Below are 144,179 nucleotides of genomic sequence, written 5' to 3' on the forward strand. Positions count from 1 at the left end.
AGCCAAGGATAAGCCAGTAATGCATATAAAATGGAATAAATCAATAAATAAACAAAGGAGGGGTGGAATTAAAAGCAGCAGTGTTGCTCAATAAACAGCAAGAAGATTTTTTAAAAAAAGGCTATATATGTCTTTTACCAGCAATAGGGGGACGTGCCCGGGGGAGGGGGAAGCAGCTGCCAGTTCAACTCAAGACAGCCACCAACAGCTCTGAGATTAAGAAGTAAACGCTCACTTCAACTCATAACAGGCATCGCTCCACCACTAAAAAGTGAACATTCACTTCAACTCATGATAGGCATTGCTCCACCGTTTTACTCTCTTTGGAAGGCTCTAATGGCCTTCCAGTGCAGGAGAGAGTGGGGGCACGTCCACGATGAGATGCCCTAGGGGAGCTCATCCCCTTGCACCACATCTTTTCAGTTGTTCCCCAAAGTTAGGGTGGGGAGCAGTGCTGTGTTTCTATCTCTTATTCTTGGCTTAGCATATGATTTCAGGTTGTGTTTGTGCATTTGGTGGGGCTACTGTGTTAAAAAACACGGGGAAAAGCCCGTTCAGATGAAGAAAGAGAAGTTTCCCAGAATCCCAAGTTACCCGTTTTGCCTATGCCCTCCTCCAACTTTGGGATCATCATGACCGGGAGCTGACTCTGCCCCTCAGCCCTTTGAAAAAGGTATTTTTCCCGCCGATTTTTAAAAAACGTCTAGCGCGCGACCCGTACGACGCAGAAAGTTGAGAGTAGTCTCAAAATGACCCCCATCCACGACTCTCTGTGCACAAGAATTTTCAGAACGATAGCTTAACCCCCCCCCAGTTATCCCCGATTCTTTCCCTCAATGCAATCCTATGGGCGAAAAGCCGAAAACGCCGTTTGAGCCGCGCGGTTGACCCGATTTTCAAAAAAATATAGCACGCGACCCACACGACACAGAGAGGTGAGAGTGGTCTCAAAATGACCCCCATCCACGACTCTCTGAGCACAAGAATTTCCAGAATGATAGCTTCAAAAACAACCTAGTTATGCGCGATTATTTGCCGCAATGCAATCCTATGGCGAAATGTTTTCAAGATGGCGACCGGAGCGCTCCGCCTGAACTAGGAGCTCCGAAAAATGGGCGCTTCTCTTCACCTTGCTTCTAGGGGTCCGCGGTCCGCTCCTACTCCGCCTCTGGGTAAGGCGGAGCAGGCCAATCCGCTACTGCTTCTACGCTCCTAATCGGAGCGGATCACACCCCTAATATAATGAATGGACTGGTAGGCAATTTGTTTTCCAAATGGCTGTCAAGCCATTGTTCACTTGCATTTTTTCAGCTGTCTCAATTCTTTCTCTCCCAGAAGGAGAAAAAAAGTGCTGTGCTGGTGCCAAAAGCCTGTTCTTTTTAGGAAATGAGTGAAAGGAAAAAACAGAACTTAGGGGCAGTGGAATGGACCTTTGTATATGATGTTTCAGTTAATGAGTCTGTTTCTGGCAGTCACATTCTTTTAACTGGCTGTTTGCGTTATGAGTCGGCATACCTCATGTGTTTTCTTATGTAGGATGCTAAATACCTCACAAATAATAACTTGGTTCTTTTTCAGATCTATGCTGATATGAGTACTAGTATTAACTCTGCTGTAAACTTAGGCCCTTTCTACACCTAAGGGTTATCCCAGGAAAATGGAGCGATTGTCCCTGCCTGCTCCCGGGATCCCCTGTGTGGCATTTGGATGCACAGGAACAATCCCGGGACGATCCCGGGATATAGGACTGGTGTAGACATCCTCTTAGATTCAAGCTCTTCTTTACGCATGTGTAATATGTCTTTGCTTTTATGTTTTCTTATATACATAATTTGTTGCAAGGTGGTGGCTGTTTTTAAATGTACTGTTTTAAACCTCTGTCACTATGTTGGAATCAGCCACCCTACTTTATTTTTAGCTGACATTGATTTAATTTTACACTACAACTTCTTCCACAGGGGCTTTCTGTCCAAATAACTTTGGCCATGAAACTGAGCCAGTTGTTGAATAACCAGATACTTTTCATCAACCCACAAACTTTGGACTTAGAGGAAAATATACCATATTTCCATACTCAAGTAAAAGTTTTAAATATGATTTGACATCTGGGCTTATTGAGGCTTACCGAGTACGGATACCGAGTAATGTAAACCAGTTTAATCACCAGTGTAATTGGCTTACTATTATTCATTTAAATGTCAGTGGCATATTATGTGAAAGGAGGTTCAAGCTGATATCTATGGAACTAACTTAAAGGGGCCAGCTTGGATAATACTGTTTTGTCCCATGGTGTGGAGTGGGCTGAACTCTTGCTCAGTCATAGAATTTTAAGGCGGTTCCAAATGTTGTTAGCCTCAATTTGTAATACTTCCATGTTTTCTCACTGCTTCCTCCATCTTTTTTCTTACCAGAAAAATTCTGTTAAGGAGGAAAAGGTGCTACATCGCACAATACCTTTTAATTGTCTTCCACTGATAACTCTCCTGTGTTTTCCCACTGCCTCTTCCTTCTTTGTTCTTAACAAGTAAAATGTGTTAAGGAGGAAAAAATGGAATAGCTAAACAATGCTTTTTGTCTTCTAGGGCTATGAGCCTTCTGTCTCTGAAAGCACTCCAAGAGCGCCTTTAAACGAGCATTTTATAGCACGCTCATTACTGGCCACTCACGGGTGTTCACGGGTCATTCTTACAACGCCGTCAACCTCCTGTGCATCTTCTGCTCCGTTTTCCAGTTTTAGCACTAAGAATAAAACCAAAGAAAACCCGACTCTTCTGAGATATATCGATATTTGTTGGGTTTTCCTGCAGTGTGCAGGCAAAGTTGCACTATAGAATGCCCACTAGAGGGCGCTGCCCCATTCAACTGCATTGAGGCTGTACAAGCCAGGTGGTTGCTGCTCTCTTCCTCCTATAATTACAGCTTGCTGCAGAAGCAGAAAAGAAGCAGAAAGAAGAGCCACGGTAAGGGAACATGATTTCCCTGCTGTCTGAAGGAGCCTCAAGTCTATTCCACTGCTTCAAGATTCCATCTTCTTCTCCTGGGGCATACGCAAATCCCAGCTCATTCTTCAGCTTTGGCAGGGCTGGCGTCAGCGGTAGGCATGGTTGGGCACCTGCCAATGGCTTGGACCAAGTGGGTGCCCATTGCCCAAAGCCCCTGGACTTGCTTCATGTAAGCATCACAACCTGCTTGTTCACCTTTCTTTCACTCTTGCTCAGACAAGAGTGGTGGTGGTGAGGAGCAATAGATGACATTCCCTACCTGCTCACTGGCTCTGTACCTGTCAAGCAAGTGGTAGCAATGATGAGAAATAGGATGAGGAGCAATAGCAGTGGGTGACAATGGGGGCAAGAAGGTAGACTGAAGGAGGGGCCCCATTGAGGGTCTCTTGCCCAAGGGCATTTGAAAACCAGGAGCTGGCACTGGTGAAACAAGAACTGTTTATGCCCCAGCTTGTAATTTAATTCACCACCCTGCTCCATCTTACATATTATCTTTTGGATGTGATTTTAATATTTATATATAAACTAGGGTGACCATATGAAAAGGAGGATGGGGCTCCTGTATCTTTAAGTTGCATAGAAAAGGGAATTTCAACAGGTGTTATTTGTATATATGGGGAACCTGGTGAAATTCCCTCACAAATTCCCTCACAACAGTTAAAGCTGCAGGAGCTATACTAGAGCGACCAGATTTAAAAGAGGGCAGGGTACCTGCAGCTTTAACTGTTGCTTTAACTGTTGCGATGAGGAGGAAATTTCCCCAGGTTCCCCATATATACAAATGACACCTGCTGAAATTTCCTTTTCAATACAATTGTTAAAGATACAGGAGCCCTGTCCTCTTTTTCATATGGTCACCCTATATAAACCGCTTAATTTTCTAAAATTATATTTAGCGGTTATTTATAAATAAATTCATAAATAGCCATAGAATTAAATGTATCCAGTGTTTTACTGACTACAAATAGTCTCAGCAATTCATCTGGTCGGAACTTCAGCCTCGACATGGCTCATAAATCCCCCTAACTCGCAGCGTTTTACACGTCTCCCTTGACTTCTTCCCGCCGGGCTGTTTCTCTCACATTCGTTTCTCCACGTGGAGGCGCAGCGTGGATAGCAATAAAATAATAATGATTGAAGAAACCCTCTGCTTCGCCCCTTTCTTATAGGGTTCCTTATCTCCCAGGCTCCACCCCCGCCCCCTTGCAACCTGCCTGGTAAGAAGATTTCTGTGCGAAGCTGCCGGGAGGCTGTTTTGCTGAACAAGCTGTTCATCCACGAGGGGAGAAACTCTCTCGCACACTCGCTCACACCCCGCGTTACCGGGGATTTTGGAAGAGGAGGCGGCTAACTCTTGATGAGAGCGTTCCTGCAGAGGCTGCTTTCTTTTTTGTGTCTGTGCGCTTGTATCTTTCTGCGCATAATAATATATCCTTCTCAACTTGGATCTAGCAGCAAACTCTTTCAGACTGCAGCGGCAGCAGCATTAGCCGCTACTCTCATTGTGCAAACTAAAGCAGGTAGGAAACCCGATGCAGTTTGGATTTGAAAACTGTTAAAATGAAGGATGCTTTCCCCACGCCGCCACCTACCCACCCCGATTTGATCCTGGTCTTGCAAATTGTATGCTAAGTAGCTTCTTTTTCCTAAATTAGAATAGGAAAACTGATTTCCTTGCCAAGAGGGAATGCTTTTGTTGTGGTTCTTTTATCCCTTTTTTAAGAATCTTGTTTCGTTTCTTTCCTATGTTCTTTCTTTCCCTCTCATTTGAATGGGGGCAGCTGCATGTTTAGTGATTTATGGTCATTTCTCCTTCCCCAAAGCATGATGCCTTTGGTCCTCCGAGCTGCGCTGCTGACCGCATGCGGCCCAATCCTATGCATGTTTACTCGGTGGTGAATCCCACTGAATTCGCTGGATTTACTCCTGGGTAATTGTGCAGGCTTCGTGGAATGCATGATAACAAGCTGGGAACCTTTTTTTCGGTAATAATAATAATAATAATAATAATAATAATAATAATAATAATAATAATACAATATTCTTTTACATCTCCAGTGATGCTCATTATGCTAACCAAACAAAGGAAGACAGTAAGAGCACTAGTTTTTCTCATTCAAGCAGCGGAAGGCTTTCCTAAATGTTGGCATGATTTGATCATCAATGAATTGCGTGCCTTTACTTTCCCCTGGGCCTTGTTCTGCAACTCAGGTCCGTGCATGTTTATTGGATCTAAGGCCCATTTGTGTTCCATAAGACTTTTACTCTAGTTAAGTTTGGGATCTCAATAGGATTGCAGCCTAAAGCACTTTCCTCTTTCTCAGTCTCAAGTTTCTTCTTGTGTAAAATGGGAGAAATAGTGACTTTCCTCAAAAAGATGTTTTGAAGATGAATGAGGGTGTGGGCTGTAAAAAAAAACCTTTACTCAGAAATGGTTTGTACAATGTACAGAACTCACCTGGAATTGTGTGGGGGTGGGGTGGGAGTAGACATATATATCAGGTGTAGATTTCAAGACTAGCTTTCAAACAGTTATGTGGAAATCTTCAAAATGTCCAGCTATTTACCCTCTAGCAATAGGGATACTGGGATGAAGTCAGATGACCATATATGAAGTTGGTTGACATATCTGTGTTGAATTAGAATAAAGAAATTTTGGCATTGACTTTCGTTTAAAACAGTGAGATGGGAACACAATGAGTTGCTGAATGTGATGCATTTTGGTTGCCTTTGCATGAAAATCTCTCAGTTCATTGGCACAAGAAAGGACCTGATTCATAAAAGACAAGTGACCACATGGTGGTTGCTTGAAATTTACAATCCAAACCTCATGGTAACTGCTTCATGTGTTAAGCCATTTGTATTTGGCTGCATGCCAGGTGGATGCTTGCCAGGTGGATTTTTCCAGGCCAGTGTAGATTGTCCAGGAATAATTTGTGGTGGCCCCGTTGCTGGATATGTGTGATGTGTGGTTTTGCGGATCTCCCCATCCATCAGTGTCCATGTGTTTTGGGTTTCAAGAGGCCTGCCCAAAGTTGCTTGTTTGCTCAAAGTGGTGTATAGCTGAACAGCCTTTTAAAAGTCTGAAAAACCTTCACAAAATATGTTCTTCTGATCCCAATGATGTCAGAAAAGTTGTTCCTATTGGAAGGTGACAAAAACCTATCTGGCTGACTAATTTCTTCTAAATTAGAATGTAGGTGTTCAAAAGTTGAAGCACCGGGGCAGGATCCAACCATGTTATTCTGTTAGCACAAATGATGCTGGGGTGTCTTCACCACGCTGGGTTGGCACTTGGAAACCCTTCGCTTTCCCTCCCCCAGGGTGGCGGTGGGTAATCCCGATGCTGAGGAGGGAGTGCGGGGCTTCTGGGCGGCCATCCGTGGATTGGAGTCACCCCCGCCCTCTTCCTGGTGGAAGGTGACCAACCGCAGTCACTTTCCACCAGGCACCACACCTCTGCTTCGACTCCGGAGTGAGGCTTTGGGGCTGTCTTGATGCTGTCTTCCGTGTCCTTGCCTTGCTCTGGAAAGAGTCGGGTTAAGTCTCTGACTTTTTTCTCTGTAGCTTCGTCGGAAAGACCCAGGGTGGGCATCATATAATCAACGCCGTTGATTATATTGCGCACCCACCCCGGGGTTTTCCGAGCATTTAGACTAGGGGTGTGCATGGACCCCCCGCTCCGCCCCGCGGGCCGATCCAAAAATTTCGGATCAGCCCGCGCCGCTCCACCCATACTCCGCTCCTCTTCGCCGCAGAGCTCCAGCTCCGAATCGGAGCTCCGCAGTGGAGGGGAGTGGCGGCAGGTAAGGCCGGGAGAGGAGGGCGGGGGTGGGGTTACCGGGCCCTGCAGCCAGTGCTGCCCGAGCCCGGTAAGGGACCAAGGGGGAGGGGGGCCGCGGCCCAGACTTCCTGGTTGAACCGCGGGCTCAATTGAAGAAGCCGACGGACCACGGACAGAGGCAGGTAAGGGAGAGGAGGGCGGGGGGTTTACCGGGCCCTGCCGCCGTCGCCGCCCGTGCGGCGACGGCGGCAGAGCCCGGTAAGGGACCAAGGGGGAGGAGGGCCTTACCTGTCTCCGTCCACAGTCCGTTGGCTTCTTCAATTGAGCCTGCGGTTCAACCAGGAAGTCTGGGCCACAAGTGCGGCCTAGACTTCCTGGTTGAACCGCGGGCTCAATTGAAGAAGCTGACGGACCGCCGATGGACGTAGGTAAGGGAGAGGAGGGTGTGGGGGGGGGTTTACCAGGCCCTGCCGCCGTCGCCGCACGGGTAACAGCGACAGTGGCAGGGCCCAGTAAACCCCACTTACCTTTCCGGCGGAGCTCCGGATCGAGGCGAAGGAGCCGCCTTCACCTCGATCCTCTTCACCACGCTCCACCGGCCCCCCCATCCTCTTTGTCTCCGCCTTAAGGGCAGGCGAAGCCCCCCGCTCTGCTTCTAATTCGCCGGTCTGATTAGAAGCGGAGCACATCCCTAATTTAGACAGCTCCATTGTGCTAGCAGAAACTTGGTTCCAAACTATGCACAAGAGGAGAATCCAACTAAAGTTACAGTTGCGCAAGTGTGGTCGCACAAGGTTGTGCATTATGCTTGCGCAATCCATTGTGCAAACAGTTGTTCATAACTCTTGTGCAACTGGTTGTGCAACTGCTTGAGCATTTTGGTTGTGCAACCCGTTGTGACCAGAACTGTAAATAGTATTCCAAGTATGGTTGCCTGCACCATAAATTGCTGTGTCATTCTTGGACAGTCCCCCAACTAGGCAGAAACCCTAAACCTTGTTTGTGGGTGGCTGCTAGTCTTAACTGGGCCATCCACTTTACTTATAGGTATGAAAATGGTGATGATTATGGCATTCAAGGATGTCACCAATATAAGGTAGCATCATTGCCACATGGGCAGTCCATTCATCAGAAAAGGGCTGCCATGGCACATTGGAGAAGTGCACATGTGCTTAATGTACATATCCCTTGTGCACCTAGTACCCTTGAGCAGCTGTTGGGGTCCCAGGCCCTCAGCAAGGCCCACGGGTGCTGATGTCTGACCCCAGGCAGCTGTGAGCTGCCATTTAACAATTCATACAATGCCTTGGGAGTACTTGTTATTGTGTTGCTCCAGTATTTTTCAATGACCAATTGCAGTTGTCCACTGCCAGCTAAATCTGCAGCCAGAGTAAAGGCACTAATGTAGGACGGGGCCAACAGAGGGCATTGTGTTCAGGGCCCGCTTAAACAAGGAGCCAGCCCTGTCTTGCACAGTGCTAGAGACTGTAGAACTGAGATAGGGTTAGAAAAATCTTTCAATTTCGATTTCTTTCAGTTTCTCATTTTTCCATTCTGAAGTTCAGTTCATCCCGAAGTCTGAGGAGTGGTATGCATTTTTGGATCCATTGCTCCTAATAAAGCATTTTTGTATGCAATTTTGACTCATCTACATGCATTTTGCAAGCAGCGCTCTCTCAAATTCACATGCTTGTGTGCACCCTCCCTTAATATATGTATTTTTTTGAATGTATGTTTTTATTAGAGAACTACATAGGAACATTCAGAGAAATGGGAATTTCGAAGGATAACTCTGTTTTGGTTTGCATATTGGTTCAAAAATACAAAATTGGGCAAGTTCGCATTAAAATGTGAACTGAACAAATTTCTACCCATTCCTCATCGGAGGTTTAAGCTACTTTGTCAGCATGTCTGTGATGGGGCAGGGAATGGCGGCAAAGAGGAAGAATTGGAGCAGAAAATGAGCCGACCTTTTGCTGTATCCTCTTTTCTGCAAAATTGATATATATCAACTCGGAGGATGGCAACAAGGGAGAGGGCCTTCTCAGTGGTGGCCCCCCAATTGTGGAATGATCTCCCCGATGAGGCTTGCCTGGCACCAACATTGTTATCTTTTCGGTGCCAGGTTAAGACTTTTCTCTCAGGCAGTTAACATATGCTAAATTTTTAATTGACCCCAGAATAGTTGTTTTAAATTGATATTGTTTTTATGCTTTTGATGGTTTTAAAATTTTGTATATCTGTTTTTAATGTTCATTGTTTTTAACTTTTGTAAACTGCCCAGAGAGCTTCGGCGATGGAGTGGTATATAAATGTAATAAAATAAAATTATATATATATATTCTACAGAGAGTAGCACAGGAAGCTGGAAGTGGGGAACAGTAGGGACTGGTGTTTTCTTCCCTTCAGATACACTGTTGCCATAATAGAGTGCTCTTGTTCATGATCTATAGATTGAGTCTAGTCCCACATGGTAATGCATTTAAAGCTTGCCCATGTAGGATCTGACATTGTGCTCTGTACTTCTAGTAGGCTTTAAATCCAGTTCCTAGTCCTTGAATATGGTTGTCAAAGTGACTGCAACTCACCTAATATAAACCCTGGAATGAAAAAGGGGTCATTGGATTACTGTTGGGTCAATAGCATATTCGTGCACCATCTGGAAAAATCCTGGCTTGGGAGGTCCCTTGGCTACTTAGAACATGAGTGGGAAAGTATATGGAATCCTGGCAAACTTATATGCAGTTTCATAAGATTTAAACTGTATTGAGCAGGGACACATATCCATATAGTGTTGGGAGGAAAATTCTGTTGGCAAGGTCAGGAGAAGATGACCTCATAGGCTTCTTTTAATGTTGTGCCCTAGGATCTTAGATTGCCAGATGTTTAAAAAACAAGACTTTCAATAGTGCTAATTAATGAAAGTTTCCACATTTTAAGTTAAACAGCTCACCTATATCTAATGGCTTATCTACATTAAATTCACTATGTAAGAATATTTTACCCTGCAATATTTTACCTCCTGTGTTGCTAGGAGGCAATTGTTCTTTTTAGGATCCAGTGTACAATGAACACACTAATGGGTAAAGGCTAAAGTTTTTCTTAAGCAGTAGTAAATGAACAAAGCAGAAGGAAGCAAAACACGGTAATTGTAGCTATCTACTTCAAAGCAAGATCATAAACTTACATCACTACAGTTGTCGGGGGATCCCAGGATCCAAATATGACAATGGACATGACTCCAAATGGCCTCTCATTATGCAGCACCTTTCTGGATTGGCCTGCATCAAAACCCACACCCTGGGAGGGACCTTCTCTAAATGAGCAATTTATTGCATTCTCCTGATTGGCCACTCATGGAAGTTTGTGGATAAGTTACACGACGTCGTCAACTTCCAGGACATCTCTCATGCTATCCCCCTGTAATCTTGTTTTTAAAAAATCTGAGACAATGCAGTATTTCATTTATCTCTGGGATATCATGGGATCTCCCCAGTGTATAAGTCGGCATTGTGCTATAATTCTGCTGCTAGGTCGTGCTGTCTCATTAAACACAATCGAGCCTTTCCGAGAAGGGAAGTTTTCAATTCAAAGTCATGTGGTTGTGTGTAAAGGACCGTGTTGTGAAGGTGGAAAGACTGCAGAGCACGAAAGCCCCAGTAAGGCTGTGGGATTTTTCCTACGTGTAGAGAAGCTCAGTGTCTCAGTGATTCATATATATTACTGTGCTCATGGTAAAACTTCACCTCTTCTCAAGCTCTACTCCACTGACTTCAGAATGTTCAGCATTAAGCCAACATACATATAACAATTCTGGCTACTCTCCCAACAAGTGGCCAACCTTGTGATCTCACCAGAGGCTTATCTCCTAGCCTCAAGAATGTTTAGTCCCAAACAGATAATTTACCCTGGGAAGAACTAACCACTAAAATTCAGTCCATCACATCACAGTTTTTACAGCCTGTAAATATAATTTACTTTAATATTAATTATAAATGCTGCAGCTATAGGGTTGGATCCAGTGACGGCCATATGCCAGCAGAATGGAATCCCCTGGAAGAAGGGTTCCAAATCTGTTCCATAGGGTTGGATATCCTGTGGAGCATATTTCAGGGACGCATGGGGTGCTGCATGGAGGAGAACAGCAAAGGCATGTCCCATTGTGCGGGGAGAAGTCTGCTCATGTGAGATGTTTGCTTCTAATTTGCCTATGGTGGTGCTGTCTGTGTGACCTGCAGCTCTTTTTTCTGATGATAAAATAGAGTGAAAGCTACCTCTTAATGGTGGTCCTCCGTCCAGGATGAAAAATGTAAAGTTCCTTCCCTTGTTGTCAGTTGCTCAAGACCAGCGTATATTTATGTATGTATGAAAAAATAATAATGAAGGCCATCACAGGAAAATGGTGTAATCTCTGCCAAATGTTTTTGAGTAATAATTGAGATAGAAGTTTAACTCTCCCTTGTAAAACCAAGAATGATAGAAGGTCTGTCTCCGTCATTCACTTTAAAAATCTTGACTTAATGGAATTGATTGCTCCGACTGTGGGATGTGTGAATCAGCAAAATTCTAGCTCGCCAAAATTCTTCAAATTCCGTCTTGAAGCTTGTTCGGACTCAAGTCCATATCAAATTGCAAGCTCCCCCCCCTTTCACATGAAAACCTGTGCGTATTTTTTACAAATGTATGAATCAGCTGTGCACATCTTTGAAATGTATGCATTCTTCTCCTACTGGTGCACATTTTTGAAAAAGACGCACATTTCCATGCACAGATTTTAAATGTACACATGCTGTCAAGCCCAATTCTGTTTGGTCTGCAAATCACATTGCAGTCTTGGAAATGGATGGACTTCAAATGCAGATGGTGGCTGAGTTCGTGTTTGGTTGGAAAGTGAACTGGGTAAACCTTAATCGAAAACTAACAAACAGATTTCCCATACATCCCTACCCAAGTGCTAGTGAACTCACAGCAATTTGGTGGAACAGAATGCAGGAAGTTGGGAAAAGATGCAAAATGAAGAGTGGAAGTGACTGGCCACAAAGCTGCTTTGAAAGAGCCTTAGAATAGGCGGGGGGGGGAGTGTTCAGGCTTAGCATAGCATTGCTTCCTTTTTAAAAACAAAGGAACAAACAATTGAATTATTTCTCCTGGCAATGGGACCTACTTTCAGTCATTGTTTCAGCGGCCTTGCAGCCAGTGATAATTTTCACTGGGAAAATGGCATGATGGGAGAGGGAACCCCCCCCCCCCCGCTGCCATGCAGCTCATTTGCTTCAAATTGATGTATTAGCAGCTGGATTGTTTTAAGAAACAAAACAAAAACAAAAAATAATCATGGAACTACATGTAACGCCTAGTTCTACTTTAAGCCCTGTAGGAACAAGATATTCAGTGAATCATTTTGTATTGTACTGTATGCGATATAGGGATCAGTGCAGTTGGTGGGAATGGGAAAAACGTAATCACAATTGTTTTAAATGCCACAAACAATTTCCATCAAGGCATAGGTTTGCTATGGCATTAAAAATGGAATGTGGAGAACAACAGAGGGGAAAGGAAGAACAGGAAGCTGGCCAGATGTGGTTCTCTGTAGTTGCATACAGTTTATGAAGTTATACTACTTTTGTTCTGTAAGATCAAAGGTTTTATGAAATGAATTTGTTTTGGGCACAGTACTAAAAGCATTCCAGATTGGTTCATGACTATTATGTAAACAGGTCATTATTTTTTCAGAGTAAAGGGTGGATAAGAATAGATTATCCTCTTACCAGGCATCCACATATGTTGCTGTCATGAAGAACATATTTGGTGGTTGATGTGAAATTGTAATTCCTCTGCTTTAGTGTCTGATTTTTTTTAACCATTTTTAATGTTTTGACAATATATAAAACAGATGCCAAGAAAATTTCACACATTCTCCTACAAAAAAAAGAAGAAAGAAAGTTGTGTGGAAGAACCTCAACCCATTGCAGTCCTAGCACTGAATCTATTATGACATATTTTTCATAGTAGAAGAGCCATTTTTAATAATCAAGTTCTATCTGACAGAGCTATCGTCCCTGGGCTACTGACCCATGGACCATAGTCAAAGTGAGTAAAAGATTTCATTTTAGGCATTTCTGGGAGTATAAATTACAATTGACAGTGGGGTTGATCTCCACATTTCCTATCTCTGTGGATGAATGTGCAACAGATGTCTATGTTTGTGTGTGTTTCCTATACATTAGCATGAGGACCCCGCACCCCCCTCCAATACTGCTGGACTCCAACTCCCATCATTCTGAGCTAGCGTGGCCAGTGGTCAGGGAGGACGGGGTGTAATCCAACAACATCTGGAAGGTCAAAGTTCCCCACCTTTACATAAATTGGTACTACTTGGCAACGAAGAGTATAATATATTTTACTGTAAATATTCATGCATACAATATCTGCCCATTCTAGTTTTAATAAGCACCTCCACCCATTTTCCCTGCTCTGGGCAGCATTCTAACATTTCCAAGCAAATGCTATTACTGAATTTAAATAAACTCCAAAATCCGCATGAAAATGCATTTGCCACCTTTAGAAATGTCAGATTTCTGGCATGGAAAGCATTTTCTGTTCCTCTTAGATTTCTAGAACACTGTGTATTAGTAGTCATAAAACTGTCTTTATAGTACTTCAGAAAGTTACAGATTTACATGAAAATCATAACATCTGTGTAGATGGGCAGAAACATGATATCATACAGAACAGTTTTGTTGCACACACAGGCAGCCTGTTCACTCCATCTGTGTAACATAGTCTTGTTAGACTAGAACCTTTCCAACGGAAAGTGTCACCTCATGGAGTGAAGAGAGTAGAAGTTAAAAAGATTTTGTCTATTCTAGAATATTTTCTAGGCTAATGAGACCTGATTTTTTTAAAAAAAAAAAAAATAGGGATGGAACTTATAGTGATATCATGTTAAAGCAGAGATAACTATCCAATCAAGCACACAAATCCACAGAGCGGGCTGCTCATTTTTTGTTTGAAATACTGCACTGTTTCTATTTCCTTCATCATTAATGTTTCTGTCATTCTCTGTATTCCTCATTAATCTACCGACATCCAAACTGAGGTTTACCCGTGCACCTGCTTTCTTCACAATGTTACCACAATCCTATCCTATTGGCTGCTACTCCTACTGCTTAAACCTCATTTCATCCTGTACAATGTAGCATGGCTAGTCCAACATACGTTCTGACATCTGTCATCTTTCCCACATTGACCTCTTTGCTTTCACCCAACGGTCTGCCACCAAGATTATTCACTTGGCCAGCTGATGTAGCCACAACAGTCACCTCTACATTTATTTATTTATTTATTTATTTAATTACATTTATATACCGCCCCACAGCCGAAGCTCTCTGGGCGGTTTACATCTCCCATTAATGAGCCCTCTTCCACTTTTCTTAAAGTGCAATACCCTCTTCCATTTAAAGAACTTTCATATTAAGCCTAACTCTCTACCCTGAGACCTTGAACTTTCCTTAGGTTTCAAATTGCAGCTTTTGTTACCTATCATCGGTTAACTTTACTCATCCGTGAATCTCTCAGTCTTTGAAATGTCCTGTCAGAGAGCTCCACCAACCTTCCCACTTCTTCCTGAGCACTTTCCCAAGGAAGCCTTTTCCGTCTTCCTTTCATCCTGTTTGCTCCATCTGGCTTTTACTCTTGCTCACTTCTGCCTTGCATTTTGGAAAGTAGTTCAACTGGTAAGGGTGCAATCTAGACAGAAAGAAGTCCTACAGGTTCTAGCATTTCCCATGCTGGCTGGGGAATGCCGGAAGTTGTAGGACTTCTTTCTGTCTAAACAGGCATAGGATTACACCCTAACAGTATGATCCATAGTGCCAGGCCAACATCTAATGGCTACATATTTTCAACCATTTTCTCTTTCAAAACTTCTTAACAAACCATCCCTTCCGTGGTTGCTGAAGCATATGCTTCCTACCTAGCCTATAAATGTCAACCATCCTTAGAGCACAGCAGCACAACATTGTATGCTGCTGTGTCATACTGAGCGAGATTATTTGTCTACCTAGCTTTGTGCTGTCTGTTCCAATGGGCAGCAAGCTTTCCAAGGGTGTTTCCCAGCTCTGCCAGGGATTAAGCCTAAAATCTTGTGTATGCAAAGTATGACCCTGTTCAGACGACGTACTAAGTCATGGTAGTTAATAGGGATGTGCTCCGCTTCTCCTCGAACCGGAGAAGCAGGAGCGGAGCGGGGGGCTTCGCCTGCCCTTAAGGCGGAGGCGAAGAGAATTGGGGGGCTGGTGGAGCGTGGTGAAGAGGATCGAGGTGAAGGCGGATCCTTCGCCTCGATCCGGAGCTCCGCCAGAAAGGTAAGTGGGATTTACCGGGCCCTGCCGCTGTCGCCCATGTGGCGACAGCGGCAGGGCACGGTAACCCCCCCTCCTCTCCCTTACCTGCGTCCGTCGGCTTCTTCAATTGAGCCCGCGGTTCAACCAGGAAGTCTAGGCCGCACTTGCGGCCCAGACTTCCTGGTTGAACCGCGGGCTCAATTGAAGAAGCCGACGGACCGCAGACGGAGGCAGGTAAGGCCCCCCTCCCCCTTGGTCCCTTACCGGGCTCTGCTGCCGTCGCCGCACGGGCGGCAACGGCGGCAGGGCCCGGTAACCCCCCCGCCCTCCTCTCCCGGCCTTACCTGGCACCACTCCCCTCCACTGCGGAGCTCCGATTCGGAGCTGGAGCTCCGCGGTGGAGAGGAACGGAGTATGGGCGGAGCGGCGCGGAGCGGAGCGGGCCGATCCGAAATTTTCGGATCGGCCCGCGGGGCGGAGTGGGGGGTCCGTGCACACCCCTAGTAGTTAAATGTTATGGCTTAGCGTGTCGTGTGAACCATTCCTAACCATGGTGGCTACATAATCGCAGTTTAAACACTCTCTCTAACCATTTGCTGCAAAAGGGTTAGTGGCCTAACCATGGCTTAGCGTGTTGTCTGAACAGGCCCTCAGTGTACTCCCATTGATCTACAGCCCCTCCCCTCAAAATAACATTAGTTTACATAATGTTTCAGTGTTGGTGTCAAAGGCATTCCTTTCAAAGTTTGCCTTTCCCCTAAAACTACACACGCAATGTGTAGCCAGTATATTGTCAATTCCCTTGGAGCAGCCCTGAGTGCCCATTCTCTGCTTCCTTCAATTGATTAGCCTCCCTTATTTTCCTTGGATTAGTTTATGAAAGGAAAGTCCTGCAGAATCTCATGTTCCTTGATAAAGAAAGAAATGACATCTGTGGGTTTCTTTTTTTCATAGGCTGTATGAAATCATGGTTTCCAGGGTTGACTTTACTAGCAGTTTCAGCCAATGCCTTGAACTAACAATTCTGTCATGTTACACAATTCATTCACCCTACAGTGTACAGATAAAGAAATCATTCCAATAAATAGTGCATATCAAGTCAGAGTCCTGCTATGCTGTGGTTAAGGCTCCCCGACACTTGCCGCCTTAAGGGCTAATGACCCATCTCATCTGGCATAATGTCAACTTAAAGTGGGTCAAATTCAAGAGTTGGTATTGCTTGCCAGAATAAACGGCACTTAGCAATACAGACCTTCTGTGTTGCTTCAAACATTGGCGCGCAACGAGAACTTCCTCTCATGTAGACAAGGAGTCTGTGGGTTTGGTGGCCTCTGTTGAGCCATATCAAAAATAAATGTTCAGTCTCTCTGTTTTGGTTTTTTTTAATAAATTAATTTCAGCAGGGTTGGTCCTACCCTTGATATCATGCTTTGGGTTGGAATCTTTTTAAAGAAAAGATTGTTGACATGGCAGAACACAGTCCAGCAATCTCAGAAGGGCTTATCTAATTCATCATCGACATAATGACAAGCTTCGTTACGTTATTTACATTGTGCTATGTTTTAGTGGTCAGTCCACTTCACACGCATAATATTAGTAAATCACAGAATGCCTTATATTGTGGTGTGGTCTGTGCCTGATAATAGCTTTCCTAAAGTTACTTTAATTGAGGAGATCATGGCTCAAAGCACACACCAGCCTTCGCCATCCTGGGGCGCACCAGATGTATTGAACTGCAACTCCCATCATATCAAGCTAGCGTGGCCAATGGATGGGGTGATGGGAGTTGTAGTCCATCACATCTGAAGGGCACCAGGATGGTGAAGGATGGCTCACATCTTTAACCACTACACTCCTCCATCTGGTCGCATGCTAGCCCTGGAGGGAAAATTCTGATGGTTGGTTCCCAGTGCATAGCAAGCTGGGCGCATGCTTCAGCAGCCATGTTCAGCATGTCACCATGAATAGGTGTGTCTGACTGTTTCCTATGGCCTGAAAGCCAAAATTACATAATGCTCTGTCTAATAGTGTTGTATATAATAGGTTGGATCCAATAGATCCATTGATTTCTAAGACTAAATCCAGATCCAACCCAATGAATGATGAGTGCTTTGTCATGGTGTAAATATGCATGGCTTTACCCTCTCCAAAAATGGTAAATGTACTACAACTAAAATCTGGTCATCTAGATCTGGAGTATCCTTTCATTTATGATTACTGTGATAGTTTAATAGGTTTTCATGTGTAAGCCAAATGCAACGGCCTGGTTGTGAAAACTGTTCACGTCACAATGCAATATGAGAGAAGTGTTAACTTCCTCTTGGGATACAGGCTAATCTAAGTGACCTTTAACTTAGCTTTGGAACACTGGAAAAACATTGAAATCATACTGTCTTTGGCTTTAAAACTGGGAAGATCAGCTAGCAAAAAGGCACAAAGGAATTGAAGTACAGTATCTTTTTAAGTCCTGTTGAACCGGTGGATACAAAAGGCTCAAGCTGGAAGGAGTGAATTAGATATAATGTGGAAGCCAAGCAGAGGCTGTGCTTTGCTATGTAGATCACCAGATATAGGCTATTTCGATTTTCCAAGCTGTTCCTTGTAAGGTGCAAATAGTTGTGCTCTGGTGATACTTAGGTCTGCACCAGGATTTTGGAGGAGGGATGTTGAAGATGCTCAGCACAGGTATTCATGGAGGATCTTCCCTTATTAATATTAAAGCATCTGTTTCAGTGTAGTGTTGATTTAGTATAGTGATGTTGCTGTAATTACCTTGCAAAGTATTACAGTTTTGTGTGTGTCATTTGTCGTCATGGTTTTATCCACAGTCCATCAGATTTGTCGGCAAAAGTTCTTTAAAATTAATAATCAGCCCTTGATGAATTCCTTGTTGATTGGTGTGAACTGCATAACCAGACCATCTCATTAAAGCAGTCTTTTGTTTGGTGAGTATCTTCTCTGTTTCAGCTAGTGAATTATCTTGATTGTTCTTGTTGCAAATATCTTCTGCGCTTGCTGTCCCTCCCCATCCAGATAAAAAAAAAACTTCTCTTGTTCCTAGTTGTGTTGGATGGGGCGGGCTAGTTGATTTTCCAAGTAGCTCCCCAACATGGCTGGTGAATATAATGGAGGTGAAACCAAACTAATTCCTAGGGGACAATGCAAGCATGTAAATGCATATGTCTCTATCAGCGCATGCGCCAGTGTTACAAGCCCAAACTCTGAGAGAGAACTCTCCAAAAACAGATGAGCAAAGAACAATCCTGAATACCAAGCTGATTCTGAGGCCACAGCTAGACCTAAGGTTTATCCTGGGATCATCCAGGGTTCGCCCGTGCCTGAGCACTGGATCCCCTGTGTGTCACCTAGATGAACAGGTTTGACCCCTGGACGATCCAGGGATAAATCTTAGGTCTAGCAATGACCTGAGTCACGTTGAGGGGAGCTTGGCCATCAATAATTTAGGGCAAGTCTACGCATTCTACATCCGACATTTTCAGCCATGGTCTGCTGAGATGCTTTATCTGGAATTCTTTCACTTTTAAACACAGTGGCTATTCATGGGAGAGAGATCCTCCTCTTGGTCTGTCAGTTAGAGATGTAAAATTTCCAGAAGTTTTGAAGCCATGGAAAAAAACACATTTTTTTCTGGGGGTGGTGGGTGGGTTCGGAAAAAAATGGAAATTTTCGGGAAAATTGAAATAATGCAATATTAGCACTTTTTACAGATTGAAAGTCATTTTGTTACTTTAGGAACATAAAATGTAATTATGTCCAAGTTGGTTTGGCATAAAATTATTACATTTGGTATATTAAAAGTACAGTGTATTCAAACAATTATTACAAACTGAATTTACTTTTTTTAAAAAACAACAACAACAACACCTTTTTTTTTTTTTTACCTTTTTGGTAACAAATGGGGCTACAAGCTCCTGAACTCTTAGGAACACCTGAACTGTAAGGAACCTTTTTGGTTTTGCCACTTTATGAGCAGGCAAAAAATAATTTTAAAACAACAATAATAGAGGAAACCAACGATCAATGTTAGTAACAAAGAAATTTATTTATGTCTTCGCTAGTCCTTCACAATGTCAAGCGGACATAAAGCACCCATCTCCATAAAAAGGACTGTGAAAAAGGGGGAACCAAGATTCAAAAAATATGCATGAAATTTAATCAGACTCATTTTCTGAGCTATAGCTATCACTATCAGTTTTTAGTCTCTGTTTCAGTGGCAGTGGCCCCTAGAGGCAGAAATGTATCTTGCTTTTGCATTTGAGAGTTGTAGTCTCAATTTGAACCTAGGACTTGCTTGTCCTTGGTGTACAGAAATTGTAATCTAAAATTGTACATAGTTTTTAGAAATCATTTGGAGAAATAAATATCTGAACACCTTGTCTTAAACATTTTATTCATCGTGCTAAAATAAAACATCCCACAATCCATTTTCTTCATTTCCCCCCCATTTTTTTTTAGAAAAAACTCAAAAAAAAAGGCTTAGGAAAAAAACGGGGGGAAAACCCATATTTTTTGGAATTTTTCTGTGTTTTTTTTCTAGGCTTTTCTCTAGTCTGTATTGAATTTGGAATTTATTCTAAAGAAGGGCTTCCACCTGTGTTGAAGGGGCCGTTCACCTTTTTTTGGGAATGATGTTTAATGTATGAATAACTTTGGTTTTTGTTTCCTCCGTGCTGCCATTCTAATTGTCTTCAAAGTAATATCTCTAGTGGGATGAGAAAGTATACTGCTGTGATAACAAGAAAAAGAGCAGGTTTCTTTGGTATCCTTTCTTGCTGGTGCTTCTCTCCATCCTGCTTTGTATTATAACCATATTTATATCATATTCATTTGTGGTGGCTTATCTTTTCTGCAAAACTGCCCTAATAATAATAGGATGTTGTTGTCATATCTTTTGCTGAGTTTACTCTTATGTTCTATTGATTTCAATGGGTCTACTCCAAGTGGGACTAAGTCTGGAGCTAACCCTTACAGTGCAATCATAAGCACGTTTACTCAGATGTAAGTCTGATGGGTCTTGCTCTCTAGTATGTGTTCTCAGAATTGTAACCTTAAGGGTGCAATCCTATGCATGTTTAGAGAGGGAAAAAAGCCTACAACTGTGAGCATTCTCCAGCCAACCGTGTTGGGAGTCATAGGGGGAATGCTGGAAGTTGTAGGGCTTTTCTTTCTTTCTAAACATTCATGGGATTGGGCCTTAAATGGATAAACTACAGTGGCATGGATTTCAATTGGAAAACTTGCACCAGCGAAGCTCGATCTTCTGCTAATATTACTATCTAATGTCTAATTCCCCAAATAAAAGTCGCTCTACCTCTATCATGCTTGCATTTTCTCCTCAGTGGACTAATGTTTTCATTCTGCTTCTATTGAGTGCATTTCTACACTGCTTTTTTGGGAACCAACCATGGTGGTTGGCATTGTTGGGCACCATGCTAAGGCCCATGCCTCAGCATGGTGCCCATGCTACTAACGACCTGAGCCATCTGGCCCTCGGGAGACAGCGAGTGGGTGTGAGATCAAGCAACAATAGCAAGGCAGCTGAGCATCAGCTACTGCTGATTATTTCTTCATTTATATGCCAGCAGTGGGTAGCTCACTGAGAGTATCTTCCTAGGGACCGTTCAAAAACCTGGAGTCATCATTGATTAGCTCAAAAACGAATTCAGTTTCTCACTAGACCCTGATGGTAAGCTCCAGCTCAGTACATCTGCAAGATCAGCATGACATCCTGTTTGGAACCAGCTTGGCTGACAGTCTGAAAATAATGTTTTTTATTGACAAAGCTAGTTGGAATTTGGGTTTATGTGATAACTTGCTGTTCATAATGTTATTTTTGTCCCAGGATCAGATCTCTATGAAACCCAATCTTTTGAATGGATGAAGTGCAGATCTGGTCCACCCATTGCAGAAGACCACTTCATACTATTTGTGATTGCTGATTATTTGTGGGATGGCCTAGGAGCTGAACACATGTTGCATTCCTCATGAGGTTTCCCACATACCAAGTCCAAGTCATGTTTATTGTACTTAGCAACCAGCCACCATACAGCTTCACATAGATGTGTTACTTTCATTTCCCACTTTCAGAAATCACAGTAGGGAAAAGAGTGTGCCGATTTCTGTGTACTTGAGGTAATTTGTGTATACTGAACAAAGCCGTTGGCATGTTTTAAGTCACCTTTAGGATATTGTAATGCTTGAGAGATTTCTTTCTTTTCCATTGATATTCTACTAATGTCACAGCATCTCTGTGGATGGTTAATGCAAGCTGCAGGCCTCCTATACACAACTGTATTTTGATTTGTAGTTCTAATTATGATAGTGTGCCATTCTTCAGTCATGTTAGGAATGCATACATAGACTACTGACACCCTAGATAGTAGCAGTATCTTCCCTTTTTCTGTTGGAGACATGTTCCAGTGAACCCCAGGCGTAGCATGGGTTGGGACACTATTTGACTCAGTTGTTGTATGACTAGTTTCTGACAGTGTTGAGAATGGTTTGACTGGGGTTGCAAGAGTTCTTGACATGGGAAGAAGGAGAGTCAGTGTGATGTAGCAGCTAAAGCGTTGGACTGAAGTCGGGAGATGTGGGTTCTAGTCCCCACCAAGCCCTGGAAATCCGTTGGGTGACTTTGGGCCAGTCACAGACTCTCAGCCCCAGATTGTTGTTGTGAGGATAAAATGGAGAGGAAGAGGATTATATACTCCACCTTGGGTTCCTTGGAGGAAAAAAGGCGGGATATAAATGCAATAATAATAATAATAAATAATAATGAGCTATGGGCTTGCAGCTCCTTGCAAGCAGCGATGTCCCTGTTCCACGCAGCTGGGCCATATGATTTCTGCATGTCAGGTACAGTAAACCTGGGGCTTTTGCCAGGGCTGAGGGTTCGTTGGGAAGCATCCGCACCATACCCCAGAGTATTGTAGACTGAGCCCTTTCTTATTATGGTGAATGTTGGACTGTTATCCCACAAGTGTCAGAGAAACCATGTAGGCTTTAGTTAGGGTATGATATGATATTGGTCTTTTAGAAACGTATTAAGCAATTTAGCTTTATACATTTAGTCATATCTCACTCAACATCATTAAAATCATGAATTGCAATTAGGACTAGTCAGGCAACAAATTGATTGATTGTATAGAAAGCTGTAATACTTTAGATAGGTTGCATTTATGTTTTAATACAAATGTATTAAAATAACGGTGTTTTCCAGTTTATTTTAGGATTTGAAGTGCGGGAAATACTGTATACATGGCAAAGAACATCACATTTCTTCAGACAGTTTTAATGTTGTTACTACACGATTACATATCAGCTGAAGATGGTGATATAAGATCAAGTAAGGAACAACTTCATTTGTTAATCATGGCTAGTTAATCAAACGTAGAGGCTTTCCTAAAGAAGATTCCCATTTCCCCTCTTGTTTGATCCTCTTTCCTCCTACAGTAATGTCTAAGCAATTTTCAGAATTGGTAATATCTTTTGTCATGGATGTACATCCATTAGCAATGCACCTTTAGGGCCTTAGATGTAGGTTATTGTATTTCTGCTACATAATACAATAATTCAGAAGTTACAAGTTCAGACAGTCATGAGGAAAGTTTCTGAAGACTTCTTCCTCCAGTTCTGCAGGAAGGGAATTCTTGTTTTTGTAGAACTTGGAACACAGGGCTTTACCTTAGCTTATCTGGGCTCACAGAGTATCTAGGTCTGCAGTACTGGTCTCTCTTGGTTCTTATTCACACTTCGGCCTAGTTCAGTTCAGATGTTACATTCCTTGTTCAACAAACCACAGTCTGTGCTTCTCCTTCCTCACTCCCCTTTTTACTTCACCTCATGGGCCTAGCTTAATAAAGGCTTCCTGGATTGTTAAACCACAGTTTGCAGCTGGGGTCTCTAGTGCAGCACCTGTACGTGTCTCTTCACCTGGAAGACTAGGCTGAGGCATCTGCCAAGCAGCTATTTTCACCTTCTCCAAATGAATGGAGCAATTTCTCCATCACTTGGGGGTGGTGGTCTGAAAGCCACCTACACCCCCCCCAAAAGCTGAAGGGTAGCGGTTAAAGCTCACCCCCACTAATGACTGTTGGGGCTAAGTCTCCTCAAGCTTACTTTTGGTAGCGGCTTCCCCCTCCCTGTTCAAATAAATGGATTCCCCTATTTATTTTAATAAGGAGGGGGAAACCCTTCCTGCCAAGAAATAGCTGGAGATGGGTAGGAGCCCATCCCCCATCAAGGAGCCTTGTCGAAATAGGGTCCTTGACAGAGGGTGGGCTTCTCCCCCCCACCCTCAGCTGATTTTCTGTAGGATAGCTTCTTGCTCCATGCAAATGAATGGAGAAATTGTTCCATTCTCTTGCATGGGGATGGGGAGAGATAGAGGGAAACCAGAGTGAGAGAGAAAATACAGACATAGGCCTCAGCTAGATGAGGGGATCGGAGGGAGATGATCTCACAATTTTATGATCGCGAGATCGTCGCCCTCGTCTACACGTAGCGCGCAATGTCAAGGAATGAAAAGTGTGTTGCGCCTGCCATTTTGTTTATTTTTGTAAGGGAGACGGAGCGCACGAGCACTCGTGCACAAAACTAAGTTTTTAAAAATAATAATTTCCCTGCTCCCCCCACCCCACCTCTTTGATGGGCACAGAGCTCCTGAGGGTCCCGGCTCCTTGCGGTTACCCTCACCACATAGAACGAGAAATGCATTTGCATTCGGTGAGTGCTTCCCACTGATAGAAGAAAAATGGAAAGTCCACATATGTGTGGGTCTCTGGATCATAGGTTGCTTACTCGTTAATCTGGTACAATGTTGTACTATGTGGTTAGAAGCAACCACCAGTGGTTAGATGTTGCCATTTAGTTAGGGTGTTTGAAAGCTTGTGGTTTCTCTCTAGTGAATTGTTAAAACCGCAAACCACCCTATAGTTTTTTAAATGGTTTAAGCCACACCCCTCCATGCTATGGAGAAATGATTGCTACATTTCCCCCACTCCATTCAGATGACTAATACCTCTGTTTCAAAGTTCTCATTTCTCAAAACAGGAACACCATCCTATTAATATAAAGCACTTCATAGAATTGTAAATGTATGAAACAAATTATTTATCAACACATAAAAGCAAAGTAACACATATTTAGTTTTTTAAAAAACAAAAAACTGTGTTCTGGCTTGTGGGCAAAGAATGCGCCTGTGGCCACAAAAATAAAATAAAATAAAATAAAAAATGCAGGGGCTCCATAGTCTCTATTTAAGATCCAGAAAGTCTTAGTTTTCCCACAGAATAATGAAAAATGGCTATAGTGTCCTTCTGTTCAGTATCACTTTAGGGAGCAAGCTATTGATAAAGAATTTGTGCAATTTCCTTTTTTCTCTTGTTAGGCTGCAACCCCACACCCTGCCCAATAAAATGCATTGAAGTACATGGGAATCAGTATGCACAAAGTAATTTAGGATATATTGCACATTTTTCTATCACATTCTCCTTCCCACCAAAATTGCTTGTATAGTATTTTAGTCCACCAATGGCTATAATAATGCCCAGTGATTCCGGCCCCCCAGCTCCGTTAGGAAGTCATCAAATGGACATGGGGATATATTAAGCTCAATTAACATTTTGATGAGAGGTTCAAAATAGCCAGGTGATGGGATCACCAATAGGAGATATAGGCTCCAATTCTGAGAAAGATAGTTGGGCTTAAATCCTTTTGAAATTAATAGGACTGCAAGGTAGTTGTGGCTAATTCAAGTCCCGTTAATTTTAGTGATAGATGCAGTGCAATCCTGTGCAAGTTTACTCAGAAATAAATCTGACTGTGCTCAGTGGGTGGGGAGGAGTTAACATCCCTGGTTGCAGGAGCCTGAAGGCTGACTGACTTTCTTGAATTGGGACTACTGAGTACAAATAGATTTATTTATTTATTTATTTATTTAAAGAAATATCTTTAAATTTCTTTAAAGATCGAACTCGGGCTGTGGGGAGAGTTTCAGCTGCAGTAACTGCCACTTACCACTCTGTGCCACACGAAGCAGTTAAACACAGGGCTTATTCAGATAACCCACTAAGCCATGGCTAGGCTGCTAACCCTTTTGCAGCAAATGGTTAGTGAGCATGTTTAAACTGTGGTTTTGAGCTAAACATTATGGCTTAGTGTGCCGTATGAACTGTAAAGCATAATCGAATGGGAGAACAGATGAATAAGAACAGTTTACACAAATGAATAACAGTTCACACAGTGCAGGAAAAGAAAAAGAGAGGAAGTGAATCAACAGCCTACGTAAGCAAATAGGTCTTTAACTGGCATGAAAAGCTTTTTTAGTCTTGGTGCCACCTGTATATGAAGTGGGAGGGAGTTCCACAGTGCCTGTATCGAGAGTGCCCTCTTTCAGATTGCCATTTATCGAGCTGCAGGCAAATGTGCACTGCCAAGAGAAGATCTCCACTCGATCTTAATTTCCAGGCAGCTTGTGTTTGCAGAACTATGGTGCTCTCATCTCCTGAATGCTGGGATTCTGAGGGAATTGCCCTTAATGATAATATCTGAAGTTGATTTTTTAAAAACAACAGCAGAATATTTTTAATTCCCTCTCTCTCTCTCTCTCTCTCTCTCTCTCTCTCTCTCTGTGCTTATTTTTTCAAGGTTGCCGAACTGCCCCAGCAGACTTAGTTTTTATCTTGGATGGCTCCTACAGTGTTGGCCCAGAAAACTTTGAAATCATCAAAAGATGGCTTGTCAATATTACCAGTAACTTTGACATAGGACCAAAGTTTATTCAGGTTGGAGTAGTCCAGTACAGTGATTATCCTGTACTTGAAATTCCACTTGGGTCTCATGATTCCAATGAAAATCTAGTCAGAGGAATGGAATACATACAGTACCTGGGTGGAAATACAAGAACAGGGAAGGCAATTCAGTTTGCGATTGACCACCTGTTTGCTAAATCCCCAAGATTCCTTACAAAAATCGCAATTGTTCTCACTGATGGTAAGTCACAAGATGAAGTCAAAGATATAGCCGCTGAAGCAAGAAGAAACAAGATCACTCTGTTTGCCATTGGAGTTGGTTCAGAAACTGAAGAGGATGAATTGAGAGCAATTGCCAACAAGCCCTCATCCAGATACGTGTTCTACGTTGAAGATTATATTGCAATATCCAGAATAAGAGAAATAATAAAGCAGAAACTCTGTGAAGGTAAATATTGATACCTCTCTGCAGGGTGATTACACTTTCTAAAAGTGTATATTGTGTGTCGTTGCGATATGTGGACCTCACATTTCAGTAGCAAATGACTTATGGATCTATAGAAAGCAATGTTATACTGAGTTAGGCTGTTGATCCATTGAGCTCAGTTTGTCTACACCAGTCTTCCCCAGCCGGGTGCCTTTCAGATGTTTTGGACTACAACTTCTGGACTGTTGGCCATGCTGGTTGGGGCTTATTGGAGTAGGAAGTCCACAAGTTGGAGAAATGTGGTGTAGGCTGACTGGCAGCCACTCTCCATGGTCTTATACAGGAGTCTTTGCCAGGCTATATGTGCATGCTGCACTTTGGGGAAGATGTATGTGTATACCTGCTACCCGCTGTGTATACAGGATTCCTAGAGATTGTGTGAGCTGGTCCTTAGATGCCGAAAATCCTAACTGCCTTAAATAAGTGAATTTTTGGATTTAAACATGTCAGGTATACCTTAATTCTGCTGCTGATCAGAACTGGGAAAGAAAGTGTTGTATGCAACAGGTTTGGTATTAAGAAAGATAGTCTTTGCAGGAGAAGTGAGGCAATGAGACTGCCTGCCAAGGCAGATTTTGTAATCGACACATCTGGCAATTCCCAAGTCTAGACGAGCTGTGAAGTGTATGAAAAGTCTGGTTAGCTGATGCTCCCCCAGCTTTTTTCAGCAACCTTTGCAGTCAGCTGATGCATATTTCGCAGCGGAGTGAGTGGAGATGCTTGAGAGAGGGGACTGATCCATTGAATGACTGTCAAAACCACCAGGTGTTTCCGTAGGGTCAGACTGAACGTGCTGTCTTCAGATGCTTTAGAAAAGAAAAAGGATGAATGGAGAGCTATTGCTCTCATCATGTACTCAGCCTGAGTAGAATCTACCTATGCTTCAGGTAGAGCTGTCGGCTTATGCTCCTCCTCAACAACCCATAGTTCTGCAGAATCTGGCTTCCTCCTCCTCCTCTTCCTCCTCCTCCTCCTCCTTCTTATCATCATCATCATCATCATCATCATCATCATCATTATTATTATTATTTATGCATTTGAGAAGTTAATGTATATACCACCTTTCTGCCAAAAATGGTGCTCAAGGGACCAATTAAATGCATATTAAAAGCAAAATCTTAATTAAAACAGAACATAAAAGCAAATATGGCACTTAAGATATTTAATGCACACCCTGCAAACCCAATGAAATACATCAGATTTCACAGCCTTCCTGGATATAGATTGCTAGTTTTAAAAATATTTTAAATAATTCAGGACCGGTGCTGTTAGCTTTGCAAGCTTATGGAAATCAACACATTGTTTCAGCTCTTGCTACGTTGCCACTTCCAAGCCTCTCCACCCTCCATTGTCTCCCCCACATGGTCAAAAATAGAGCTGATTTAGATGAGACAGTGGGAGATCCATGATTTGGATCTGGGTCACAGTATTGGATAGAGTAGCTCTTTTCAATCAGTTCATTGAAGGCAACCAAATACAAGTTTTAGCCAATTACATAGACAAAAGTTATACACGGATAGCATGTTATATAAAAAAATAGATAAAAAGTTATAAAATGTTAAAACATACATGCACATACAACTAAAACCTTACATCTCAAGGCAGGCCACATGAGTTTGTCTAAGATGAGCAGCCGTCACAGCAAATTACAAACCTGTCTGTACTGAACAGTAGATATTTGACCTTGTCCATATCACTGAGGGTAGGAATCACCCTTAGCTCTTTTCTCCCATGCCATTTCCCCTGATCTGAATTGCTCCTCTCCGGAGCTGCTGTTTACTTTGTGGAATTACTTGTATCATGGAGGTTAATAGTGCCCTTGCCCGGCACTATTCTCAGTCTCCACTCTCCCCCCTCCCACACTTACAATTTTAGAAAGTACAGGAGATTTGATATAGTGCTGTAATATCATCTGTTTGGGGCAGGATCTCTCTCTCTCTCTCTGCTTATGTTCTTTGTAAGGTGCACTGAACATGGATGATGCATGCATTGTTATTATTGTTAGTTATTTTGGGCTCAGAAATTAGCAACATATCCATGAATGCGTGCTGTTAAGATGCATTGCAGTTGAGTGTAGAAACTGGGTCCATAAAATGTTAGTTAATTCTATTATCCTTTTTGTTTTAAAAGACTGGTAGCAACAAAATAAAACATTATTTAATATCAGAGCTATACCGTAAACCTTCCAGCTGTGTTTTAGTGTGTGTGGGTGTTTTTAAAAAGTTTGCTTTGAGCCATGCAAATAATACTGGCATTTATAAAATGTTGGTTTTCTAAATAAAATAATGGTGCTTCTTGTTTTTAATAAATTGTTTGCTTCCGTATAACTATGAGTGTTCAAGTGGTGTTGCTTTATACATCACTGTATGACAAGTTTGGAAACAGGTTACCTGCCTTTAAGTCCATGTCTCTCAATGGATAACCAGATTAAGAGGCCATTTCCCAAACCAGTTCTGGAGAAGTAGCTGTTGTTTATGCCAACTGCACTGCCATTGCTACAATCAGAGGGAGTTTGCGAACAGGTTTTTGTTCTTGTTGTTTAGCATAGCCCTCCTGGTGGTGGTTTGCCAAATGCAGTGCATGAAGAGTAATGCATGCACAGGCAAACCTCACGTGACTGCCACTGTTCATGGCACCAGTAGCTTCCAGTCTGCATGAGCAGCAGCTACTAGACTGGAGCTAATTGCAGAAATGGACCCTTGGTCAACTCACATTTGGAAGACTTCATAAGAGTGAGTTGATTAATTTTATTCAGTATTTTGAATGGCTGTTTGCATTGTAGCAGAATATGCTACAGTAAAACTTCATTACCTCTGAATCCTGCTAGGAAGCTGGACAAGCTGGAGCGTGTTCAACGAGGATGATCAGGGCTCTGGAAACAAAGCCCTATGATTAGAGACTGAAAGAACTGGGCATGTTTAGCCTGGAGAAGAGAAGATTGAGGGGAGACATGATAGCACTCTTCAAATACTTGAAAGGTTGTCACACAGAGGAGGGCCAGAATCTCTTCTCAATCATCCCAGAATGTAAGACACGGAATAATGGGCTCAAGTTACAGGATGCCAGATTCTGGCTGGACATCAGGAAAAACTTCCTGACTGTAAGAGCAGTACGACAATGGAACCAATTGCCTATGGAGGTCGTGGGCTCTCCTGCACTAGAGGCATTCAAGACGCAGCTGGATAGCCATCCGTCAGGGATGCTTTAAGGTGGATTCCTGCACTGAGGAGGAGGTTGGGCTCGATGGCCTTATAGGCCCCTTCCAAATCTACTATTCTATGATTCTATGAATACTGCCTTCTACTGAATCAGACCATTGGTCCATCTAACCCAGCATTGTTGACATTGACTGGCAGCAGCTCTCTGGGATTTTAGGCAGGATTCTTTCCAAGCTCTACTTGGAGATGCTGGGAATTGAACCGGGGACCTTCTGCATGCAAAGCAGATGCTCTACCACTGAGGTATGTCCCCTCAGCTATGCTTCAGTCATGCACCTTGGTTACCATTGCAGCACACCTATAGGCTTGCACTATCCCTGTGGAATCTCTATCTGTTTTTTGAAGAGCAGCACATCGTGCCACGTGCCAAGGCTGCCTTTGGGAATTCCCTGAATTTCACAAGCAGACTGCTGTGCTGTTTTGGGAGCTGCTAATGGGGGCGTGGCTTCTCAGGCTGTCGCCTTTGTCTCCTCATTTGCATCCTTCTCCTTTCTAGGACAAATTTCACTTCTCTATTTTCTAAGAAATCTGAGTAACAGAGGTTTTACTGTATATTCTATGTCAGTGAAAAGAAATGTTGGCACTTCCCTATATTTTAAACTCTTTTAAAAAATTTTTTTAGGTTGAGCGCCCAGTATTGTGTTCTCTCTCTCTTTCTCTCTCTCTCTCTCTCTCTCTCTCTCTCTCTCTCTCTCTCTCTCTCTCTGTGTGTGTGTGTGTCTAAAGAAGTGTTCGGCCAACTTTGAATTTTTTCACAATCACATCATACTTCTTAAAAATGAAAGTGGTTTCAAGCTTATAGCAGGCCCTCTGGATGCGGAGAAGTCAAAATGCAATTGGTTTAATGCAAGTAGACTCAATCCCTATATTGTAGTTTGCGGTACTCCCAGTCTGGCTTCAGATTTTCTAAGCTCTGGATACTGGGCCTTCGTGTTGTTGCTTTTTGGTTCCTTCATACACTAGGTCATACAAATGAATGGATACCAGCCCACAGGGGCCATCAGGTTAGGAGCAAGAGAGAGTGTTGGCAATGGCTGGCAAATGGTCTGTCTCTTTGTGGCTTCTAGAAAGGCAATGTGTAAACAATAGGCATAGTTAAACTATGGAATTTGCTATCACAAAAGTGTAGTGATGGCCATCAATTTGGATAGCTTTAAAAAGGGGATTAAATTCCTATGTACACCAGTTGCTGTAAAAATAAGTGGGAGCTGCTATCACACTCACATCCTACTTGTGGGTTTTCCACAGGCAGTTGGTTGGAACTGTAAGAATAGAATGTTGGACTAGATGAATTCATGTCCTGATCCAGCATAGACCTTCTTCTGCTCTTATGGTTCAGGCATAAAGATAAACCATATTTTAGTGTTATGAGAATGAACTGTGGCAAGCCTTGGGTTTATGCCATCTGTTCTCAAACACACCCTTTTTCATGTGCAAGAGGCGGAGATTGAAATTTTTGATTTTCAATAAATTGCAGTTTTCTGGCATGTCCAAACCTGTTATGTTAATGAATCACAATTAGCATAAATTACAATTTCCTGAGTTCAGACATAACAGGATGAATACAGTGTATTCTTCTACTAAGTTCACAAGCCATAATGGTCTCCGTGGGATACAGTATCTGGATATTATGACTTATACTTTGAATGGGCAAATTTATGTAATTTTTTACAGCAATTTTTTTTACAGTGATAGGAATACCATATTACATTACAGTTTTTAAGATTAAAACACAACTGTACTCATTCAAATTTGTACAAGCAATAAAGAAACAAATATGTACAACAATCAAAATTAAGTGTCCCCCCCCCCCCGGGATTTATTAGAAGAGCCATGCATGGACTTGAGATGTATCATAGAAGTCAGTTGTTGCAGGATAAGAAACTAGTCTATAATTATTATTATTTTGATGTATGGACTGCAATAGAATGTTTTTCTCCATAAACGTATGGCATTGAAACATTGGCATTTGGTAAAGGTTATTCCAGGTTGCCAGGATTTACCCATTATAATAATAATAATAATAATAATTTTATTTCTTACCTGCCTCTCCCTTTGGATTGAGGTGGGGAACAATATTAGTACAACAATACAGTATAAATTAGATACATAAAATTAAAAGAGCATATAAAACCAATACAACATCAAAATAACAATCAATACACTTCTGAATAGGGTGTATTTCTTATATGGGTTAATATTAAGCAGTAAAACTTTAAGTGCTTTGTAGAAAAATATTTTATTCACAGGTTGAGCTTTCAAGAATCACACTGATCATAAAATGAGTAGGAGGATATTGCAGCTGACAACTCAAGCTGGAATCTGAAAGAAAGCCAAGAAAAAGCCATTCTTCCAATGAAGTAGAAACTATTTTCAAATGGACTTGAAAAATACCTAGATTTGAAATGGACTTGTATTGGTGTTCCGTTGTACGTGCTTGTGTTATATGGTTTTGAGTCTAATATAAGCACCATTTACATGTATTTGTATTTCAGTTAAGAGGTTGTGAGTCCATTTGTATATCAACTGGGTCTTGTGTTTGTGCTTGTGTTTTTTTGTGTACAGACTCTTACTGTGTGTTTTTCTCTCGTGCAGATTTTAACTATACCAATGTAAATAGAACCTTGTAAATCAAGGTTGCTTTGGCTTGATTACTATCTTTCCAGATCATTGTGGGCAGCCACACACATACACACACACACACACGTTTCACTTGCATGTATGAAAATGTTTGATACTATTGTAACATGCTCCATGGTATCAGACAAAATACAGTGGCTTTGTCAGTGGTATTAGTAGTCCAATGTCACTGAGGAAAAATATGATCAAACAGTAGTTCGTTTTTATATAGAACACAAAAGTCCATGGTGAGTTTCCCATTAAATGTTTCAAAAGTTGTTTCCAGTTGGGCTGTCAGGCCATGCAGTCCAATAACTGAATTATTTACTTCAGATAGACTGCTTAATTGTGTACTACTCTGATAGTGTAAGATTGCCCCGAATGTGTTCCAGGTTATATATTCTAGTACTTTGATATTACATCTGTAAATTACTTGGTTTGTGCATTTTGTCACTTTATAGAATCTGTTTGTCCAACGAGAATTCCTGTGGCATCTCGGGATGAAAAAGGATTTGATATCCTTCTAGGCTTAGGTGTGAAGAAGAAGGTGAAAAAGAGAATTCAGGTCTCATCTACGAATGCAAAAGCTTATGAAGTAACTTCACGCATTGATTTGTCAGAATTGACAAGGTAACTTCCTTTTAGTGAGCTCTATCATTTCCTAATACAATTTGACTTCCTTATAATGTACTGAGTAACTGTCCTGGAATTCCTTAAGGAATTATGTTTTGTTAAATATACATATATATTTTAATAATTGCTTCCCAGGGATGTCTTTCCAGAAGGCCTTCCTCCATCGTATGTGTTTGTATCCACTCAGAGGTTTAAAGTTAAAAAAACATGGGACTTATGGAGGATTCTAACCCTGGATAGAAGATCACAAATGGCTGTTACTGTACACGGCGAAGACAGAACATTATCATTTACTACAACAAGCCTAGTAAATGATACTCAGGTTGTTACTTTTACTGCACCCCGTGTAAAGGTAAAGGAAAATTCACTTTTGGATTGAAATACCATACTGTGCATTTAAAGGCAGAGAGATCTAATACCTCACTGTGTTTATAACCAAGCATAGGGATAATTCTCACTTTACCCTTGTTTCTTGAGTACTGAGATCAGGACTCAAAATATTCATACCTCTTGTCAAGTCTAAATGGCATGCGATGTAACATCTGCCCTCTTTTCTTTTGCGATGTGTAAGAAAGCAGACCAGAAATCAGCCCTGATGTTGGGTGGCAAGTACCTGCTCATGTTTAATGATGTGGTTTCATTGTGGCACAATGTGGAGAAAGCTGTTAGCCAAGCTGGAATGGTGCAATACTAGCTGTAGCTGCATCCTCAGTTCTCTTAGATGTGGTATTTGTGCCATTTGCCAAGCGGTGTGTGTGTGTGTGTGTGTGTGTGTGTGTGTGTATATATATATATATATATATATATATATATATATATTGTCACATTGATCTGAATATGCCATCAATTTCTTGCTGTTGTTTTTAGAATTGTACTTTTAGCTTAGTTTTCTTGTTGTTGTTTTTTATTCTCGGTGCTGTTCTCACTAAGCCTTCGGCATAGAAAGGCAGGCTATTAATACCACTTAATTAAAAGGATGAATGATATATCTAACTATCTTCCAGATAGGCACAAATTTGGCATGGTTATAGTTCATCTATAAGCAATAATGGGAAAAATCCAGAGTTTTAGATTCTTCTCTGTTAAGTTTGACATAATATTGGGCAATTTCTTTAAGTCATTATAACAGGTAATGCACCTTGTTGATTGAATTGTTAATTTAGATAAATGACAACAAGCAAGTCTTGAAAGCGATTTACTTAATGTTTTTCTATTTAGGAAAGTGAATATTACATATATATTTAGTATACCCTCTCATTTCCCCCCTAGACATTGTTTGATGAAGGCTGGCATCAAATCCGTCTCTTAGTAACAGAAGCAGATGTGACGTTGTATATAGATGATCAAGAAACAGAAATGAAGCCATTGCATCCTGTTTTAGGGATCTATATTAGTGGACTAACCCAAATAGGAAAATATTCTGGGAAAGAGGAGACTGTACAGGTATATTACTGTTCAGAATACTACTTTTGTGGAAGACATAAAACAATAGATTTATAGCCTGATCCTAAGCTTGATTTACTTGTCCAATTATGTTTAATAGACTTTACTTTCCAATAAATGGGTTAGCAAAATTGTTCATTAATACAAGATTTCATTTGCGCATGTGAAATTAAATTCTCATACATCCCTAAAAATAACCTGATTACGTCAATGAGTGAATGTTGGAACAAAAGGCACCTGACAATCTCTGAAACACAGATGGAATGGATTTAACAAAATCCATACATCCTTACCTTCATCTCTCAGCATCCCTACCCAGCATGGCTGGCTGAGAGAGGCTGGAAGTTGTAGGGCTTATTTCTGTTTAAACATGCATGGCATTGCTCCCTATGTGAATTTGTTTAACATGGCGAAACTCCAGATGGTGACTTGTTCTCCCTTTATTTTATGTGAAGGCATTTAAATTAAGTACCATTAGAAACATAAGTTTATACTCTTTGCATTATAGTTTGATATCCAAAAGCTAAGGATCTACTGTGACCCAGAACAAAACAACCGAGAAACAGCCTGCGAGATACCTGGGATTGTGAGTATGATGGAAACTTTTTTATAAAGATCATTGGATATTCTATATAAAATTGTATCATGGAGAAGAAGAATTTTTCCTATGAATGTTTTCTTCTTCTTCCTCTTTCTCTTCCTCTTCCTCCTCTTCTTCTTTCTCTGTCTCTCTGTCTCTCTCTCTCTCTCTCTCTCTCTCTCTCTCGTGTGCTATCAATGTGTTTATACAATCTGTCTAGGAATTTTAAAAATTTAGGCTGCTATTCATGAGACAAGTCAACATGCTTACAAGTTCAATGGTGATGGATTTTTCTATCAGATGTGTGTCTCATGCAGCCTTTTCTAAGCTGGTGCTCTCCATATATCTTGGACTTCAATTCCCAGGAATCCTAACTATTGGCCATGTTGACTGGTGCTGATGGGAGTTGAAGTCTAAAACATCTAGAGGGCACCAGGTTGGAAAGTAAATTGTGTATTCTTACCGATGGAAGTTATTACACAACTTCCTTAACGAAGATATTACAAATAGTTCAAGTGAGACATGGGTCATGTTAAAACAATAACTTTGGCTGATTAAAAGGTGCAGGATGAGGATTTGTATATAGAGACAACTCTCCATGTTGATCTTAAACAGTTTTTTTTACAGCCTTTCTGAAAATGCTTTCTTTTCATTTCAGAATGGAGAGGTAGGCAAAATCATTTCAAACTGACTTTAAGGTAGTATTACAACTTCCTTTTATGCAGCTGTGTGTGTGTGTTTGCTGTAAATTCATCATGATTCCATCAGGTCAGAACATGCTATTTGTTTGGCGTAGTGAGGGTTTTTTGCAAGCCATTTTTGCTATAATGACAGATTTATTTTTTTGCCTTTTGAAATTCTTTTTAAAGTAAATAATATTGTGTAGACTGTTTTTAAAATGCAAATACTCCATAACTCAGATTAAAGTATTTTTATATTGATAGTAGTATTTTGTTCTCACATTGAAATAAAGTTTCAGTGTAGTCCTTATCTATCAGTGGGCATTTGGGCTCACAGAAGTGTTAGATTATTAATTCTTTTGTTTCTCACAGAACGCAGTATGGGGATTATTGACTTAATATGTGCACGTTTACTTGAAAATGAAGCCAATCTTCTGATTTCGTCAACATATTTGAATTAGAGCCTTCCCCAACCTTGCTCCCTCCAGATGTGTTGAAATGCAATTTCCAAAGCTGGCTGGGGGATTATGGGAGTTGTAGTCCAACACATGTGGAGGGTGCCAGATTGGGGAAGGCAGGTTTTTTTTCAGTGGGGTGGTGGTCATGAAACTGCTGTCAAAGAAGCAAGTTTCGTTGATTTCAGAGGGGATTTCAAGGGTGAAGAACCTTGACCGAGAAGATGGTTAAAAAGTATAAAACTATTTCTGTGTGTACGCTTGAAAATAATTTTTGTTTTTGATAGTGCCTGAATGGACCTAGTGATGTAGGATCTACGCCACCTCCTTGTATATGTCCTCCAGGAAAACAAGGTCCACCAGGCTCCAAAGTAAGTAGAATTATGGCAATTTACTTTTTTGGCTGTGTTTAATTCTATGACAGTAATGCAAAAGACGCTAAGTCTAGACCAGTAGTTATTAAACCTTAACACACCAAGACCCCACCTCACATTTATTTACAGACCCTCAGAATCTCATAGGCACACACTGATGGTGAAAATTGGAGGGGGCATGCGAGATGCAAAAAGGTTGGAATTGGAGTACCGCGAAATAACTCCTCAGTGCTGGACTTTATCTTGCCCCCTTGATTAGCCAACATTATTTGAGCCACAGAAGTAATGACAGCCAAGGCATTTTATTGATTTAAGCTTAAGTGGCCCATTCAAACTCTAGCAGCCCTCCTCTTGGAAGTTGAACCCAGGAGAAATCCGTGAGAAGTTCATATAGTGATTTGCCTAGTGGGAGCTTTTCTGTGCAGGGCTTTGATGGTTGCTCCTATTCACACTCCCTTGTCTTGCATCCATTGCATTGCTTCAGTCTTCCCAGGGCACAAAACCAATTGGTTCTGGCTAACTCAAGCTATGGTCACAGGCCTGCCGAGACCTCCTGTGGCCCTGCCAGGCTCCCTGTTCCTATCAATTGATTGATTTAAACAATCTGGGAGGCTGACAAGCAAGGCGGGTGTCAAGGGTAGGCCTGGCCAGGCATTTGCCAGGGGGCCACAGCACAGCAAGGGGCCTGCTGACAGGAACCCCTTGGAGTTGCTCCTCCTTACGGATGTTGGACAAATCTGTCTGAGGGATGAAGATAATTGAGCTTTCACCAATTCAGCCCCCTGCACTCCAGTCTGCTTACCTAAGAGCAGGACCAATTCAATCTGCATTGAGTTGGGCCTGCTTGCAGATTTTCAAGTTTGATTGGTTTTTAACACCTTTTACGCAAATTTCGCCTGCAATTTGCTTAATTTGTGCAAATTGCTGCTGTAATTTTTTTATTTGCGCACATTGCAGGTGAATGAAATCAAACATACTACAGCTGCAACTTGCCCAAATTAAGGCTGAAATTTGCATATGTTGCATCTGGCCTTTGATTTCCTAAGTTCATTTCTTATCTTTCCAACCATTAGTCCTTCATCCTATGCCATGATCCTGCTGCGATAGTATCCCAAAGGACTATTTTAGGCCCTGTATGTCCATTTTATTACTCGGCCATTCCTTCCACCCTTTATCTATACTTTCTTCTCAATTGTCTGAGGGCCAAAATAGACATTACTATCATTTTTACTTTAGAATAGGAGTATGGCCCTGTATCTGAATCAGGATTGTAGCTGGTGGTACTGGGGCGTTAAGCCTCCCCTGCCACTATGGGCCTGATCATGGGGGGATGGGACACCTGCAATTTCTATTGCAAAATAGTGGTCTAGGAACTCTGTCTTTAAAGTAACCTCTTTTTTTTGGCCCTCAATTATACTCTGTGTGCTACCTCTACTTCTGCATTTCTGTGCATAGAAATGCCTTTGGGGAAATTGAGCTCAGACACTGTGCCAGTTTGCAGAATTACCATGGGTAAACAAGCCATGGTGGTTGGTTTCAGCCGTGCCACATGCCAGGCGCCATTTGCCTAGTCACCTGTTGTGTTGTCCAAACCTGGGTGGTATTGCTTGTTGGAAGGGAAAACAATCCTCAGATAACTCATGGGCTCTTGTTGGGTTATTTGAGAGTTGTTTTTACTCATCCAACAAACCATGATGCCCTGGTTCGGATGACATTACAAGCTGCACCAGGCCAGGTAATTAGGGAAAGCTTGTCAGGCGTGCACTGTGGCTTAAAATAAGCCACTGTGTCTTGTTTAACTGAAGGTGATTGTTTGAACTGAGCCATTGTGTTTTTAAGATTCTGACAACTATGAAAATAACAAAATATATTCGTATGGGACCAAGGCTTAATTCTTCTAAATTCCATGCAAGCCCTTGGTTGATAGATTTTTTTTTTTTAAAGTAGAGAACTGAGCAACTTTTCAGTAACAGATGTTAGCTTTTGTGCTTAATATTGTCTGGTTTTCTTTGGAAACATTTACTTTATTAAATTCAGGGTCATTGATGGTGAAAGTCATTGGCACCAATGGAACAGCCTGTTCCTACTTTTCCATTGGTTCATTTCTTTGTTAGTATTGAATAAACTATGAGAAGCCAGGAAAGGTAGACTATAAATAGGATACATACCTATATAAATAGAACAATTTATTCTCTTGTGTGCATTGGGGGGGGGGGGCTGAGAGAATAAAATGAATTGAAGCATGTTTATTTGATTAACCTGAGATCTAAATGTGGCTTCTAAATTAAATGGGGTATTATAAAATAGTTCGATTTTAAATAGGGCATTTTCCACAAGTGATTCATTTTAATTTAGCATAGTTCTAAGACTGAATGCATCAGTAAAATTAAGCAACTTTGCCCAGGTTTTGGGCCATACGGTTGTTGCTTAAGACATAACAATTCACACACCATCTTTGGTTTGTCCTCCTGTAATTTTCGGACATCCTTTCATACTCTAGAAGGCAAAGGTTAGGATCCAGATTTAGGTATGTGCAACTTGGCTGGTGGAAGAGGACTTCCCTGCCCCCTCCTTTTTGCGACAGACCCTCCAGGCCCCTGAAAATGCTACACAGAGGGTTGGGGGATCCTGCTGAATAGGTTGAGCTGAGGTGTAGGGAAAGAGGGAGGATTTTCCCAAAGCAGGGGAGAACGTACCTTCCATGTTTGTAGCCCTTCCCTCAACAGCAGGCAGATTCTAGATCTACTCTAGTGATTCCAACTCAGCCAACCCTCTGAGTTCCCAATGGAGCAGCCTACACTGTTAACATCATCCTTTCAAACTGTTTTTATTTAGTTATGCGTATTATAAAAGTCTGTAACAGCTTAAATATCAAGCATAGGTCCATATCTTGTGAAAGCAGTACCAGAGTCAGTGAGAATGTATTTCACTGGGAGAGTAAGGATTGTATTGTAAAGACCAACTCTTGCATAAAATGTCTCTGGGCTTATCTCCAAGGTTTTATGACTTTGAAAAAGTAGTTTCCTAAAGTGCCAAAAAATGGAAGACTAGTGAATAGGTCCATTGATCCCCCCTTTTGCCATATGAGATCAAGTTGCAGGCAAGCATTTCCCAAATGGTTACGACTCTATCTGAACCCTCCCCCACCCTCCGCTGTCACCCTATCAAATAATTGCCCTCCAAGCTGCTATTTGCATTGAGAGGGAAGCCTCCATTGACAAGGGTGGTGGTGGTGATGGGCTAGTTTTAAACTCTCCCTTGCCACAGTCCTGCTGTTACTGAGGTCCCCTTGTGGCTGCTTTTGTCATTTTTTAAAAAAATTGACATAGTAATTGCATCCCCACAATGAATATTATCCTTCAGAAACTCCCCCTACCCCCTAAAAGCAATAAAATTACAACAAAGTCCCGAACGTGAGCTTTTTACCACTTAATAGGATGGCAAGGGTTGTTTTCAGGAGGGTGGGAAATAAATCTCTACACACCCCCACCCCTTGCAAACCCTGAACTGCAGTACAAGGCTCCTGTTTCAGGTTGCTTGGAGGTGTGAACACAGGAGTACTCTTGTTAGTGACAGGGAATACAGTGCAACATTTGGTTGCTGGACTCTACTGGTTCTGCAGTATTCCAACATATCTGTTTTCTCTACAGGGAGATCCTGGACAACCTGGGAATCACGGCTATCCCGGAGAATCTGGTCCAGATGGTAAGCCTGTGAGTACTAAAAACTTAGTCATCTATAGTAATCTTAATGCAAAACCGACTTTACAATTGTATCAGAACATTACTAAGGATGACAGATATTTCAGTATAAACATTGGGATCATGCATCAGTGATGACTTGCTGAATTCTTTAAGAAGGAGAATCAGGAAAGATTCATACTTTGCACTGAAGTATTTGCCAAATTTTTGTGCTGCCCATTTTTTAAAAAAATGTTTACTGGTTTCTTATGTAGCAATTTCCAATCTTAGCACTACATTTCATAGATTTGTCTTTTCTTTTAGCATACTATAAGGTAGGTGAGGAAAACGTGGATTATAACTTATTTAAGAAACTGAAAGTATGACAAGTATGTAAAGGGCAAGTTTGTCTTTCCTTTACAGTTGTTGCAGTCCTTAAAAATAGAAAATGTTCATTCGATGTTACGTTGGCCCAGTGATAGCTGCATGGCAGCATTATGGAAACAAACCAGTGAACCTCTCCATGTGGCTGTTCTTTTTTTTTTAAAGAAGCACTCTATTAAAAAACCTCTATTAAAATAACATGTAAGTTGACCTTAAGTTTCAATTGGTTTGCCCACATTCAGCTTGTCACTGCTATCAGGTACTGGTTCATAGGTTTCAAAGTCTATCTAGGGAAGGAGACAAGCCCCCTTTCCATGATTAAGGGGAAGTCAGGCCATACTGCTGGTTCTGGCTGTGATGTCTATGCATTGAATGTGGGTATCTGAGCAGGGCAAGCCTAGAGGTCTACATGCACAGAGATCTATGTGCTTCGGTTTCTCCTGGGGCCAGGGCCAGAGAAACAGTGTGTGTGTGATGGATGGCATGAGCATATTGCTGTCACTGCACTCCAAGGACCTTGATGGTCTCCCCCAGTTTGTTGCAGTGGGCCACCAAGGGATCCTTGAACTCCCGCTGGGGGGGGGGGGGGGGGGGCAGAATGTAGAAGGCACTTTGCCGCTCAGAAAAGCTGTGCTGGATGACATTTCTTTTAGAGACAGAGTAGAGATTGACTAGAGATGGAGTGGTCTCTAAAATGAGATCACACCTCTCATTTTACTGACCTCTGTTTGGTCAGTTTCGTTGGGAGTCTTCCTCCACTAACGCTCTACCAGTCATCCCTGCTGTTTCATGGCCCCATGCTCTCCAAAGAGGTCAACCAGAGTTTTGACAGGACAGGAAGAACAGAAAAATCCCCCAAAGCTATCGGAATCCATTTGGATCCATCATTCTTCATGGGCTGACACTTGTAATAGCCCCCCCCCTCCTGGTGCAAAGGTTTAGTGCTGCTGTAGTTCAAACTCTTATCAGATAGTAAAAGGAAAGCAGCTACTCATTAACTGACTAGTCTTACAGCTAACTCCTTAGGATAAAACAGTATGTAACTGAATCAATCAAAAGAGAAACTTTAAGAAGACTCATCGTTCTGTTCGTTCTGTCAGAAATATGGATGGATTGTTACAGTTAATATAGGAGCTATGCACAATGCGTGAAGTTGTTAGAAAGGAGACACAATTTAAAGGTTCAAATTAGTTGAGTAAATTTACTAGGCAGTTAAAGTTAGGACAAACTAAAATGCTAAAATTTATTTATTTACTAGCAAATGAACCTGGCTTTGCACAGGTGAGAATTAGTCTTACGTTGATACATTGAAGCCTTCAAGCAAACTTACACAGCTATAAAATTTGGACACATTGTGCCCACCTCATCTGAGTGAAGCCGTGCCCAGTGACACCTTTAGACAAAGCTCTGCACCCTATAGCCTCCTAAGGGAGGGGTCTGTCTCTGAGGGGGTGCCCTACAGCATGGGGAAAGTCCATGCTGTAGGGCACAGTTATACAACTGTGTCCTTCGACCTACTATTGTTTTAGCTTCAAACTATGGAGTACAAAGCTATGTGCTAGTTAGTGAAGTCTGCCTCTAGTGGCTGAAAATCTAACTGCAGGCTTCAACCAAAAGGACACTCTTAAATTAATTAAAATCAATGTGCTCTAAAACCAAATTAACCCTGAAATGCAGATTCCTAGGGTCCTCTTAGTATAGATGCCACATTTCAGGTGTCTAGCTTTCATGGTCTTGGAGTTATGGTGATGACAGACAGACAGAGTGAGACACATCCTCTTTTATGATTATAGGTAATCATATGGTTAAAATGTCTGGTTAAAATTTGCTCAATGCAGTGCTGAATTATCATGCCAAGTTTGGTTGAAATTGGTCAAATGGTATTGAAGTTTTAAATCTTTAAAAATGTTGATTGTCTGCCATTTTGTTTCAAGATGAGGATGAAGTTTTCACTATGCCTAAAACTATTTCATATAGAGGTACAGCAAATCCTAAAAAAATCATAACAATTGGATGCACGGTTTTCAGTTCTGTGGAAGACATACCAACAAACACATCCATGGTGGGTGGGTGTGTATACACATACTAGACTAGATTAGACTAAACTAGAAGATTTCTGTACCACATAATAGCAGAAGGTGTCTGAGCAGTTCACAGTGATTAGAATCAGAACCCTTTCAAAAGTTCAGATCTTTCTCCAAACCATACAGCTCCTTTTAACCTTGGCAGTAATGCATTCAATGAATTTGGTTTTAATTCTTCAAAGCTCTTAGAATGATTCCAGAAATCTAAAAAATAAAGTAAAATAACTGCAAGTTAAGTAACATGGTCTTTATTGTTGTTAATGCCACTTAAGGTGCCTTATTTTTGCCCAAAATATATGCTGTATTTCAAATTCTATTTCTGGTCAGAATTGTATGCTTTGGTGGTAGAGGTATATTTTGTTTCTTTATCAGCTCTGTATGGAAATTTTTAGAAAACGTTTGCTGGGAACTGTAGAAATCTTAGGAGTATTGCCAATTACTTAGAGATCTCCATGTTACACTTCATAAAATGTCCAAATTTCTTACTTTGGTTGCTTAGCTATATTTTGGCCATGTTTGTAGGTACAACAGATGGTTGAAATTACTGTGGTGGTTCCCTTTGGATGCTGACACAGTACTAGTATGAAGAGAAATAATACCAAAAATACACATTTCCACGTACTGAAGATTGCACTGGAGGAGAGTCCAAGAATTTGAAACAGAAATCTTGGAGTATTGTTCAAAGAGAACTCAGCTAGCGGAACCGGTTATATTTTTTTCTTTTCTTTTTTTTAAAAAAGACTTCAAGTTTGAATGGGGTTTACTTGCGTATTTCAGCTAAATTTTAAACCCATCATTTCACCATCCATGATGGACTTATAATTGAGCAACTTCATATATATCTTGATTTGTTTCTTGCTATTCACAGCAGGTTTTCTAAATAGCTCTTGATAATAATGGTAATACAAAAAAAGATAATTGGAATAAAAAGCGGAGAATTATCACCTTCATAAATATATGATTTTACAGTCTTTATCAGAGGTACTCCTCTGAATCCTCCCTGCCTTTTGCAGATTGTAACTATATCAAGGATATAGTCACAATTTTGGCCGCAAGGGCCACAATGGGTATCTTCTGGATTGATGGAGCGTGCACATGTGTGTGCATGTTCATACATCTGCATGCACATGATCACATACAAGTTGCATACAACATCTCTCTCTCTCTCTCTCTTTCAAATAAGCACACAAGCACATGCACACATACAGATACACAATTCTCTCTCTCTCTGTCTTTCTCTCTCTCTCTCTCTCTCTCTCTCTCTCTCTCTCTCTGTCTCTCTCTCTCTCTCTCTCTCTCTCTCTCTCTCACACACACACACACACACACACGCCCAGCCACCACTCACTCAAATCCAACTCCTGGTGAAGACTGTTTCAGGGGCCTGGCATCTGGTTTGATCAGAAAAAAAAACAGTGCTCACAGAAACTTGCATTCTCAAACTACCCAGTCATCCAGGAATCCTGGTGTAGTATCCAATAGGAGTGCTGTGTGCTCCGCCAGCCCAGGTCCATGTGTGGCCATGATACGGTGCTTCCCAAGGCAAGCCCTGATTCTCGTGAAAATGCTGGTTTCTAGAAGGGGCAGGTCACACCCCTTCCAGAAACCAGCATATTGGCATGCGTCCAAGCTTGCTCCCAGAAGCGTTATGTCATTGCCGTGTGAGGTGGACCTGGGCTGGCGGTGCTGGGCGCGAGTGAACCACGGCTGGTGGGGGTAGTTGCATGTGGATCACCTATTGGATATTACCCTTGGCTCCTAGCCCTTCTCGTTCCTCTAATCCACTCCTTTGCTGAAGGGTCTTGACAGCCCAGACTCTGTTCCCTGGACCCTTGTCAGAAAAGGAAGAAGGAAAAATGCTCTAGAAAAAAGTTGCATGGTTCCTGCCATAGAAGGACCATTCTTAGAATATTCTTGGAAGCAGGCAAGAACCTTTTAAGTTCTGCTTCCTAGGATGCTCTAGGAATGAGGCTTCTATGGCAGGAACCATAGAGCCTCTTCCTAGAGCATCTTTCTTCCCCCCTAGTTTTTTTTTCCTGGGGGTCTGGGAGAATTCCAGGCATGGCTTGGGCCTGTGGCCCATGGGCCAAATACTTTGCACCCCTGCTGTAGATGGAGTGAACTCTCCAGGGAAACTTGCCTGGTGCCAATTTTGTTGCCTTTTCTGTGCCCAGCAAATACTTGGTTTATTTGCTCTGGCTTTCTAGAATGCTTTGTATCTGGTCTACTCCAATGCTAATCATGGTTCTTCTTATTAATAGGAGTTTGAAACGAGAGCTTGAACCAGGGCCTAATCTACAGCAAGCAGGATATTTGCACTATGAAAGCAGTATATAAATGGCAGGAGCCACACTACTGCTTTATAGCGGTATTCAAGTGCACTGACAACTGTTGGGACCCATTGACACAGACCATATACCGCTTTCATACCACTATATCCTGCTTGGTGCAGCTCCTGCCTTTTATATACCGCTTTCATAGTGCAATATCCTGCTTGGTGTAGTTTAGGCCTAGGTTTGCAAACTCTGGATAGGAGGGAGCCTGCTTAGAATTACAAATGGTCAGCAGTAATCCAGATATAATGCAAAAATGTGTGGATGGCCTATAGTTTGTCTTGATGAAGGATTTGCCCGGGGTAGATTTGCAGTAGCGGCAAGTCATCTACATGACACAGCTGCCATTGCGAAGCCATCCAGGGGCAAACCCCAAAAACTCCGCTGAAAAGATGTCAGACACTTACCCCAACATTTTTGGCTGTGGAAGCATGTCACAGCCGATGGTGCCTGCCCCCTGATTGGTTGCCATTGGCTCCAGGAGCTCAGCAGAGACCCATGCGTCCCTGTAAATAAATTTTAAAAACTGGGGGGGGGGGGGGAGAAACGGCCCCATGTGTCCTGCAAATAAAAAAAACTGGGGGGGGGAGAAGAAGAACAGGTCCCATTCCTCCCCCAATTTTTAATTTTTTTTTGTCTGTATCTGCGAAGCTGTGCAGATACAGATAAAAAAAACAGGTGGTGGGGGAGGAATGGGCAGCCAGAGGGAGGAGAGGTGGTTCAGGGGCTGTGTGTCCCTCTCTTCATCCCCCCTGGCTGCTTCATTCCTCCCCATCCCCTCTGGTGCTCAGCGCGGCAGCGGCAACTCCGCACTTGCATTCCTTTCCATGCAGATGCCGGGACGGAACGCAAATGCGGGAGCCCAAGGCCTCGCAGTGCCAAAGCACAGCCATCAAGACGGGGCCTTATGGTTACATAGTATCCTTTAAGGGATGTGTATTGTGCAACTCGGGTTTTTTTTACCTTGAAAAAGAAGTGCCCTTGAGAAAGGTTTTTATATATATATATATATATATATATATATATATATATATATCCCGAAAAGCGTCAGGCTTTGAATAAAAGACATCCCAATCTTCCAACTATAGCAGTGCCTTTGGGTTCCAGCACTTGGAGGGCTCCTTCCTTCAGTCTGCACCGTGTGTTGGTGCCTTCCCACCTTGTTGGTTTGGCCCAGTGGTTAAACAAGGGAGAGAGGAACATGCAAACTTGAAGCTTGCTCCAGACCTCTTAACCATGGTCCCAGCTACAGGGAACCATTGTGAATAAACCATTGCCTTTATTAAAAGCAACTTCTATGTAGTTTTCTCCTTTTGCTGTCAGATTCATCTGGCCACCATACTGGTTTTGTTACCTTGCCAAGAAGGGAATTTATTTTTTCATTGCAGCAGAATGCAACTTCTTGCAATAGATTTGGTTTTGTGCAACTATCCTCTTCATTGTGATAGCAACCTTTCTATATCTCTCAGAATTATCACATTCTTGATCCAGTAAACAGACACTATTTGGGTTTAAGCAGCACAGAAGGTTTATATGGTAAACCATAAAACCAAACCTAAGTTTTGGTTTTAAGCGGCACAGAAACTTTATATGATAAACCATAACTTAGCTGACTTGTATAGCTGGCTACCTCTGCTCATTCTCTTTTTTCCTCATGAACTAGGGAAAGATATTCCGGGCAAAGATTCCATAATGTAGCTTTGTATCTTGGACTATTCCTTTTTGCTATCAGTGGTAAGTGACAGGCTGCATTTCTGGTTTTTTAAAAAAGCTGAGCTCCACATCTTTGCTGTAGCTTTTTTGATACTAGCTCTGGACATTTCTCCCTTGTAATGATATAAATAACAGCTTAATGAACCACAGAGGAAAAATAAACCATTTTTGTAGTCTTGAAATTTGGCACTTTTGTGTATTTTCCTCAGATGAGTCATATTTTACCAAGTTGAACTTTTTTCTGAGTATGGAAAATACTTTTTTTTAAAAGTATACTAGAAAATGAGAGGGGCACAAAGAACCTGTGAACTGAACATAGCAACCTATTTAAAGGTAGTCATGTCGAAGTCAGTAATCCTATTAAATTCTTTATGGGAAGCAAACTCAGTTGAACTCATTGGGACTTACTTCTGAGTAAACATGCATAGGATAACGCTGTACATCCCCTTGAAAGTAATGGGACTAGATTGTTCTGACCAACATTGCTTTCACTGGTTCTTAGTCTCACCTAACTGTAGCTGGACTCAGATTACTTTGCTGAACTTGATTGCAACTTCAAACAAATACTTATGCTCAGCATGAGCTGGGATTTGATCATGCTTCTTTGAGCAAGGAGAGCTCTTTGTTTTGGCTAGTTCTTAATTTGCCTATTTTGCATTCCAAATACGGGTTTAAATCCAACATTACGCAGTCAGACATTCCCTTCCTCTTCTCCGCTGCAGGCTCTTCAACCGTCCCAAATCTATTCCAAAGGGTATCCAAAGTCTCCAGAGCAGATTAGGGAGGTGCATGGGGGAGGAGGGAGCTGCAGTTTCATCATTTCACCAGCAGTTTCCATTCTGCTTGAGCATGGCCATCAATGGGTCCAATACCAACTTGACCTCCATGCTTGTTTTCAAAGAGGAGTGGAAAATGCAAAACACCATGCAGTGCAATATCTCTATTATAAAGCAACTTCTCTGCTCCCTTTTTTAAGCGGGAGAGGAAAGTCGTAACACAGAACACCATGTAACATCTCTCTTGAACGCAGAGACATTAGAACAAACATTTGCATTGCATGCACAGGAGAACACTAGAAGCACCCCAGCTCTCATCCCCTATTCCCATTCAAAACGGTGCTGGCACTGAAGGAGGAAAAATCCTTGTAAAGCAACATCTGGAGTGAAGCCTTTCAAACATGATGCTTTGCTAGTAGTCTGTCTCCCAGTTATTACTAGTAAGAGAGAAACCACAGTCCAGAAACTGTAGCCTAGGTTCGAGTAATTTGTAATCGCCCAGTGAAGTCTGCAAAGGTTTGCATCATAGGGAGAAAAAAAGAGAATCCAGAAAAATCATAGTACTTACTGTGTAACTCTGGCCTAATCTACACCAAGCAGAATATTTCACTATGAAACCGGTATGAAACCGGTATACAAAAAGCAGGAGCGACACCAAGCAGGACATAGCAGTATGAAAGTGGTATATGTCGTTTGGCCCCAACAGTTGTCAGTGCACTTCAATACTGCTATAATACAGTAGTGTGGCTCCTGCCTTTTATATACCGCTTTCATACTGCTTTCATAGTGCAATATCCTGCTTGGTGTAGATTAGGCCTTCCTGTGCAAGTCCATTCACAAGATATTGGCATCTGCTTATAGAATATTATGGGTGTTGCCTTCTGGTGTTGGTTTAGTGGGTTGCAGTTTCTGATTGCATTCTCGCAGAGATTGTTATGCTTCAGGCTGAACTCTTACGTTCACTTACTAGGGAATTCGTCTCGCTGAATTCAATATGACTTCCTTTTTGAGTAAAAATGGTTAAGATAGTATTGTCCGTCTCATTGATTCAAGTGGGGTTTTTTTTAAGCTGGATCCTCCTATGAGTCATTAATTACATGTAGGCTGCACTCCTAAACACAACTTAAGCACATTGAACTCAGTGATCCCATGAGTCATGGCTTGTAGGCTGCAGAGTCAAGCACACATTGAATTCAGTGGAATTTACTTCCAAGTATTTTCCCTTTTCTGTTAAGAATTGGGCTGTATCCCTTTGCCATAATAGAGTCAGTATAAAATGATGGAAATGCAATCATAAAAAGCCCCCTACTGCTATGTGATGCGATGTTAGATGCTGCTTCTAATGTGGGCAGTTCTGATAAAGCCTACAGACCATGTCTAATAAATAGGATGGAATATACTGTTGAGTTCCAGCCATTTCCCTTCCATGCATCCAGACCTAACTTTCCATGGGCATATATACTCACAAGGACACAGGAACTAGCAAGCCATGGGTGTTGTCAGCTGCAATTCCAATTTGAGTGTTTATATGGAGAAGATTGAGGATGCTTGTGTAGAGGGTAAAATGTATTGTGTGAACTTGGAGGTAATTTGAAATAAAGAAGCCACAAGTGAGCCCACTTGTGCATTCCTTTTTTTGGGCTCCTTCAGATGGGGAAAAAATGTGTTTCCTTACCTTGGCTCTGCTTCCTGTTTCTCTTCCACATTTGCAATGAGCTGAAATTACAGAGGAAGAGAGCAGTAAGCATGTAGCCCATACAGTTCAATGGGAACAGCGTCCTCTAGTGGGCATTTTATAGCGCAACTTCGCCTGCACACGGCAGGAAATCCCGACAAATCCTGATTTATTTCAGAAGACTCAGGTTATCTGTGGCTTAATTTATAATGCTAAAACTGGGAAATGGAGCAGGAGATGTGCAGGAGGCTGACGCCATTGTCAAAATGACCCATGAACATCCATGAGTGGCCAGTCAAGAGTGTGCTATAAAACACTCGTTTAAAGAAGCTCCTTATGTACATTGAATTCCATAATGAGCAGTTTTTTCCCCCTGAGGTTCCAATTCATTGCACACACATGAAGGCCAAAGTAGAAGTGACACTGGCAATTCTGTGATTGGATCTCCTGTCTTTAAAATAAAGAAAGGAGGTAAATGGAGCCATGGAAGGAAGGGTTTTCTTTATTCAACTTGCTGCTATTTGGTCTGTTGGGAGAAAACATACAGGTCCTGGAGAAGAAGGCAATCAATGGCTACTAGTCCTGATAGCTATGTGCTACCTCAAGTAGCAGAGGCGGCAAGCCTATGTACACCAATTGCTGGGAAACATGGGAGGGTTCCTTGTGGGTTCCTGGTCAATACCTGGTCGGCCACTGTGTGAACAGAGTGCTTAACTAAATGGACCCTTGGTCGGATCCAGCATCAGGGCACTTCTTACGTTCTTACCATGTGAGGGACTTCCAGTTTTACAGCCACGTTAATCTGTTGCAGCAAAGACAACAAAACATCTTGCAGCGCCTTTAAGGCTAACAAATTTATTATGGCAAACGCTTGTATGGAGTAGATTCCATTTCTGATCCACAAATGTTTACGCCATAATAAAAGTGTTAGCCTTAAAGGTGCTGCAAGGTATCAGTATAAATGGGAACTCGGATTTTGTTCTGTTCAAGTTCTTTTCTATAGCATCTTAAAGGCTCTTTGCTATTCCACAGGCTGCTTAGGCTTGTCAGAAAGAAAGCATAACATGGCTATTTAAAAAAGAGAGCAATGTATTTTACTCCTTTAAAGAAAAGCAAAACAATTATATTCTAGTCTTATATGGAATAATACTTTGAAAATAAAATTATTCTTGACCTTCTTATTGGGAAATGAGGTGTATAAACTGATTTTGTTTGTTTTTTAAATGAAGAATTTGACCTTATGAAGTGATGTGCACCAATATCCCATCCTGCAATCCTTTTGTGGAATTTTATAAAATATTTATTCTTCCTTTCTAGTGTCCGGTTAAGTGGTTTGCAACTTCAAAATGGCCTGGCAGAGCTGGTTGTAGTAAGATATCCAGATGTAGACTCTACACGTGGATTATTGTCCTTGACATTCTTAAAACAATATCAAATGTCTCACCTAATAAAATACTTTTTTTTCTGGTGGTGCCAGCATTTCCTTTAATAATAATAAAAAACCTGCAGGATATTGTTACTGATTTTCTGTCCAGCAGTTTTGTGCTTCTCTTATTGTTCATGACCTAAAGAGGAATCTTCTTTACACAATGTACTTTGTATAAAAGCCAGATGCATTAGCAGCATTTTAAAGATAAAGTCTAAGAGGGTACTTTTTTAAAAAAGCAGTTTATATTAATTTTATATAGAGCGAAAATATTTCTATTTTTTTTTAATGATCCATCTTTCCACCCTGTTATTGGCTGTATTTTGGGATTGTGCTCATGATCCCACCAACAGATGCTGTCCTAGAAACCTTGAAAATTTCCTGGCTTATGTAAGCACTCGCACCACAGTTTAAAGGTCCATGTATTCTTTACTTCCATGGCATGGCACTTAATGACATATTGACTTCTCTCTTCCTAATGATAAAATTACCAAAGTCCTTCACTCCCTTAGAAGCTTTATATGCAAACAGGTATAGATTAGAAACATCATAGTCATTTGTACTGTCAAATGTCAAAGTGCATATTCGAGCTTACTTGAAGCAGATTGGTAGCTCCCTAATACCCTGACAATGCAATTCTATGCATGTCTACTCAGGCATAAATTCTGTTGGGTTCAATGGGGCTTATTCCCAGGTAAATGTGGATAGGATTACATCCTTAACAAACTAGTAATATTTTTACAAATATTGGTGGTTAAAGAATGGTAAAAGGAAGTGTGTACTGGAATGGAGATACTAATCTACACTAGAGATTTGTATATATGGAATTGGGGAGTACTGAATCTTGACCAATTCATTTAGGGAGTGAAAGCCTTTTGCGTTTCTGTGCATATGATTAGTCTTGATAGTAGTATCCCTAAATCTTCAATAATCAAAGAGGATGTCTGTCTGTCAATGCCATAACTCCAAGAGAAATTTGGCATGCATATTAAAGAGACCCTAGAGATGTGCACCTTGGGGTTATTATTTTGTGTGTATGTGTTAAAACACATTAAATAATTTAAATTAATTTAAATGTGTCAATGCGTTTGAAGCTTCCAATAACATCTGCAATCACTAGGTGGCAGACTTTCCTAACCAGCGCATAACTTCGTAGGTAACAATTTGAAGCTGGGGGTAGACGGACAGAGTTCTGTATTGCTGCTCCTTCCCCTGCTGTTGTTCAGTTCCTCTCAAGAAGATGGAGTGTGCAGGCCTCTCCCTCAGGGTGCTATGGGGATACACCATGGTGGATGCCAGCAGCTGTGACTTCATTCAGATGGGGGGGCACAATGTGTTCAAATCTGATAGCTGCATAATTTTGTTCAAAGACTTTGCTATATCAAACTAAGAGCTATTCCAATTCATGTGAAGCTGGTTACGTTTGCTAGTTTTTGAAATAAAAATGGCAGGAATGATCCTCTCAGTGGGTATGTGGATGCCTGCTCTCTGCTTGTGGTACACTGTGCTTTGTCAGCGAATGGTCCTGCATTTAGCTTCTAGATTGAACTAAATAACCTGTCACTTCCTATTTTACACTTTTACTTCAGGTATTGGATGGAGCTTTGAGGTCTAATACTTGGTATGTGGGTTGGGTGTTTGTTTGATATATATATATTTTCCCATCAGTGGTCTATTATGATCCGTTTTCTTGAGAATATTCATTGGTTGGAAAAAGAAAGAAAATAAATTATGAACTGTTTTTGAAATGGGTTCTTTGAATGGTTGTAGATCAATGCATAGATTGATGGGTTGAGATTTGGGACACTAAGTTTGTTCATTCCTTGAAAACCATGTGGTTACAGTGTTGTTTCTGGCGACTCATTATTTTCGTGAACTCTCTGAGTTAGTTATAGATAGCATAATGTTCTCTTCACTTACCATGAGGTGAGTGATGATTTACTATGGTTCCTTGTTAATAATAACTTTGTTCAGTGAAGTTAAATCTGTGGCTGCTTGATACACTAGTGTTGTCCTCGTTTCTGGGAGGACAGCAGTGGCACATGGAGGAACCTACAAAATGGGGTCCTCCTATAGCAGGGTTGGACAACTTTGGGCAGTCTGTTAGCTAATTGCCAGCCCCTGAATTCATAAATTTATAAATTATAATGTATAAAACACACTATATCTGAAAAAGAGTCCCGAGTTGTGAACTGTAAAGAAAAAAAAATCAAAATACAAAATAATAAAAATATTTAAAATCAAGTTATACCATAAAATCAAATCTGGTCATTCAAGAAAAGCTTGTTTAAATATAAAAAACATCTTTAGCAGCTGCTGACAGGAAAGCAACATTTGTGCCTGCTTGATATCAACTGGCAAGGAATTCCATAGAGAGGGAACCATACACTAAAATCTGTACTCTGAGTGGATTCTCAGTGGACCTCAGCTCCATGCAGAACCATCAGGAGCATTTGCTCCAATGACCTCAGTGACCAGGCAGGCTGATAAGGGAGAAGGCACTTTCTCAAATATTGCTGTTACTCAGTCATTCAGGAAAGAGAGTTTAAGGTTGTGTAAGGAAAATAGAGAAGGATCCATATTAATTTATTATGACCAGATCATTTCTCTTTCTATCACAGATATTGAAAGTGGCTAAACAATAATCAAAGCAAAATATATAAAACAATTCAACATTAAAATGAACATGTTGAGCAGCACCTGCAGCTGCTAAACAGACTTAAATGCAATCACTCGGTTGATAGAAGACAATTGATTAAGGCTGCTGCCCTTAAGGCAGAAATGATTTGTGACTTACAGACTGATACTTAAAACTGAAGTTGGTATTGTTGCTGATGTTAATTCTTTACAATGTTTTATTGGCATTATAGCTTCCTATACCCAATCCTGAGATGCAGAACTGAGAATGAAAATAATGTTCAAGTATACTTTGGTATAATGTTTTGGTTTCTCTCCTTAGGGCCACCAAGGAATAGCAGGAACTCCAGGTATTCCAGGATCCCCAGGGATTCAAGTAAGTTCACTGTACCTTTTCTACATTAGGTGATTATCTCAATTGTAAATAAAAGATAATGTCATAAACCAGTCAATAAAGTTAGTAATACATACTAATTTTTTTACTAGGGGCCGCGTGGCTTAACAGGCATGAAGGGTGAACCTGGGTCCGATGGGAGAAAGGTAAGACTACTAATATCTGCAGTTCCTTTTCATAACCACAGCGTTACTAAGAGTGCAGGCCTATGCATGTTGAAACACAAAAATATTCTACAATCCCCAGGCAGTAAAGCTGGCTTGAAGGATGCTAGAAGTTCTTTTCTGTCTGAATTGTGCCTTGAATAATGCATAACATTATGCACTAAGCATTATTATTTTTATAATAATAACATACTCCTCTGTGAACATAAGAAGAGCCATGCTGGATCAGACCAAGGGTTCATCTGGTCCAGCACTCTGTTCACACAGTGGCCAACCAGCTGTTAACCAGGGACCAACAAAGCAGGACATGGTGCAACAGCACCCTCCCACCCATGTTCCCTAGCAACTGGTGCACACAGGCTTAACTGCTTCGGATACATATGCTCTTCAATGTGTTCTTAGAGCTCCAAATGAGTACATGATTCCCCATTCTGAAAAATGTCAAAAGCACCTTCACATGTGCAGTTAAGATGCGCACTCAGAAATGTCTCCAGTGTTTGTAGTGTATGAGGAACTGGGGCGTCTTCATGAACATTTGTGCTCCTAGGCAGTGATGCAGCTAGGTAATGGACTTAATGATGTTTTGTGTCCCCTCCCTCCCGCTTTATGCAGCCGTGTTTATTACTTGACCCTATTAACAGTTCTCTATTCCCCAACAACTACCATTCCATGCTTTACAACTGCTTCTACATCCCTGAGATGTTAGAACAACAATAACATGACTGTTTGCCAACCCAGAAATACCCCAAGCATCTGTGATTTCATATTTTAAACTTGCTTAACATGATAACACCAGCATGACTCTAGGAATAACATGGAAGTTGCTTCTGCTGCCCTGATGCCCTCATTGCCTGTCACTTTGGTTGGTCATTGGGACGGTGAGTGGCCTGTGGGAATCTCCAGTCCTAGACGCACCACTGCTCCTAGGTGTGCAGGGAGCCTTTAAATCAGATGCTTAGCTTCTTTCTTTCCTATGAGATAGGCTGCCATTACGATTTAGCCACACAAAAAATCATGTCTGAGCTGAACTTGAAGCCAGCTCTCCTGAGTTGAAGGCTCTTTCCTCCTTGCATTGGCCTTGGACATACAGGATGGTGGTCATGTAAAATGCCAGTTTCAGGCAATTAGAAACTCTTCTTGTATTTTTCTATCACGATAACATTTACGATGGTTGTTCATTTTCAGGAGACTGTATTTAGGGACTCCTTTTGAAATGCATTTCAGAGGATGTGCATAAAATCATGTTAACTGACATTGTAATTTATTGTCCAGATGCTGATTTTTAATAGGTTTGTGGGTGCAAATTATGTGCTCTAAATGCTGCTTCACATCAGGTGGTGGCAAGACATAATTCAGTTGTCTTGTTGGAATAGGTCAAGATGAGCTTGAAAATAAATCATCATCAGTAGTAGCAAAATTATATATATTGGTGGAAATTTAACATCTGGCATTGACAGTGAACAGCAGGGGAACCAAACTCATAAACAGAGCTACCTAATAAACTTTCTCCATGCACAACCCCATGCAAATATGTAGCAATTAAAAGCAAGTACTTGTCAATGGCATTTACAGTTCACCCACACTGAATGGATGGGGCCTATATAAATGTTCTTTAATATGGTCATAATATGCATCTGATATGACAGGCCTCCCCAGGGTTGAAACTTTATGGGACTGGCAGAGGAAAGGGCAACTTGAGCCTCGATAATTCTGGCCTCTGTGTTTTTGTACATTCCAGATAGTTCATTCCTGGCTGATTTCAAACTGCTCTTGTTGGGAGCCATAGGTCTGATCCAGCATGGGCACGTCTTATGTTCTTATATCTGGCAGATATTTGAGCCCCTTTTGGTTTTCTAGCCTTTTGTTTGTTTGTTTGTTTTGTTTGTAACCAGAGCGTTGGACTTTGGAACTGATTCTGTATGCCAGTTCCTCAATTTCTAAGACTAAATGACTACAGCTTAGTTAGTTCCGGAGAATCTGTGAGCCATGAGCAGGTAAAGGACATCGGGGCCCTGTTCTGAACCATATTGCAGGATAAGTGAGAGGCTGAAGGAGTATATGGGACGTGATTATGAATTTCATGCAGGAAACAAGCCATATGGAGCCCAGAGCCTCCTGTTGCTCATGTGTCCCGATGACTCGTATTCTTTTGTTGTCTTCTTTACATTCAACATGGTGTTTTTCTTTTTCTAGGGTGAACGTGGCCTTCCAGGTTTCCCTGGATTACATGGAATGCCGGCATCTAAGGTTCAAACCAAATGCTTCTTGTAACAATGGGTAGGATGTTAAAAAGTATCAAGGGATTTTCAAAAGCAAAAATAAAAATTCAAATTGCAGCGGTTACTCTCTTTGGTCACATTTGCTTTGAAATACTGACAAATAATATAGACGGGCAACTACACTCAACAAGGTGGTGAAGATGCGCAGGATAGCTGTCTTCTGTTTTATCAATGAGGCTACGATATCATCATCATCTTCTCTGTACCACCCAATAGCCAACGCTTTCTGGGTGGTATACAAAAAGAGGCAACTAGCTCTGGTGCTATGAAACGTCAAAAGAAGTTCTTATCCGAAATATAAAAAATGTTCAAAAAACTTTCAACCAAACTTGTACAACGCTCAACGTTTCGGATTTGGAGATCCTTCGTCAGGGAGCTGTACAGCGAAATGAATTACTTTTTGAAGTAATTATAAATTTGAAACCTTATAGATATTTTTTACAAGACTGCAGTCGTGTTCATTCTGTCTCAGTCAGCAGTCTTGTTAAAAATATCTATAAGGTTTCAAATTTATAATTACTTCAAAAGGTAATTCATTTTGTTGTATAGCTCCTGATGAAGGATCTCCAGATCCAAAACGTTGAGCGTTGTACAAGTTTGGTTGAAAGTTTTTTGAACATTTTTTATATTTTGGATAAGAAAAACAAAGAAACCTCTTTTGACATTTCATAGCAACAGAGCTAGTTGCCTCTTTTTCTCATAGCCTTTTCGTGGTGCTTTCCCCCTCTTTTTCTACAACGGTATACAAAAGTGCCAAGTGAACTATTCTCCAGGGCAGGATCTACACTACTGCTTATAACAGTAGCGACAACTGTTGGGGCCCAGGACACAACTATGTATACAGTTTTCAAATCGTTTTCAAGTTGCCATATTCTGCCTGTTTCGTTCTGGCCCAGTATACTCTCCATCCCAATCAGGAAACTGCTCTACTCTATTATACCATTCAGATGATTTAAGGGAAACACTCTCTCTCTGGGTTGTTGCCTAATGTCAGTCCAAAGTTTGTCTTGTGTGAAATATTCTTCAAATTGCATCAGAAATTATCACACTTGTGACAAGCTCTACTACGTGTATTTGTTTTGAATTTAACCTTTTTATATTGAACCTGCTGAAAAGTATTGCAAATTGATTTTCACTCAGTGGAAGTACTTACGGCGTCACTCTTTCATGTACAATTGTTTGGTGATATTTTAAAGGAGTCCAGGCTATAAAAGGTGAAGACAGATGTGGTGGAGGTGGTCTAAATGCATAGAGTTATATCCAGTGCTACCCCTACTCAGAGTAGAGTCATTGAAATAAAGGGGACTTAAATTAGATTAACATTGGATACAACCCATTGGATATAATCCATACTTGCTGCAGCTTGAGGCATTTGTTTCCAGGACAGCAATTATTTCAAGGCACATCCATACCACTTAAAGCATTGCCTCTGCCTTCCCCCCAAATATGGTGTTACATTTAACATGTTTTGCTCCTTTTAATTTACTCCCTTTAATATTAAAATCAAAGTAATCTTTGTATATCTTTTTTTTTTATCAAGGGTGACAGAGGACTAAAAGGAGACCAAGGAGTACCAGGAATTTATGGGAAAAAGGCAAGTTTGAATATAATATAGGAGTAGGAGATTTGTATTACTGCTGGAGATACAGGAGATGTTCTAGGAACATAAGAAGCTGTTTTTTACTGAGTCATCTAGGTCAATATTGTCAACACTGACTGGCAATGCCTCTCCAAGTTTCAGGCAAGAATTTTTATAGGTCTACTTGGAGATGCCAGGGATTGACCCTGGGACCTACTTCACGCAAAGCATGTGCTCTACCAATGAGTCACAGACACCCCCAGGTCTGAACTTCAAGTTGTATATAAGCTTCAGGGACTCATAAAAGGCTGCCATGGAGGAGGGGTGAGCTTTATAACCCTCCCCCCCCCAATTCTTCTCTGACATATTCAAATATGAATTGGAGAAGAATTCTTGGCTTTCTTTCTCCCTGTCTTCTCTGAGAGCTGTGGGTGCAGGCCCTGGGAGCTGTGTGTAAAGAGAAGGAAAGAGAGAGGCATGTCTCTTCTCTGGTCTCCAGGGCCCTGGCTCTGTTTCCCTTTAGCGATCAATCTTTAGTTCTGATGTGCTGCTATGCAGTCCTCTGGATACCAGGAGGCCCAGATGAAGGAATAGGCCTCTCTTTGCATGCCACCTCACTGCTCCTGCTGCCACTACCTGGTCAGTCTCAATGAGAAAGTGTATTTTGGGGAGGAATTCCATTCCTCAGTTTGGCTTGGAAAATTTGGGAGGAAATTATCAGTTCATTTCAGGTTTGAGCAGGAGCTCAGCTCTAATTGCTACTATTTATTTATTTATTTATTTTATTACATTTATATACCACCCCACAGCCGAAGCTCTCTGGGCGGTTTACAACAATTAAAAATAGTAATCATTAAAAGTATACAAAATTTAAAAAACATAAAAACAGTATAAAAACTATGGCAATACAAATGTATTTCATATCAAATCTGAAAGCTTTTGATGTGGTGAAGCATGCATTTATACGTAACTAGTATATCACTCAAATGGAAGAAAGCAAAGACATTCCTCAATGACTCCTACCTAGGGATGTATGAGAATTTCACTTTTGCTCACAAACCATGCGATCGTGCCGCAATTGAAGTTCTGAACGTGAGTGCGAGTCCGTCGCAAATATTCGCAAATTGTTAAATGCGTGTTCGCATTCATCTCATTCCTGATTCCCAGTTCAATTTGTGCACATTTCCTAATTTGCACAAATTTTCTCTGTAGACTGGATTCAGCCCCATGTTACTCTGTGGGGGAAATTTGTGCAAAGTAGGACATTTGCACAGATTTGGGGAGATTCGTGCAAATCTCCCATTTGATCACTGTTGGAGTTGTGCAAGTTTCCCATTCGTATGAAGTGAGCCGCTATTGCAAATGGAAAATGGTCACAAGATAAGCCGCTTGACAGTGTTTGGAGAATCTTAGCAATTTCAAACATTGCTCGTTCATCCCTCCCTACTTCTAGCTTGGCCTTGGCAGGAGCTCTGTTTCCTCCCAGGTAATGCTGCTAGGCCTTAAAGTCACCCTCTACTTGCCCCTCCATGCCATTCAACTGTGCACTGCAAGTGTCCCAGGTTTGTGAGCAATGGCCCAATATATCTTCCAGCGGCCACATCAAGAACTAATGAACTGACTTTTCAACGCGTGTAGATGAATGTTGTGCCATGCCATGGGTCAATTGTTCTGTAATTGCAACAGATGGTGTTGACGTATTGGCTTACTGTTGCTCAAACAATAGAATTATCTTGTATATTTATGTATTGATTTATTGTGTTTCTATAGCACCCAACTGGCAGATTGTAAACCTCAGGAAATCCCAAAGAACAATAAAATAACAAACAAAGCAATAAATACAACAGTGAATAGATCAAAATATTGAAATGCTAAAAATAGGAAAGAGCCAGCAGTGAAGCAACACATTAAAGATTAAATGTCCCTGAGAAGAGGAAGGTCTTGACAGCATCTAAATGTATGCAAGTGGAGGCACCAGGAGGATCTTCTTGGGAAAGACGTTCCACAGAAGGTTCTTCTCCTGGTAGCCAACCTTTGCACCACTGAGGGCAGTGGCACTCAGAAAAGAGCTTCTGAGGATGATCTTAGCAAATGAGCAGGGACATACTAGTTTCTCTCTTATTTTTTTAACAGGGTGCAAAAGGGGAAAAGGGTGTTGCAGGATTTCCAGGAATGCCTGGCCGACTTGTAAGTTTCTAATAGATTATGTCTCCCCCCCTTTTTTTTTTTACTGTACTCTCTTATTATATTCTGTGAATAACAGCACCTTAACTATGTTGCCACAGGGGGATCCTGGGAGGAGTGGGAAGGACGGCACACCTGGAAATCCAGGCTTTAAGGTATTTAAAATACTGAATTTATTCATATACTATAGTATAGTTTACTTGTGTTAAGATTGTGCAAACATGTCCATATCAGTATTTGTGTGTGTGTGTTTATTATTGATTTGATTCATTATATTCTATCCCACCTTCCAGACAAATATTGTCTCCCCAAACAGTGCACAACTGTCAAGTAATGAGAGACAGGCCTTATGCTCAGGCTTACAAACTAAAATGACTGGGGCACGTAAGGAAAGGAGGGTGGCTGGAAAAGGAAGAGGAAGAAAATCACTTTGATAGTGCTAGAATGAAGCAGTCAGTCAGGTCCTGTTAGGGCCTGGCTGGCCTTCCTTTGCTCATGTTCTGGCTTGGATGCAGCTCCTTAGTGCTCTGTAGTCTTGTGGCTGGTGGCAGAGACTAAAATGTCTGTCCATTTGGTTCTACAATCAATGTCTTGCTCTGTAAGGAAGGCTGGTAGTAGGATCAAGACAGGAAGGTGGATCAAGATAGGGACAAAATAAGACATTGGATAGCTTCAAGTAGGTCCTGCTGGCTGGAACTCTCTCCTACTAAGAGAGTAGGGAGATGTTGGGCCAGTTCGCCCAATCAAAATGAATCATGGTGGATTAAATAAGCCACCATGTTTGCAGACGCCCAGGGGCATCTGTTCCGTTAACCATCCCCTCCTCATAAGTTATTGTGGCATGTGAACCTGTTGAGGGTGAGTTGTTGGCATAGCTAACAAACCACCCCAAAACCATGAGCTGTTTTTAATGGGCGCCCACTAACCACAGTGGCTTGTTAAAGTTGAACTTGATTGTGGGATCCTGGTTGTTATCTCAGTAGGAAGCTAAAGCCAACTGAAGTCTTATGTAGGCTGACAAGACATGTAGTGTGATCAGCTCTGCCTACCTGGAGGAGCTGCATGGAATATTAAAAAGCTCTCTCCTGACTCTGTAGCCTGGGACTTCTACAATGGAGATGGAAGTTCTTCCACGTACTCATCTTCTGAGCCAGAGGACAATGCCAGGGCGGTGTTCTCTGATTGGGAGGGCCCAGAATAAGGCACTCTTTGTCCTACTCCTGAGGAAGCAGCCGGTGTCTCACCTTCCCCAGAAACTTCTGCTGCACATTGGAAGGCCCGTGGGCTGGGCGTCATGACGTTCCAAGGCAACTGGCATTTAGGGGAGAGTTCTTTGTGGCAAACCTCCCCAAGTTAAGTGATAAGGCGTATTCAGAGTATCTTTTCCATGCACTGAAAGGAAGTATGAAACGCTCCCTGTGGGCTAGCCACTAAACCTGCTTCCAAACCTCTTTATGAAACCTTTTTAATGGCCTTTGATTTGGGGCTCTTCTCCAGGTTTTTTTTGCCTACTTCCCATTACCTCAGGAATCCACTGAGCATACAGAGAAATCCCTGTTTTTCGCGCATGGTGCGATTTTGTCTTCACTCATGGCTGAAGATGAGAAATAGAAGCAATGCTGAGAGTGCAGTGGATTGTCGCCTGAATAATCTTTCATTCTATTCGTGTGGAGGTCAATGCATTACTTTCAATCTTATTTTTAATGTATGTTTTTGACTGGGGGATGGAATCACATTCTCCGGTTTCTCATAGATGATTCTAAAACAGAACAAGAAAGGGAGTTTACAGTACTTTTTTCTTCCCAATTTGCTTGAAAACTGTAAAAGCAGTAGTCTCTAATTTCTGCTGAAGTAAAAATTTTGTCAGCTTGCCTTTTAACATCTGTTCTCTATAAAACATCACTTTACTTTGGGCTCATTGTAATCAAAATCAGAGAATTTTAACAAGCGAGGCATCTTTGGAGATTTCTGCTGGAGTCTTCCTTATTTTCTTAGAAAAAAAATCAGAAACATATTTATTCTTGGAAACAATAAGAGGAATACTTTGTGGCACACCAATTCCATACTCCCTGCAATTTGGCCTCTGTGTAGCCATACACATGGGGATGTTCCTCTGTGGAATGATCCAAATACAATCCTTATTTGCGGAATGGGCGAGTTTTCATCTCTCCCCGCCCCCCATCTCTTTCCATTGATTCTAAAAATGCTCCGAATATTAGGCGCAGCAAACCTCAGCCGCCTTACTAGAGATTTCGACAGGCATGGTTTGCGGAACTCCACAACATGAGCCCTTCACGGTTGTGGAATTTCCTAAAGGTGTAGCCTGCGCACCTAGCATAGAATGCTCCCTGTGATCGTCCCATCCCTGCAGCACAGTCAAGTATCTTGTGAGAGTCGCCTTGTCTCACAAGCAGTGGGATATTGCAGGCTTCTTGCTACTTCTTTGGAAACTGCAGTTAACAAATCAGGGACCAGCTTTGGGATCATGCACTTCCATTCCACCCCTCCTTCCAGGACCAGAAGCAAATCCACCCCTTAGGCCTCCCTTCCCTAATGGTTTTGGCAGTTGGTCAGCACTAACATTAACTATGGTTCAAGGCTAACTAGGGTTTTCCCCAAGCTAAGATCTGAGACTCACTTCAAACTGCAATTTTAAAATTCTGGATGAAGGCAAAATGAATTTCCTAAACCCGGGGCCCAGAGCAATATATGGGTGGGGGGCTGGATTGCCCCCAAGCAGGTCCTTCACAGGCCAGCTAATACCAGTGGATATGGCCACGGCAACTGGTGTCATTGCCCCACCTATTTCAGCCTTTCTCCATGCTGAGAGAGGCATGGCGTTCCTGTAGGGGTGGTCTCTGGCCACTTCCCCACTGTTGTCTCTGATCTGAGATTGGAGATAACGGTGAGGATTCTGCCATGGGGAGGGGGGCTTGACACCATGCCCCATGCCCTGGATGAACCCATGGCTCCGTAGGTCAGATTGGGCAACCTGGTGGGTTGGATTTGGTCTGTGGTCTCGGTTCTGTAGCCCTGGCCTAAAAATTGCACTGATAAACTGCTTAACCATTATTAAATGAGGCAGGAGGAAAGAGCCCAGTGTTTCTGAGACTGGTTCCTATTTAATTAACTGGGTTTATAAGGAAGTCAGTAGTACCTTGGTGCCATCCCTTCCTATTCGGGGGTGAATTTAACTAACGCTAGTCTCGGGTCACAGAACACTTTTCTCTACACAGTGGGAAAACACTCAGTGGTGGAGTTTGTAGGGGGTACTCACCACACAACATGTTCCAGCTCCACAGTTATGTGGGTGTGGCCTCCTGTGGAGTGGCGTAAAAGTCAACACAGTGTTTGATTGACAGTTCCTCTACCCTCTCTCCTTCCCCTGTCCTCCCAATGGTATTCCAGCAGCCATTGTTGCAAAAACAAACAAACACCCCACAACCAATCCCAGCGGCTCTTCTAGAATGGCAGTCTCTCTTTTTGCCACTCTTCCCAGGGAACTCTATGGCCACTGGGAAACTCCACTCCACTCAACAGGAAACTCCACGGAGCCCTCCAGACAACATGGAACACAACGGTTGTGTAGCAACTCTCCCTCTGCACAGCGTGGAGATTTAGGGTGGTTTAAAAAACCCCACAAAAAACCTTCACCATGGGGTGGAGTTTTCCCTCCAGACAACACATTTCTCTACAGTGGTGTAATAACTCCATGTCAGTGGAGTTGTTACAACACCATTGAGAAAAGCATTGTGTGAACTGAGCCAAAAGCTTATGTACTCCATGTGCACCTTATTACACAGAGGAATCATCCATGAAAACCATTTTTGAAGAGACTTGCGTTCTGACATGCAACAATCATAAATTCTTGTTCTCTGAAGGCAGCGTGCCAGGGAATATTACAGTCCTAAGTGAGGAAAACTGACTTGTGGCCAACGATCACTTACTTTGTGTGGAAAGGCAATTGTGCCTCAATGTCTAGATTACACACTGCCCTAAAACTAGTTGGAATAGCTCATGCACAGTGAACACACTGCATAGTTTCCTATAATCTGCTCTAGTTAAGATGGTATTGTATCAGTGCACATAAACACAATAAGAGTTCAAGACAGGTGACAAGGTTCTCAGGCAAAGACATCTGTTTAGGCTGACCAGGTCATAGCCTATGCATCCATATGCTAAAGAATGAGATAGGAGGGATGCTTAAACATGGAGAGCGCCATCCATCCTTAGTTCTGTCCAGGTGATCAGCCAATGCAGAGTGGGAGGAGCAGCAGAGGCGATCTTCTCCCTGTTCTCCTGCCTTACAGATTTAGCTAGACATATTTTTTCAGTCCATCTAGCTAGGATGCTTTGTAGGGGGAGAGAAGGAGGCTGAAAGAGGCTCAGGATAACCAATGACGGAATGCTATCTCCAAACTCAGAAGGCTTTTACGAGCAATCCTGTGGTCCCTTGGATGCTGTCCCAGGGACTATAGGATTGCTCTCTCCATGTATAGAAGGAGGGTGATGCTCTTCTTTGATCAGTAGAATGGCCCAAAGGAGCCGACTCCAGTGCCCATCTAACAGATCCCACAATTTGGGGTGATATAATTCAGTAATAGACGTGCATCAACAAAATGAAATGAGGATTCCAGAAAAAAAGCCAGGCAACAATTTTGGTGGGAATGTTTCACCCAGGCAGCCCCTACGCAAGTAAACCTAAAACAATTTGATCATTTCTAGCTCTTGACTGCAGCCTCTAGCACTGGACTGGGCACCATTCCAGAGGGTTCTCTTACATCCAGGAGCACATTTTGGAGGTGGGCGGGCTTGAGAGGCTGCAGTAAGGAGAGCATGACTGGAAGTTTGGATGCAGCCCTTTGGATTCCAGACAAGGTCTGCAATCCAGATGTGTGCGGGAGACTTTTAAGAGTGGCTTGTGTTGGCTGTTGTGCGGGGGGGGGGGGGGGCTGTGCTGAAGAATGAGTTAGCTACACAAGATAATGTATTATTTTTCTGACTAATTATTTGTATTAGCCCTATATTGTCTGAATAAAGCTCATGCTCCTTTGTGAAATGAAGTCCCAAACCAGGCACTAAAAAGTTTTCATTTTAGCTGATTATTTAAATGTATGTCATCAATATTTAGGGAGAAGCTGGACAACCAGGTTCTGCAGGACCAGAAGGAAGGCGGGGTGATCCTGTAAGTTTATTTTTTTTAAAAAAAAAGTTTTGTACTTAGTTATATTTTGCACTTATCTCTTGCTGTACTTTACCATGATTCAGCATTTTCCAGGAAAAATACAAACTAAATGACATTAGTTAAAACCCATCTATGAAGTTAGAAAGTTAGGAGGGACTTGTGTGGGCTATCTAGTTTATGTACTATTATTTACTGGCTGGACAGAAGTTGGGTGTGTGGTCAGTGCAATGAACTCCTGGACCTCAAAAAACAGGTTTGCTCCCTTGAGGAGAAGCTGAGAGCTTAGTTTTGGTATTGAAAACAAACTCCTAGGCTGACCATGTGTTCAGCAGCACCTAGGTTCTTGATTCTGAGCCATTTGCTGTCAAATAATTTAAGTTCATCTTGCTCTCGAACAGGTGTGGATGACTTCAGGCTTAAGGATCTGCTTTATCTTTTACTAGAACCCCAAAGTCCACAAACCAGAACCAGTGCAAAATAATGGCTCAGAATTGAGTATACTAAATACACTTTCTTCGGTAGTAAGCCCCTTTGAACACAGTGGGAAGCATAGGATTTTATTTTATTTATTCATTTATTTTATTTAAAACGTTTGTATCCCGCCCTATATAGGATCTCAGGGCGGCATACAGATAAAATTATACAATATAAAACAATAAAAGCACACAGCTAAAAAACAAATTAAACCATTAATGAAGCTAAAACCGGCATAGAATTTCAAAGCGATAAAACCAATTAAAACAGTTAAAACAATGTGCGAGCTTGGTGAATTTAGCCATCAATAGCTTTGTTAAAACGCCATGTCTTGTTGCTGGAATAATGTCAGTGTTGGTGCCAGTCGGGCCTCCAAGGGGTGGGCATTCTACGGTTGGATTGCACTATGTAGATCCCAGTCACTGTGACGAATCTACCCACCAGTTCTAAACATAACTAGAATGTATCTGCAATTGAAAAAAAATGCTGAGCCTGAGTTTCAAATTTTAAAAAGGCCAGAATGAGTCACTTCTGGATTACTGGCCTGCATAAACATTTGATGAGCAAGAAATCTGGAACCAGCTTCTGCTGATTTTTGAATTAAATCTGCAATTTCTATGTCCTGAATTATGAGGTGCTAAATATGTAATTCACAAAATTGTGAATTAATTAGTGAATGCCCAATCATTGATGTATTTATTTATTTTGTTGTCTATCATCAAACAAAATCTCTCTGAGTAGTTTAGAAGTAAAATACAATGTGAAAATGAAATCTAAAACAACAGGATAAAACTGGAAGCAGAGGACATTAGCATGATAGATCAAAAAGGACTAAGAATATTTCCAATTGACAGTTTTTCATGTGAATGAGCATCAGAGAAGCTATCGTGTACTGTAGTTTCACTGGTCTGAAACTAGAATACAGTGAAGAAGAAGGAAATTGGGTCAGGAGAAACATACGATACCTTTCCACGTCCAAAAATCTCTGCTAGTAGGAGAGGCTTGACGAACATGCCTGGACTACAGTATGCATTTTTGCTCATTGCGCTGACTTCAGCCATATTTGGTGCCAGGAAAATCAGTGTTTGAATTCCCTATAAACAAACAATGTTCTACAGCTGCCAATGAACGTTAGGAACGGAGATCTTAAAGAAAAATTGGTCTGTATTGTATTATCTGTTAGCCACTTTGAATCTATAAAAAGGCGGGATATAATTCCTGAAAGATAACCAGAGAGGTAACTTTCCATGTGAATTGCAGGTCCTCTTTGTTAACTACTTCACCTTGCAAAAGAGCTGTCCTAATGCACACCTTGGTTTATGTGAAAGATAAAAGGCCTACTTCATGTGTAATGAGAAAACATTGCTTCCCATTATGCAAATGTTCAGCCCTCCCTTTTATCTCCTCCTCTTTTGTGCCTCTTTCGTGGAGGAAACTGGAAATTTTTGCTTCTGAATTTAAACAAACAACTGTTCCTTCTGACATCCAAAATTGAACTGTGGTTAGTCGGTATCAGACTATCACTTCCCGCTATGTCTGAACTGGGCCTGTGTTAAAAGTGATTCATTTCATAAAACATTGTTAAACTTGATTAGTATGCCTAATGCTAACACACACACTGGCAATTTTTGAAAAGATTTGCATACACATCGAAGACAAACTGGAATTTTGAGGCCTGTGGGAAGCCATATTATACTTTTTGTTTATTAATGTCTTGATCTGTCAGGAGTTTCCCTGAAGGAATCTTTCTTGGCAGGCAGACTTAAGATATATTATTTAGTTCTTTATTTATTTAGAGCATTTTAAGTTGTGTTTCATGGGTACACCCTCACACACCAAGGCACAATTAAGAGGAAAGGCAAGAAATGCAGATAAAAATTGCCACATTAACAATCATACAGGATACATGGAGAAGCTGTTCTCAAATACGTAATCTAATTACAATCCCGGATTAAACACAGTACTGAAGAGGAAGGTCTTCAAGCTTCACCAGAATCCCTGCGTAGAGAAGGGGCAAGCCAATGAGAAGGAAGTTCCACAGTTTGGGGAACTAATATGTAATTGCTGCTAAAATATCCATTAATTTTAGCAGCTCAGTTCTTAATCAATTAAGATCTGACTGATTAGAACTTGTCAGCAAGCCTAGCCATCTCTTTCATTTGAAGCCAGAACAATTACATCACTTAACTCTGAGTCCATAGCAACTTCATCATTTTAGTCCTTTTACCTTTCATCGCAATACACTAATAGAAAGCTACAGTGAGATTGTAATGATCCACAAGTATCACTTTCTGGCCTCTGGTGCTCTGTCTTTTACAGCGCAATTCCAGTAGCAATGGTTTATGTAATCTTCTACCACGGCTAAATGCAATACTGGGAGGAGACTTTCTTATGTCCTCCAAACTGTAGTAAATTAATCAACAGAATTCTCTTTCAGCTTTACAAAGAACAATCTCCATCTGGAATAGCATCTCCACCTGGCTGGAAGTTAGAGTCAATCTTTGGCCTCACTGGGAGGGAAGGACATCCTGCTTTCCCAGGCTGGCCCTGAATTTTCAGTTGGGAGCATGGTTCCAAGGAGCTCTACATACCTCTCTCTTTTAAGACCTTCCCCTGTCCTCCCCCAATCTGCATCTTTCAACGTGAATCTTCAACTGAATGCTCCTGGCTTTGATCAGTCCTGCACTTGAGTGCTTAACTAGGGAGGTTGTGGGCTCTTCCACACTAGAAACATTCAAGAGGCAGCTGGACAACCATCTGTCAGGTATGCTTTAGGGTGGATTCCTGCATTGAGCAGGGGGTTGGACTCAATGGCCTTATAGGCCTCTTCCAACTCTGTTATTCTATGATTACCCTAAAGGAGTTTACTGTTACCACACTTCTTCTCAAGGTCATGACTTCCATTCATAGGTTCACAGAGGTTGGTGCATTGTCTACTAAAAGAATGTTCTGTCATTTGATACTCCAGCTCGGTCTTGCTTTTGGTTGATGGTCAATTCTTCATTCCTATGGGTCTTCAGAATTAGTTTTGCCTAATTTTTAATCCAACCCAGCCTGTACCAGTAAAAGGAACTGGTGCAAAGCTGAGGTTCAAAGCCCCCACAAATCCTACTTAGAAAACTGTGATCTCCCCTATGGATGAGGAAATACGTGATGAGATGGCTTAAGAAAAACATTGATTATACATGTAAAGCACTGGGCAAAATTTCACTGCCTATTGTTCCTGCTGATCCCTTGAGACAACTGGGATTGTGAGCTGGGGAGGTGAGGGAAGGCTGAATGAGAGGTTGCACAGTCAGGCCTCCATTATTATTATTATTATTATTATTATTATCATCGTTGCTGTTGTTGTTGTCGTCATTATTCTATTTATTTATATCCGACCTTTTCCCCAGTACTGGGACTCAAGGTGGTTTACAAGATTAAAACATGTACAACATATAAATATAAATTTACAAAAGTTAAAATAGAATTAAGCCAGCAGTAAAATTAAAAACATTAAAGAAAATTTAAAACAGCAACAGATATTTTTTTTAAAAAAAAAAATCTAATACATTAACACAGGTCCAAAGTAGTTCCAAAAGCCTGACAGAACATTTTTTTTGCTTGCCTCTGGAAGTATAGCACAGAGGGAGCCAGCCTAGCCTCTCTGGAAAGGGAGTTCCAGAGACTTGGAGCAGCCACCGAGAAGGCCCTCTCCCACGTATCCATCAGGCGTGCCTGGGATGTTGGTAGGACTGAGAGAAAGGCCTCCCTAGAAGATCTCAGAGCACGGGAAGGCTCATGTAGGAGAATATGGTCTTTCAGATAACCTGGACCCGAGGCTGTACCATCTAATGGTTGCTCGGCATGTAGTAAAACTTGAGGAGGAAGAAAGCTCAGTGGGGTCCTATGCCTGTCTTTCTAACATATGAAGAAGGACCATGCCTTCCTTTAAAAATGTTCATTTGATAGAGAAAATCCACTCATGATTGCAGGCAGCACAGTCCAACCAAAATTGGCCACCTTTGAAGCCTTCTAAGTTGTTAAAATAAACAAATAATAATTCATTTAAATGGGGGAGTTAAGGACGTGTCTGGGGATAAATCTTAGAAGGGCCAACCACATGTTCAACGCTTTCTGCTGAAAACAGAAATTCACTGTGTCTGGATTATACCCAAGTTTTTAGTTGGAGAATTCTTCCAATGTGGAAGGTTGTCATGTACGAAAATATGGAGGAAAATTGACTACGTGTGCCATCAGCAATTATGGTAGATGCATGGTCTTGTGTTGAGACATAACTAAGAACAAAGGCAAATATGGTGATCAGAGTGCTATCCAAGAAAGGATGTCATAATTACCTCCCTCTGCCCCAATACTTTTTTTGTTTGTTTGAAGAGGGAATCAAGATGTATAATGGCCTATTTTAGTATATTTTAGAAAGCAGTGTTTAGGCTATTTTTGCTCTTACAGAAAACCTTCCTGAATATAAATTGGATATTCGGGTTAACATCTTTCCCTCATTTGCCTCTGGGGGGAAAATGCTGGATAGAGTTAATCTTATGAAGGACTTCCCCAAAGACTGTTTTCTCCTTCAGCCAGTGAATCATGAATTATTCCATACAATGTTTCTAACACTCCCAGAGAGTGGCACTTTTCCCATTTGTGGTGTTTCCAAAGATTTTGTTCCTTGGTGGTTTAACAATTATTATTATTATTATTATTTATTTATATAGCACCATCAATGTACATGGTGCTGTACAGATAACACAGTAAATAGCAAGACCCTGCCGCATAGGCTTACAATCTAATAAGTTGTAGTAAACAATAAAGAGGGAAGGAGAATGCAAACAGGCACAGGGAAGTGTAAACAGGCACCGGGTAGGGTGAAGCTAACAGTATAGAGTCAGAACAAACTCAATATTTGAAGGCTATAGGGAAAAGAAAAGTTTTTAGCTGAGTTTTAAAAGCAGTGATTGAGTCTGTTTTGTGTTAGTGTTTGATTAGCGACAGGCATTCCTTATCATTTCAGTTAATGCAATGATTGCAAAAAAGGTATTTTTTTATGAAGCAGATGGAATTTAACAGATATTACATCAAAATGTGAAGATATGCCATAACGTTTGATCACTCAAAAATATTATCCTGACAATTTAGGTAATGTCTGCCTTTCAAATCAATCTTTTACAATATGTCAGCTGCTGACTGAATTGGATTCCGAATCTTTGTATTGCATGTAAAGAATTTGTTTAGTGTCTTTCTAATCCCCCCTCCCCGAACCTGGGGGATGGTTTTAAGTGTGAAACCACCCTAAGATGTAAAAGGTTTACATCTCAGGTGCCTTTCCTGAGCATCTTCCTTTGGGCTCAAGCCAGTCCCATCAAGTAAAATGAATGTAAGTTGTGAAGTGGAGAAAACTATACCAGAAAAGCATAGGATAGAAGTAGGCCATTATGTAGGCCTTTCTGGGTTTGAATAGGCACTAATTAGCCTTTGCAGCTGCTATATTCCAATAGGAAAATAATATTAATGGGAGACTGCCATTATTCCAGCAGCCCTACACCCTGTCATGTATTTCACAATGTTCCATGCATTAATCATTAAGTTTACTATGTGCATTTGGGGAATCACCCAGATGTTCTAGGTATCAAGAAGAAGTGAGTCATGGGAAAGTGACTGATCTTTGAGAGATTCCGCGAGGTTTGATTCCGCTACCTCTCTAATTGTCCTTCCAACAGTGACCCTAGAGTGATGCCTAATTCCCACTCATTGCCACAGGTTGCACCTGGCTAAGAGCCCATATCCTTGTAACTGCTTTCCATCTTAGCTGCCATGAGACTTCACTTCATCAGCAGCCAGATGATTAGCTATCCAAAAAATGTAATTGTAGCCTTTGCTAATGCTCAGGAAGGTATCCACTAAGGCATTTTATTTATTTGTTACATTTATTATTTGTTACTCCTCCAGGTGCCTACTCCGAGGGAAGCTCGGAGGACAGCAACAAGGGCCTTTTCTGTGGTGGCTCCCCAATTGCGCCAACATTGTTATCTTTTTGGCGCTTGGTCAAGACCTTTCTTTTCTCCCAGGCATTTAACAGCATATGTTGAGTTTTAACTGACTCTAAAACTAGCTTTGACCTGGCTGAGTGATTAAAAATTGTTTTAAATGTTAGCTGTTTTTATGTTTTTAAATTTCGTATATTGATTTTTAATGTTCAGTCTTTTGATCTTTGTAAACTGCCCAGAGACCTTCGGCTACGGGGCTGTATATAAATTAAATAAATATATAAATTTGTATCCCGCTTTTCCCTCAAGGAACCAAGGCAGCATATATGATCCTCCTGTTTCCCCCTTTTATCCTTGCAACAACTCTGGGAGGTAGGTTAGGCGGAGAGTCAGAGATTGGCCCAAAGTCACCCAGCGAGTTTCATGGTATGACATGACAAACCCCATGATGGGCTGTCGTGTTGTGCAAATAGCTTGATTATTTGATGGTGTTCAAACACTGTCAAATATTCCATGATGCTAAGCCTGTTTAGGTGATAGTTTACCTTCCCCCCCACCCTCTGATGTCATTTGTTAGTGAGGGTGGGAATGCTAGCAGACTGCCTCCTGGCCCTCCAGCAGTCACGGGAAATTAGAGTGGGGTAGCAAAGGTGCTTTTACTGATCCCTGCTATAACTGAAGGCATCTCCAAACAGTCGCACGAAGAGACATCAGTGGCCTAGGACCACTTGTGTTGCCTGCTTAGCAAAACCACCTTTTAAAAAATAGTTGCTATTTTTTAGAAGTTGCTTTACTTCTATTTTATTTTCATTTAAAAAAAAAAGCAATTGTAGGCTAACCCTGCATTCCTTGATAAAGACCAAAGAGAAAAGCTGCAGTGCATTGTTCACATCTACAGAAACCATTACCTAATATTGCTTAAAAGTTATATTAATGGTTTCTTCTGTTCCCGGTGTTCAGGCTGTGAGTGTTGTTACTTATTTGGCCAAAATAGAAAATGGGGCAGGTGGTGGAGAAACATAATGGAGTGTCTGCAATCCTGAACCGCAGCTCTATGTACTGCAACCTTTTGCTGCAGTGCCCACTTGTACATTATAATTTTAAAAAGCAAATTTCATCATTTCAGAACAACAGCTAATTGTTATTTTTTTTCAAATTAGCCCAAGTATCAAAACTGTTCATTTGTTTTTGTTTTGTTCTAATAAAGTCAGGGCTTTGCAAACACTTGATCATTATTTGACAGCATTGGTCTGATCAAATGCCCATCCTTAGCTATGGGTCCTTCAACCCATACAGCTGCACCTGCCTCCGGTTCATTTCCCTCCTTGGAGCTCTTTGCCCCTCTTTTGGGTGTGTTACACACTCCGTTTGAGGCCAGCCTTGCAGTTTGAAGACCTGTGTGATGTATGAAACTTCCAGCAGTGAGCCTCTTGCCAAAGGTTCTCCTGCCAGCTTTCTGTGTATCAAGGAAGAGAGGTTGTGTAACAAGGAAATTCAATTTTGAAGGGAAAAGTAAATGTGTCTGGCCCGTTAATAAAATTCATCCAGATGTTGAGTGGTTTTCCCCTCTTCTCTAGATGTTCCTCATACAAATGTTTGTACCAGCAGCATCAGAAGTTGGGGTTACAATAAGAAGATTCAAGATAGCGACCAATTACTTGCACATATTTCTTCGGGTAAAAATACCTCACTTTTTGTGGCTGGAGACTCCACTTCTACCCTGAGTCATGTTTCAAACGTAGCAAACATAGTCACCCTTTAAAGACTCAATTTTTTATTATGGCTTAAGCTTTCTTAGAAATAAAAAATACTTAAAATAATTAATGGATTCAAATACTTTGGTTAAGCCTAGTGGGCATTTCTCCATCTCAAAGTATAACAAAGTCATCCACTTTTAATCCAACATTATTAAGGGATTGCAGGAAAATCACTGAACCCATGAAAAAGCTTGAGAATTCAGGAGGCAATATGTTTGAGATTATGTTTTTGAGATTATGCATTATGCAATTCTTTCTGTCCTTGTGATGGTGGATCAGCCAGAAAAAAGCTTATGGATGAATGTAGCTGCCACCATGTTGTCTGGGGCTCACATTTTGGAGCACCCAACTCTGTCAGTCTATGTTGCCTGTCAGTGGGTACCTGTGGGCACAATTCAAAATGTAGTTATTATCTTTGTAAACTGCCCAGATAGCTTTGGCTATGGGGAGGTATATGAATGCAATAAATAATAATAATAATAGCAATACCAAATTACAAAAATGTTGTTGAAAAGGAAGAGGAAAAGAGGAAAATATATACCACTGGCCATGGAAGTCAAAGAACTATGGCAACAAGAAAAGGTCACAATTATTCCATTAGTCACATCAGTCACCGGCATCACCGGCATCACATCAAAAAACTATACAGAAAACCTTCAGAAACTGGGCTTACCAAAATACATCCACACCAACATCCAGAAAGCAGTCATAATTAAAACATGCTCAATTGTCAAGAAATTCCTGAATCTGTAAAAGACAGCATGACTTGGCAAAGACTGTCATGTTCATCTAGAAAAACCGCCATGAGCGAGAAAGAGATACAATAATCATCATCTATAAAGCTCTAAATGGTTTGGGACCCAGATATTTGAAGGACCACCTTCTTCTACATGAGCCTGCCCACCCACTGTGTTCTTTATGTGAGACCTTGACTCATGGCCTATTGCCATGAAAAATTCAGTGGGCTGGAATGCAGAGGCAATTTTGGGTTGTGATGCTGAGATTGTCTTTGTTAATTTTTCAACATTCTGTTAAGACCTTTCTTTTTTGTCTAGCTTTGGGTTTATATAAGTTTTCTTCTCCATCTGCTGCTGTAAGTTATTTATTTATTTATTTATTTATTACATTTTTATACCGCCCAATAGCCGAAGCTCTCTGGGCGGTTCACAAAAATTTAAACCATCATAAAACAACCAACAAGTTAAAAATACAAATACAAAATACAATATAAAAAGCACAACCAGGATAAAACCACGCAGCACAATTGATATAAGGTTAAAATACAGAGTTAAAACAGTATAATTTAAATTTGAGTTAAAATTAAGTGTTAAAATACTGAGTGAATAAAAAGGTCTTCAGCTGGCGACGAAAGGAGTACAGTGTAGGAGCCAGGCGGTGTAGGAGCTATGTTTTAGGTGGCCCTGGTTGTTAGGTCTGTTTTGTTGCATTATTATTATTATTATTATTATTATTATTATTATTATTATTATGTGTAATGTTTTTAACTTAAAATTGTGAGCTGCTTGAAAGGCAGGATCAAAATGTTTTATAAATATAGAAATACATAATGTGCTACAGGGAGAAGTGGGAGAACCCTATAATTGAATTTCCTTAGTATCAGACTGGGCTCAGGGACCCATCAATTTGGTATAGGACATGCAAAAGAACCCACTGATTTAGATGTGCTGTTGGTAGAAGGACTGAAATCTCAATTGACTCGTACTGGTTTGATGATTGTCACTGGAAGAAGCATCGCTTTTGCGCTGAAGCAAGTTTGATTTTTCTTCCCTGGTAAAGGCTGCTGGACAAAACTTGCTTTTGCCTTACTTAATGTAATCAATGTGCATAAAGTCCGCCAGCAATTAGGTTGCAAAGAGTTTGGAAGAGCCAAGATAAAGAAACTCTGCAGCGTGCGAAGGTTGCACAGCAGGTGTAATGTATTTCCAGGGTTAGAATGCTTGAGTTCCCAGCTTCACGTTATTTTTTATTCCTTTGACCTCATAATCTCTCATAATACATTATAGTGGCTTTTTCTCAGTAAAGTATTAAGAAAAAAAATATAGCTGGTAATACTTTAAATCCAACATTTGGGTCCTAATTATGTCACAGAAGTGTGATGTTTTCATAGAAACATCTTGCCTTTCGGGATCAAATCTGCACATACAACAGGATGTTGCATGGGGAGAAAACCCCATAACTTAACATCAGGGTATGTGCACGTTGTGTTCCAGAGGTGAACACGCATTACTGAACTGATGTTTGGTTTTATCAGCACTGGATGACTATTGCTAAAGGAGTTCTTACAAGTCTATATGACTTAGAACCTGGGTACATGAGGAAACATGGTATTCCTTTACCAACCTGCCTGTTTACTGAGGTTGTCTTTGGTTGCCTTCTCCAAGTGCTGTATGAGTGAGGCAGGTGGCAAAGGGCCTTCTTGGTTGTGGCATCCTTCCTATTGGATTCACTCACCTATCAGATTCGCTCACCAGAGAAGTTTGCATGGCACTTAAGCTGATCTCGTTTTGGTGCCAGGAAAAGACCTTTTTATTTTCCCTACTGTTTTTTTTTAAAAAATGCTGCAATTCTTGTCTGCTGTTTCATTGATTGTTGTGGGGGGTATATAGTGGTGGTGGAGCGGAGGTTGTAAACAACTTTAGAGCAGTTTATTGAAGTGAAATGAGTATCAGAAAGAAATCAATATATTATGCTTTGTCAAAGCAGGAAGAAGTCCGTGCATGATAAAAAGTTGGATCTTACCTAGTTGGGTTTCTGCAAAGTTAAGGTTAAATTTTATTTAAAATTTCTACAACCCTATGGATATTTTGGATTACAATGCCCATTGGCAGTGGCCAGCATGGCTAGTGGTCAGGGTTGATGGGAATTGCAGTCTAAAACATGTGGAGGATATTGGGTTGGGAAATGATGATTTACATCATGGTGATGGTGAAGGAAATGTAACTACTATGATCCAGTAAACACCTGGACTTCAATCTAGGAGTCCTAAATTCAACTCTCCTCTATCATGGACTTACTGTGTAGAGACTTTGGCAAGTTTCTGTCTCTTCGGCTTAGCTTCCAATTTGTTTAGTAGACACAGTAGTGAGCTACCACACAGAGTGGTTGAGAAAATGCAAACAAAAGAGACTGAACGATGTTTTGCAGATAGGCAGTATTAATGATAAACAGTAGTAGCAATCTGTCTACATTGCTGGTTGCCAATACAGTCGTCAAAATGAAGGAGGGAAGAAAACACTATGCAAATCCAATGAAAAAGAAGAGATAGTCTCTAGGGTTGGAAAATAGAAAAAGTTTTTTATTTTTTGTTACATATATCTTCAATCTTTAAAAATTGTATTGTTGTAAAAGGACTAATTGTATAAAAAGCTTGACGTTTCAGATCTCCCGATCCTTCTTCAGGAGCTACAAATAAATGAAAAACTTTTTTATCAACACATACAATACTTACATTGAATTTTATCATAAATTGTGTACACATTAACAACATTAAAATATGCAAAAAGCAAATGAAAAAGGAGGAGAGAGAAGGGAGGATAGGAGGACAAGAGAAAAAGCAAAAAGAAAACAAAGGAACAACATTGCTTTTACTTCTGTTTGTGGCAACCTCCCTCTTCCTTTGGATTACACTTGCCAACCCAAACTTTTTTCAATCATTTAGTTGTAGCCTACAATGTTGGCCTTGCAGTCAACTTTATTAGAATCACTGGCAAGTGCTTATCACTTATCAGCTCTATTTTGTTTTATTTTAATGGTAGGAAAACCTCTTTTTCACCTCTAGAGTTTACTTACTTGTATTCCTTTTCTGCTATGCTTTTAAATAAATCTCTCCCTCTCTTTTTCTTTGTTATATACATTACTCATAATGGGTTCTCCCCTTCTAACCCTAACCAATATTTTTACTAACCTTCTGAAACAGAATAACATCCGTGAACCACAAGTCCAAATACCGTAAGCTAAAACAGCTAAATGCAGCAGTTTTTACGTTCTTTCTCTGCTGTAGACGTTCTTATGTTTAACACACCTGCTCAACTGTTATTGACTTCTGTAATTATACTGCATTCCCCACACCTTTTTATGCATTATTTTATCACTCCTCCCTACTCTTGCCGAGCTGGGAACCTCTTTTTCCTAATTACAATCCTTTATCCTTTATTTGTCAAAAAGTGTTCCATAGCGAAAGGTAAGAACTAGCTGAACTAGTTCTAACACGAGACATACTATCCTAAGCATATTAGGATACAGTATTAACTTCAGATTAATGTACGTGCCATTGAGTTCTACAATATTTCCTCTTGCACGTGTTCTTAGGATGATAGCCATAGGACCAAAACAGATATTTAAATCTGTGTGCAGCGGCGACATCCTTTATCTGCGAATTTTTACTCTAGAATAGGTGTGAGGTGCCTGATCAGGTTTGAATCTTAATAGCTCCCTGACCCTCTTGGCTAGGATCCTGATCAGGATCAGCGCCCACTGCGTCTACTCTAGAATAAAAATGAAAATAAAATGTAGCTGCTAGATACTGTACATACGTAAAGTAGTGTCTGTTTTGGCTCTTAAGGTTTTGAAAAGGCACTTCCCTCAGTGTTAGAAAGAATTTTATTAATACATGAATTAGGTCCAGTTCACATGGTCTCCCTTGGGTTTTTTTTTTTTTAAAAAAACTTAAAGCTTATAGCAGTTCCTAATTGGGTGACATTTTCACCACAAGCAGGAACTGTAAGATTTGTACTTTGCCACTCCAGAGTGGCCTTGTGGTGGTCATTAGAAGTGACAGATTCTGATTGTAGCAAGCACTTCATATGGTTATATCTGCCATGGTCCAAGCCAGTCATCCCTCATCTGGTACCTGCAGATATTTTGGACTATTCCTGAGCACTGGGCATGCTGGTTGGGGCTGATGGGAGTTGAACTCCAAAACATCTGGAGGGCACCAGTTTGAAGAAAGCTGCCACAAACTGTGGTTGTCATTTGAATATGGAAATACAATATGGAATTATTCAGTACATTCATGTCAAACCAAAGAGTGCAATTGTATAGTTCTGCAATAAAGACACTGAGTACTTTTCTCAGTGTTTTCCTGCCAGTTTCTGTCTATGGTGTAGGAGGAAAGGGTCACAACTCAAACCCAGCTACAATGGAGGTGGAAAATTGGAATAAAAAAAATTAAAATAAAATCCTCACTGGAGAAGAGCAGGAATAATTTCCTTGTTTCCCAGAAAATGTCCCCATACAAAAGTAAAAGATGACTAAGCTAAGCACAACCACAGCTTCAGATAAACCAGCTGTTTTTTAGATCCAACATGAAACATTTTTGTTAATGCCAATACTTTATAGTAACAAAAGAAAAAGGAGTTCCATGCAAAAATTCTCTCATCTGTAGTTTCACTTGCTGAAATAAATAACAAAATCTAATCTCATGCTGATGCAACAAAACCTTTTACACTGAAATAAAATAAACTTAATAGACTAACATAAATTAAAGCGTTGGGCTGAAAGTTACTCCTGGAAGTGATATTTTAAACAAAATGAGACTAACCAGGTTTTTGAAAGTGTAATATAATTTGATGGATTAGAAGAGCAGTATAGAAACAGGTCCATAAGTTAAGTCTAGGGAAGATGCTGAATTAGAGGTTTCAAATGCTCTCCCCTATGCATTGTTTGATCCATCGGCAAGAGTTATGGGCTAGCGCTTCCTAAGGGAAGCCCCAAAACAAGTGGAAATGCTCATTTCTGGAAGGAGGCAGGTCAGCAGAAACACTCCAGCGAACTGCCTCATTCCAGAAACAAGTGTTTCCACTCATTTTGGGTTGCCCCAGAAGAGCTAAATTGTTGTTGCAAAAGTGTTGGCGGCTGCTTGAACAACACAGTCAGTGGGGGCGGAAAAGAATTGGTGGGGGCAGGAGTTCCCTGTTGGATTCTTCCAAGAGTGTGTGCATGTATTGTATACAAGTGTGTACCCCCTTTCCTCACATAAGAGGTAATGTATCATGTTGCCGGGTTGCAAATGTTTGTGATCAGTTTGTGTGATTTTTCCTGCCTCAGAATTATGGGGAAGGATTAAACGTATTGGACCCCCCCCCACACATACATACACGCAAAGGTATGGCATGTTGCGTGGTGGTCATGAAAAAGAGGTTCATTTTCTGGGTTCCCTGAATGACTGACCCCTTAAACAGGTGGTCATGGAATTGACCAGAAGGAGGTGATCCTGGACATAATGTTAAGTGCTGCTGATCAGGATTTAGTGCAGGATGATGCTCATTGGGGCAAAAAAAATCAACCATGTATCTGAGGTGGTGGTGACTGACTAACAGAGAGATTTTGAGGATGTGGTGGATAGCTTGATGAAAATATTGAGTCAGTGTGCAGCTGCTGTGAAAAATGGAAATTCCATGTTGGACATAGTTAGGAAAGGAACTGAAAATAAAACTGCCGATATTATGCAACTGCCCTTTTTACAAATCTATGGTGTGACCACCATTTAGAATTCTGCGTATCATTCTGGTCACTGTACCTCAAAAAGGATATTGTAGCTTAGAAGAATACTGGGGGACAAAATTATACACACTGTGGAGCAAATGGATAGGGATACATTTTTCTGCCCTCTCTCATAACACTGGAACCTGGTCTCATCCCGTGAAGCTGAATAATGGGAGATTCAGAACAGATAAAAGAAGTACTTCATCACAAAGCGTGCAGTTAATCTATGCAATTTCCTACCACAAGATGGCAACCAACTTGGATGGCTTTAAAAGTGGATTAGACAAATTCTTGGAGGATAAGACTATCAATGGCTACTAGTTGGGATGGCCACATGGCCATTTGTTGGTTTCCCACAGGCACTACTGTGGAACAAAGTGCTGGACTGGCCTTTGGTCTGATTTAGTATGAGAGCCAGTGTGGTGTAGTGATTATAGTGCCGGACTAGGTTCAAAGCACCACTCAGCCATGAAGCTCACTGGGTGACTTGGGGCCAGTCACCACATCTTAGCCTAACCTACCTCACAGGTTTGTGAGGATAAAAATGAAGAGGAGGAGAATCATAAACAACACCTTGGGCTCCTTGGAGGAAAAGGTGTGGGATGGATGGATAGATAGATAGATAGATGAATGTTCATTTGCACATTGACGGTATGTGGAAAGCATGTGAATGCCCTTTTCATGCCCTAGAGTATATATGTGACTATCCTTAAGTGACCCAGTTTAATGGTGTTTTTATTCATTCTTCTTTTCAAGGGAATTCCTGGGATTCCTGGAGTTCAAGGAATAAAAGGAGAAAAGGTATTTGTAAGGATGTAAAATTAGAATACGGCCACTCAATTTCCCCCCTAATATGTTCTGTAGTAGATTGAACACTATATATTTATTTCTATCATAGCCACATTGTGGCTGAGGTATAAACAGGCTCTGCTGTCCTCCACAATGAGAGCGTCCATATATACGGAGAACAGAGGAAGATTATTAATGCCTTTGATAAAATTGTCTTGGAGCCATTCCATACATGAAGGAGACACGTGGACAGCAGAGCCACAAGTTTTGGCTTTCCCCCCTTCTCTTATGTGCTGACATGCAGCTCGGCCATGATGAGCTCCAGGGGTCATCTGGGTGAAAATGCATTATTCATCCCCACTGCTACTTTCCTGGCTTCTCTGAAGTGTGGGAAGAGGCCTTCAAGGGGCCCCCATGATGAGTTCAGAACCTGGTCTACCTCTTTAAATCAGAATGACAAGAATATAATTTCCAGATGCTGCTATTCAAATGGATTATTTCCAGTCCTTTGAAATTGCTCCTATTAAAAGTAATCATTGGATTAGTTTTGTCACAAATACTGACTGAATTTGAAATGTATTTTTAAATTTTAGGGTGAAATTGGACCACCAGGACAAGAGGGAACAAAAGGATCATCAGGGATGCCTGTATGTCTGTGCTGCTGCTATTACTACTACTACTACTACTACTACTACTACTATTATTATTATTATTATTATTATTATTATTATTATTGCTTTTCAACAGTCATCTACAGGTATGAGGATAACCTTGGAATCAGAAAGTTAATAACAAATGGAGGAAATCTACAGTATGGATTTGATAACTAATCCATTTCAATGACGCTGTCATTACCCCAGAGAACACAAAAATAAAAATCCCCCTGCTTGTGAGTCCCTAGTCGACAGCTGGTTGGCCACTGTGAACAGAGTGCTGGACTAGTTAGACTCTTGGTCTGATCCAGCATGGCTCTTCTTACATTCTTAAAAAGAAAAGAAAAGGACAATACTTTAGGTGTTTGGTAAAGGTAATTAGATATCACTACATTGAGAAAGCAACAATAGTCATAAATAACTTTAGGACAATACTTGTAGCTATGCAGACTATTGTGAATTGCATTGCAGTGTCTTGTTGAGTATTCACCCCACCCCTTTGATTTATCCACATTTGGTTGTATTACAACCTGGAATTAAAATGGAATTAACTGGTGTGTTTACCGTTTGATTTGCACAACATACTTAACACTTTGAACGTGCAGATATTTTTAATTGTAGCACAAAAGTTAAGTAAACTAAAACATAGTGGTATTTTTGGTTGCATATGTATTCACACACACCCCTCCCTGAGTCAGTACTTCTCAGAAGCACCTTTGACGGTGTGGGGGACAAGAGTGCTTTCTGGAGCCTCTGGAAAGTAAATATTTCCCCTGCTCAATAGGGGAAAGAGCTGAAGCCAGGGTGGGCGTCTGCTCAGCCATGGGTCTGTCCTCGCTCCGGGCGCATCTGCCTTGGTCTGTGATTGCTCTGGGCACATCTGCTTGGGTCTGTCCTCGCTCTGGGCACGTCTGCTTGGGTCCATGAGGGTCGGATACGGGTGCGTCCACTACCCTCGCGGACCCAAGCAGATGCCACTGTGGTTGACCGAGAGTTTGGAAGTGTTCAAGCAAGGTTTGAAAACCTTTCTTTTTGAATAGAGCGGGTTGGCTGGCGGTTCCTGAGATAAAAAACATGCTTATGGTTTTTGTGGTGGCCACAACACCTTTTGTATGTTTTTAAAAAGGGTTTATTGTTATTTTCTTTTAATTTCAGTTAGGTCTTTTATTAGAATTATTGTGTTTATTCCATTTTTGTAAACTCCCTGACCTATTTTATCTCCTGTACAGTTCTTTGTTAGGAAGCACTACATAAATTCTTCTCATTCTTATTCTTATTCTTATTCCTTGCAGACTGAAACAGGTTTTCCTCTAAATTTGCCCTGTATTGGGCTCCATTCATCTTGCCCTCAATCCTGACCAGTTTCCCAGTCCCTGCCGATTGAAAGCATCCCCACAATATGATGCTGCCACCACCATGCTTCACCGTGGGGATGGTGTTCTCAAGGCGATGAGCATTGTTGGCTTTGCCTCACACATAGTTTTGCGCTAAGGCAAAAAAACCAAAACAGTTTTGGTCTCATCAGACCAGAGAACCTCTTTCCACATGCTTGCTGTGTCTCTTGCATGCCTTTTGCTAAAATCCAAACAGCATTTCATATGTCCCTTCCCCTGGCCAGCAATGGCTTTCTTCTCGCCACTCTTCCATAAAGCCAAGCTTTGTGGATCATCCAGGTGATAGTTGTCCCATGGACAGTTTCTCCCATCTCATCTGTGGATCTCTCCAGCTCCCTCAGAGTTACCATTGGCCTCTTGGTTGCTTTTCTGACTAATGCCCTCCTTACCTGGTCACTGAGTTTTGGTGGATGGCCTGCTCTAGACAAAGTTGTGGTTCTGCCATATTCTTTCCATTTTGTAATAATGGATTTAACAGTGCTCCGGGGGATATTCGTAGTTTAGGATTTTTTTTTTAATAACCCATCTCTGGTGCTTTTCTTTTATCCCTTTATGTTTTGTTAATTCCTTGGTCTTCACAATGCTGTTTGTTTTGATATGCTCTCCAACAAACTCTGGGGCTTTCCAAAAACAAGTGTATTTTTTCTGAGATCATGTGACACTTGACTTGCACACAGGTGGACTCCATTCAACTAATTATGTGACTTCTGAAGGCGGTTGGTTGCACCAGAGCTTATTTAGGGGTGTCACAACACAGGGGGGTGAATACTTATGCAATCGAGACCTCTCAGCTTTGTATTTCTGAATAATTTTGTAAAACATGAAGATTCTTTCCCTATTTTGACATTATGGACTATTTTGTGTAGATTAGGAAAATAAACCCTAAATTAACTCCATTTTAATTCCTGGTTGTAACAAAACAAAATGTGAACAAGTTAAAGTGTGTGTGTATGTGTGAGAGAGAGAGAGAGAGAGAGAGAGAGAGAGAATATTTATGCAAGTCACTGTATATGTACACTGGGTACTGCATCTAAACTGAATATTTTCCTAGAAATGCGAAGCAATTTATTATCCCCAAAGAGTTGCGTGTGAGCTCTCAACAGGACACATGTCACCCGCCTATTAGGGAACTTGAAAATGGTTATTGTTTCCATCCTATTAAACTTTTTTTAAAACTACGAGGCGCCTCTGTTCTGATCTGTTAATAACTACCACAAACTATTCTTTTTCCAGAATGGATGGTATTAATTTTCAACAGATGGTAGGCCTCAAAGTGTAGTTCAGAACTGATGGCAAGTGATGTTTCTATATTTTCCTCCCTTTTTTGTGGGAATGATTTTGGAGGTGCTTCCTCTTTGAGCTGAAGCTTTACTTTGCTTTACAGCTCCGGAATGATGGATTCTGTGTGACTTATTTATATGAGACTGTTAGTCCAGACCAGGGTCTTTTCAGTATATAAGCTAATGTAGTATAGTGAGTGAGAGGCTCAGCTATGAACTTGAAAGCTGTTAACATTGGAGACAGTGGCCTGGTGCAGACAATGTTTTCAATGTTCCTAGCCATGATTAGCAGGTGGCAATTGGAATCATGCTATGGGATTGTGTGTTTCCTTTCCCCCCTTCCAAATTGCTCCATTCATTGCCTGGTTAATGTTAACTGTGGCACTACCGTATTTCTTCAATTCTAAGACGCACTTTTCTCCCCATATACACATCTCTAAAAATGGGGTGCGTCTTAGAATTGCGGGTGTGTCTTAGGGTTTTTTCCTGTTGATGGTACTGAAATTAGTGTGCGTCTTACAATCGATGGCGTCTTACAATCGAAGAAATACGGTATTTACAGTGCAGATGGAGATGGAACCCACACGGTGATTACTACTGTCGAGGGAAGGGAGGGGAGATTCCTGAAGGGAAGAGGGCAGGAGAAGGGAGCAGGTGAGCTTATCACGCACTCGTAATACCCTAATCAAGCTTAGGTTGCTAACATTAAATGTGCACCAAGCCATAAGTAAGTCTACAGGTGTAGAACCTCCATGTGTGCTTTGGAGGAGGCATGGCATTTTGGATCAAAATGATCAAAATTCATTCCACTGAAATAAGTTATACAGAATTCTGTGTGGTAATTTTAGGGTTGCAGCTTAATTTCACAAATACATGTGTAAAGCAAGGTTCTATCCTGCCAGTGTTTTCCAAATAACTTTGGGCTTGCGCTCTGTGGCAATTCATATGCAGAGATTTTTTCTAGAGAAAAAGGGAAATAGTTTCCTGTGCTACACCAAGCAGGATATTCCACTGTGGGCATGGCTAGACGAGGGGGTGGAGGGGGATGATCACGAGATCTTCCCCCTCAGTCTACATGTGGCATGTGACGTCCCGGGAGGACGGAGGACGTCGCACCTGCCATTTTGGTTTTTTACTCAAGATGAGCGCTCCTTCAAAAAGGTAAGTAATTTTCTTATTTTTTTTTTATTCAAGCTACTCCACCCCACCCCTGATGGGCATGGAGGTCCTGAAGAGCTCCATGTCTGGGTCCAGGCTCCTCACAGTTATTTGTGAGGAGCCGAGACAAACCAGGACAGCCACCCACACATCCCTCGGTCTCAGGATCATCCCAAGACAGCGGGAAAAATCGGAATTAAAGGGTAGGGCGATATTCCGGGGCAAGGGGGGATCGTCCTTCCCTGCTCCCGGGATGCCCTGTGCATTATGTGGATGCACGGACGATCCCGGGACCGGGATATCGCCCCGCGTAAACATGCCCTATGAAAGCGGTATATAAAAGGCAGGAGCCACACTACTGCTTTATAGTGTTATTGAAGTGCACTGACAAGTGTTGGGGCCCATGACACATCTACACCACACAGAATATAACACTATGAAAGCAGTATGAAAGCTGTATATGGTATGTGTCAATGGGCCCCAACACTTGTCAGTGTACTTTAATACCGCTATACTGTATTTTGTATTTGTGTTTTTAGATTGTTGGTTGTTTTATTATGTTCTCCATGATTTTAATTTTTGTGAACCGCCCAGAGAGCTTCGGCTATTGGGCGGTATAAAAATGTAAATAATAATAATAATAATAATAATAATAATAATAATAATAAAGCAGTAGTGTGGCTCCTGCCTTTTATATACCGCTTTCATACCGCTTTCATAGTGGAATATCCTGCTTGGTGCAGATGAGCCCTTGGTGTCCAGGCATGGTTTGTGAACGTCATGTTTCCCATAAACTTTAAATCACTTTATGCTATTTAATTGCTAGCTGCTACTTTTGAAAAGGCTTTGCTGCAAGTTTAGTTCTGCTTGTTCCCACATAATTTCTGTTTTCCTGATGTCTTAAGTGAGGACAGCCATTTCAGGACTAATAATTTAGTGGAATTAATTTTTCAGAGGTCTCCATTCATTACCATTTTTCTTTTTCCATTTCCCCTGATAAGATGAATGTATCTCTCAATGCATGGAATATTTAAATATTTTGAATAGCACAAAGGGAAATCAAACAAAATATAGAGTGAGATTTTTCTGCTGTTAGTCACCCACCAGTTTGTTCCAGAACAGATGGAAACCTTCTTGACAGTTTATATGTAATACATTAGGGAAATTCTGTAATAAGTCATTGTTAAGTAACAATTATACCTATTATATTTGCCAGTTTCAATCATTTATTGATTTATCAGCCACAAGTATGCCAGCTTTGGAGAGTAAAGCAATGAAGGCATATTATTCCTTAATTATACATTGCTAAATTCTTTTGTTTTTGCTCAAGACACATTATTCTCTTTATTATTCTCTTTATTTCATTTCTAGGTTTCATATGTGAAGCTTCCAAATACTGAGCAAGCCAGTTTGGAAGACATTCGATAATCTAGATTTTCTAACGTTTTCTAATGTTTCAAGTTAGAACACAAAGTTGGAAACATAAAACCTCTGAGAAAAAAAGATCCTTGTATTTGATCGCTTTGGGAATTGTCAGCATTATAAAAGGCACATTTAATGTATGTAGGATTTTAGACTCAATACTATTTATTCCTTAGCTTGTAATACTTGTTGGAGATGTTATGCAACTATGGCAGATAGTTGGGAAGCTTTCATTTTTTCTGGTTGTTTACATGTGATCTTGACTTGTGTTTCTTAGGGCCTGTCTGGACATGAGGGATCATCAGGTTTACCTGGAGGACCTGGGCCTAAGGTATATTTTGTGCCCTATCTGTACAGAGGAGTTTAGTACCTTGTAATTTTAACTTTTGCAGATCCTACTGTTAAGAAAATGAGAGAGAAGGAAATGTATTTGAACCTATACATGGTGCAGCATGTAAAATTCAGTCCTTGGGAACATGGGAAATTCTAGAAAACATGTGGAGGCTCCTTTAAATTCATGTGAGATGTGAGAACTTCTAAGGTAATTTTATTGCCATTGTTTGAAATAAAAATTATCTTCACATATTGAAAGGGTAATTGGGCCATGCTGCTACCTGTGCCCCTGAGGTCACATGACTCCTCAGTTCTGCCTCTTGATGTCCATGTGTTGAGATGGATATCTCAGCAAGGGAAGACTACATGCCTCCCATAGAGGACTCTACATGTAGAGGTTATGCACAGAGATTTCCTGGTTATCCAGATGTCAATACATGGACATTAGAGGGCCACACAACCTTCAGGGTAGGCCGGCAGTGAGACCTTGCTGTACTTGCAAGGACTGCTTTCATGAAAGGGTCTAAAGCTACAGACTGAACTGTGGCTAGTCTTTATTTAGCCTCATCCCACATACACTTTTGTTCTGGTTTACTCTCGAATTATCTCATTTCACTTATGTAGTGCTTATATAGCATATGAAAACTTGTAAACTTACACCTCTACTGTAGCGTGATGGGGAGATCCATTGAGGTTCACTCACACACGTTGTTATCACACATACCCCAGATCCTCTTTGTACCTCCTCCTACCGTTTATTGGTTGTTTGAAGTGGGAACAACTCCCCCTCTGACAACAGGGATTGTGATTTGCTTCTCTTGTTACTGAACACCCAAGTAGAACGTTACATAAGGCTGCAGTCAACTCTTTTGCATGCTTACTCAGTAAATAAATCCCATTGAGTGCAATGGAATGCATTTCCAAATTAGAGCCCCTCAGATTGCAGTCTTAATTTTGGCAACTTTAAAAAGGAAAAAAACAAACACGGGGTGGGTGGCTGGGGTGGGGGAGCGAAGTGAGGTAGGAAGTGGCCATCTCAACTCCCAGTGTACGGAGGAGGAGACTTCAAATGCAGTGCCAGGACCTCCAATGGCAGAGAAATTGAGAGGGAAATCACAGTTAGTGAGAGGATTAAGCCATCCTTTCCCATGTGGGGGCTCCCAATAAAAACTGGACCCCCCATTGTTAAAAAAAGAAAAAGAAAAAGGTGGGGAGACACAGGATCCCCCCCCAGAGAACGTTTCCATCTCTGCTTCCCCCTGTCTCCTGCCATCCCGCACTCAGCTTCACATGTTCAAAGGAATAGAAGATCTGTGTCCTTCCCCCACTAACTCCTGTTCAAATAAGAACAAGAGCAACACAAAGTAGGATGGAAAAGGACGGGGACGCACACACACACACACACACACACACACACTCTTATTCAGAAGCAGCCAAAGGACTTCGCTTGAAACTGACATTTTGGGTAAAACAAGACATTTTGGGTAAAACTTCAGCATCTATGGAGGAACAATTTGCCTCCCTCACTGCTTTTTGCTAATTCAACTGGGGGATTTAGCTGCTCCTGTTTCCCTGCCAGGAGGGAGCGGGGGAGTTCAGAAGCAGCAGGAGGAAAGGATTTGAATTTGCACACCCCTCTCCTTCATCAGCAATACCGCCCCTTGAAAACATGCCCACATTTCAGTGCACATTGGAAATGATGGCTGAAAACACATGCTGAAATTTGAGTGATGTCCAGAAGAAGCAGACTTTCTCTGCAGCAAAATAGTTCACTTTAAGGTGGGGAGGATCCACAATCACAGCAGGACATAGTCGACGTCATCCGAGTCCTTTGCACTTAACGCAGACTATAATTGAGTCTTTTGCGTAGATTTCGCTGCAACAGCACAATATAAGGCTGGTGGGATGAAGCTCATTGTCTCACACAATCTCCTATTCTTTCTTGCACAATAATATATACTAGGGATGTTGGAGAAATCCTCACCAGATTCAAATGAGTTTGGATTTCTATATATCCAACCTGCAGATTCTACTGTGGACCAATTCACATAGATTCTGCAGACGTGTAGAGCAGTTTTTTACTTCTTTGGTGGGGGATTGGCGCCAATACGCACTTGCGTAAATTATCACAAGTGCAAATTGGCAATGTTGCAGGGAAATTCAGCCTTTTTTGTGCTTGACAGTTTCCCCCTGAGCCTCAGGCTCAGTATACATTTGCGAGCTGAGCCATGTCCTCCCCCCCCCCCCCAGAATCCAGGAAATGTCTCAGGGTTTTTCCCCCCACCCTAAAATTGCCAATTACACAAATCGCAGCCACAATTTGCATGATTTGCACAAAGTACATTGCTTAATTTTGCACAACTTGCACCTGCAATTCACACAATTTGCAAGTGCAATTTGCTCCAATTAACCAATTTGCAGCCACAATTCATGCAAATTATGAAAATTGTGGGTGCAATTTGTTTAAATGGCAATTTTTTCAGGGGGGGGGGACACGCAACGAAAATCTGCGAGTTGGCCCAACTGGATGCAGATTGAATTGGACCTGCTGGAGTCTGAGGGCCAGAGCCTCTGAAAGCTCAGCAAACTTCATTCCCCAGACAGATTCCTCTGACATTCCTAAATGCACATTAGTGTAGGTGGAACAGAATTCTTGAACATCCTTTAAAAAAATCATATTCCGACAATGAGCGGATGATAGAATGAAAGACACCGGACAATCCACGAAACACCGAGGGAACAGATTTAATAATATTGGTTCATCTGTAATACATACCCTCCTTTTACACTACCTGCGTTCAGTTCTCAACCTTGTACGTTGCGACTAAGAAATTTGCAGAGAAAGACTAGCTCCACAACCATGATAAAAAAAATGTATATAGTTATTCAGCCGTATTTGTAGTGCAAGTAGAGATGCTTATTCAGAATTCTAACTACTTTGAACGTCTGCCCAGCCAGAGTTTGAAAGGTATCATGTTGAAACCTTGTTTTAATTGCTCTTTCAACCAGTTATAAACTGTTATATTCACAGGGCAGCAAGGGAGCACAAGGACTACAAGGGAAATCAGGCATGCCAGGTGTCAAGGTAAATGAGGCTAAATTTTAGTTTCTAGTGATGTCACCAGGCATGACATTACACTGATCGGTTGATATAAAAGTGGTTGCTTTATGTCCAGGGCATCAATATAAGCTTACCCCGTTCCTGAAACAAAATGTTGCAAATCTGCCAGAGTTAGCTGATCAGTGGCCTTTTATAGAAATTAAGAAATCAAGACATAAGCTCCGTGGTTATGTGTGGAACTTCATCTTCACAAGCGTGTGAGATTATGAGTTAAAGTCCCAATGCAAACATGCTCCCTCCCTTTTCACACATAAATTCTCCCTGTCGCTCTCAAACATAGTTCATCATTACATCTGCATTAAGGTTAACCATGATTAAACCACACCAGAGCCCGCCTTTCATGTGTTACTCCCTACAATGCATGTATGTGTGAGGAAGCCTTGACATGTAGGGTCCAAGGAAGCCTCCACATAGAAAGGCCTATTTGCAAAGTGTTTCCCACCTCAGATATGCACACTAATGGCTGAACACCTGGGGTGGATCTGTCTCTTGATGAGCTGCTGCTGGCCCCAGCCTGGGGTGCTGTGTGAGCTCCTCCCAGCCTCATTAAGCACCCAACAAGGCTGTGGGACTTCCCGCAGCCCAATACAAGCTGCCATTGTTGCACAAAATGGCAGCTCAGGAATTTCCAGGAAGGTCAGGTTGCGCAAAATGGCATTTACGCAAGATTACCGGCTTGGATGCTCCATTCACACCTTTAATGTTGCATAAATGGCCTCTTTACAGCTGCCATTTACACAATACTACCTTGCAGGAAATACCCCAGTCACCATTTTGCACAAAAATGGTGGATTGGAAAAGGGCAGGCTGCTTTGTTGGGTGCTCGCTGAACTGTGAGGTGCCTGACAACTGTGCCTATGAGAGTCCGTGGCTTAGTGAGTGGGGTCCAGGGCACCAGGCACAGGGGAGTGCGTTGGACTCCTGGACCCAATTGGGCATTATATTGCTTTGAAATCTTAAGGGGCATTGCAGTCCCTTTAAACCAGAACCTCAGGCCTGGGGGCTGAATCTGTAACTCCCCAGAAGGGCATGTCCTTTCTATTGACCCCATCTTCTTTCCCATAACCACCTGACTTTTTGTGTTTTCCCCATTCTGAAAGGTTTATATTGCTTTTCTAAGCTTAACTACTGGCAGTAAGAGATTGAAGCTAAATTGTGGTGGAGTTTTGGGTTTCCTGTCCTTACCCCTTTTGCCTCCAGTCCTGCTTACGTGGCTCCCAAGACCGTCTCCAAAATCGAATTTGTCTCTCAGGCTGAAAGAGGTTTTGAATCCCCTGCTTTAAACCTCATAAATGCAATGGAGGGGGAGGATGTTGAGAAGAGCCCTTAGAATTTAGAATGTGAAGGTTCTTGTGAACATCCTCCCCTCCACCACTGGTCTGAACGAAAATCCCTTGGCGGATCACGTCTGACATTAAGAAATTTTAATGGATTTTATTTTTAAACAAAATTGTGAAATAGTTTAAAACAGGGATGGGGACTATGTGTCCCGCCAGATGTTGCTGGACTGCAGCTCCCATATCCCTCACCATTAGCTGTGCTGGCAAGGGCTGATGGGAGGTGCAGTCCAACAGCATCTTGAAGGGCACAAATTTCCTGTCCTTGGTTCAAAATTAATTGTGTGTGTGGTATGATTATTAATTTTTTTAAAAAGTTTGTTTAAATCCAATTTTGGAAACAGTGGGTTGTATCCAGTAGTGTCATTCCACTAGCACAAAGCTTCTATTGCTTGCAGAAACCTTGTTTTATCCTTGTGCAGTGTCAAATCCAATACTTCATCTCCACTTGCACAAGCTGTTGTATAAGTTGTTATGCAAGTCATTGCACAACACATTGCTCTTCCACAAGTAACCACGTAAGGTGTTGCACAACTCAACATGACGTCATTATATTAGGCGTTGCTGGCGCAAGCTGCGCTAGTTCTAATAACGGTTGTGCAGCCGCTAGCACAACAATGCCATCTCTTGTAATTCCCCCACTAGCTTAACATTGGATATAAACCAGTGGGTTTAGATGCAAGTAACTCTGTGCTAGATTGTGACCAGGGCCTTAAACCGTGGATAACATCCATAGTTATGTAGGCAAATATTTCCAGTGATGTAAGAAAAACTTAAGAGTGAGGAATACGTTGATGATTTTTCATTAGGTTTGCTACATTTACCACTCAATCCTAAGTGTGTTGACTCAGATAACTGTGTATAGGATTGCAGTTTTAAGTATGACAAAAGCAATGCATACTTTAATCCTGTATTGTATAATCTCAGATTTATGGAGCTGTTGTATTATTCAGGGAGAACAAGGGAGACCAGGTACTTCAGGTGAACCAGGCTATCCCGGAATACCTGGCACACAGGGTTTGAAGGTATGTCTGCTGCCATCTTATAACACTGTGGTATATATAATAAGTGCTAAGTGGTAAGTGTTTTGAAACAACTCTGATAATAGTACAAGAGGGAGCTGTGTTCCTTTTACATAAAGATGTAGGTCCACAAAAATCTAGTGAGAAGTTACTTTTCAATTATTATTACGACAGTGATTAATAAGATAACCATTAGCCAAAATAGAAATGCATGGTAACTATCTGTAGGTATATGAACTAGATACTTTCCCTGCAGTCAGGATCACCAATGCCGGGATTTTCTAGATTCCATGCCTGTACTGTCAGCTTACATTAAGACACAGTCCTGATCGTTCTTGTAAACCTCTGACAATGCCCATCAGCTCTTTCTGGAGAAGATACAGCAAGAATCAAGGGCTGTATATATGGAATATAAAAAGGCTTTTAGGTGGAGATCAATGGACTAAGTTCCACGCTTGATCTTACTCAAGTTTATTTGTAGCCCCCCCCAAAAAAGAGGAAAGAAAGAAGGTAATTTAGAGACCACAGAAAATTGCAAGTGAAATCTTTCTGAAACAGCTTCCTTATTATAAAAAGCTAGCAAAATGAAAGATTGACTCTCAACTCCACACAAACATTTTTTTCACATTCTCTTTCACCTTCACCTTCATTACAAGACATTCTGCTGTTTTGATCAAAGCATCATATAGGGCCTGTTCAGACGACATGCTAAGCCATGGTTAGGCCACTAACCCTTTTGCAGGAAATGGTTAGTGGGCATGTGTAAACTGTGGTTGTGTAGCCACCATGGTTAGGAATGGTTTACATGATATGCTAAGTCTTGGTCCACACAACACACTAAGCTATAATGTTTATCTCAAAATGCTTAAACACCGTGGCTAGTGTCTTTGTCTGAACAGGTTCATACTGAAGTTTAAATCAGTATTTAATACCTCTCTCACATCAGTTGTTCTTTCACACAGAGGCCAATTGACCTTGGGTGTACCATGACAACTGTGAGAGAGGTATTTTGAATAGATCTTGACTCACATGATGAGTTTGACCTGGCAGCCAGTACCATAGTGAAGTTAGCAAAAGTTGCATTCTATAACGTTATGACTGGACTTTTACATACTGCAGTGTGTGTTGCAATTTATTTATTTTGAATTTTCTAAGGCTCAGCAGCAAATCTTCTCATAGCTAAGGTTTGAATAAAGTTTTACATTGGAGAAGTACTTACGCCTAATTGTAAGACGGTTTATGCTTTCTCTAACAATCCAGCCAGTTTTTACACACACACACACACAGAGAGAGAGAGAGAGAGAGAGAGAGAGAGGTTGACTGGTACTCTAGGTTACTCTGTTACTCTAGAAAACACTAGGTTTTCTAGTGTTTCCAGTTAGAAAAGCATAAAATTGGCAACATAAAACCCGTGAGAAAAAAAGATCTCAGTGTTTGATCATTTTGGGAATTATCAGCACATAGTGGTTTCTTAATTTAAATAGCATTTTAGACTCAATACTATCCATTCCTTGTCTTCTAATACTTGTTGGAGATGTAATTCAACTATGTGTAAATTAAAACAAAAGCATGTTGAGCCATGGCAATAAGGGCACTAGAAGGAACAAGATAAAAGAGAGCCACAATTGTCCATTATGTAATTACAAGAAGGAAGACAGATGGAGAACCAACTGTCTGAGATTGTATATGAAAGTCATGCATCCTCGGGCATTTTAGATTAATGAGACTTCTAGTGGAAACAGGATGGGAACTTGTCTGAATCAGAAAGTAAAGTAGCATTTGCAGCTCAAGGTGAGTGCCTTCTAGGAATGGCTTTTAGGTATTGTAGGATTTTTATCATTATCCTTTTTGATAATTTCGTTTTTACCATGAGCACTTCAATCAAAGTAGAAGTGGGTGGGGTAGAACAATGACAGTTTTCTATGATTTATGTTGATGGTTTTGTATTATGGTAGCTGCCTTAAGAATCTTGGATTGAAAGACGAAATGTACATATTTTAGATAAACACGGCTGGATCCAGAGATGATGAGCAGAAGAAATACCTGCAGTGGTGCCAAACCGTGAACTGTTATGCAAGGGCTAGCAGGGAACATGGTGCAAAGTTATGCCAGAGACTGCGCAATGCCTTGTACTAGCGTGTGTCTTAAGATGCCGTGAAAGCGATTGTGCAAGAGATTGGATAATGCCTTGCACAAATGGAACCACACATAGAGAATCGATTTCAGTTATCTTTTCTCACACAAGAAATTCGCAGTATCAGAAACAGCCCTTCTGTATGCAGAAGGGCTTCTCTGGATCCAGCCGATAGGGCTTTTCTAAAGTATGGCTGAAAGTTCCGTATTTGTTGTTCTAATGTCCTTCTTTAGTTATTTCTCCTATATATATACATGGAAGGTAAGTTGCAATGGTTGTAAATGATATTTTAATGAAAAGTTGATGCTTCTCTTACTTTCAGGGAGACAAAGGAAATCAGGGTGAAAAAGGCATCCAGGTATATTACCTTTTTAGTACTTTAAATACCTAGGAATATCTGTTTAATGTAAAGATGGTACTTTATATACAATGTTCTGACATCGCAATAATTGGTCTTAACAAAATACATCAGAGCATGTATCAACCATGTATCAACAAAATACATCAGAGCCCATCAACCATATCAAGCCCATCACTGGATTTTCTGTCACCCTTCATAATTATCATAGCACAGATGTGGAATTTGAATGAGCCTAGATATATGTTACCCACAGACTGATCTAAAAGACAGGGTTCTAAAAACAGACTAGTCATATAAATCTGAATTTTTTTTAAAAAACCAACAACTTAAGAATGTAATAACATAAAACCATCCTAACTCTAGGGAAAATATAAACAACATATTCAGATTTCTGGATATAGACTTAAAGCAATTATTGAAATGTATATTTGTTTATTTAGAAACAGCCTTAACCTTGGGTGTCAAGAGTGTATTGGTAGCTAAGCACCTCGTATCAATTTTGGATGATATTCTAGCTTCCCTGCTTTTTGGAAAGGAATAAACTTTTATTTAGCCTTTGGTCACATCCAGGTTAGATTAATGTAGGCTTTAACATTTCACTGATCAAAAAAGATTTGTTGAATTGTGTCGTCAAATATTGAAAAATAAACAGTCCAATATTTTAAAGCATTAACTTCATTAGAACACACAAATTTTCTGTGGCAGTGTTATATTTGTGGTTCACCTCTCCAGAGATGTCCGCCTGATGTCCATTGTCATATCTCTTGTGCATTTAGCTTAAATCCTCCTTCAAAGTAGTCTGTTTTTAATTCTGTGATTTCTCTTCCTTCCTTGGAGTTTGCAAAATTATAAATAAGTGGTGCTTTATATCATTTTATGACTTTTAAAATTGCAAGTCACTTCAGACAATACAAATTGGAAAAATGGGGTGTAACTAAAGGAATCCAAATCAGTGAGACTTAAGTTAGTTATGACTTTAGTTAGTTAAGTCCGATTCATTTCAGTGACTCTTCTTTAAGTATGACTAAATCTGGATCCAACCCAATATAGTTTTTCATATAATGAAATAGTTATTATATAATGGATTCTATTTCTTTTTAAAGGGTCAGAAGGGGGAAAGTGGAAGAGCAGGTACTCCGGGACATAAGGTAAAAAATACATTGTTTTGTTTAAAAGATGAGCCTCTATTAATTTTTCAGAGGGCGCACAAACGTACTAAAATAGTTATTGCACATGATGCATTTTAAATCTTTTATGCAATAAAACCTATATGTAAACTATATATATATACAGATGTACATGCTCTCAGTCTTGTCTAGAAGCCTCTTCAAGCACACTTGGGATGCAGCAGACTCTCTTATGTTGAATGGATATAGCAGCCTATATCCTTACAAAGAATAGATCATAGCCTGGAAGCGAGGGCACACATTCTGCTTGTAAGGATGCCATTCTTGCAGGAGAGACTGAGATCCAGTGGAAGCTCCCATTGGAGGAAGGGAAGAGGCCATTTTTACTGACCTGCAGCCTCCTGTGCCAGCTGCCACACACTTCTCCAGGGTTGCCTTTCAGGAGCTGCAGAAGTAAGGAGGAGTTGGTGAAAACAGCTTTCCCTGCCTTCCTCCAGCAAGAGTGCCGTATGAGTGGAGTCCGCTCACAGGAACTCTGAATCCAACCCTGCGTACTTAGCTCTGAAATGTGCCGTTCTTCTTTTCTTAAAATTGCAGTTAATTTTTCAGGACCAAAATAAAAGAGTCAAGTTCATCGACATCAGCATCAATAGTTGTGGTATATCTCAAGACACTTGGCACCCATGAACCTATGTTTTGGGGTTATTTCTCTAGCATAGGATATTTTAATGCAAATTTACTTTTTAAATTTCCACTTCGTGTTGGTAGAAATGATTCATGATCACAAAAACTTATACCATGTTTTGTAATTTTGATTCAAAAAGGGAGCCATGGGATTAAATGGAGCTGAAGGAGAGGTATGTGTGCGTTGTTATTTTTATACGTCCTCAAAATTGTGTACATTCTTCTCAGCTGTCTTTTTCACCTGTTTAATCTTTGTGTGTATTTTATGCTGGCTGATGATAGTGATTTTTGTGGTGGCTTCTATGTGTGTGTGTGTGTGTGTGTGTGTGTACGCATGCGCGTGTTTAAAACAGATGGGTATATGCTTTTAATGCATAATAATAAATATAGTAATACGGTAATAAATATAATGCATAATAATAAATATGATGACAGATTGCAGCGCCTACTTTTCAATAATATGCTTTGGAAAGAAGTTGTGATGGTGAGTTATATCTAACCCAGTCCATCTGCCAGTGGAATAGAAACCCCCAGTGGATCAGTTTCCCCCTCTCTCTGCCTGCCCCCCAAATCTGCTTTGGAGGGTTGAGGGGACTGCAGCTAGGAGGAGAGCAAGGGGAAGACCTGTTGCACCAGCAGAGGTCCCCTTGCGCAGCATTGGGCTTAAGCCAATGTTTAATCGTTCGTCAATCATCACTTTTAATCTATATGCTCTCTCAAGTGAATATAATAGTTCTGGAAGACCATTTCAGATCAAAAGACGGATGGAAAATAAGTCAGATGTACGCCGGGTGTTATACGAATATTACCTTTGTTTCATTGAAATCATTGTTTTATAGAAAATTGCTGAAAACTTCACTTTGGACACAAACAGCAGATAGGAGCAAGTCAATCCCCAAATAGGAGATATAATATCAAAATGGCTAGATTCTATGCTGCTGCAATCGCTTGTCAGCATGGCATGATAGTAAATGTCTGACAATGTTTTTACTTGCTAAATCTTGTATTTTTATGAGTGGGACAGGTGCTTTTTTTTTTTAATCTGCTTAGTCAATTTTACTTCTTTAAAATTTGACTTTTAATCAACTCTAACTGCTTTTATGTCATTGTATTCACAGTGCTATTTTACTTTGCTTGTCTTGTGACCATAATAAACTACTACTACTGCACCTTATATATATGTAATGGTTAACATAATACGGCTAGTAAATTACCAAATTTAATACGAAAAAGAAATAGTGACTAAAAATGTCAAGTAATGCAAAGCTGATGTATAGAGCAGTCCTAAGCAACTGGGGGCGGTGGGGGGAGTATTGTGGCAGGAGATCCACCACTTCCAAAGTCCTACCAGCTCTCACTGGCCAGGGAATGAGTTAGTGTTGTTGTTGTTGTTGTTGGTGGCATTTGTTTATTTCCCGGCGGAACTAATGGGAGAGAAATTTCTGACAACAACTCAAGGCTGGTGAAGGTGAGGAGCTCAATTTGGGTGACAAAACCCACTGCTAAATATTTTTGTCATTTTTTTTGTTTATGAAGTGGCCTTTCACATAGCGTGCATATTTCTTGTAAAGATGATTAAGGCTGTACCCCTATGGTCCATAGGATGTCCTCCCAGGGGCAGTAGAATATGTCAGATTTCACGTTCTGCGAACAGTGAAAGCTCCGCCCATAGAAGGGAAGAACTTACCTCAGAGTCTCCACCCAGTCAGGACTTCTCCAGCCTTTCAATATTGTAGGGATAAGAGGCTTGGAGAGGCAGCCAATCTGCAGGACCCACATAAGAACATAAGTGGCATGCGGGATCAGACCGAGGGTCCATCTAGTCTAGCACTCTGTTCACACAGTGGCCAATGCGTTGGTGGCCATAGACCAACAAAGCAGGACGTGGTGCAACAGGACCCTCCCACCCATGTGGTGCATACTGGTGCACACAGGCTTACTGCCACGAATACTGGAGATAGCACACAACCATCAGGGCTAGTAGCCATTGATAGCCTTCTCCAGGAATTTATCCAACCCCCTTTTAAAGCTGTACCCCTTCCCAAACCAGCAGCAGATCCGCTCCACCCACCTGTTAAAAAAAAAGACCATGTTTTAAAAACTGGTCTTAAAATGCTACTCCACCCTCCCTTCCACCCTGCTGGCATGATCCCAGCAGGGCTTTGGGTAAGGCCTCAGATCTGCTGCCCCATGGCAGTAGGTTTGCTCTGCCTGCAAGCTTGCAGTGAATTCTGGTGTTGCTTATTGCAGTTGTCTTTGATTTCAGAAAGGTGAGAAAGGAGATCCTGGCATGCGTGGCACCAATGGACAAAAGGGAGAACCTGGAGTTAATGGTTTCATTGGTCTACCAGGCCCAAGAGGAACGCAAGGGGAGAGGGGATCTCCAGGAACACCTGGGTCAGATGGAAAACCTGTATGTCTGCTGGCTGACATGTTGGCTTTTTGCTCCTGTCTTTCCATTTAATTTTAAATTGAAAACTTTTCATTTTAAAATAGAAAATGTGTAATCTTTCTCATTGCTCTGTGTTCAATTTAGGGAAGAGGCTTTTCAGAAGAATTCATTCGGCAAGTTTGCGCAGATGTTCTAAGAAGTGAGTCCCTCGGTCATCACAATTGGTTCATGCCATTGCATGGTAGTTAGCTTCTTGTGAGACTAAGGCAGCCTTCCCCAACCTGGTGCCTGCCAGGTGTTTTGGCTCAGCTTACATCAGCCTTAACCAGCGCAGCCAAGAGTCAGGAATGCTGGGAGTTGTAGTCCAAAACATCTGAAGGACACTAGGTTGGAGAAAGTTGGCCTACAGTGTCAGGGGTTTATCCAGTGTAACATATGCCGTTGTAGCATATCTTAATTTTTATTAATTAAATATCATCATGGAGGTGCGGGCTGCTTGGAGGCCGCTGATACAGTGCCGTCTGGCAGACCTGGGGGGCAGGGAGGTCGGGGGGAGGGGGAGCAGGTATCCCCCTCTCCCCGGGGTTCCTGTCAGCCTTGGGCCAGGGCCTCAGCTCGCAGCAGGAGAGCAGCCTCCCACCCGGCCACCAAGGGCCCTGGCCGCGCCTTGCTCATGCTCCGGACCATGGCGCTGCCCCCTTCATGGGGGGGTGGGGAGCAAAGAGGCAGAAAGGAGGGTAGGATTACCTTGGAAAGCCCGAAGGAGTCGGGCGAGGGGCTTAGCAACCTGTATCAGCTGAAGCCTTTACGGAAACATACCAAAGCATTTTATATAGAGAGATATTTATTTATCTATTATTTATTTAAAACATTTATATCCCGCCCTATGTCATTAAGATCTCAGGGCGGTGTACAGGTAAAAGCATACAGTATAAAACAGTAAATATACACAGCTAAAAAACTAAACCATGAACCAAGTTAAAACAATATATAATTTAAAAGCAGTAAAACAATTAAAACAGTTAAAACAATGTGCCATCTTAGTGAATACACTGTGAGCATGATTCAGCCAGAATCCGGTGCGTTGAAATTCCACTGGCTCCCAGAAATCAGTGCAGCTTTAAATATCTTGCTTGGGTGGATCTAAATTTTACATAAAAATACTTACACTTTTAACCAATCTGATATAATTTGTAGTTCAGATGATATTTTTTCTCTTGACAGTGACATGCTCCCTTTTGGTCTAAGCATTTTTGTCTGAATTTTCCGTAGCCCAGTTGCCTACTATACTTCAGAACGGAAGGCTACAACACTGTGATCATTGCCAGTCGCATGGTGCTGCCCCCGGGCCTCCTGGCCCACCAGGCCCAGCTGGCCCAGAAGGTCCTCGAGGTTTTCCTGGCTTGCAAGGAAATGATGGTGTTTCAGGTCTGTCAGGAGCTCCTGGGCGTCCTGGGGCACGTGGAGCAAAAGGTAATTGTATAGACGTCTCGCAAAGTGCATTTCTCTCATTAGCTAGAGAGCTGTTCGGAATAGGAATCGAACTAGAGCAAGAAGAGGCAACATTTGTGGCTCATGGGCGCATTTGGAATTTTGAGGGTTTCATGGCCGCCACCACTGTGTGGTTGGTGTGTGTGTAATCCATGGACAATGAAGTACCTAAAGTTTGGAAGAATGTATAAAAATAATGCAGAATCATACACACACAGAGAGAAGGGTAAGTCACTCACTCATCCATTCACTCTTGGCAAAGAAGGACCAATTGTTTATTGAGGGATGATTGTGGGGTTTCCAGCTTCTGAGATTGTTTCTCACCGGGGACACATGAGGGAAGTTTCCCAGGAGTAAAGGAGAGCCATTGGCGGGAGGACATGTGCCCTGTGATGGCACTTCTGAAGGTATAACAAGAGAAGCGGGTGGAACTAGACAGATGGGTATGGGATGCAGAATATTTTTTAAATTTCGCTGAGAGAAAATGGCCTCCCTCAAATTTTGCCACTCTACTTTCTTCCTTCAACAATATTAAAATTATACCAATTCTTCAACATGTTCAGAGGGCAGTCTCAACTTGTGGGTGAATTCTGGGTCAGTTCTGCAGAACAATTGACCACCTTTTAGGTAGCATTCCTTGTCCAAGGCCCAGATTATCGCTTTATAACGCATAAAGGATGTGTGTATTGTTACATGTGTGGTGTCTCTAGGGTTCACTCATCCAACTGGGTATTTTGGCCTGGGCTACATTCTTAGCCATATGTGAGGGGAGTTGATAAGTAGGACCTCACTGGAATAGCATGCTCTGTCCATTTAATGTTTCTGGAAAGGTGTTTGGATTTGTCCATGCTGATGATGTAGAGTTGAGGGGGCTTTTTCTTTTTCTAGTTCTGGTCCAAGATGCTTGAAGAGCCCCTCACTTTGATCAATTTTATAATAATAATGATGATGATGATGATGATGATGATGATGATGATGATGTGGTTGGCCTTGATTTTCAACCATGAGGAGGTGGAATCTCAGATGCCAAGAGTGTTCTCTAGAGTCTGAACCTTAAGCAAAATCCCTCCTTTTTCAACCAACATACGACACTATCCGAGGCTGCCCACACACTAGAGGAACCTACCACCAGCAATATGGGATGCTAGTGGTCCTGGAAGCAATTAAAATGAGTAGAAACAGTCATTTTTGGAATGAGGCAAATCAGCAGAGCTCATAGAAGGGCGCTCTGCTGACCTGTCTTATTTCAGAAACAAGTATTTCTGCTTGTTTCTGGGGTTGCTTTAGGAAGCAGTAGTTCCTGTTGCTCTAGTGATTGGTCCAGTGGATGCGACGGAATGGCTGGAGGCACAGCAGCAACATTGGGTACTGCCCATAGTATTAGCATAGTATTAGCCTACTACCTATTGGCAATGACTGATACTCATTAGTAAGTTGCCAGTAATGTTATATTATTTATAGCTGCCACCATTTTATGTACCCAAATGATAATCTGTGTTTTAAAAAGTTGAATCTCCTTCTCCAAAGTTCCAGTTACATGACCTGAAGACTTTGTTGCTTTCCTTCATGTGGTTTCCCAGGTGTTTTTGTTTTTGTAACATATCCCTGAACCACGAGGTTATTTTAAGCACATCTTTAATTGAAGTATGCAGCCTGAAAACATAAACAGGGTAATTACACTGAGCAATCTGGTACAAATTTGTGTTTGTTTGTTTGTTTTATGTTCCAGTTATTTTATTTGAGGATATGCACTCTTAAATGCATGTGGAATGCTGTTTCCGTGCTGAACCTTGCTGAGGATACTAGCCTCTTTCATTTCAAGAATTGTTTTATTTATCTATTACATTTAAACCCCATCCTTTCTCCAAGGTACTCAGAGTTTTCCCTCACCATTTTATCCTCACAACAATCCTGTGAGGTAGATTAGTTAGAGAGTGAATGATGTGCCTGTTACCCAGTGAGTTTTCATGGCTGGATAATGAGTTTTCACTTGAGTCCCCCACTAAGTCTTAGTCTGAAACTCAAACCAATATGCTGGCTCCCTATTTCTGCATTTCCACCATTATAAATTAGTAGAGTTTATTCCTAACTTTTAATAGCTTTTCACCTGAATTAAAATTGGGGGCACCCTTGATTCTTACAGCCCCAAAGATTGGTTCTTTTTCAAGAGTGTAGATTACTTGCACTTGGAGAGGCCCACCCACTGCATTTCTGCATGAATCTCTGATTTTGACACATTCCCTGATTGGAAGGAGGCAACACAAGAACAGTGACTCGCACACTGCTATGCAGTTAGCCTGGAAGAAATACAATGACCATATCGCATTTGATGCAGAAATGTAGCAGAATTGCCACCACATCACCACACCGCCTATCAGCATCTGACTAGTTGGAGGCAGGATGAAACACTTGAATCATCTAGAATGGATTCTTGAGTGCATTTCTCAGCACGCTAGTGTGCCTTAGTGCACCCAATTTGGGAATGACTGATTTACTGTATACATGATATCTCTGGTAACTTGCAGGAACACCAGGAAAAAATGGAGCTAAAGGAAGCCAAGGAATTGGGGTCCCAGGAATACACGGTCCTCCAGGACCTCCAGGTATTGTTCGCTGAACTGGATATTCATGTTGTTGAATTGTTGTGGAGATTCATGTTGTGGAGATGTGTGTCCCTTAACTGACTCCTGCATAGTTTGGTTGGTTTTAGTAGAGAGATGGAGACTGTCCAGCCCATGAAGGTTCTCTCCCAGGCTCTGCCCTCCTCTTCACTAGGAATCCCTGCTGTTATCTCCAGTCATTGATTGGAAAGCCTTGTTGATGTCAGGGGAGAAGGGAACTGCCCCTGAGGTTATTCAGCCTGCTGGTTTCGTCCCGGGGGAATCGTTTTCCTAGGAAGAAAAGGTTTCCCTGCCCCTGTTTCGTGGTATGCTTCTGCTGCAGCTGTCATTAGCAGCACAGCCTGAACTTGATCGTTTTACGCAGGGAAGATACAATATTGATTTTTTTTGTTCTGGAGGGTTTACTTGGTAGATATAACCATTAAAGCTTAATGTTTGGGTCTACCAATTAAACCTCCCAGAACCAAGAAAACAATATTGGGCCGCAATTGAAGGGCACACAAAACGAACAATGGCTTTTCTTTATAGTTTGGTTTTGTATCCCAAACTAGAAGGCTTTCCTTCTGTTAGAAAGAGCCACAAAGAACAGCAGCTGTTAGCTCTCAACTGAAATAGACACTTTTACCTCTAGAACGTATTCAATTTGTAAGCCCTTCTTTGTGGCTTCAGTATGTTGTTATATTATGGTATATTCTATACTAGAGGTCTGTTGGCAGTATGTTGGCTAGTAGATTCCAACACATGATGTTCATCCCACCTAGCTCTCCGATCAGAGACAACTTTGCCCCCGTACTTGTCAACCACTTTTTCATACTTCTTTCTTTTTGTGTGGGGGAGATGAATGTCCCACATGGGGGAGGCTGCCCATCTGATGGCCGTAGGGTTAAGTCAGGGAAGCTGCCCCAGAACAACGAGGCAAAAAATATCGGCTCAGTTGCCGTGGTGCCTGGGACATGCACCTGTGTCACTGCTAGAGCTGGGTGAGGAACATCATCAGTTCTCTGGCTGCTGTCATACACTCCTGCATTACAGCAAGACTCAAGATCCCTTCACATGTTATCGATGCTATTGACTTAAAATTGAAACTATTAAAAAACTTAAATGATTAAAAAACTTCACCTGATGGGGCTGATCAGGCTGCAAATCTTTATCCAACGATGACACTAAACATTCCCCATGTATGTATTTCATGTTTTGTTAAGGTCCTGAAGGCCCACCTGGGATAAGTAAAGAAGGACGTCCTGGAGTACGCGGGGATCCAGGGAAAGATGGAGACCGTGGAAATCCTGGAATCCCTGGACAAACTGGACCGCCTGGAATTTGTGACCCATCTTTATGCTTTAGCGTAATTGTAGGAAGAGATCCATTTAGAAAGGGACCAAATTATTAATCTGGGATGTGCTGGTGGCAGACTAGGCTTGGTGCTTGCCCTTTATGATCTTTCAAGTCTCAGGAAGATGACTAGCAATGATCGCATTTCCCAGGAAGTAAAGTACCTCTGGTGTGTAAATTAATATGGTAAAATCTTCCATATTCAATTTAAGTCTCTAAACATGTGGGGCCTTCAAGCTGATTAAACCTCGGGTCCTGATCCAGTTCAACTTAGTTATCACTCTCCTTTTGAAAGCAATGGAAAAAACCACACATCATTAACTTAAGTCCCATTGCTTTGAATCGTGGCGAATTTCAGCTGGATTTGCAGCTCTGATATCCAATGGGAGTGCATTTTTACCTATGATGTTTGCCATATGACACTTCCTTTTGAAGTCAACTGGCAACATTTTACTGAATCTGCCAGAAGCTGGATTGGGCCTTCAGTGCTTGGTAATCAGGTGCAATTCAATGTGAAATAGTTTGCATTCAGCCCACATATGCAGTAGGGGTGGGCAACTTGTAGCCCTCCATAAATTTTGGCCTACAATTCCCATCATCCCTAACCAGAATAGCCAACAATGAAGGATGATGGGTGTTGTAGGCCAAAACAACTGGAAGGCACAAGTTGCTCACCCCTAGATATACCGAATCTTATTTTTAAAGGAAAATGGCTGTGTTATTTCCTACGTTTGTGAATTTTGTCAATTTTTGTATGTTTCATATTTCACTGGTTACAGGTTTCTTTTGAAAAATACATGAACCCAAGTCTTTTTTGTTTTTTGTTAATTTAACATCAGGCATTTTCATGCTGTTATTACCCATGTTGCCCTTAATGAATTCATGCAAAAGCAATTATACATTTCTATCTACAGTCAAACCCCTGGAGGCACAACACAACCATATTTATTTTCCCCCCAAGCTGACTATAGAACTTGGTGTTGTCATTTTTGCTATGCTCCATAGGACTGCAGTTGTCGAACAGAAGTTTACAAGATATGCTTTATGCTTGCTACGTAACTAAAGTGTTTGTTATGCTGCTTCTTTGTACATTTTAAGCAAGGCATTTCTATGTTCCTTTATAAAATGAGAGGCAATCAAAGAAGAACTGCTGGCATTTTAATCAACTCAGTTGTACAATTTCCATCAGGATTTGAATCCATTTTAAGTATTAATGCAAAGAGTGTGTTATTGCACTCACTCAAAGCTTTATAACTGGCCTTTCGTTGGTTTTTCTGTCGTTTGTAATATGCTTGACATTCAAGGTAAAATAAATTTTTACAGAAATTGTGGTAATAAAAGTTTTATTAATGCATTTTTTCCACTGGTGGAGCTGTATTCTTATTCAAGGCTTCACCTGCAAGCTTCATTTACCCAATGGATTATTTACATTTTTGGTCATCTCTGGATATGATCCAAAGCATGTATGTATGGAATTCCCGTTGTCTTCTATCTAGGGAAAGATGCTGCATGCACAGTGAGATTTCCAGTTGTGTCTTCAAAGGGCGGAGGCCTTGTATACATAGTTCTGACACTCCATTAGGTAACTCACAATCCTTCCACGTGCATATTTATTTATTTATTTATTACATTTTTATACCGCCCAATAGCCGGAGCTCTCTGGGCGGTTCACAAAAATTAAAACCATAATAAAACAACCAACATGTTAAAAGCACAATTACAAAATACAGTATAAAAAGCACAACCAGGATAAAACCACGCAACAAAATTGATATAAGATTAAAATCTACTCCTTTCCACCACAAACTTCTCTATTTCAGAATATTTTTGGAGGGGCCATTTTGTGGCTCTAGATCCAGATCTACCTTCTGCTTACCTCTAAGACAAAAAACTAGCTGTAATCCAACTGTTGCCTTGAAGGCTCTCCTGCTTGTATGCCAGTTGAGTTGCTTTGACGTAGTGGAGTGTTTCAGAAAATGCTTCAGGAAAGGTAATATCAACAGGAAGAGAGACAGAGCATGCAATGAGCCTGCAGAGACATAGGGAAAGAAGTAATGTTTGTTTCAGTTTGCAAACCATCAGAACATGCAACCCCAAATGTGAACGTGAACATATTTTTTGAGAAATGCTCACACAGTCCTGAACTTGTGATGGTGGTAAAAAAAAAAACCCACCTTGTTTTTTTTTTTTTTTTAAATGCACACTTTAAAAATTCTCATTCACAATTTAGTACATAAGAGAAGTGCCCATTTCTGAAAACGGTGCTCAGAAATGTGCACTTTCCCCATGTGAATGAAAACAAGTCGCCAACAAAAATGGGAGCAAGGATTTGGAGAATGTCAGTGAACGTGAGCTTCCCTGGTGCTCCCATCCCTTAGAGTGGGTGGAGGAGGCAGAGCAGAAGGGGGAGAATGGCAAAGGGAGGAAATTGAGAGACACGGGGACCAAAGAAAAAAGGGAGTTGTAGATAAACCGCACATAGCCTAGAGACAGGATTTGCAGGGAGCAAGGAAAAAGTGCACAGGGAGAGAAAGATTGGAAGCGGGCACTGTTTTTCCAAACAGTGAGGCACAGAGGAACTGGATTTCATATATGGATTCAAACCGTTCAGGCGAATTCTCTGTCAGTTTCTAGTTGGCCATTACAAATAAACTACGATTAAAAAAAAGGATCAGAAAGTTCAATTTTGATTGCATACAAAAAGAAATCATGTACTCCCAATACTATTAATACCTACAATGGGTTTCTGACTGTTGCTGTTCTTATATTGATTTTTTTTTTATTGGGGTGCTTAGTTTTAGTACAAATTGATATTTTTAATTGGATTTTTAATTGCTTTGAATTCAAGTTTATAGAAAGGTGGGGCAGAAATTTTGAAAATCAATATTTACTAGAAAAATAATAGTAAAGTTACATCTCAAATGCATTGCAAAGCATTTTGCTAATTCAAAATAGCTTTATGAATGCTAAAAAAAATAGCACAACCTTGATTCATAAAATGCCAATCCAAAATCAGATTTATAAATGAAACTTTTATTTTACCTTGGAGAAAATAAAATGCGATCTAAATATGTTCCCTCCCCCTCAATATTGTACCTTCAAATCTGCCATATTTCCTAATTTTTTATACTTTGGAAACAGTGCAATTTGGGTGGGAGGGGAAAAAATGAAAAGTAGTTGCTATTGATGCTTTGTGTTAGTTCATATGAGATATCCAGCAGGTGGCAGCAAAACAAAACCCTTTGGCATGAATTATAATCAATGAATGCAATTGTCCCCAATAATGTAAAGTTTTCTTGGTTGCAGTTTAAAACCATTGGCTATTTATCCCCAGAGAGATCAGTGTGCTCAGGTGGGCTCTCCTCTCAACAGATTATAAAGCAATATTCAAATCTGATTAAGGTTGCAGCCCTATACATATTTACCATTGTACCCAGTGGCACTTACTTCTGATTATGCATAGGATTATGCTGTGCCACTTAAAAATATCTTATGTTTAGGCTGGGGGCTAGGTCATTAATAATTCCAGTTAACCAATTAGTTGTGGTTGAAGAGACTAAATTAGTCCATTCTCTTAATTATAGTGCAACGTGTGTGTGAGAAGGAATGATGCAAGCAAGCTTTTCTTACAGCTTTTCTACATGAGGCATTTATTGTGTGCTCCTGACTCATTACTCATGGTTGTTTACGGATTCTCTATTCAACGTTGTGATCCCCCACTTTCGCTTCTGTTTTTTAAGAGCACTTTCCTGGGCTTTTTTTAGAACAGGAAAAATGGTATATTAATATTATTTATGAAAGCGAAATAACTATATATTTGCACTATTAAGCTGTAGCACAGCACCACCTAGAGATTAAGCAGTGGAAAAGCAGGAAAGGAAAAGCTCTTTGTGTAGAGCTGAGATGTGAATTCTGTAACACAAATGATTAACAGCCTCGTCTAGAAAAGCTCATAATGTTTGAGTTATAGGAAATCACTCTGAAGATATTTCAGGTGAAGCAAAGCAAATGAATTGAAACTGGACACATCTGTAAAGCCAGAGCCGGTAGACAACAGAGAGAAGCTATGTGGCACAGAAATTAATTTAAGCATAATTAGTAACGCACACAGGAGGAATTCTATCATCATCAGGAAAATGTGCTACATTCAGCTTCTTCTAAAAGAACAATTGGACCATTGCATGCAACTCTGCTACGATCAATGGATTGAGTAAACATGATGTATTCACCATTTGCACATCTTGTTCAATTAGTCCAGGGGGTGGTCACAACAGCAAATGGCAAGAGAGAGTATTTCCCATCAAAATGGTAGCAATTAGACCTTTTCAATACACCCAGTGGTTATGTTTCTAATTTCTTTAGATTGGAAAAGTTGGAACTCTTGGTTCCAAGAGAATAAAGCAGAGAGATCACAATCACAAATAACCGTGAACGATCCAGCCAAGCAGTCCATTTGCAGTGCTTCAAAGAAGCATCATAACTGCAACCAAAGTATATGAGAACTTCAAATCATTCTGCTGGAAACACCCTGAATCCAAAGAGCTCAGTAAAATACTCATCCCATTTGCACAAATTTGAAGGACTAAAATAATAATAATACTTATCCCATTTGTGCAAACTGGAAGGAACGGCTGGAGGAAAAAAGATTGCTGATGTTAAAATTGCTCGGAAAAGGGGTAACAAGCAGAGAGTGGTGGTGGGAGTTTCCCTCTTTGGGGAATACAAGGGTTTGAGGTTTTGTACTTTGGAACTTATAGATTTGATAGCTATGTAGCAATTGGGTGGTGGTGGGCTGTCAGCTGTCAGGAATACAAGGATTCAAGAAGGGCTGTGTTATAAAGAGAGCTTGGATATGTGCCTGAAGCAGGTGGGGGGACTGAGGGGGAAAGACGCCATGCCAAATCATCTGTCAGGGAATAACATGGGTTGTTCAGCAAACAACCCAGGGTGGCTTATTCTCAGAGTGGCTTAGTGCAACGTGTGAACTTGCCCATAGTCAGTTGTTGCATAGATTCTCTGGAAACTGCTGGGTAGCCACTAACTGGGGTTATGGACCAATATATTAGAAATATGAATTCTATCCGCATTGTGGTTTGTAGTTTTATGTTCACTTTCTAATTGTTGGTGAAGCCAGCCTCAGTCACAATATTGGGAGCTGTACTATGCACATTTACTTGGATGAAATACCTGAGTATTTTAGGATTGCCTTTAAGGCTGTAATATGGCATGCACTTACTTGAGAGTAGGTTCCATCAAAATAACCCAGCTTTTACTTCTGACTAAAGGCTGATGCAGTGCTATCCATATCAAGAACAAGCTGCCTTGAGTGACCTTTTCTTGGTGGAAAGGTGGCGGTACAAATTGAATAAGTAAATAAATAAAAAGGCCAATGAAAGCCTATGAAATTCCATTGAAATCAACTGGACTTACTCCAAGATGGGTGTGCATGGACATCAGACCCAGGTGACTAGCAGGAGTTTGAGTTTCCTTCTAACCAACAATCCCACCAGCTAAGGAGAGTTGGAACACACACGTTCGGAAAGATGTAAATGGAGCTCAACACCTAACCAAGAAAGAATAAATAAAAACAAACTTCCTTTCTTTGAAGTGTAATCTTTTGCTATGCTGGTGCCTTTTGCATAAAGAGTTGATAGGATTCTAACAAATGCATTTAGATTCCAAGATGTGAAATGTAGTGGTGTTCACAATGACCCAGTTTGCATAATGATGGTGTGGTTAACAAGCTTGTTAAACTCACCGCATATGCCGGTCATCTGCCAGCCAGATTTCCTTAATTATCCCTGCTGGCGTGGCTTGTCATGTCGTCCAAACTTGGGTGGCATAGCTTGTTTGAAGGGTCAGCAACCCTCAACCCATGGGCTATTGCCTCCAAACAAGCCATGCTACCTGGGTTTGGACAACATGGCAAGCCAAACCATCAAGGAAAACAAGGGAAATCCAGCCAGTGTGTGGCCGGCATGCATCACAGCAGAAATAAGTCATTGATTATATGCTGAAGCCCTTGATTGTAAAAGGTTAGAATGTACCAGTGAAACAAACAAGCAATACAGCATGACTTCAAGCTTTTATCAATGTGGCCTGTCCACACCATACTAACAACCTTACTGTCCCCAACCACAATATAATAAGTCAAACGTAATATAAGTTGTTATCGCATGAAAATCCCCATTCACAGCAATCCATAAATATACCCAGGCCACACAAAACAATGTGTGTGTGTGAGGAAATACAAAGGAGTGTTATTTTGCAAAGCTTGGAAGCTGTATGCATTCCAACTAACTTTATTTTTTGAGTTTGGGGGTATCTTCTGTTGCAACTTCATATGGGTTGTTGAATTTGGCGGGTCGGATACAGAAGATGGTGCTTGAGGGGAACATTACTCGGCCCCGTGGACTCTCAAGTATGGGGTCCTGCAGGGGTTGGTTTTGTCCCCCATGTTGTTTAACATTTACATGAAGCCGCTGGGTGCGGTCATCCGGAGCTTTGGAGTGTGCTGTCATCAGTATGCTGATAACACACAGCTCTATTTCTCCTTTTCATCTTCAGCAGGAGAGGCTGTGGATGTGTTGAACCGGTGCCTGGCTGCGACAATGGACTGGATGAGGGCTAATAAACTGAAACTCAATCCAGACAAGACTGAGATGCTGTTAGTAGGTGATTCCGCTGACAGGATGGGGGGTGTTCTACCGGTTCTGGATGGGATTGCACTCACCCTGAAGGAGCAGGTTCGTAGCTTGGGGGTTCTTTTAGAACCATCATTGTCACTTGAGGCTCAGGTGACCTCAGTGGCATGGAGTGCCTTTTATAAATTCCGGTTGGTGACCCAGCTACGCCCCTATCTGGACAGGGATAACCTGGCTTCAGTTGTTCATGCTCTGGTAACCTCCAAGTTAGATTACTGCAATGCATTCTGCCTTTGAAGATGGTTTGGAAGCTGCAGCTCATGCAAAATGCAACAACCAGATTGATTTCAGGAACCAGAAGGTTCGACCATATAACACCTGCTCTGGTCCGCTTGCACTGGCTGCCTGTATGTTTCCTAGCCCAATTCAAGGTGCTGGTTTTGACCTATAAAGCCTTACACGGCTTGGGACCACAATACCTGACGGAACGCCTCTCCTGACATGAATATACCCGGTCACTAAGTTCAACATCTAAGAACCTCCTCCGGGTGCCTACTCCGAGAGAGGCTCGTAGTGTGGCAATGAGGGACAGGGCCTTTTCGGTGGTGGCCCCCAGACTATGGAATGATCTCCCTGACAAGGCTCGCCTGGCACCAACGCTGCTATCTTTCCAGCACCAGGTTAAGACTTTCCTCTTTGCCCAGGCATATGGCAGCACATCCTAATCACCACATGTTTAGTTTTTTAACGGTTTTTAATGCTTTATGTGTGTATGTTCTGTGTTTTAGAATTTTAAATTTTGTATACTCGTTTTTGTCTTAATTTTAGAATTTCTGTAAACTGCCCGAGAGCTCTGGCTATGGGGGCGGTATGTAAGTGTAATAAATAAATAAATTGTCAGGTTTTGTATTGGGTAAACAAATTACAAATACACAGATTGATCTTCCACTGCCTAGCATTTAGTGTACATTTTCTTTCCTGGCAGAGGGCACACTTCCTACAGCCGGTACAAGAACATAACCTCTCCACTGTAGAACTCATGAAAAAGATTTTCCTGTAGGATGGTGGATAATTTGGGGAACATGGTATTGGGTGGGAATCACTGACATTTCCACAACAGAGACCTCCTTTTCCACTGTTTCTTTATGTTGGAATTTTTCTTCCATCATCATCATCATCATATTTTACCATCAACATTATCATATTGCAAACAGTTTATCTGAAATGCTTGAGACTGTAGTCTTCTTGGATTTTATCATTCTAAAGCAAGGCATCCTTTTAAAAGATCAGTACAAAACAAAGAAACACCAAACAGCTAAATGTTCTATTTAAGTCCATCATTTCTGGATTCCAAGGGAACATTCCGATGGCAACTGCAGAAAAAAAAATCACAAATTTAAAAAGAGCATTATGCTTTTTGTCATTTAACTCAAACCACATAAATTTTATGCCAATAAAGTTTTGAATGAATATTCAGTTTTATTAATACTTTTGGATCAAACGTGCTTTTGTGATGCAACTAGAGACTTTTGTGAGAAAACTGCAATTGGATTATATGCTTTTTTAAAAAATTGATGGGTTGCTTCAGATACAGTGTATCAACATGGAATCTGTACATGGTTATTCTGTGGCATAGGTACGGTCCAGCCAAAAGTACTTTTAGGATGCGATCCTATGCATGTGTAGACAGAAAAAGTGTTACAACTCCAAACAATCCCTAGGCAGCCATGATGAAATCGTAGGACTCTTCTCTGTCTAAACATGCATAGCATTGCACCCTGAAATTCACTCCATTTTCAGTGGGAGAAGCAAGTGTGTCCTTAACTGCAATCCTAAGGATCAGAAGTCAGCCCCCTCCCCATTGAGATCAAAATGATTTAATCACAAGTGAATATGTGTAAGATTGCAGCCATAATCTATTCCACTGAAATTAATGGGACCAAAAATCGCTTTGTTTTGGTTGGATTACATCCATAGTCTCTCGATGTACTTGGTTGGCAAGTGAAGGGTGTCAAAATATTTTGTTCGTTTGTCTTAAGTATTTATATCCTGCCTCTCAATGTCAAGGATTCTCCAGATGGCTACCAATAACAAAAAATACCATCAATACAATATTAAGAGATAAACATAGTAAATAAGGGAGCAATTCTATGCATGTTTAGACAGAAAAAAAACTACAATTTCTAGGATTCCTCAGCCAGTTGTAGGACTTCTTTCTGTCGAAACTTACACAGGATTGCACCCTAAATCTGCTCCAGCAGCGCACATCAAATTTCATTAAAAGCTAAAGAAAAGGCAACATGTTTGGTTGTTTCCCAAGAAGAATGTAAGAGAGAGGAATCCCAATGGTTGGCAAGGGTGGGAGGTCCAAAGATGAGACACTAAAACTGAAAAGTAGGGGTGTGCACGGAACCCCCGCTCCGTGCCGCTCCGCCCATAGTCCGCTCCTCTTCACCGCGGAGCTCCGGCTCCGAAACGGAGCTCCGCAGTGGAGGGGAGTGGTGCCAGGTAAGGCTGGGAGAGGAGGGCGGGGGGGGGCGTTACCGGGCCCTGCCGCCGTCGCCGCCCGTGCGGCGACGGCGGCAGAGCCCGGTAAGGGACCAAGGGGGAGGGGGGCCTTACCTGCCTCCGTCCGCAGTCTGTCGGCTTCTTCAATTGAGCCCACGGTTCAGCCAAGAAGTCTGGGCCGCAAGTGCGGCCTAAACTTCCTGGTTGAACCGCGGGCTCAATTGAAGAAGCTGAGGGACCGCGGACAGAGGCAGGTAACGGAGAGGAGGGGTTTTTTACTGGGCCCTGCCGCTGTCGCCGCATGGGCGACAGCGACAGCGCCCGGTAAACCCCACTTACCTTTCCGGCGGAGCTCTGGATCGAGGTGAAGGATCCGCCTTCACCTCGATCCTCTTCGCCACGTTCCACCGGCCCCCCAATCCCTTAAGGGGAGGTGAAGCACCCCGCTCCTCTTCTAATTCGCCAGTCCGATTAGAAGCGGAGCACATCCCTACTGAAAAGAATCTGCCTCTTGGTGCTGACCTCTCGCCTGAGAAGGTATGGTGCCATTTACTTGCTTTTGGTTAGACCAGCACTGGGGAAAGTGTGGCCCTTCAGATGATGTGGGACTTCAATTCCCATCAACACCAGCCAGCATTGTCAATGATCAGGGATAATGGGACCTGTAGTCCAATAAAAACAGGAGGGCCATATGATCCCAACCTCTGAATTAGATCAACAGAGTCTAATCTTCATGAATTTGTGGCTTTATCAGGCTTGCTTTGGTGTCCCAAACATTTATCTCCAAATATGTTTCTATGAGCAACTAGGTTCTTTTCTTATTTTATTTTTATCCCACGATTAAGTAATGGCTTGGAAAGTTCAGTACAGACCCATATAATCTTGGGTTTATGTTCCATCAAAAAGATGTTATGATGTTGTGTTTTCTTCCCGATACTATTAACACTTTCTATTACATCAACTGCTAATAAGCACTGTAAAATACTTTAAACCACGGTGGAACCAGAGATTTGGAAACCAAAATAATTGTAAATATATATATTTATTTAAAAAAAACCACTTTTATTATTTTCTTGGCACTACCATGACCTGCTGGGTGGGCTTTGGCAGGCTATTTTAAGATGATATAATTCATGGAAAGACAGAAAAAAGACTTTACTGGGGTTTTGCATTATACTCCTACAATGCAACCCTAAACATGTTTGCTCAGAAGTAAGTAGCTCAGTGTTCAGTGGGACTTACTCTGTAGTAAGCGTACTTCAGATTGCAGCTCTAAACACAATGTACTTTATCTGTTTGATTCAGAGGAGTGAATGACTCAATGAATTGTTGCTGTGTTAACCGCTGGGTTATTTAATCCTTAAACAATCCAGTAGTTTGCACGTCACACTCAAGAACCTACAAAGGAGCCAATCATGAGTGGCTGAGGCTGCTTCTACACCTGCCTTTTCCCCCAGGATGATCCCTGGATCATTCCTGTGCATCCAAATGCCACACAGGGGATCCTGGGAGCAGGCAGGGATGATCCCTCCATTTTCCTGGGATAACCCTTAGGTGTAGAAAGGGCCTAAGTAAAAGCGGAAGTGGCATGTCCACTCTCTCCCGCTCATCCCCATGGGCTGTTGCAACCCATGAACTGTTACATACAAACTGCCCCTATGACCGAGTTAGCATAATCAGCAGGGTAAACTATGTAGTATGGGTTGTTTCCTACACCCCGTGCTGCTTGCGTGCACAGCATGTCCTTAATTACATATACCCAGTCGCAGGTTGCTGTCTAACCCTAACCAAGTGCATGGCATGGTGGAGTGTCTTCTAACCCACCCCACAACCCCTGCTACAAGCCATGGACCCTGTGATGTAATGTGGGTAATTAAGCAAATGGCAGGCACATGCAGGGGCAGGGAAAACAACCCATACTGCATAGTTTCCCCCACTTATCATGCAAACCCAGCCTATGTCTGCTTATCGTCCCCTGCTCTGCATGCATCTCAGTTTTCAGGACTGACGGACACCTATTTCATAGTTGCCGGCAAGAAAAGTTGGCAGAGCAGGGCACCTTGGTAGATGTCAAGAAAGGTGTCTCCAGGCACATTGGTGCCTGAGGGCACCATCTTGCCAACCCCTGCTCTAAACTTTCTGTGATCTGCTTAGTCTGTTCCAGACTGTTCAATTTTTCATCCCAATACAAACACATTAAAAAGAAATACGAAGAGAAAAATCCATCAAACAAATGAAATGTTCAGAACTCATTTGTTTGAACTCCCATTTGTCTAAATATTTTATTTTTATTTTTATTTCATTTATATACTGCCCCAAAGCCGAAGCTCTCTGGGCAGTTTACAAAGGTTAAAAAAGTGAACATATATATATATATATATATATATATATATATATATATATATATATATTAAACCATCAAAAGCAACCTCGTCTCTAAGCTACTGGAAGGGGGCAGTGTTGCAGTTAGTTAATTCATGGGAATTTTGAGCTACAACTAGCCTTAGGATCTCTATAGTCTACAGTGTGGTTTCCTGTGATTTCTTCTTTTTTGCTCCTCCCCTTCCTTCCCTGCCGCTGACTTCCACCATTGCTGTGTTTACATGTTTGCTCTCCCGCTTCTGCCTGTGTAATGGAACGCAAAATACATGGAACAAACTCTTTGAAACTCTATGCTGTACCAGCATTTTAGAAGCAAGAAGATTTGTGATTAAACTATTTTTTCTTTTCTTCACTGAAGAAGAGTATGATCTTTTTATGTGGGACCGGTAAATGCTCTGTCTACTTTGCCTTTTTGTTTTTTCTCTGCTAATTGCCTTCCTAGAAGGAAGCATCGTTACTAAATAAACCTATCACGTTTCTCCATTTAAAATGCAAAAGCGACTAGATGGGCCTCTGAGTGGAGGGCAGGAAGGGAAGATCTATGATCAGATCTCCTCCATACTTGTAGCACTTTCTATGGTCATGAAAGAGGAGATCCACAGCATGTTCTGGTGTCCTAGACATTGTCTAAGGGCCACAGGATTGCTTTCTTAATGTTGTTTCAAATTATAGAGGATGAAGACACATCACTTCTACTGATGCGTGAACTGCATGGCTCTGATGTGGCCCCTCTAGTCTGAGGTTTCCTCATAGAAAGGTATGGCTCTCTTATTCTTGTTTTTCTTTTGAGATGACAAACTAACGAAATTTCCCTTTGCAAAGGCAGTCCAGAACAGCCTGTTCTAAGTAATCTTAGTGAATGTTGAATGTTGGACCAAAAATCACATTCTCCTCATTATCTTAATTTTCCTTACATTCTACCCTCTATCTCCCCCCATCTTATTTTCATTTTCTACAACAGAACTGTTTATCTCCCCCCCACTCATTTCTCTTGTTAACACATCACAGTAGATATGATAGTCCCAAAGATCAAGACCCTGTGTTCTAGTTCTATCTGCTGTTGAGTGTAACATCTGTTGGTGGTTATATTTAATTCAGGGTGTTATTATAAAAAACGTAAGAATACCATAAGAAAATATGGAGCTGTAGTGAAGGGGCAATGAAGCCTGACGTTTTAATAACAGGAGTTTTGCCTTCCTTATGCCCTTGGACTGGTTCTAGAATAGGCTTTTGAAGCATATCATAAGTAGCAGCATATACACACCACGCACTTGGTGTGTGTATGGTGTTGGCAGAGCTTAAGCTGAGTCACGGCCTAGTGTGGCTGAGCCTGGAAACCTGCTTTCAGTGCCAGACCTGAGAGCTGCTTTCATGCATGTGTTGATTATATACAATCAAATGTCTTTCGCATAGTCCACAATTAGCCATCTCATGACTCTTTCGGCCTGCACTACACCAAACCTAAATGGCCGGGGACCAAAGGAAGGTTTCCTCATATATGAATTTTCCTAAATATTAAGATTATGTTGGAGTCTCTGCTTTGTGTTCCTCTGTTATTACAGGTGTGGTAGACAGAAATGAAGGGCAGAACCCGTTTTTTGTCATGGTGCTGAGAGACTCTGGAACACTCTCCCAAGGAGGTCTGTTTGGCCCTGCCTTTGTTTGCTTTTAGGCCAATTTTTTTATAGGCCTTTGGCTCCTCATACTGAAATTTTAACTTACTGAAGTGTTTGAAGTGCTTGGCTGCATTTTCCTGTTTTATTGGTCATTTTGGTTGCTTTTAGATTAGAATGGCTTGGATCCAGACTTAGGCGTGGGCAACTGGGCTGGTGGCCGCAGCCCTCTTCACCTTCTCCTCTTCATGGCAGCCCCTCCAGTACAATGGCCATGCCCTACTTTACAGATCACAGTCCTCTGTTTGAAGGGCTCTCAGAGGACAGTCTTCACGTTGAAGGTGTCCTATATTAGAAAGTCTGCCCAATACAAATCCGATTTAAGAACCATAAGAAGAGACAGCAGAGACTTTGAAGTTCCCCATGAACAAAGAACATCTGGAGAGCTGACTGAGCAAGCACACAGGAGGTCACCTGGTGGGAATCTACACTGATGTTATTGTAACGTTTTGAATGGGTTACTGTGACGCACAGCGTCACGTGACCCTGGGTCTCCAACGTTGTAAATGAGTTCTACTTACCGGGTCTATTTCTTAGTTCCAGCGTGGCTACAGATTCATGTGCCTCGTCCTACCGGTAATTCTCCTCTCCCTTTCTCAGAGCTGCTGGGTTTGCTCCGCCTACTTCCTGTTCTCCTTCCTTCGCCCCATTTGCTATCTTATCTGCTACAGCAGATAAATCACACCAGCCTTATACTGTGCAATCACTGACAATTGCATGCAAAGGACGCAGAAGTTTTCCACCTTAGAATCTGCTTTTATTGTGAAGTACTCCCATGCATCCTGCCTTAAAATTTGAATCAAATTGGGTCATCAGTTGATTTTTTATGATTTTTTTTTAACATTTCCCCCCTCTTTGCAAAGGAGCTGAGGAGTGCTCAAAGGATTGCTGTAGCTCCGTGCAGGAAAATTAACAAGGGTCTCTTGCTCCCCGTTCAAAACTCATGACCAGTGGGGCTTAAATAGGGCTGCTGCTAAAACATTTCAATTTGCTCTCCCATCCCAACTTTGACCAGACTCAACCCTGCTTAGCTTTAGCAAAGTGGCTGGCTCCTATGCACTCAGGCTATTCCCTGGGACCTGCATCAAGATGTTTTGGGAGGAGGGTTGTGTGTGTGCTTATGACTATTGCCCTGCACTGCTGGCTAGGAATGAGGCAGGCAGTGGGCGGAGCAAACCCAGCAGCTCAGAGCAACCCAGAACAATGGAAAGGATTTAACCATGTGCCCTGCAGTAACGCTAGTATGCCCCGTGATTCAGAGAACCGATACAGAGAACCACGTTAGAAAGGGACACTAGCAACGTTATAAGACTAGTGTAGATCCCCCCTGGTCACAGTCCTCCCCACTGAAAAGACATTCTGAATTTCGATTTAAGTTGCATAGTCATTATCTCCATTTATATATATCACATGCAAAGTGTATGGAAATCGATGTCACCTTTCGTCCTCTTTTTTTTTTTTAGCATCCTGACCACCCTGTCCTCCACCCCACCCCCCAAATGTTGCACAGAGGCTGCAGCCCTGCTGAATAGAGTAGGCACTTCTGCCAGCCCAGTTGCACATACTTAGATCTGTACATGCCCTTGGTCTTCAGGCTGATGGCATAAGCCAGTGTGCTTCATTCCAGCTCTTTAGGTGAAGGGCATCAGGCAACTGGAACCAAGTCTCCTTTCTGATACAAAAGGTAGGAAGCAAGCTCCCTGCAGTTATTCCTTCTCTGGCCAAGACCAAAGACAGAAATAGGGACAAAACAGGGACAGTGATTTAGGAGAAACTGAACGAGGGTCTCAGTGAAACCATGAGTTAGCCCCTTCCTATCCCAAATCTGCGAAGTGCTATAGATTGGGGTAGTGGTAGCAGGGTGGCGGCAGCAACCAATGTGTCACATTTTAAAGTGCTCCAGAATCTGGTGCTTGAGGTGGCTACTACAGTTTGCTTCATGGTCAAGCCAGCTCTGCATGAGGTCCTTAAGCCATCAGTCCCTCGGCCATCTAGAACTGGCCCTCCTCACCAGGCAGGAGACTGAGCCACTAGGTACTTGCTGACAGAGGCAATGTATGAATGACTTGTCGTTGTTAGTTACCACAATCCCTTTCGTAGGTCTTAACATCTTTTCTGTTGGCTACAAAGTGCCCTGAGTTTTGCTTCGGTACTCTTCTAAATGTTAAATAAATACGCAGGCATCATTAATTTGTGGAGAGACTATTTATTCACTTGGCTCAAGGCATTGGGCCCCTTAGATAGCAAACTCCGAAGAAAAATAAAATCTGTGCTGAGTGCTAGGAAACATCTGGCATCTAGGAATAAAGGTCTGGACTGTGGGGTAAGAAATCGTAAGAGCTCCAGCTTAACACTGTCCAATATCTTTGTTGGAAATTGGCAGGAAAACAAAAGTTCCTAAATGGTATTTGCTTTTATAAAAGCCAAAGAAGAGTTTTTTAATATATATTTTGCAAGTATTTTCATTTTTTTCTCACAAAAGGGAAATGGGTGGTCAATGAGAAGTTGATAAAAAGTATACTGTTGTGGCGAAATGCTCAGAATTTACATCAAACGTAAATCAGAATGCTTTAACTTGCTTTTGAATGTGGAGTACTATTTGCTGTAACAAGATTGAAAGCCACAGTTATAAAAAATAGAAGTAAACCATTTCAAAACTATGCTAACAAGTATACCAACCTGTTGCCCTCCATATATTTTGGACTATAATTCACATCATTCCTGGGCATTAGCAGTTGTATGCTAAAACATCTGGAGGGTGCCAAGTTTGGGACAGCTGAAGTATACTATTTAAATTGGAAACCAATTAATAAACTAATATAACTACAATAGAAGCATAAAGCCAAATGAACTGAAATAATGGTTACTGATCAAGGGATGTTTGAAGCATTTGCTCTCTGTGAATTCTGAAAGAAATTGACCTGTGTCACACTTCCAGGATCAATGTGTGGACTGGCCCATAGCTCTCCTTCACATTTCACACTGTGTTGCGACACAGCTAATAAAAAGAACAAAATGCATTTGAAATGTGTATTTTGAAAGAAAATGCACTTAAAATATGTATTGATATAAATATGTAAATGTGATTTTTTTTTGTGCAGTTAAAAGAAAGAAAAGAATTGCTGATTAATACAGAAACAGGATGTAACAGATGCATGACTGAACCTATGAAAAGTAAAAAAAATAGACTTTTTTGTCCATCCCTGTACTGATCACCTTGTTTGTCTAGCAACTGTTAATCTGATTTGGACAACAGACAAGGCAAAGTTCACAACCCTTTTAGTTCTCATCATAAGAGAAGTTCTGTCTTCCATAACAGTTTGATTGAAACAGAGATCCTCACAGGGTGAACAGAGTCCATCAAGAACTGAGACTTGCGCTCAACAGAACAAGTTCTAAAAATGCACAGGCAATCATCTAGCTTTAGATTTGTTGTAGCAGTCTTCCAGAATTGTGGTGGGTATTCGATATCATTTTAGTGTTGTAGAAACGCGCCTTAATGGATGAGAAAACAACTTGGAAAGATTGTTCTCCAAGTTATGAGTGTCTTTGATCAACTTACGTCAAGGTGAATACTACAGTATACTATCGAAGAGATAGGGCATGTCTACACCAGTCTTTATCCTGGGGATTGCCCCTGGATCATCCCTGTGCATCCACATGACACACACAGGATCCCGGGAACAGGTAGGGATGATCCCTCCATTTCCCCAGGATATCTGGGAACACTCCCCCCTGGCTTTTCCCGCTGTCCCGGGACGATCCTAAGGACCGCGGGTGGTGTGAGCACCCATCCCAACTTCTTCCCTCCTCCCCGTGAGTAGCGGGTCAGCAGAGGTAAGGAGCTGGGACGGGGGGGGGGGGAGTCCAGGGACATTGGGGGGATGGGTGGGGAGTGGTGTTAGGGCTTTTTGGGGGGGTTACTTACTTTTCCACTGGAGTGAAAGTGCGCTCCAGCTCCAGGGAGGCACGACGTCTTGCTTCCTCCCTGGACGTCGCACGCCACGTGTGAACCCAGGGGAGGATCTCACAATCAGTATATCGCGAGATTCTCCCTGCTCCCTCCCTAGGTGTAGACATGCCCATAGTCTCACTCTAGCATACAGACTTGTGAGACTCACAATTCAGCTGCAGCTCAATCTTGCAGGTTCTGAACTGCATGCACCAATGATCCCCCAAAGGCACCTGCCTTGAGGGGGTGGAGAGACGATACATAATTTCACTATCCTTAGTACATTCTTCGGCCTTTAACGTGGAAAAACATACCTTAAGGTTCAGTCCTCTGCACACTCATTAGGGATTTATTTCTGTTCATTTAATGCAAATAGATTTAAAAGACAGTATGCCAGCTTACTTTTATGAGTGCTGCTGTCAATTACACAGTGTAGAATTGTACAGCTATTACGGAAAATCTATTTGGTGGGGGAAGCTCATTCTGAAGATATTCCCTTTTTGGCTACTGAAGCACTAAAAAGAATAGTGCAGTAGAGAAAACAGAAAAACTGAAGCATTTCTAATCATAATGGAGGGCTGATTCACATGTTGCCTGCCATATTGGGATAGCCAGTTTTTCTACACGCTGAGATCTCCCTTGTCCTCTGAAATTTTCAGGTTCCGTATTGAATATTGTACTTTTGGGACTCAACTCGAGTTTGATAAGGTTTATTCAGCAAAGCTTCTGACAATCAAATCATTTATAAGGAGCTTATTGCAAAATTCTTCCAAGTCCCATCTTGAATCTGCTTGAATCTTAGATCTCAAACACCGATGACAACGTTTCGCTGGTAGCTGTTTTGCCAATATGTCAGGTAAAGAAATATTGAGATTGGAAGAAGCTTGGCTTCAGTTTCCAGGAGAAATATTTGGATCTGTTACAATTCATAAATGAATAACAAAATGTTCTTACATTCAAAATGCTTAAAACAAATGTTTCAATAAATTAGTATCAGTTATTGTGTCCTGGGGGCTTTAAAGCATAAGGTGCTGACAAATTAATATATATTTTACATAGTTATGATTGTAGGAATTATTTTCTGGGAATTGGTGTTGCTTCAATTTGTCTGTAAGAGAAAATGATTTCACTTGTGAGGTTGCTATATTGTGAAACAGTGCCTAACTAGCTTTCCAGTCAAGATTAATGTAATAGTTTTATTGGGTTTTCCCCATTTCATAGTTATCAAAACAGGAAAATATGTATATAACAGTTTTAAATTAACAAAGTGCTTTACTTATGGGCTCCACCACACCTATTTTTCCCTTCTGGTTTGTCTCCAAGTTTTTTACCTCCGTTTCATAAGTATTGCAAGGGCTCCTTCACACATGGTCACTTTCATGTGGGGTTTCGCTTGTTTGGTCTTCCATTCCACCCCACCCCTTCTCCTTCCTCCTCCAGTTCATTGGTAGTGGTAGACTCTGATAGTGTGGGCTCTTCTTCCGCCTCCTTCCTTCACTCTGGCTTCATTATCTAGCAATTAATGGTTTCATCTGGGCTCCGTTTTTGTGGGCAATGGGGAGGTGGTTGGAGCACTAAAAAGTCCATTCAATCGAATTACAAGCTCCTACCACGACCGTGCTGGAGGTGGATAACTGCCCCACCCTCCTCTTTCGTCATCAAGGCTCCATTAGCACACGTCCCCAACAAAAGAAAACAACGAGAGGGGAAAAATAATTCAGACTTTTCCCGCACCAAAATAAAACGCAACAAGGGGAGAAGGGCAAGATGAGTGCAGGAGAGGGACGACGTCATGTGAGTACTGTGCTGCAAATCTACATACCAGGAATGGCGAGTGTGTGATAAATCGCTGGTGTGGAGCCCTATGATACCTCTGATGGGATCTAATGGCATGACAGGTTTGGGTAACAGGGGGTGGGGGGTGGAAGAAAAAGAAAAGAAAGCAAATTTACCACTCATGCAAAAGAGAAGAGTTTATTTCATTCAAGCATGCACCATTTTGCAAATCACATCAAGCTTTCCAGGCAGGAGAGTTGCCATAGTTAACTGGTGCTTCTGGAGTGTGTAGTTTAGTGCTTATTTTTTGAGACAACTAATAAAAATGAAACAGTCATAGCCTAGATGTCATCATGTGCCTTTGATGTGCCCAATGCAATTAGACAAAATGTTAGCACATTGACGGTTAAAGATAAAATGTGAAATGTCTTCCATTCATAGCATTGCTTAAGGCTGTCTATGGAAAATATTAATGTACCACGATGAGGCAAAAGGGGAAAAAGTTTTATTGCTTAAAGATGTCTCTTTGAGACTTTTAAGAAGAACTTGGAGGATAATGCTAGCATCTTATATTTGATGTGGATTTGCGGAACACAGGAGCTTCCAAGTGTTCCATGGAGAAAACATTGTTTATTCTTTTTTCGGCAGGGAGCAACAATAATTCTAGCAGGAATAAATATCAGAAAACATCTTTGCAGGATGAAAACGGGAATTACTTCCAGATAAAGACTGTTAATTTCACTTCCAAACTCCATCTGGACTAATTGTACAGATTATTCAAAGATATGAACATACATTTTATTAACATCAATCCAAAACCATGATGCAATTCAAGAATAATAATAGTTATTAATTATATTAATATTTAGTATGTATATAGCACTTTTCTTAAGTATTCAAATAATTCACAAGCATTAATTCAGTAATCCTTACAACATCCCTATAGAGCAAGCTAGTTTTAGACAGTGGGGACAGAAATTTCTGAAGGAATTTCTGACAGGGTCTTATCTGGGGCCACTTATATTCTTTGGCTAAACTAAGGCGTAATCTACACCAGCCATATATCCCAGGGCGTTCATGAGGTTGTCCCTGCACGTCCAAATGATGCACAGCTGATCCCAGGGTGAACCATAAATGAGCAGTCAGTTGTTCTGGGATAGCTGGGACTTCTTTCCCCCCATTCTTTTCCTGCCATCTTGGGACCATCCCGAGCTCCATGGCTGGTGAGGCTCTCCCTCCCGGGGTCCTCCCTCTCTCCCATGAGTAGCAGGGCTCAGGAAATGGGCATGGAGCTGTGTGAGGGGTGTCCGTGGGCATCGGAGGTGAGGGGGAGAGCATTTTCGCCATCTTTAGGATGGCGCTCGGCGTTTTCCAGTGCCGAGTTCATTGTGTGTGTGTGTTTTAAAAAAAACTCACCTTTGCACAGGATCATGCCCACGCAATTGAACAAATGTCTCCTCTCTCTCTCTCTCTCTTTTAAAAAAAAATGGTGCCCCAGACTGTCCCTCTTTACTTCCGGGACAACTCGCTGGTGTGTGGCCCGGAAGTGAGGGATGATCCCGGAAGTGGAAAACTCTGTGATTGCCCCTCCCCACTCTCCAAAGGGCTGCAGGTGTAGATTAGCCCTAAACTTTGGACTGCAGAATTCCCAGCTCAAATTTGATTTCCACCCTTTTGCAAACACTATTTCCAAGAATATTTTTAATAAATGAGAGCACAGAGCTGAGCAAAAATAAAGAACTGTCAGAAATGTGATGTTCAATAAGGTGAAAATGTCTACAGCACAACCTCATTCATGATTACTTGGAAATAAATCCCATGGTATTCAATAGGGCTTACTTCCATGAGTATATATGAAAATATCATGTGCCCAAGTATTTGTCAGTCATTCCATTTTGCATTCATTGGTGAGATGATTGGAAACTATAAGCATGTTTACTCTTATTGGGCAATTGGGTAGAAGGCTGCATACATTGATTCCCTCGTGACTTTGTAAGTGGCTTTGCATTGCTGCTGTTTTTATCTGGTTGAGCTTTTTTATTGTATTTTATATTATGGTTTTATACTGTTGTTTTATATTATGAATGGTTTTAATTTTTGTGAACCGCCCAGAGAGCTCCGGCTATTGGGCGGTATAGAAATGTAATAAATAAATAAATAAATGAAGAACAATGTAGAACAAAGTTTTAAAATGTCCTAGGAAAGGCTAAGACCTTCTGAAGCCCTCCACAAGTTGACTACAGACCTGGCTAACAAACAAACAAATCCTCATGCCATCCTGCAATGCATATCTCCTCTATTAATTGTTTGCAGAGATCTCAAAGGGCGATGGTGTCTCATTTCAGGCCAAGAAGAAACAGACTTCACCCCCCACTGAGTCCTCTGCCTGAGGATTTGTGGGAGGGGGAAGGATCAGGCTGTCACCATAGCTGGGCTATGCAGGCTTTTGAAGCGGAGAAGAATCTTGAAACTTCCATGTGTTGGCAGAGTCCCGGCCCCCTTCTCTGCTGAGTCCTCTATGCATCCCAGAGGATTCTGGGAAATGGTGACCACAAATAATGGACGCCTCTCAAAGGCATCCAAAATTTATGGTCTCTTGAGTATGCTGATCCATGGCCAACCAGGATAATCAGCACATATACTCAAAGGGTGTTAATAAAATCCAGAACTTGCTGTCATATATACCTGAATGTTTCTGTGGTAAAAATGCCAACTAATACATTGTTCAAAATGGCTTTAGAATATATTTCATCAATACCCTAAGACCTTTCTAGCAGTCAGCTTCATTTTTATTATAGTTGAATTTTGTATTATACTATTGGAATCTTCTCAGCTGCTTTCATACCATCCTCAGAGTGAAAAACTAGAAAAGAAGGCATGATTAATTGGCAGGCCTGAGCAACGTGATGCCAATTAAATTTAATCCTGAAGGTAAATATCACAGCCTGCCTCAGAATAATTCACAAACTATATTCCTTATTTATTATTTAGATCATTTACCCTCGTCTGCAGCCCAAAAAGCTCTCAGAGCAACTTATATATAAAAAGCAAGTTAGTCCCTACCTTCAGGCTTACAATTTTAAAAGACATGACATAAAAGGAAAAAGAAATAGAAAAGGAAAACAGGAAAACTCAGGCATCCATTCTTAACATTATACAGTACTTATAATGACCACCTGTGAAGGAAATAGGCTGCCTACAGTTTAAAAACAGACCTCAGAAGTAGTGTGGTGACTCAACCTTCCTCAAAATGGCAGTAACGTAGTCAGAAATTGTTGGTCTTACAAGGTGTATCCTTAGCCTTCTAGGGCCTAGATGATGGCTTCTTGTCACAGCAGGTAATGCTGGTAAAAGAGCAGTAAATGGAGAAGGCAGCTCCTTACTGTCTGCTTCTCTTCCTCACAGGGCAGTGAAATTATCATTCATCGACCATTCAGCAGAAGGTTTTGGTCAGCAATGTACTGTAGTCACTTTACAGGTGCTCCTGCAGTACTATAGGTCCCAGTGGTCTCTGTAAGTGTGGTGTAGTGGCTAGAGTGTCAGACTGGGAGTCAGGAGATCTGGGTTCTAGTCCCCACTGGGTGACTGGGCCAGTCAGACTCTCAGCCCAACCCACCTCACAGGGTTGTTGTTGTAAGGATAAAGTGGAGAGGAGGAGGATTATGTATGCCGCCTTGGGTTCCTTGCAGGAAAAAAGGCGGGATATAAATGCAATAATAAATAAAAATATGGCAGACTTCCCGAAGCTGGTGTCCTCCAGATGCTTTGGATCACAATCCCTGACTTTCCTGACTATTGGCCATACTGGCTGAAGCTGATGGGTGTTGAGGTCCCAAACATCTAGAGAGCATCTGGGTGAGGAAGGCTATTGTGTGGCATAAATGGGGCCCTGCTACTCCATCTCCTCTTCCTCATCATTGCTACCACCTGCTTGCTTACCAGCCAGGGGAAAGAAATGAGCAAACAGGTGATGGCATGTACAGCAATTCCTTCAGGTCATCACACTTGTCGAGGCCAGAGTGAGAGAAGGGTGAACAAGCAGGTTCATGGGGCTTTTGCCATGCCTACTGGGGTGTGGGCCTTTGGCAAGTGCCTGACCATGGCAACCTTTGATACTGGCCTTTCACAAATGAGGCCCCCAGTGTGGCAGTGCTGTCATGCACTGATGCCATCATCACTAGTGTGTGCTAGAGATGAGAGAAAGCTTTGGTCAAGATTAATGCCTGATGTGGAACCAGATGGACTTCAATAAGTACCCTGTTTTCTCCAGAATCGTCCAGCTCTCCACATTCCTTGGAATACGGCCTCCGTGGAATATTCTGCAGAATTCTCTTGGAAGGGCTTGCCCATCTCCGATTTCATCTTGACATCTTAACTTTTCCTGTGGTTTCTTTCCTTCCTAATTGTTCAAACATATTGATAAAAAGCTAGAATATGCTTTCAACCTATATTGTTCCAAGAACGTTAAATTCCAGGAATCATCAAATACAATGCCAAATTATTTGTGCAGTGTGTTGAATTGAAACAACAACAACAACAACATGCTGCTAAGATAAAATTAAGCAGCTTCTGTATGTTGCTGATCTTGAGGGACTCGTGCTTGAAACTTCCATGGTAATAGAAGTACCACATGTCTTGGCTGGTAAAAGGCATCTTGTTGCTAAGGCCCAATGCTTTTGGAAACTTACTTTTCTAACTAATGTTAAAACGTAACACTCTGCTGTAAACAGGCTAAGAAAAGCTGGTAACTCCTTTGCTAACAGCCATTATTATTACCTTAAAGTATATATCAAAATATGCTTCAGCTGGACTTCCGCTTTGATTATATAGGGCATATTTTTAATTTGAAAGTATCTTCTGTAATGGTCAGCCCCACAAAAAGTTTAGTTGGTTGAAAGATTTTAATCTGCAGGACATTGTTTTTGATGAATACTGTTCGCCTTTAAGCTCAGTGCTTTGAATGATGCAATATGTGGTGATTTCGATAACCGGTCAAATTCTTGTTAGAATTTTAGAAAGGCAAAGTAATGCTATCAGTGTTATTGTATGGAGCTGTGGAGAAGATATTGGGCCTGTTCAGAAGATGCCTTAAACCCTGCTAGTTAAGGCTTTTGGTTAAGCAGTAGGGTTTAAGGCATCTTGTGCTATGCGTTTTGCTGAACCCTGCTCACTCACTAACCCCAGTCGGACCATCTGCAGCAGGATTAGTGGCTCTAACCGTGGCTTAAAGTGTTGTGTGTGACAGCACGGCTTGTGGTTAGTACTAACCCCAGAGGCCCTTTCTACACCTAAGGGTCATCCCAGGAAAATGGAGGGATTGTCCCTGCCTGCTCCCAGGATCCCCTGTGTGTCCTTTGGATGCACAGGGATGATCCCGGGATAAATGGCTGGTGTAGACATGCTCAGAGAAACACAGTTTTGCTGACCACAGAGCCTGAAGTGTTGTCTGAACAGGCCCATAGTAATTGAACAGAAAGGCCCTTATCCCTTGGCACTTGTGGCTATGCAGGGAAAAACAAGCTCCTGGATAATGCTGCTGCTAGAATTTAAGATCTATTTAGTATTCAGTAGCATAGTATGGGAAGTATCCAATGTTAGCCCTATATAGAGTACATCCATTAAAAACTAACTTAAGTCCCATTCAATGGGTCTACTCTATGTAGAACTATCACTGCATACTATCTTACGTGTAGAAATGCATGTATCTTAAGCAAATTCATCATTGCCTTGCCTCATTGACCGATATAAGGATTGCAAACAAAGTGAAGAGTAAAAGCTTTGAATCTGAATGGATGTAGCTTGGACTACAAAAAGGAAAGGTTGTATAACTCATCACAAATATTTTGAGGCATTCCTCAATGCAAACTTGCAAATTAATACTTGTTTTATTGAAAGAGTCATCAAAGAGTCAACATTTCCTTGGAGTTCACCTGAGGACAGAAATACAATACAAGGAAAGTTAAAGGTTTAGCCCAGGCTGTTAAAAGCTGCTCCTTCACTTCCAGGGTTTTGTGTATGCATGTGTGAGTCTTAGCTGTTTTTTTCCAGTCTTTATAAATGCCATTGAATGGCCCATCAGAGAAATCCTTTTGCTCACAAACAGTTTCATAGATTGACGGTGCCAGGCCAAGTCAAGCAGCCTATACTATTACTATTTATTTCAGTTCTGTACCCCTCTCCTCCCTCATAGGTAAAGCTCACTGGGCGGTTTACAACAGTACAAACTACAACATAATAAAATAGTCTAAACTTTTTAAGGTAGAAAAATTAAACAACGTAACAGCTAAAACCAAATAAACAATGTTTTTCCTAAGAGACCTGTTCTAAAACAGCAGACATAGATGCCTCATAAGGTGCCATTAAATGCTTGGGAGTAGAGGGTGGTCTTTACCAGGTGCCGAAAAGATGACAGTGTCAACACTAGGCAGGCCTCTGTGGGGAGCTCATTCCATATACTACATATGTTATTGAGTAAAAGATTTACACAGGATATGCTCATTCTTGCCATAAAAGTTCATACAGCAAAGATGAATTCTGCCTTAACTGGATTCCCAGGTTCTGGTGAAGAAAGACTGATTTCCTGAGTTGGGCAGACCTGAGACCCATCAGTTTCTGATAGGTTCTAGGTCTGGTTTAGAAATATGATGTGAAAAAGGCATGGTATATGGACATCCTGAACCTCACCAAGCAGCCTATACTTCAAGATCTCCAGCATATTAGGAGGCCAATGGCATCATGGAACCCTCGATAGACTGTTCACCAACACTAGAGGTCAGACTAGTCATTCAGAGCTTGAAGCAGATTAGGAAAACCACCCAAGATTCTAGAATCTTCTGGTCAGCCCAATCAAGAGACACAAGAGAGCTAGTAACTCAGCAGGTTTCATTATGCTTTTTTGTAGTACACGGCCCTTTTTCCAAATGGTGTATTTCATGACACACCTGTTTTGTTATGATCATTGTGTGTCATATATAAGTGTATATCTTTAAGAAGTCCGTGTCCTTCCATCTTTAAAGCAATGTTTGCTTTGGCTCCTCATGGGAGCATCCAAACATGCAACTTCCCATGCTGATGTGCCACAGCCCTAATGGGGCTGTACCCGGTTCATGATTGGTTTACAATGTAGTTGACCTTTTAATAGTCATTGCTTTTGCCCAGGTTGTTTAGAACATTTTCCCCTCACCCGCCACTCTTCTCCTCACTCGCTAATATAAGAGAAAGAAATTAATCACTCAACTGGCAATACTAAAGGGGAAATTAATGAGAAATTATTGCTCAGACATCTCTAAGGGAAAGACTAAAAATCAATACACAATCTGCCTCCTAAATTTTATAGCCCACATGCTTTTCTTTTCAAATTTACACCTTTAAAACAATTAATTGTTTATTACTGTTGAAATTGTTTATTACTGTTGAAATCTCACATATGTTTTGCACTGCTGAAGTTTAGCATTTATTCCAAAAGTCAATGATGAACTTAATAGGAAAGAATCTCACTGTTTCTTATATTGCACACTACAATGGGGTGCTTCTGCTGCCATAATACCTGATTAAAGTGACAGAGAAAAGTAATTTTAGAACCCTTTATAAAATATGTTTGATCCTAATGATCAGAGGTGTTATAAAGACTCAAATATGAAGTTTTTGAAATTGGAATTTTGCATTCTTCAAATATCAGTGTCTGAAGTTTGTCAGTTATGTGTTTCTTATGCTTAAACAGCCCAGGCAGACTATATAATTTCTAATCTCTGTTTTCAGCTAAAACTAAATTATCATCATCATCATCATTTCTTACCCGCTTCTCCCTTTGGATCTAGACGGGGAACAACATTAGTACAGGAATCAACACATCTTAAAAACAACCCCCCACCACCTGCTCTTGATTATATGTTGTCTGGGTAGGCCTGCTGGAAAAGGCTAGTCTTCAAAGCTGCCTTAAAATCACACAGAGAGTTAATTTTACCAATCTCATCCAGCAGGCTGTTCCACAATCCAAGGGTGACAGAAGAAAAGGTCCTCTGGGAAACTGATGTCAGCCTAGTTTTGGCTGACTGAAGTAAGTTCTCCCCAGAGGACCTGAGGTGTCTTAGCAGAGCTCCCCTTCTCTCTTTCTGCTGCAGCCTGATGGAATGGCTGCTGCCAGGTGATAGAAGGAGCAGGAGGAAGAGCCTGAGAGAGGTGTCTTCTCTGCAGAGATTCTCTTCTTTCTTTTAGTACATTTAGATCCACCAGGATTAAATTAAAGCTTGACACTGCCGTTTGTCACACATTAAAAGGGTCTCATTTTTGATTTATTCAATTCTTTAAAAATACTTAAAACTAAAAAAAAATGTGGTTTTAGATTTTTCCGGTACATTGTGCAGCCAGACCTATCAGTGTGCTAAATTTTAAGTTTCTAACTCATCTGGAAGTGAGTAAACATTTCCAGACATACATTGCACACACATGCTTTCAGCTTTACAGGTAGAGATATGTATGTGTGTGTATTGTATGCACTTTCTACACAATACATATTTTAAATGCATTTTCCCTAGTGATGTTTGTAAAATCTTGTTTTTCACTGAGAAATCTCACAGTTCTCAGATAACTGGCTTAGCTAAAGAATTTTCATCAGCTCATTTACAGCAGCAGAACAATATGTACCAAGTGTGCTATTTTACATTTTTCATGCATAGAATTTTGTATTAAGGCAGAGACTGCCAGTTTCTTAAGAAGGGGAGTGGGGAGATTTGGCCAAGCTGCTCATTAGTCAGACCCTTGCTGGCCATGATGTGATTTCCCATGATAGGGAAAAGACACTACATTTTTTTCAAGTAAAGTACGAACAATGGACTACAGTGTATCAGTTGGTACATTTGTGTCATCGCTACCACTAGCTTTCAGTGTTGGGTGTCCAGCCCAGTTTAGTTTAGAATATAGGAGGCATAGACACAATAGCAGATGCACCTTGGTGTCTTCTTCTTCTTCTTCTTCTTCTTCTTCTTCTTCTTCTTCTTCTTCTTCTTCTTCTTCTTCTTCTTCTTCTTCTTCTTCTTCTTCTTCGGTGGAAGATGCGGATTGGAAATCAAGGCATGTGCTCTCCTTATCTCTCCACTCATATCCTGATACAACCCTGCCTGTGATATCCACTTCTTTAGCCCCACCACTCTCAGCTTTCCAAAGGGCTCATGCTCCCTCCAAGGATTGCATCGTTTCTCCCTTGTTTTCCCTCTGCTTGGAACTGCCTCCCAGAACACCCGTGAGAAGCCACCTCTCTTACTTCTTTCAAATCCATTTTCCAAACCCACCTTTCCTGTGGAACCTGTGGCACAACCTCCTTATTTCCATGCCCTATTGGAACTCAGTAGCCTGAAGCTAAGCCTAAGTGCATTTGCAACTGAAACAGCCATGTATTGCTTCCCTATTTGCCCCTACCTTAATTTCCCTCCTCTTGCTCTGTTGTTTCCTTTGAACTTTAGATTATAAACTCCTCAGGGCAGAGACCTGTCCTCTTGTACTCTGTAAAGCTCCATGCATATTGATGAAACGATTATGATGACCTTGACCTTTCTGGACCACGTTAGGAAAGGATACCAAAGCACTCCACTCTTGGTTATGTTCTCCCCTCTACATAGGGGTCAGGCAAAAAGAACAGGAGTAGTAAGTGGTGTGTGTGTGTATGAGAGAGACACCCCACACCAATTGCATAAAATCTAATATTGCTCCTGTCCTGAGCCACCTGTTGACTATCTCTAGGGTAGCATGAGAATTTTGTTTCAGTTCACAAATTACTTGAAAAATGCCCCATCTCAAGCACAAATGTGAAAGGGAGTGCATTTTCTCAGAAACTGTTCTTCTGTTTCTGTTTTCTCAGAAACTTGCCTTCATGCTTGCAAAATGTGTACTTGAAAATGTGCAACTTTCTTAAAATATATAACTTTCTCAAAATGTGCCACTTCCTCAAAATGCATACATTTTGAATCACCCATGCTTTAGTCTATGGGGGGAAATTTGTGCAATTTTTGACATTTGCCCAAATTTGGGAATTGTTTGTGCAGCTTTCTCATTAGTTAGATGTTCATTTTGTGCAAGTTTCCCGATCACACAAAACAAATTACATTCACAAACACAAATGCAAATTGAAGAGAGAGAAGCAGTGAGCTGGTGTTTGGAGAACCTTCATGACATCAAACATTGCTTTTTCGGGATGTTCAAGGTCACCAAGACTATCCCTGTATTAATGTACAGAGCAGAATAACAAACTGAGACACACACATTACTTTTCTCTTATCAACACAAGTAACAGTAGTTGTTATTCAACGGAGTGGCTCAGCAATACTGTTTCAGATCAAAACCATAGTTGAAAGATTGAGAACTAACCCTGTGCTTGTGCACTCCCTTCTACTCTTTCCTCTCCTCATGCCTAGCTTAGTAAGTTATTTCCTGGTTTGATCAAGCCATAGTTTGCTGCTATATCTGAACTGGCAAACTATGGTTTGCATAAGCCCTCCAAAGCAGATTGCAAACCAGGATCAATCTGGTTTCCAATCCTTATTTAGCAGGAAAGCACAAATATAGTCCATCACTCAGTTTAGAAGTAATGGCAAACTATGGTTTAATCAAACCAGGAAGTTACTCATTAAGGTGAAGGCATGAGTGGAGGAGGAAAGCTCAGATGGAGGAGGGAGAGTGTGAGCACAAATCTCATTACAGGTGATCTAGACTAGGGGTGGGCACCCAAGTACAATCCAGACATTTTCGACAACAATCCCCATAATCCCTGCCCATTTGCCATACTTGCTGGAATTAATGGGAATTGTTGTCCAAAACATCAGGAGTGCATTGCCTATCCCAATCTAAACCATAATTTGTTGGCTTAGAAATTATACACACCAAAGTAGCAACAAACAGCATTAAGAGCAAAACTAGGCAGAATCCATTAGTTCTCCTGCAAAAGATCCAATGAAATGAATTGGTCTGGTGCCTGGCTGCTTCCAGTTAATTTCAAAGGCTGAAGAAGTTCCTGGTAGATTGTGGCCATTACTGCTTTGTTGCACAACATGCATGATTTCAATGAGACTTGTGCAAAAGATGTCCCCAGTTAATTGTGCTAAAGAGTTCTATTCCCCAGTGATTAGATGAGTGTTTCTATCTTAATTCAGTAACGCAGAACATGTGTTTTTTTTAAAAAAAAACCACAAGGTGGGGTGGTTTTTTTTTACCACCATCACAAGTTCAGGACTGTGTGAGCATTTCTCAAAAAATATGTTCACGTTCACATTTGGGGTTGCATGTTCTGATGGTTTGCAAACTGAAACAAACATTACTTCTTTCCCTATGTCTCTGCAGGCTCATTGCATGCTCTGTCTCTCTTCCTGTTGATATTACCTTTCCTGAAGCAATTTCTGAAACACTCCATTACGTCAAAGCAACTCAACTAGCATACAAGCAGGAGAGCCTTCAAGGCAACAGTTGGATTACAGCTAGTTTTTTGTCTTAGAGGTAAGCAGAAGGTAGATCTGGATCTAGAGCCACAAAATGGCCCCTCCAAAAATATTCTGAAATAGAGAAGTTTGTGGTGGAAAGGAGTAGATTTTAATCTTATATCAATTTTGTTGCGTGGTTTTATCCTGGTTGTGCTTTTTATACTGTATTTTGTAATTGTGCTTTTAACATGTTGGTTGTTTTATTATGGTTTTAATTTTTGTGAACCGCCCATAGAGCTTCAGCTATTGGGCGGTATAAAAATGTAATAAATAAAATAATAAATAAATAAATGTGTTTATCTAGATTTAAAATAAATCATAAAATCAAATGAATTTTAATTTCAGCTAATCCTAAAGTTAAATAAATGTTCACCAAACCTCTAAATTTAAATAATTTCATGTTTCAGGTAATCTTAAAAGTAAAACAATAAAGAGTCTTGTTGCACCTTATAGACTAACAAATTTCTTATTGCATAAGTTTTCATGGGCCCAGTCCGCTTCATCAGATGCTAAAACTAAGATATGTCAAATATGAAACATTGACTACAACTGTATTTTGCATAGTTTTATAAATTAGTGTTTCCATACTTTATGTCAAAGAGTAGTGGTATACTATCTCTTGCCTTTGGAATTAGCCATGCTTTTGCATTTCCTATGTTTTTACTTTGTTTCATTAATAATTGAGAACATTATTTTACAGTAAATCATTATTGACAGAAATTTGCATAATTGAAAATTACGTCTTAAAAACTGCAAGCAACTCAAGGAGTGTGCATGTGCTTGCATGCATATGTACATGCACACACATTTACTAAGTAATGGTCTCTGAACATAAAACTAGAATGAGGACTAGCACAAAATGTGAATTTAATCTTAAGAGCAGGAAACACATGATTCAGTGGTCACAAGCCTTCCTCTGCGCCAAAAGTCCCATGTGACCTTAGACAGGATGATCAGGGGTCTGGAAACCAGGGTGATCAGGGGTCTGGAAATAAAGCCCTATGAAGAGAGACTGAAAGAACTGGGCATGTTTAGCCTGGAGAAGAGAAGATTGAGGGGGAGACATGATAGCACTCTTCAAATACTTGAAAGGTTGTCACATAGAGGAGGGCCAGGATCACTTCTCGATCATCCCAGAGTGCAAGACACGGAATAATGGACTCAAGTTAAAGGAAGCCAGATTCTGGCTGGACATGAGGAAAAACTTCTTGACTGTTAGAGCAGTGTAACAATGGAACCAGTTACCTAGGGAGGTTGTGGGCTCTCCCACACTAGAGAAATTCAAGAGGCAGCCGGACAACCATCTATCAGGTATGCTTTAGGGTGGATTCCTGCATTGAACAGGGGGTTGGACTCGGCCTTATAGGCCCCTTCTAACTCTACTATTCTATGATTCTATGACATGTCCGCAATTTACCAATATTTAAGGAAGGGTTGGTTAGTGTTCTAAATAAGGGGTATCTCTAAATTATAAATATCACTACCGGGACGCACTTTCACAACTATGAATTCCATCCCATGTTCCTTTTAGTACAACACAGGGCTGGTTCAATAGTTTGTAAGTCAGCAGGAGCTTGCCTATGTGTCACGATCAGGCCCATTCTCCCTAGTGTGGGGTCTGGGTTTCAGGAGCTGAACCAGTCTCAGGGACTGAAGAAGAAGCAGAACCAGAAGTACACCAGCCAAGACAGGAAGCAGGGAAGGACATGCTCGAAGGCTCTTTAGGAGTCATGGATAAATCTTCCCAAGAGCTTATTGGACAGGATGCTCATGCTGGGAGATCATCCCCATACTCAGGATCTCAGTCCCTGTCAGAGTGAGAGGGAACATTGGAGTTGACAGGGTAAAGTGAGCACATTTGAGAGGAGATGAGAGGTGGTCCACTAGGGTAGCCACTCGCCTGATTATTATTATTATTATTATTTATTTATTTATTTATTTATTTATATAGCACCATCAATGTACATGGTGCTGTACAGATTACACAGCCTGAGACTTCATCTCAAAGAACCTCCCTGAAGAAAGGATTCAGTCAAAGCCTGTTGGGCACTGCAGGAAACTGTCCATTTAGTTGATAGGCAACTGCCTTGCTATTTTAGGCTAATTAATCTTAGAGGATAACTCCTAGCATTCACACTCTCTTCAAGCGTGAAGAGCCATTTATATACTGAATAAAGTTTTGTGGATTGTACTGCAGACTTCATTATTACCGTATTTCTTCGATTCTAAGACACACTTTTTCCCCTAAATAAACAGCTCTAAAAATGGAGTGCGTCTTAGAATCGATGGCGTCTTAGAATCGAAGCAATACGGTAAGAGGAAAAGCGGAAGCTCCTGCAGCAGCCTCGAGCCATGCGAGCGAGGAGGAGCTGGGAGGGTAAGCGCCTGGTTTTTTGTTAGTCAAATTTATTCGTAAGTCCCATCGATTTCCATGGGACTTACTCGCGTGTCGTCGTCCCCTGGTGCACAGACAAGTAAAGAACGGGACTGGAGAGTTAAGCGTTTTAGCTCCTTAATCGCGTCTTCTCCTCTCTCTCCCCGTCCGAAAATATTGTTTACTTTGTTTCAACGCCCCCCTTCTTCCCGCGCAAATGGCGTTTCTTCTCTCATAAAGGGGGGGAAAAAAAGGACACAACCATTAGAAGAAAGCGCGGAGGGGGGGAGGAGGTTGGCTGGGCGGTGAGGGAAGTACTTCTTCGATTCCAAGATGCCCTTTTTCCCCAAATAAACATCTCTAAAAATGGGGTGCGTCTTAGAATCGATGGCGTCTTAGAATCGAAGAAATACGGTATATCACATCTTGGTGGGAGGCTTGGAAACTTGACACAATGAGAGGAAGTTTAGTTTGGCAAAGTGGTCAATTTCAAAAGCCCTATTGGGTGTCCACTCCATGCAATTGACAAACACATAGGATTGGAGCTTCTCAAAGAGGAAGGGGTCAGCTCACAGAAGTTCTCTCCACTTGATTTTTGGGGACCCTCTTCCTCTAACACACATCACAGCTCACCCCTTTCTCCCAATCTGGATTTGGGACTGAGAGACATAGGAGAAGTGTGGGTGCATGGAAGTTGTAAGCTGTAAGTGAGCACAATTTGTGACATTGAACAACATCATGACTAATCATGATGTTTACCTTATTGGGCACGTCCGATAAGGTATCAGCCTTAGTTTCCAATTTCCTGGCTTTGTGGCATTTGATTAAGGTGAGAAAGTCTTATCTTATGGTCTTTTAAACTGGCTGGGTTTTTATGATGATTGAATAGAGAATAAAAATGTTAAGGAAGTATGCTTCCCTCTTGTGGAGTTTCAGGAGTTGGCCAGTGTGTCCTCTGATAACTATCTTGCTGGAATGGAAGGGGAAATAGTTGAGGTTCAAAACTGGAATTAGGGATGTGTCATTTGAAAATCCAGCCCTTTTCGAGCCTGATGGATTTCTGTTGCTTGCACTCATGAGCTGATGGATTCCTGCGGCTTATGAGCTGAGCTGTGGGCTTTTCCTGAAATACAGGATTTTCCCATCCCCCGCCCCCCATAAATATGAAGTTGGGCAAATTATGCAACTTTCTCTTTCCACAAGCTGGCCCAAGCTGATGCAGATCAAGGTGGGCCAGCTCACAGGGAAGTGAGACAAAGTCTGAGGGTGAGCTGATGAAAGCTTGACAAACTCTACACACCCCGTGGATGGATTCCTCTGACATCCTGAACTAGAACGATATTAATTTGATGAGTGAGGAAAGAAATGAGCAAGCAGGAAGGAAGTGTTCATATAGGAAGCAGCCTAGACATATAACTGTAGCCTGCGAACTGAGAGAGGTTGTTCGGGATCTTTCTTACTCGTTACTCCTGATGTGGAAAACTGGGATAGGTGCAACTAAGTGGAGAGGTGGAAAGGATGGTGAAAACAGTATTGAGGTTATGAACATCTAGCTAGGAGATAAAGTATGATCTATATAGGCAAATGGGAGCTGTAAGGGGAGGCTGAGGTGGTCCAGGGTTTTGCCTGAAAAACTGACCGGTAGTTGGATACTCTAGTTTTCAGACCATTTATCTAGAAATAAGCACCAGTGACCACAGAAATGCTGAAGCGGCCAAATGGGTTTCACAAACTTTATACAACATAGGAGACTTTGCTTTCACCACCAAAATGCACTCCTACTAAATATTTTAAAGACAGCATTGCCATCTAGTGTACAAAATGTTGAATGCTTTTCTGTTCTACTCCTGAAAGAAAGAAAGAAAGAAAGAACAACTTCCATGCTGAGTACAAGGAATTTCCCATCCTTCCTTGCGCTACATAGGGTGCTGCATAGGGCCAGAGAGCAGGGCAGGCAGCTCTGCATAGACCAAGAAATCCCACAGAGAGCTGTCAGTCACAGCCAGGGATTGTGGGATTGGCGAGCTTCATGGTCTCCGGCTGCAATGTTTGACATCTCAGCCTTCCTCAAGCTCAATCCGTGGCTGAAAATGTTTTAGAAAAGTATCTGAGCCTCAATTTAAGCCCAGGGCAGCTCAAAGGGGTGTCAGTGTGTGGTGGAGCTTCTTTGATTTGAATATTTTAGCCACTCCCTTTTAAAATAATCATTCATGCCTCTGCACAAAAAGGGATGCATAAGATACACAGATTGTAGATTGAAGTTTACAGTGCTTGTTGAATCAAAAGTGTTTGGAGCTCAATATATTTGGTTTAGTTTCTCGTGGCGGCAGATTTTAAGACTGTTTAGATGCACCCTTAAACATCAACGCCCTGATCTAGGCCTAATCTAAACATTGCATCACTTCCTGAATACTGATGTCAGCAAAACTCAAAATTAGGCTGTTAAGTCAAATCTGCTATGTTCGGAATGCTCATATGTCTATCAAACTTGGATGGTTTATCCCACGATTTTCATTATTCAAATCAAGATTGTTTATGAGTGCCTGCATGGCCTTCATGACTTTTTTCTCAGTCCTTTCAACTGGAAAGGTGCGTTTCTAAAGTTCTTACTCCTTTACTCTTTTCTCCTTTCGTGCTTGTAGCAAACATGGTTGCCTTCAGAGAGATAGTGTTTCAGCCTGTCAGACGCTTCCTGGAATGGTTATGTGACCACCCTAGAGCATATCACATGGGTGGTCACATGGGCATTCCAGGAAGTCCTGCCAGGCTGAAACACCATCTGAGGACAGCCATGCACATTACGAATGTGTGCACACAGTGTTTCAAGGTAGAGGAAGTCAGGAGGGCAGCAAGGAAAAGAACTGTGTTTATGTAGTAGTTCATATATACAAAACAAGAACTTGCAATAATGGAGAACATTCATCCGAGAGTGGAAAGAGGAATTCAGAATTCAGCAAGCAAATTATGATTTCTGTTGGAGTAAATTCACTACTTATGATGTGGGGAGTTCTCACATGATTTGCACTGTGTTTCACATGCAGATAGCATGTTGATTTCCATCTCCTGCCTTCTACTTCAGGAATTTACTTAAGGGATTCCATGACAGCTTGTTGTGCTGATAATAATAATAATAATAATAATAATAATAATAATAATAATAATATATTTCTTACCCGCTTCTCCAATTGGATCGAGGCGGGCAACAACAATAAGCATAAAATACATAAAATACTGATTAAAAACATGGTATACTGTTTAAAAACATCCGAAAAGCATCCTAAAAACACACTAAAAGTATCCTAAAATTCTACTGGATAGGCCTGCCGGAAGAGATCAGTCTTGATAGCTTCCCTGAATGCTAAAAGACTGTCAAGTTGATGAGTCTCTTCCAGCAGGCCATTCCACAATTTGGGAGCAGCTGAAGAGAAGGTCCTCTGGGTAATGGTTGTCAGCCTAGTCTTTGCTGACTGAAGTAGATTTTTCCCAGAGGACCTAAGCGTGTGGGGTGGATATAAGTAAGTGTTCAGTCTCTATGTTTACCTGGAACATGGTTCAGGGGAAAGTTATTGGTTTGCCAGAGCAGGTTGTGTGGTAGCCAGTGTGGCTGATCTAGCTATCTCTTTCTTCAGGGCTTCATTCAAAGTACTGGCATGGAGGGAGGGAGTCAATGTTCCTGCAAGAGTGGACATATTTCTAAAGGGCAGACATGATAGAAACAAAAGTCTTGGCCTCTGTTTCACTGTTAACTATGCTTCATAAAATATGATTCCTCGCTACTTAATTTTTAATTTTTTTTTTAAAGCTGAGGTCAATGGAGGAAAAACCCGCCATGTATCACACAAATCTCATCAAGAACAAATAACCCACATGGCAGCATTACAACTCACTTCCTGTGCTAGTGCCTAACAGTGTAATAAGCGTAATTTATTGACCCCTGAGTGAACTTAGCATCCATTCATAATATTAGAACCAGTGGTCATCAGATGAAGCTGAATGATGAGAGGTTCAAGACAGATAAAAGGAAATACTTTTCTCACTACTCCTACTTGAACTATGGAATTTGCTACTGAAAGACAAAGTGATGGCCACCATCTTGGGGCCTTGCTAGACCGTAATCCAGCCTTCAGGCGCAGCGAGCCCGTGCTACAATTAGCACGGGCCGTCGCGCCTATCCAGATGTCAGACGCGACGGGGAAAGGAAAGCCCCATCGTGTCCTGCATTTTTTTAGATAAGTTAAAGGGGCCATGTGCGCAGGAGCGCACCAACCAAAAGGTAGGGTTTTTTTTAAAAAAAGGGTTCCCCACTCCCTCCCGATTTCCCCTCCACAATGTCTGATGCCTGCCCGCTCGCCCATCCGCTCTCCCCCTTGCTCTCCCCCTCGCTCGCTTGCTCGCCTGCCCGCTCGCCCACCCCCTCGCTTGCTCTCCTGTCCACCCCCTGCTCGCCATGTCCACCCCCCGCTCGCCATGTCCATCCCCTGCTCGCCTGTCCACCCCCCTGCTCGCTCGCCCACTCGCCATGTCCGATGATCCCCCCCGCCCCCCAGTCCATGATCTATCCACCCTGGCTCCGTTCTTCCCCCCATCCCTCCCGCCGGGTCTGCTCTTTCCCCCCCGGCCCCCATCTCCCCCCTCATGATTCCCCCCCAGCCCGATGGGCACAGCACTTGGCTTCTCCCGGCTACTCACGAGTAAGCGAGCAGCCGGAAAAAGCCACGGAACTAGAAGACCTTCGGGGCTGCGGAAAAACCGGGCCACAAGCGGATCCGGTTATCCTGGGTCAAGGGAGGGTTTAGCCCGGCCTGACCCCGGGATCCCCTGTGCGTCATCTGCACGCACAGCAGGGGGCTAAACTCTCGTCTAGGTAGGCCCTTGGTCATCTTTGAAAGGGGATTACATAAATTCATGAAGGATCAGGCTATCAATTGCTGCTAGTCGTAATGGCTATATATAACCTCCAGCATCAGAGGCAGACAGTATGCCTATATATACAAATTGCTGGGAACACAAGAAGGAGGTTGATAAATTGTCCTCATGGCATTGCAAGCTTCTCATAGGAATCTGGTTGACCATGTTGAAAATATAATGCTTGATTGGATTTGGTTGATCCAGTATGACCTGTATCACCAGTATTTAGTGATGTGTAGTTTTTTATAGCGCCTTTCTTTTTGATAACTGAAACAGGGATGGACAGCATTTCCATGTACGAAAAGGGAAATCCACTCATAGTGGAGCTTTATATATATGTCACAATGTACATGTAACTTTGTTAGGGGCTAATTGTTCAATTCTGCCTTTCATTCTGCTATAGCTTTTACAGTTCAGGGCCATTCATTTATACCTAGCACATTTATTGAGGAAATAAATGTGACTAAAGTGTCCTCTTCTGGATAAAACAAACAACCCTGATGATAGCTTATGAATTATTCCTGTTTTTTCCTTTAAGCAAATGCAACCCTGGTCTCTTTGCAAATTATTTAAGAGGCTGTTTGGGTCAGATTTGACAGGAAATCCTTCTTCTCTTGGAAATACTTTCTTTTTCATAGTCTTTCTTGGTGAAGCAACATACAAGGTTACTGGGTCAGGCTTTAATGCTTCTTTTAATTCTTCTAATTCTTCTTTCTTGCTCCCTGGGATTTGTTTAATTGTTTGACTTAACACAATTACTTCCTTGGTTGTCTCTGGTCATGGCTCACATTAGTTTTGGCCTCCTTCAAAAATGCTATGTGGAAATTCCTCAGCAACTGTAGTATGCTGCACTCTGGGGCAGCCCTGTTTATAAATGAAATGTGTTATTATTAAAAGCTAATTTTATTGCAAACTGAACTTTGATTTTCAAAGTGGCTTTGTATCTGCCAACTGCGGGCTGTTTATTCAGGATGTGCTGCTCTTCATGGTGTGCCTTACTGGGATGATGGGGCTGCCATCTGTGGTGCTCTTCTTCTGAGCATCCTCTTCTACACCATTGCTGGACGGTGCTGGCCTTTCCCGCAGTGGCTGCTGGAACTAGGAGCGTGAGGTGGGCGGGGAAGGGCTGGGCGGGGAAGAGGCGAGACTTCTGCTTGGACATGACTATAGGGTGCTTCCTCTCCTAGGGTGAAAGAAAAGAGCTATCAAGAGCCAGCACCCAAGGCAAAGGGAGCATGGGCAACCTTCCCATCAGCCAGCAGAAGGCCACAATATGAGATGGCCAGAGAGTGCTAGGAGCCTACAGGGGCAGGAGCCTACAGGCCTTATGCAACAAGGAGATCGGCCTCTGATTCTTGAAAGGGTACAGCTGTTTGACAGGAGCACCTGGTGAAGCAAGTCACCCTCTTTTCTGTTGGGCCTTGTCCCCCCGCCCCTGTCTTTCTGCAGGGCGGAGTGATGGAGCTCGTGCCTGAGCTTTCTTGCTCCCTGGAAGATGTACCCTCAGGCTTTGATAGCTGCTCTGTGGCTAACTTGGTTTAACTGCAACCAAGCAGGTTCAGTGGCTATATACCCTGGAAGTAGGAAAGCAATCATTTACAGCTCGGCTGCAATTGCATGTGCAAAATGCCATCCGGTGGAGCTGTTCCAGGTGCTGAATTCCTATAAATCCCTGCTGACACAGCCTAAAGCAGGATGGGGAACTTGTAGCCCTCCAGATGTTGTTGGAATGTAACTCCTTTCAGCCCTAGCCAGCACAGGCAATGATGGGATTTCAGCTCAAGAGAATCTGGAGGGCTACATATTCCCCACTTTTGGCCTGTTAATAGCCATCTACTTTACAAGAGACAACTGCTCACATTTTCCTATTAACATCAATACACAAAATCAAGTTTTGAGGCATAATCGGCTCAAGCTGTCCCTGTTTTACAGTTTCATTCACTTGGCATGCTGCACTGATTTTAAAAGGCATATACAGCCTTCTCCAACCTGCTATTCTCCAGATGTGGTGTATTGCAATATCCATCATCCCCAGCCAGTCCGGGAAGGTGAGCCACTGAAAGCTTGGTGAACTTCACCCCCAAATGGATTCCTCTGACTTCCCTATAAAGAAGTGTTACCATTTAAATTGCTAGCCCAAATTAGTAACCCTATCAAAGAAAAGGAAAGATGTACCCACCCTCTGCTTAATGATTGCCCTCATTCTCTGATTTCCTCTGTGCTAATCAGTCACAAACAGGGG

General features: G+C 41.5%; 1 protein-coding gene across 2 annotated transcripts; it reads left to right on the forward strand.

The window, feature by feature from the left end:
* The first annotated feature begins 22,374 nt into the window (after positions 1-22,374).
* Positions 22,375-105,168, forward strand: COL21A1 (collagen type XXI alpha 1 chain). Of its 2 annotated transcripts, XM_063125046.1 has the most exons (28): positions 22,375-22,497; positions 25,800-26,351; positions 32,689-32,857; positions 32,996-33,212; positions 34,130-34,303; positions 34,812-34,889; positions 36,306-36,389; positions 40,043-40,105; positions 53,423-53,476; positions 53,587-53,640; positions 55,852-55,905; positions 57,478-57,531; positions 59,650-59,703; positions 59,802-59,855; positions 64,832-64,885; positions 80,361-80,405; positions 80,987-81,040; positions 86,578-86,631; positions 89,665-89,718; positions 92,045-92,116; positions 94,570-94,605; positions 95,712-95,756; positions 96,560-96,592; positions 98,686-98,832; positions 98,956-99,010; positions 100,084-100,284; positions 102,828-102,905; positions 104,126-105,168. In XM_063125046.1, the coding sequence occupies exons 1-28, from the start codon at positions 22,410-22,412 to the stop codon at positions 104,311-104,313; spliced, it is 2,865 nt and encodes a 954-aa protein (XP_062981116.1). In that variant the 5' UTR covers positions 22,375-22,409; the 3' UTR covers positions 104,314-105,168. The 2 variants fall into 2 exon arrangements, with proteins under 2 accessions (XP_062981116.1, XP_062981117.1); XM_063125047.1 differs by lacking the exons at positions 102,828-102,905; positions 104,126-105,168 and having other exon boundaries at positions 100,089-100,227.
* The last annotated feature ends 39,011 nt before the right edge of the window (positions 105,169-144,179 follow it).

The sequence above is a fragment of the Elgaria multicarinata genome, chromosome 4 (assembly GCF_023053635.1).
Source record: "Elgaria multicarinata webbii isolate HBS135686 ecotype San Diego chromosome 4, rElgMul1.1.pri, whole genome shotgun sequence".
In the NCBI taxonomy this organism is placed as follows: Eukaryota; Metazoa; Chordata; class Lepidosauria; order Squamata; family Anguidae; genus Elgaria; species Elgaria multicarinata.

What these genes read in the sequence shown, in the direction of transcription:
- COL21A1 (XM_063125046.1), top strand. Translation starts at nt 22,410, where the DNA reads ATGGCAAAGAACATCACATTTCTTCAGACAGTTTTAATGTTGTTACTA. An exon ending in AAGGTCCACCAGGCTCCAAA is followed by an intron (nt 36,390 to 40,042) that starts GTAAGTAGAATT and finishes TTTTCTCTACAG; the next exon opens with GGAGATCCTGGACAACCTGG. An exon ending in CAGGAATTTATGGGAAAAAG is followed by an intron (nt 57,532 to 59,649) that starts GCAAGTTTGAAT and finishes TTTTTTTAACAG; the next exon opens with GGTGCAAAAGGGGAAAAGGG.